The sequence below is a fragment of the Vigna unguiculata genome, chromosome 6 (genome assembly GCF_037176805.1).
Source record: "Vigna unguiculata cultivar grain cowpea cultivar isolate G323 ecotype 2 chromosome 6, ASM3717680v1, whole genome shotgun sequence".
Taxonomy (NCBI): Eukaryota; Viridiplantae; Streptophyta; class Magnoliopsida; order Fabales; family Fabaceae; genus Vigna; species Vigna unguiculata.
In genome coordinates, this window is record NC_140797.1 from 36952126 (window position 1) to 37083082 (window position 130957).

Consider the following 130957-nt stretch of genomic DNA (forward strand, 5'->3'; position numbering starts at 1 on the left):
CATGTTCTTTGATTTTTATATATTTTCATTATTTTGGTAATAAAACGGGGTTGTTTAAAAGTACTTGTGATAAAATGATTCTATTTTATAAGAATACGTGAATACTATCACACTAAATATATTGGTGAAATACGTGAAATTTGAAAAACATGAAAAAATATGCAGGAAACAAACTTTAATTATAAAATTCACAAAATGGTGATACCTGTAATCAAATTATTAAAAATGCAAATATAAGTTTACACTCATGAAAAGTTGAATAACATATAAAGATAAAACTTATAAATATTAATTTTTAAGATTTTATGTTGAAAGTCGTACGAAATCTTTAATATAAGTAACTTCAGAGATAGTCCATCATACCGATCTATTTCAGTAAACAAGAAATCTAACACAATTTTTTTTTTTTTTGATTTTCATATAAAGACAAATATAAATTTCCATTTTCTAAAAGTTTTAGTATTTCTTATATTCTCCACAGTAACAAATATGTTAAACAATCATTTATAAATTTTGTTAGGTCTTTTATATTTAAGCGGATAATCGGTTAAATACTAGTTAATAAATAATAACATATTTATGATTTTAGAAGACCAAACAAAGTTTTAGAAATAAATAAATAAAAATGAACATTTGGAATTATCCTTTAAAATATAGTATTAGTGCAGTGGGGTGGTGGGATTTTTTTTGAACATTCTCAAAGATGATGGGGAAAATGGCTATCATAGTAAATTATTAATGGTTTTGAATAAACTTAGTTACAATTTTCAACAGGTTGCTTTTGGGGGAGTTCACTCAGGAATATGAATGTTTATATATAAGTGGTTTAGGTATGTCTTGTGTAAAATATTATTATTGTAAATTGTTGCTAGATGTTTGGAGTTAAAATTGTTTTTGATGAATGTCCAATAATATTTAAGGTTAAAAATATAAAGTAGATTTTGTCTTTAAAAAAAATAAAAGTTTTTACTATCGTAGTGAGTAAATTATTCTATGATTAAGTACGTTTTTAGTTATTGCGTGAAATTGGAATTTTTCAATCGCTTAAAGTTCATATAAAATTCATTTCATACTTTATTTATGAATGAAGTACGTTATCTAGAACCAATGATATTAAATTTTAGGTGACGTCTAATTGTCATGTTGACGGGATTAAAAGGTAAATGGTCAAAATACATGACTAACATATGTAATTTAAAACATTTTCTTTACTTTGATTCTGGAAAACGTATTACCAAAATATATAGATGAATTTTATATGAACTCCACGATAAGGATGAATTTCAATTAATATAAATTAAATTAATATATCTAAAGCTGTCAAAATAAGTAATTTGGTTTGGATCGGCGTGACCCACCACGGGTTGGTCACTTAGTGAGCTAATCCAACCCGACTTACTTATTAGCAAACAAAAGCTTGGCCCACCACAGGTTGATCGGTTAAACGAGTTGACTCACTGACTCATTTAATTAAAAATAATACAATTTTTTTTCTTTGGTTTCAAAAGAACTAAATTATAATTATAATTAAAATCTAAATAAACTTCAATAGAATCCAAATGCAATCCAAAAGGATGTTAAACTTCAAATACAAACAAAAATCACAAAAATACAAATTACCAATGTATTATCTAAAAAATCAACCTAACCCGACCTAAGTACAAAGCCCAATACACTAAAAATAATACTTGTGTAACCTTTTGGCAAGCCAATCCGACTCACCATGAATTCAATCCGAGTGAGCCGAGTTCTTAGTGGACGGGTCAAAAATTAACCTTTACTAAAATTTGTAAAAAAATTTTAACCCAACCTGACCCGAATCCATGGTCGGGTTGACTCGCAGGTTCCAACCTATTTTGACATATGTTATTATAAATGTCAATCAATAAAGTAAATATGGTACACATAATAATAATAATAATAATAATAATAATAATTTTGATGTAAAACCTTTCATTTACTTTATAGAAATACTATCATAAATCTCTCAAAATCTGGTAGGAACTCTTAACAAGAACATTTTGTTGAATGACCAAACTCACTACTCATGTATTTAGACATAAGATTTGTCTCATAAAAGAAATTACGTACATGTAGGTATCTGCGGATAAAATCCGCAATAGGTAGAAAATGGATACCCACGGGTAATAGGTACGAGTATTTTTTTATACCCGCTTATTAACAGGGTGGGTACGGATATCATAGTATTCATACCCGTGGATACCCGTATTCGCTATACTCTCATTTAAATTAAAAAAAAAATTATTAAAACATTAACACATTGATTTTGAATTAAATGTGTTACTTTTTATCAATTGATTTTCAAAAATCTTCATTTATTTGTAAATTGTCATTCAACACCACTTAAATGAGTTATTTTCACTTTGTTTAAAATGTCGAAATGTTATACATTTTATTTTTATTTGAATTTATGGTTAAAATTTGTTATTAAATATTAAAATTTTCTTTTATAAATACCTGCAAGTACTCGTAAATATCCGTGAATATTAAAAAAATGTGCGGATACCCACATAACGGATACCCGCACGGATATAAATACGAGTACAAAAAGGATATTTATCTAACGGGTAGGGTAGGAGATCTACTATCTGTATCCTACCCGACTCGACATCCTTTCTCGTAATATTTTATAACCTTAAAACAAAACATAGCAATAAAAAAGTAACTAAATATTGTATAAATGATCGATTAATACTAATCCAAATTAATTATACTTAATGAAATTTTGACAACAAATGCTTGATCATAAGACTTGGACTATTTTTAATTGAACAACCCTGAATTAATCAATGGGTGCTTGTATTTTCTTAAATGTCAATGTACCAATTTTTTTGAATCTTCTATTCAAACAGACTTTTAAACATTTTCCAACCACCATTCTTGTTGCAAGTGTTGATGGGTTTATGGCACTTGTCAAAACAAGCAAAATGAATTATTTAATGATCATTAATTCTTAGAAAATAATTTCACTAAAAAATAGTTGCATTAAATACTTATCTTATTGAGTTAGACTATCTCATCTTAACAATTTCAATAAACAAATGATACTTGATGATAAAATTACAATTTTTAGTGCACAAACAAAAGGTAATAATAGTTTTTAATAAATTAAATACTTTAATAAGTTATCAATACATACACACATAATATTAATTCATGAACAAATCCACTTTAGCCATTCTATTGTCTAAAAATACAAAAATCTGCAGTGATATGTTGACACAATAAGGCTCAATAAATAAAAAATGAATTGGTAGGTGAAATCATTAATCTATATATCTCTATTTTTTTAATGAATCCAACTAATCTAATATATTTTTATAATCCCTAAATACTAACAACGAATAAAAATAATAGTTTAAAATGGCGTACATAAGAAAATAAGAATAAATTTAAATGTAATCGTACTTATGCAAACAAAAATTACATTTTAATCAATTATTAATAAATCATAAATTAATAAATTTTTTAATTCAATAAAGACTCTATCTTAAGAAATAATATGAAATATTATTGAAATTAGGCCTCTACTATTGCATTATAATTATGTTTGAAATGACGACGAAGGACATGTGTACGGAAATTTCACACTTCCATATTTTTTTTTTCTGCACCTTTTAAATGTAAAGATTCTCACTTTATAATTAAAATTGACATGTATTTTCAATTTTTTTCTTTTTTTTTATAATTCAAAAATATTTTTTTGTATAAAATATAACTTGCACAATTCGAAAATATTTTTTCATAAAAAAACAGTTTCCAAATTGTGTAAATTGGCAATGTTTTTTAACTGCACAATCTAATTTTTTTTTCAGATTAAAAATTTGATTTTTTGATCCAATATGAAGAATTAATATTTCTTGGATGTGGGCTAGGCCTCTGGCCCAATCTATGCAATAGACAACTGAGACGTTTTCTTCCTAATCCTCCATAGGTTCTAACAGCACCCATAGCTTTTAAAATGATATTTTTTTCATATCAGTATTTAAAGTTGTTTACACTGTTTGACACATTCTCACTTCAATATCTGTTAGAAAAATACGTTTTACACGTAAAATAAATTAATATGATTATGTTAAAAGGAACTATATTCATTATTTTTAAAGTTTATGGACTAAAATGTATTAAAGTTTCAGATTATGACGAATTTCAATTTCGTGTCAAAATTGAAGAACTAAAAACATACTTAACTTTTTCTTCGTCGACGTGACTTTCTAATTACTTGTTATGAAAATATTTATGAAAAATATTTCTGAAATTTTCAAAACATGATTTTAATAATAGGATTTCCTAAACTTAATTTCTAACACAGAATTTTTTAATCATATGAAATGCTTTTCAAAATTAACATTTAGAACCAAACTTATTAGAACAAAATTTTCAAAATATATGAAACAGATTATGAAACAAAATTTACAGAACGAGATTTCTTAAACAAAATTTCTGGAACAAGTTATTTCAAAACATATATACTTTCTACAACTAGATTTTAAGAATAAGTTTGTAACTAAAGTTAGCGTTTTACTCTCTCTCCTTATTTCTCCAAAAGAGTGCTATGCTATGACAATAATAATGCAGTGATAACGATAATTATAATAATGGTGACGCGGTGTAGCAGAAGAAAATATTTTACTCCTTTCACTTCTACTATGTGGGAGTGCAATTAATAATTATAAAAGTGCATGAAGAAAAAGTGGAAATTATAGTATAATGACTTTACTAAAGAATTGAACATATAAAAAATAATCATACAAAGATAACTAAAATAATAGAATTTCATATTCATTACAAAAAAAAAAATTGAAATTTTATAAGTTGTAAATTTTTTTATTGGACAAGATGAAAAAAGTTCACAGGTCCAACAAGCTGACTCATACCGATTTTTAGCTCGAGTTGAGTCATCTTAACAACTAGTCTGGGTCAAATCGGCTTAACATCTAGTTGTTCTAAACTTCAACTAGAATTGACTAATCTCAACCTTTGACCCTGACTAACTCGTCTCGAGCTTTGGTCAGGGCCAACTCATCTCGACCTTCGATCATAACTAACTCGTTTTGAACTTCGATTAGGATTGATTCATATTAACCTTTGGATGGGTCAACTTGGCTAGACCTTCTGTCCGAGTTGACTTTGCTAAGCTTGAGGCTCAACCTTTAACCCAGGCCTACTCGGCTTGACCTTTAGTCCGCACCGACTCTTTTCAACCTTCCTCTTAATCTGACTTATCTTGATGGTCAACTCATCTTGATCTTCAGCCAAAGTCAACTTGTCTCGACCTTCGATCATGATTGACTTTTCTTGACCTTTGATTAGTCTCAATCTCTATCTAGGGTCGACTAGTATCGACCTTTGTTAGGGCCGACTAGTCTCGACTTTTTACCAAAACTAGCTTGGCTCGACCTTTCGCCTTAATCGTCTTGACTCGACCTCTTAACTCGAACTAAATTAGCTCAACCTTCAATTTTGAAAGTCAAGCCAATTCAACCTCGAGACAAAAGATAAGTGGAGTCAACCATGACCAAGGGTCTAAACGAGTTGGTTTAGTCGAAGATTGAGACAAACCAACTCAAATCAAAGGTCAAGTCGAATCAACCAATCCAAAGGTCGAGCCAATATTTTTAAAATAGAATTTTGCCTTGAAAGAAAAATTAATTTAATTCATCAAAACAAAAAAAATTGAAATACAAGATATTTCAATTAATTCATCAAACAACCCGTTTAAAAAAATAATTATAAATAATTCAAAAACCATAAATTTTAATTTCTTGACATTTTTAAAATTTTTTATTCAAAACCAGAATAAGGCATCTTTCCTCTTAAATAGTTTATCTTACCGATATACATGAGACCAAATATGCATTTTATTGCAAAATAAAGGCATCCTTTTGGAAAGTAAAATGTTTTATAAACATCAAAGTGGAACAACAAAACGTTTGGTGTAAAGAGACCCAACTTTGGTATGTTTTGCAACAAAAACTTGTATTCTTTAATTTGGTATATCTTGTTTTTTAGGTATTAAAAAAAGGTAAAGGGAAAACAGATATAGTTGTATTCGGAATCACGTGTCGATTTTGTTAAATATTATATTTAGTTGCAATTTTTTTCCATTAATCATGAATGAATCCATTTTTTCCATCTCTAATCACGAAGGAATTCGATCAACAAAATTTTCTAAATTACTCAATGGAAGTCCAATTTCTTAGAAAATAGTTTATTGAAGCTCATATTATTGATACAAAATATTCAGTTTGTTAATAATTTCTCCTTCTATCTGTGTTTTTTCTTATATGATAGTCTACCAAACATTTCGGATAAGATTATACATACCAAGAAAATAATTAATTAATTAATTTTTTTTATTAATTATTATTAAACGAATTAATTGTATTATACAACTGCCAACATTCTTTATTATTTTTAATGAAACAAGCAAAATTGAAATTGAAAATATATACAATGGTTTTGAAGAAATATTTTAATAAAAAAATTTGAAATTTGATTTCAAAATTTCAATAAAAATATTATGTACCCACCAAATCGAAAAATTTGAAACAAAACGTCTTTTAAATCTATTTTATACAAACAAATACTTAATTGCATTTTACTGGAACTGCTCCTTTAATCTGAAAATGCTAACCTATTTAAATTTAAATAAATATTTAAGATATGACAATGTTAAAAATAAATAAGAATATGAAATTGAGCCAACGTCACCAAAGATGAAAAATTATATAGATAAACCAAAATAGTTTATTAATTATTTGATTCCTAAATTCTCTATCCATTGCAGTAAAATTTTTTATATACTTATAATCATATACATAAAAAACAAAAGTTAAATTTATTAGATTTGTAAAATATATAAAGGATTATATATATATATATATATATATATATATATATATATATTTAAATAACTTTATATCACTTTGAACTAAATATTTATTGATTCTCTTTAGAACATTCTTCACCACCCGACCCATTTGTGTCATCGGCTAGTTCGGTCCATCTAGGTTGTCGAGTTCACCCGGTCTGTCTGGCTCGTTGAGTCGTCGGTCCCGTTCGTCGAGTTCGCCTATGTACTGAGCTAAATTGACAACTCTATCTGAAAGTCTAAAGTGTGAGGTTGACTGAGAAGAATTTCAAATCCCACTTATTTTGAGGGTATTTGAATTTCTACTAATTTAACTAATTGAAATATTTAAAACAAAATGCTTGTATTTTAAATGATTTTTAATTTTTCTATCCAAACAAAACATTTCATCATAAAAAAATTTAAATTCTTTAAAAAAATAAATTGCTTCATTAAAATAATCTATCCAAACACCATAAGTAGCTTTCCCACATAGTTTCCTCCATAAATGAGGATAGTGTCTGCACACTACAAACCATGAAATCACAGACAAACAACCTTAACACAAGGAGCAGGTCCTTGGCTTCTGCCTATAATTTCAATCAACAATGTAGACTTCACAATAGCAAGATATTTCTTGAAAATAATGTTTCTTTCCTTCCTTTTCTTCGAGATATCATTTGACCAAACACTCTTCTGTTGAAGGTTTAACATCTTAAAACCAACTTCTGCTTCAACATTCCTCATATTTGTTTAGGATATTACTCATCTCTGATTTCAATTTTTCATGCAAATTCCAAAAGTTCAAGCTGTCATCTGAAAATAAGTAAATGTGAAACTGTTGCTGAGGTATATGTTCTGCATATTAATTGATTAACACAGATAAGAAATAAGCCAAATTGATCACTGAAAGAGTTGTTTGGCTTGAAATGTACACGTCATAAAGTTTCACCTGTTGCATGAAAACTCAATTTTCTCATACAAAATATCATTCATCAAATCATGAACACCAAATTTCAAATTTTTGTTTTCTACAAATTACATTGAATGCTAATAAGTTAATAACACTTTTTTTCTGACACTTTAATGTGGGTGGACTTCATTTTCAAACTAACGAAACACATGAATTTGAATCGATATCTGATAAGCGAGAAGTACAGAGAAAATAATGTTATAAAAGGTGTTAGTTACCGATACATTTTTCAATAAAATAAAGGCATTGTTCTGTCATATGATACTTAAACAAGAGTAATGAGTGAGTCTTGAATCTAACAATAAACAACAGTGTAATACTAACTAAACTGATTTAATCATCTAACAACTCATCATTATGTGAAACAAATATTTCATGCAAATAAAAGTTCTCTGATGAATATAATTATTAACTTTGATTGAAGAAAAGCAGCACAACACACAAGATAATACATAACTCTCTCCATATATGTATGTTATATGTGAAGTGACCAGCGGGTGCCATATAAACACCTCAGCTACTTTCTAGACCAATAAAATAAAACACTGGCCTTTCAGAATCAGTTACAAGAATTGATCAATACCCTATTATGACATTTTATGGTTCTTCCAGTGAGGAGAACAATAGTAGGTATACAAACTTTTTTTTTTGTACTGTTTTCTACCTTCATTGCAATAAGGTCTCTAGAATTGGCCTCCTTGGAAGGTTTGGCCAAATTGCCAATTGCCTGGTGCCACATTGTAGCTTGCCACAGTTCTGCCATCACTGGTTGTGACTTGAAAAGAAAGGGCTTGTCCATTGAGGTAGGAGTTGCTTTGCCAGTTTTGGCCCCAATTTCTTGACATGGCTTGCCACCCAGTTTTTGACCCTTTGATGGACACTGAATGCACATCCCCAGCACCACCCACATTGGTGATCAAAACTAGGTTGAAGTAAGAGTGACCATTGATAGTGAACCTTATTCCTCCCTTCTTCACACAAGGAACCCTGCCATCATCACCAAAGTGCACCATTGTTTAGTTTAGTACTAGTTAAACATATCAGTCACAGATAAGAAAATTAACTGCATGTAAATAAACAAATCATGAATGTGTTTGAGTTTCTTGTTAAGGAACTTTGTTAACCCAATATCTCAGAGTTTGAATCTCGTGGAGGAATATGCTCCTACAAAGGAGAAGTACTGAATTCACCACTAGGCTATCAAGTGCCAGTCTCTGAAAGAGAGACGTGAGACGTTTGTTAAGGAATTTTGTGTCTTTGTACGAATGGGTTAACCTTTCTCTACAATAACATTTCTCTTTGAGATTACTTGTTTTGTCTTTACTCACTTTATAAGCTTAAGAAATATGATTAGTATAGATAAAGGTAATTAATTATGTTATTCAAGTCTTTTCAATTTGAGATCAGTTTGACATGAACGCTAGAAGTTGAGGTTTGGTAAAAGCTACACCAATTTTCACATGTTCATGAATGAGGGCCATTTACTGAAATGAGAATAAGTGTTGTACCTTTATATGACCTTTTAATGAGAGAGTAATTCATTTTCAACATTTAATAACTTGATAAATTAGGTGGTATAGTTGTTAAGGAATTAAATGTGACCTTTAAGCTTGAAAGCATTGTAAAATTTATGGGTTCAATTACCTTCTGAAGGCCACTGGGACAATTCCAGCTCTATATTCTGCAATTTGAAGGAAGGCAGGTTCAGCCATATCAAAGTGTTGCAAAGGTGGGTTGCACCAACCACCATTGTTGTTTGGCAAAGATGGATTTGGGGGGCAGAAGTTAGTAGCAGTGACGATTATAGAGCCAGGTTTGCACCATCTTGGGTCATCATCACATCTCATTTCGTAGCAAGATCCACAGCTTAAGCCATTGTTGAACAAAGCCGTGCTTAGAGCCACAGTGTCTGTTCCATAACCCTGGCTATACAGATTTCCATACCCACATGCTCCACCTACATGTATAAAACAAAAGTATAAACCCCATCATCTCAACTTTCAATATAATAGTAATAATAGTAATTCAAAGGAGTTTCTTGACCATGTTAAAAAGAGTAGTGTTGCAATGAATTTCACATAACTGATATCTTTGACAAGAGACAATATTTTCATGTTTTGAAACATGATGCTATAAACACTTGCACATTATAGTATTAGTCATGAATGTGTTGTGGCTATTGCTAATGTCGGCAAGAGTAAATGGTAACATAACATGGCATATGAAAAAAGTGCTAAACAAAAGTAGCTTGAGTAAAAAACCGGCTTTGCTCAAAATACGTGTTGTACAGTTTCACTATTCCTCCATTCTCTCTCCTGCTAAAACTACACTTCTAGCCAATATTCAGGTTCATGTAATAAAATGACAGTGTTTTTGGCTTTTTCTGTAGTAAGATGCATGGAATAGAATTTGAGGCAATATTTTCATGCAATATTCTTTTTCTTGATTTAAAAGTGTAAGACAAACCACTTTTTTGTTTATTTTTTATTTTATCATAGCAATATCAGAACTTCATTTCATCTTCTACTTGATTTCCTTTCTTTCATTTCATTCCATTCCATTCTCTTTAGCATTTGACATCAAAACAGCAAATATGCATGAACATCCATACTAGCAGATAATAAAAAGTGAAAATTGTAGACATAACATATGGTACAATGATGTCACAAAAAGAGAATAGAGATAAATAGAAATATGAAGAAGTGTTTGCACTCTCAAAACTAATCCATAAAGGACAAGAAAAAGTAAGGAAATGAAAGGCTAAACTCACCCATTGTGCCAGAAGCATCACCCCCACCATAGAAAGTGGCATGACCACCCTGCCAACCACCATAGTCAGCAGTGACACCTTGGATATTGATGTCAACAAAGAGAAGAGCAATGAGAGTGAGAAGAGCCATGGAAAAAAGTTGCTTGTGTGCCATTGTGAGCTTATGATAAAGGCTTAAACAGGGGAGCAAAACAGAGGAATGTGCACTTTCTTTTGCAATGCTGTGAGGTCAAGTGCTTCAAGGGGGGCCTCTATTTATAAGTAACATCTTTTTTACTTTTTTCTTTTCTCTTTTCTCTTATTACTAACTTCCACAAAAGTGTTATTTTTCCCGAAAGCCACTGAACAAGTGACAAATGAAGTGCACATGCGCTGGTTCTGGTTGGGGTTCCCAACCGCTAATATTGTGGGCCACACCCCTGCACATGCAACTCCAACTATCTTTTCTTCCCAACTTTATAGACCAATATTAATATTTTTCTGTGGCCAATAGTATAGTATTTCTAACATTTTTATTAGTTGTTCAAATTTATTAAATACAGAACAAAATTGCAGCTTTAATAAATTTTAACTGATAACAAATTATGTATTTGACAGAGGATGTTGCTGCTGAGAAATTTTTTTGTGCCTTTTATGTAATGGATAAATGGATAAGAGCTGAGGTATGATTAGCTCTTGCATGGTGTGAAGAGTCCCAATGATACAATACTTTCACTTTGAATTGAGATGTGTAGGGTCTTAAGAAATGATGAACAGTATCTTAGCACATGGAGAAGTATCTGTATAACTGGGCAAAATCAAAAGAAGAAGCTACTTAGGACATTTGTATGGTGCAGCTCCCCTTTTCCAATAGTATAGTATCTTCTCTGTGCTTCAGAATGTGCCACATAAGAAGGACTTCAAGGGCTTGGTCATTTTATTTTATTGATGTTTTTAGTATTTTCAGTTCTTGAATATGATAAAGAGTTGGTTGATACTTTAATAGAAACAGCCTTGCTTACAGTTGGACAAACTGTGCATGGTAACTGGTGTGCTTTCACTCACACAAATGCAAGTTAACTACTTGACCCTTCCCTCTGAGAGTTTTTTAATTACATTGAAGAAGGAGCTTCTATTTGGTGGAAGATCATGTCCAAATTAGGTGCTGCATATATTACACTCACTAATTGATCTGGTGTTTGACACACAAAAACATGTGTGGACAAAACCATTATGTGGAGTCTTACAACTATTTCTTGAAAAAAGTTGTCATATACATGTGTAAATATGTTACAAGAATTTACTAAATAGGAATCAATGACATTAAGAGGAAAAAGAAGAAGGGTAGTTAAAAGTGATAAATGACACTAGCAACCACAGTATGTTCTGAAAGTTAATGTTGCTGTTTCCTTTTCTCCCTTCATGGGGACAAAAGTTTAATAATTAACAAAATTAACATTAATATATGCTTTCAGATGAAGAAAATTGAATTTAGACTCTTTTTGAATTTTATCATTATATTGTGACCATGTATTCTTGATCTTGTTTCACAAGTGTGCAACCATCGTATCTGGTATCAGTGATTTCTTAATGAAAGAAAACTAAATTAACATAGGAATCAGGAGATGAAGAATATTTAAGGATCTTCATTCTTGTTATTCGTTCTCAAATGTTTTTGTTATTTTCTTAGAGGGTTCTTATTAAAGTGATGATGAATCAAATGTATAATTTGACACATGGGATGAGACAGACATTGTGGATATGTTCTGCTGACTTTTGTGGGTGCTTTGATCACATTACCAATGCTAAATTGATTCAAACCAAACCAAGATAACATGGTATTTTTAATATCAGTCCCATCATCTATTTTTCTTTTTTTTTTATATTCTTTTTAAATATAGCTTAACAAATGTTTCTTCTCTTCTGTGGAAGATTCACATTCAATGTCTGTGAGTAGAAGTGTTTGAGTTTAGAAAAATAAAAGATTCTATATGGGAAAGTATGTTCATCCATGAACTTTGAATGCTATCATTGGTGCATGTGTGCTTATTTTGTTCATATTCAATCATAACACATTCAAGGTGCATAGACACACTCCTAAAGGTGTATTGTAGAATTTCTTAGAAACATGCTTCAAAAGATTACAAGCTTATCAATAGAAAAGCTGTCTTTTTTTCATTATTTATCAGTTTTCAACACAATCCCTTTTTTTCCCTCTAGCAATTTTCTCTCACCCTGTAAATCACAACATTATTTAGACCTGACAAAAGAAAAATGACACAAAAAAAAGATAAACAAATGATTCAAAAAATGAATTTTTGTTGCCTTGGTGTTAAAAAACTAATAAACATCCAAATCCATAACCTCATAACCTTATATAAGTGAACTGTTCAAACGCATCTTCTTCAATTATTAGTTAGGTAGTTCAGTTAATTATATTCTACAGGACATTTTGAGTTAATAATAGGATCATTCCAAGCTACTTCCTATGTATTCACACCATATAACTATTCACCCAAAATAAAAAAATAATTCATAACATATGATAAACGACCGACAAAGTACCAGTGGGTAAATTTTCTTAAAAAAACTATGTTTAGAAATTTCCTCAGAGAATACAAAACTATAGCATCCATGTCTATCTCAAAAGGGTTATTCTTTTCCTTTTTGTTTGATCCATTTATTCGGTTATTTTATTGGTTAAACTGTGCTATTCTGTTCATAACCAAAATAAGCTACTAATAGTAGTTAGCATCACTTACCTAATAATGAGGTAACCATTTTGTAAACCATGTTGATTATCACCAAAGTCTTAAACTTTCAACTGCTACAAAATTTATTATAAACATGGGAGCAGGATCACATGATATATTTGAAAATAAAAGTATATCGCATAATTCTTTGCTTGCTCTAAATGACATTGACAAGGACAGTGCAATGGCTATTATTGCACAAAATGCTTTGGAGACTGTCATATTTCCTTTCAAATCAAATAAAAGAGAAAATAGCTTATGACCGACTATGTGAGAACCCTTTCACATATTTGTCTATTCATTTTCATATCATTTTCTAGGTAACAACTTCCCTTGACAAGGACATAAGATAAGTGAATTAATCTCACATGGATGCTTACACTCATCAACAATGCAAGTAGCAAAAGTCTATTCATCTCGTGTTTCTTCTTTTTTCTTTTTCTTTTAATGACCTTCTAAATTGCAGAAATCAGTAAATAAAGTATAATTAGAAACCAAACTCAATCCATGTGAACCTGCAAGCTGATTCTGCAGAATTTTGGATAACTACGACATTATATATAATAACTAGGTGATGATCTACTTATTCAGTAAATGATGAAACAAAAAAGGTCAACCTTCAACTTCAGTTTTTTTGCATCCTTACCATCATAGTTGAGTGATCCCTGCTTGTTATCAATGAGAGTTCTGGTATTGTTGTTGTTACATACATAAAGATCAAATCCTAAAATCTCATAAAAACCCATAATTTCAATCAAAACCATGTTGGTGTTTTAGTTCTTTTATTGTTCTATACCTTTGGTTTCTAAATTCCTTTTAGACCCTTTATCAATTAAATTTTGATGTCACCATTTTCTGGCATATAATCATTAATAGCCATAAAATAGCCTCTAAATAATACTTTATGTGACAGAACAGATAGAGATTAGTTTGTCTTGTTGTTATTATAAGTCTAGCTTAGAATAGATTGGGAAGAAACCATGCTAATTGTGATCTTTATTCCTAGCTGACCATATAAAGTAGAGAACGAAAATGCTACAGTAGCTGATGAAATTATACTCGACCCTACCATGTTAGGGGCACATGCAAGCTTCGGTTGAGCTTTCTCTTAAATCTTAATCCCTGTCTTTCTTTATCATTTTCCCTTTTTTTTTTCTTTTCTTCTGAGATTTTATGTACCAATCAATCATATACCATCATAAATTAATGTCTAGTACATTTGTAAATGAACTTGAGAAAGAATCCTTCCTAACTTAACTTTGGAGTCTAAGTAATATTTTATCTTAACCACCATTAGATTCTCTGGTTTCTTGGAGAGACTTTTGCAAATCATTTAGACAGATTACTGTATTAATCCTCTATCTGAAACTTATTCATACTTAAAGTTTCTTGGCTCTTTATAAAGATGTATTATGCAGAAACTGAACAAAGTCTTTTGTAATAAACTGTGTTGTGAACTGAACTACATTTATGAGTTAGAATAATACTAACTTTTTCCCTCTCAAAAAACCAATTTTGTCACACTCCCAAAGGAATCTACCCTCTTTGATAGGTTTGGATATTGTTTGACACCTTCCCTAAGGATTACATACGCGTAGAAGTACTTGAAAAAGCATGGAGCTTACCATAAAATCACATGCCCTATCAGTATATGAAATGAAGCTTCTATGATGATTCAGTGCTAATTCTAAGTCCTGGTGTAAGGCATAGAAATGGACAATTTTGAGACATAAAGGGGAATTTCCACAAGAGAAAGTTCAAAAAAATGAATGTAAAAGATAACCAACATGGGGAAAAAGTAGGCTAATTCAGGAACCAAACAAGTGATGAAACAGGAAAGTTTTTCTCATTTATTTTGAAAAAGAAAGTGATGAGTATAAGATATACCAGATTTGTTTGGTTTCTGCTGTTGGTTTAGGGACCAATGAAAGTTCCCTTCACAAGGGATTGTCCAATTGATTTGGTCCCAATTTTATGGCAAAGGAACTTGTGGATGACCTTGGTGGTAGTGTTTTTGTGAAGGACAGTTGAATTATGAGCACACATATGGAACAAAATGGCCACTTGTGAAGGGTAGGGGTCTCAGGAAACTCAAAATGTGTATACATTTTAACCTTGGTAAACCTTACGAAAATTGTAGCAATAATATATGGGTCATAGTCAAGCCATAGAGTCATCGATGAAATTTAACAAAAAAAAGATTAAAAGTATATATAATTTTGTCTAGGTTGAGGAAAATGAAATCCAAAAGTTTACACAGTTTATGTCCACAAATTAATAACATATATGTTTGCAATAAAAAAAAAGAAGACATTTTCCTGTTTGGGAGGGAAAATGGGTATTAATTGAATTTTAATTATTTGTTTTAGGTTTTTTTTTTCTCTTTCATTAACCGTCTTCAAAATATACTGATCGTAATATTCTAATATATATTAAAAAGTTTTTAAAGTATCAATGTATTGTTTATATTTTGCAGACGATGATTAAAAAATTTCAATAAAAAATCTGGATTTGTATTAATTCTTGTCAAACTTTAAGGAAATGTTTATTAATTTTTTTTTTCTATCATTGGTTCATATTTAGCAAATAAAGATAACAAATCAAAGAATTATTTTCTTTTACTGACCAAAATATATATCAATTCTAAGATATAGCAATGTAGTGTGTTTAATTTGAGAGAATAATATCTTAATATTGTTATCCTTTTGAATCAATCAATACAAATAAAAATAAATAAATTAACATTAAGGTAATGCAATCTTGTAATTATTATTAAAAAAATATACAAATATCTTCAATTTAATATATTGACATTCGAAATTTATTCATTTGAAATGGTCATTTTCAAAATAGTACACCAACATTTTTATCAAGTCATTAATGAATTATACCATGTGAAAAATGTGACCTATAAATTGGTTATAAATTACATAGAAATGTAAAAAACAAAACCACTATGCATCCAACCCTATAAAAGACTATTTCAAAGTATAAGTAAGCATTCCAAATAAGAGCTTTCTTAGAAGTTCCATATCAATTCGAGATAACATCAATTCACAATATATAAGTGAGTATAATTTTTACTTTATAAGCCGATTTGGTATGGTTGAATTAAACTTAAAGTTCACTCCTACCATAGTATCAAAATCATGTTAGAGTCTATCTTAATGAGATTTCTTGAACATTTTGTTTCTACCCGCAGTTAAACTGCTAACGGACCACCCACTAATTTTTAGTCTCGTGTACGAAATGAATATACCTAGAGCCAAGTGAGAACAAATCAATCTTGTGGGATTGAGTTAGACTTAAACTCCACTTCTAACATACTCTAAGATATTATTACCATAATATAAGATTTTATTTAAAAAAGTAAAAAGAAAATAAAAAACCAACATAAAAACATATGAAACCATACCAAACATGATAAAAATACGTCACACATGAACAAAATTACCTATCATACAAAAAATTAAGTAACTACGCAGATAAAAAAAGTAAATCATTTCAAATTAAACATACATAATGCTCTAAGAAGAAAAAAATAAACACGTATAATAACTTCACGTACAATCTTCTTAAAAATATCAAACATCAGTTTTAGTCATTTAGTATTTATTGTAGACTTAATTAACTTTCAAATTATTCATATTTGTGTATTTTTAATTAAGTTTTATTAAATTTTTTTATTAGTATTTTATTTTAAACATGAAATTCTGTGATTAATATAAAATAATAAAAACTATTTTTCTTATTTTATATTAATCACAATATTATTTTAAATTAATCATAAAAATTTCATATTTCTCGACATGTAAAGATAAATAAACAAAATAATAAAGTAAGACATCAATCACTTTACCTAATTAAAAAAATATATAAAAATTTTAAGTACCAAATAAACAAAACAAATTTAATTTATTAGAGACTGTATACAAATTTATGAAAGGCTTAAATAAACCCATGATTAAATTTAACTTCTTGTAAGATATATTTATGGAGATTACAAGATAGTTACATAATAATTTTAAGAAGTTAATATTTATGTGTCATCAATAGAAAAATAAAATATACTATTAATTAATCAGAATATTGCTTTTAAAATAAAATTCAGCAAATTATATGTAACAGTTAATAATCTGATATAACTGTTCAACAATTATTTACATTATGAGTGCAAGCAAGTTTATTCTTTTATGTAAAATAATAGATGTTGTGCATGGTTGGTAAGTAAGACAATTATCAAACTCATTAAGTTTGTGAAGCTACCCATCAATTTCAATCATCAATTGGACTGCACAGTTTTTCCATTTGTCAGCATTGCATAAGAATCTGTGGAGAATTGAGTTCATATTTGGTTAACATTGTTTTCATATTAAGACTGAATAGAGATTATTTTTCAATTCAAAACAATTATCGATTGAGAAAAGGAAAAACAATATCTGATTATCCTTTTAATAGATTTTTAGACAATTGGCGAATCTTGGCCAAAATTTTTTGAGGAGCCAAAATAATATATTTAACATTTTTATCACTAATTTAGTGAAAATTAATACATAATTTAATATAACTATAACTATAAAAAAAATTACACATATCTAAATGATTGTCACTTGTTTTTTTATATTCTTGAACTTATTAAATAATTGAATCACAATTCAATTTTTCAGACATTTTTTTTCCAATGTAAATAACCAAAATATTCATTCTCTATTTTACTAATGTACACATATCGATTCAAAAGTCATCACAAACTTTCATTTCATCATCGTTATGCTTATATGATGAGCAATCTTATCAATTTCAAAAAATGAATTTATTCTTTTGTTTTTTTATCAATATACCTATCTACCAAACAAGTTTAAGACTAAAAAAATAATTTATCATAATCTAATAAGAAATTGAGATACACAATTACTAAAAAATATTATGATAATCAAGTCACAATTAAAAACCCCTATAAAAAATCACATAATACATTACTTGCTCTTCTATATTCATAAAAAAATGAATATACAAAAAGATAATGAGATAAAAAAAAACATAGCTAAATATTAAACAAGTATTTCATTACCAAATGAGACAAGAGAACATTACTTTTTTTTTTCCTTTAAGAGTATAAGAGAACATTACTTTTTTTTTTCCTTTAATAATAGGTTTCTATTTAATTTTATTTTTTCAATAACAAAAGAGATAAGGTAAAGATGAGAGATGAGTACAATATTTGAAAAACTCAAAAAACAATGAGAAAAAAATTATTTTAACAATTTTTTATCTTTATAAAATTTAATTTTATATTGTACTATTTATTAACATTAAATATTATACTTTATAAAAAATAAAAAAAATACTTAATTTAATTTTTATTAATTTTCGGTATACTACTATCAAATTTAAAACGATACAAATAATTTAAAAAATTTAAAACTAAACATAATTTAAATTTTTTTAAATACATATAATTTTGAAAAAGTTGAAAATGTTGGGGTGCCGTGGCCCCTGTCCGCTGCTGCATAGCTTCGCCACTGTAAACAAGAGAAAATATGTATTGAATAACTTAATCAAGATTAAAATATTATTAACCAAATTATATATTATTTTTCCTGAAGGAAACTTAACTAGTGTCGAAAATCTTATATTATTTCATATAAGTCGATTTTAATATTTATCTTAAAATAATATCAGAATCTCTTATAATAAAATTTAATTGGAAACAAAACTCACCAAGTTTAAATAAATTATATTGTGAATTATTTAAATAACATGCTCTAAAACAAAATACTATTTTTCTCAAATTATAATGACCTTATCTATAGAATAGAGCTTTCATATATGACTTAATTTCAGCTTATAAAATTTATTTTGTCTTTTAAAACAACATAAAATCAATCTCATATATATCTCCCAATATCTTTTAATCATAAAAATTGATTTTTATAGTTGGATGTCACGTTAGCATCTTCTAACAAAGAAGCATATTAATTTTTTAGCACTAATATATCTAATTGTTTATAAAAGTATCAACAAAAGATGTAGAATATACAAAGCAACAAAATATACACATAAATATGGACAAAAGTTATACAATAAATCTTAAAGTTAATATTTAAATCTAATTTTGGATTTCAGTAATTATGGTGAGGTCTTTAGACCCCATACAAAGTTTCTACCTTTAACGAACTGCCTTTGTTAAGGAGAAGTGATCCTAGAGGCAATCAAAAATGTCTATTAATTATAACTTTGGTAATGATTTTAAAGCTAACACAACACTAGTCCTAAACAATGTTCAAATTTATGTCTAGAAGGATCTAACCCTAATGGAAGAATTGAGACAAAGCAAAAGACATTTGAGCCAATAATATTCCAGAAAATTGTTGAGAATAGTCTAAGTATGAATCAAAATCCTACATCGGATAGAATAAACAACGTTAAACACTATATAAGAGTAAATACTCATATCACTATTATCTTAAGATTTTAGATTAGAAGTGTGTCAAATGTCTTATATGTGTAAGACCAATGTCTTATATAATCTTTCAATATATATAAGTCGAACAAAAACTTGGTAGAAGTAGCCACCACAATCATCAAGGTTAGGGGCACTATGCCCATATAGGGAGAACACGACCTGTTGGACCACTTCGAAGGAGGGAGGCTCGGGGAATTCGACATTATCTTCATGGAGCATGGAGTGAGGAATAACATTTTGGACCAGGTCATTGTCCTGAGAAGTCATTCCCTAATCATAGAGAAAATAAAAGTAGCCTAAGATATGAGCACCTAAGTCTGATTGGGAAGTTAGAAACTTATCCCTATCCCTAAGCATAAAATTGGATGGAAAAGAATTTTCGAATTTCACCACACTGCAAAAAAAAAAAAAAAAAAAAAACCTTGGATTTTTTACCTCAGTTAGAAAACCATTGAATCCTGGATTTCTTTTTCCGAAAAGCTTTCTCAAACCAAAAGGGCCTTCTCAACCCAGAAGGCATGACCAAGCATAAAACTAACTTCAAGCTCTTGATTTTCCAAGGAGATAGGATCATTTAAAGTGGCAACACCAATTTGATCCTATAGGATCTGAAGTTTGACCTCAACCTTTCTGACATTGTTATGGACACTACCAGTGATGTCTCTATTCCAGGATAATTTTGGTTTTTCTTGGGCTTGTGTTGTAAAATGTACATGAGATAAGTTATCAACATCTTCCTTAGAGACATCTTGGTTGATTCTACTTGAGTCCTTGTGCTCTTTCCATATGTAAAGGAACTCAAAAGTGTGAACCTGCTAAGAAAAACTGCAAAAGGAGACAAGCAGGGCAGAGCGGGATTATAACTGTAATTGCGTTGCCCTTCACACAGGAAACGACAGAAGGAGGAGCTCACTCACCAGAACCAAACACTTAATAATCTCACTTAATTACACATTAAAATGAGGCAACAAAATCAAAATACTAGTGTTCCCACGAAGTGGAACCGTTTATGATCAGATAACAACGAATAATGCTCCGCTATTATGTGATCTTTATGTGTGTCTGTTTAGTATTATGCATGATTTGGATCATTGAGAACAGTAAACTGATTGGAATCTTGTTATCAGTTGAGGAATGTGCAACATTGCAACTGACTATTGACCCATTACAGCAATAACCAACGACGTAAGAACCCAACGCCAAGGGAAAATAAATTCCACACACATTACGAACATGAAACCACAGCCAAAGTAATAACGTGTAGGCAGAGGCAATTTCTAACTACTACCCATACGTAAAGCAATGCTCGAAAAAGATGAATCTCGGATGTCAGAAAACTTATCTTACCTCAGACATTATATTCTTGCTTTGTGCCTGAAAAGCAACAAAGGCTAGCAGTAATACGATACGTTACAAGCAATTGAATGACAATATTTAGATTATGTACTCATCCAAAATATAAAAATGTGAAAACGGTAAGATATAAATTTATTGGCCCAAAAATGCAACACGATCCTTTTGAACTGCTTGTGTTAGGTTGATATCAAAGAGTTCACAACGTATAGGCATCTCCATCTCATAGAATGGATTCTTCAAAACGTAGTCCGTGTACAATTCATAGACAAATTTCAGTAAATTTTCCATGTGTTGAGCTCCAGGCTCACACACCACAAAAAACTTTGTTCCTGCAAGAGAGAAGGAACATTTTTGTTAATACCAATATGGTGAAGAAATAAAAGTGAGAATCTTGCATGCTTATTTTTTTCCAGTGACATTTAACCGAATATAGAACTGCTAAGCAATAAAAACATAGTTCAATTAAAAAAACAAGTGCGAAACATAAATGCCAAAGTAGGGCAAGGAAGCAGCTAAACAACAGACAAAAAACAGCCAAACATCTAGAACAATGTCAACTCTCAAGAATTCAAGTTCATTGATCCAAATCCGAAGATGCAGGTGTGACCCAGAGGAATCGGAAAATGGAGTAATGGGTGTTTATTATCACAAAAATGACAGTGCTGAGAAAAAACAAATACAGTCAATATACTGGGTCGTGTCACCACCAAAAAGTTATATTTATTGCTACAATAACCCAACCTGCCTTCCAACTTAACGATTATGTTTTTTACTCTAAAATCAGGTGCTCGAGAAAATAATTCATTTCTGTTTGCAACATAAATAGCATTGCCAAAGTATTAAGTGGACTTTGCCTTATAAGGGGGTTTATCTGTTAGTCTATCGAGACCTTTTAGACAGAATCAAGATTAAAATCCCAAAGCAATCAAGTACACCTTATTTATAATGGGGTTTACCAATAAGTATCTAGAGCTTCATATATACACAAACCACAACTACCTGAAAGGCCTTAAAGGCGTGCATGAACAAGAAAAGGTGCTAGGTACCAGACAAACTAATAATTTTATTCACTGAGTAAATTGCAAAGCTAATGCAATAACAACGGTTAAAGACTAATTACCTGTCAGTGACTGAAAGCAATGAAGATCAAACGTATCTGCTTGGAGAAGTTCAATTCCTAAACAGCCTAATACAGGTGATAACTGCTGAGAGATAGCATGCATTGAGTGCCATAAACTTGCCACCCGCAAGCTGTCATTGGTATCCATTCTTCCGGCAGACCCATAATCCTAAATGCAAAAGAATTAACGTGTAATTCTAATAGATTCCGTTGTAAAAAGAAAAACTCAACTAAAACTAACTAAAATGTTGAAATTGATTTTTTAAAACAAAGGGTCGGAAAGAAAACTAAGCTATCATCGCTAACCATCTCCCCAGCAATTCCATATCCAAATTAGTAAGATTCAGCATACTTCTTAAACATACTGACAATTCTAGATTCTAAGAAAGAACCAAAACTCCAAATATCAGACATATGTACTGAGGAACCAATGGGATGAGATGTAAAAGGTATCTTGATCACTTCTTAAACAAAATTTAGAACTGAAGCTCAATATACAAGCTGATCAGACATATGAGACTTAATTAACAATGCAAAAAGAAACTATGACAAGGTCAAAATTTTAGCTTTCGGTCACATTTAAAAATAAAAAATGTAACAACAATAAATATGCTTTCTGCCATCAATATCAAGGGAATATAAAATAAATCTTAGAAACCCAACATAAAGAATTTGATGTTGGAATCAGTGAGCAACAGAAAGTAAAGAGAACCATACCTTATAATAGATCAATCCACCAGACTTATTGATGATGTAAAGACTGTAAATTGCTGCCATTTCGAAAACTTTTCCAGAATCTGAAACGAAGATGATGACAGAATTTAACAGCGAACTTCTCAAAATTAAACTCTTGTACTTACCACAATAACATAGTCTGCGATTTACAGCACCAGTAACAAACGAACATTATCGTGAACACTGAATGAAAATAATTGATAATAAATAATTGAAACACGTATCAACATCCAAATGCTATAAAACAAACAACACCATTAGATTTACAAGTACCACGACCAAAATTCAAAACCCCAACTTTTTACTTCTTTCGAAAGAAAAACATTTCATTAGACAAACGAAGAATGAATGCGATGAGGACGGGACGTGGCGACCAGAACAAAATCTAGTACTATACCTAAATTCATATATCGACATTTACATTGCAGTCAAATCCAGAACATAATTTCAGCACAACACAGAACCAGATCCAGAAACATCTCATCATCTGAAATCCTTGAGGAGAGAAGAAAAAAAATCATACCTAAAGGAAGAAAAACTGAAAACGTAACAAAGGGTAGGACAGAAGTTCCAACGTCGTCTGCATGAGGCGCCTTGCCCTTGCCTCGCCGTCGCCGTCGTGAACTCGAGGGAGGAGATCAGATGAGCTTGCGGCGGCGGGAAGAGAGACTGGATATGAGATTCGTTTCTCGTGGGTGCGAAGGTTGCCGGTCGCCGGTCGCTGCCGCGCCGTGAGCTTAAGGGAAGAGGCGATTCGTTGCGGTGGTTGAGTTGTGTTTGCTGCTCTGCCTTCTTGTTTTCAGTTTCAGAGAGAGTGAGGTGTCACGGGTTACGAGTTATTCGAAAAGCCTAGTCGGGCTGCAATGCCCGACCCGCGTAACATCGTTATTTTTAATTTTAAGTATTTAATGATTTTTTTTTAAATTAAATATTTAATACATTAAAAGTTTTGGTTTAAATAGTTCTTATTATTTATCGGTTTAAATATATATTTGATCCTATTTTTGTTATTTTTATTAAATTTTGTTTTATTTTTTCGTTTTGTATTCAATTAAGTTTTTATTTTTGTCAATTTTTGTTTAATTTAATCTTTTTTACTAACGGTGTTTAAATAGTTAACATACGTGTTAGTTCCTGACTTTTTTATTTTTAAATTTTATTAAACTTTTTTAATTTCAAAAAAATTATCCAGGTGTCAATGCTAGTGTCACGTATCAGTTTGTGGTTGTGTTTTTTTTGTTCAATTTAGTTCCTATATTGGTTATTTTTGTTCAATTTAGTCCAATTTTTTGTTAAAATAAATCAATTTTGTCCCTTTCAAATTTATACCAAATTTAATATCTTTTATATAAATTATATTAATATTTTTTCTAACATTGAAGTTTTCATTAATTATTTTTTAAATTTAATTATAAATTATTAAATTTAATTATAATTTAAATAAAATTCTTATATTTAATTGCTAAATAGAATATAATTATTTAAAATATTATAAGAATATAATTATTAAATGTTTTTTTAATATTTATATTTTAAAATACTTTTAAAATTGATATTTAAAAATATTTTAAATATTCAAAATATTTTAGAAAAGTAAACTAATATTTGTAAAATTAACATTTAAATATAAAATATTTTAGATTTTAATATCTAAAATGCAATAAAAATATTAAATATTTTATATTTAAATGTTTATTTTTCAAATGTTAATATATATTTTTAAAATTTTAATAATCATATTTCAATAATATTTAAATAATTATATTCTATTTAACAAATGAATCTAAAAATTATATTCAATTTATAATTGAATTTCAAAAATAATTAATAATAATGTCAATTTTAAAAGTTAAATTGTTCAATTTTAACAAAAAATGAGATTAAATTAAATAAAAATAACGAATACAGGGACTGAATTGAACAAAAATAACGAATATAAAGACTAAATTGAACAAAAATAAATAATACAACACAAACTGACATGTGACACTAGCATTGACATGTGGTACAATTGTGACTTAACACGTGACACAATTGTGACTTGGCACGTGGATAATTAAAAAATTAAAAAACAAAATTAATTTTAAAAAAATAAAAAAAATCAGGTGCATGACATTTAAAAACGTTAACAACTTAAACACGATTAGTCAAAAGGATCAAATTGACCAAAAATTGACGAAAATGAAGATTTAATTGAATAAAAAATGAAAATAAAAGTCAAATTAAATAAATATAACAAAAATAGGGACCAAATGTATATTTTTTTTTATTGTATTTTACTTATCTCCTGAACTCCATATCAAATTTTTTTCGTATAGGTTGTTAAGTATTTCAAAAACTTAAACCAAAATAATTACAAATAAACATCATCATATCAAGTATGTTTTATTAATTAGTTTAGTTTTTCTTAAATTAAAATATTTCTTACCATTTAAAAATATAACGATAATTAATTTAGTAATTAATAAAAAGCACAATTAATTATAATAATTAAAGAACTACATGGTTTAACTAAAAACCAGTTTTGTGTGCTTAATACTGTGGATGATCTACCCAACAATAGTATGAAAAATTCCCATATAGATGTAATTAAAAGTGGATAACACATATTCAGTGTATTGGATTAATAGATAATTGATACATTTTCATTTTGTATTAAATAATTAATGATGATTTAAGATTTATAGTATTGCTACTTCATATTTAAATAATAATTTATACAATTTTGTATATATAAATATGAATGGATTTTTTTAGAATATTTTAATACACACCTAAAAAGTAAATGATTTATTGAAGTATCTTTCAACTATAGAAAGTTTTTGTAATAATAAGATGAAAATAGTATAACATCTTATTTTAATATACACGTTTTAATCAGTTTTACTTGGTTCATCATTTCTTTCTTTTCATAATGGGTTTACGTTTTAGTTATATAATGAAAATGTAATCACATTAAAAGATTTTTATCCTTTAAATAAGGCTACTTCAATTAATCATTATTAAATATAATTTCTAAAATATCAAGAATTTCACTCCACAAGTATAACATACCACCACTCTTTTCACTTATCCTCAATATATAAACATGAAAATCCCAATTTTTATTTATCATCCAAAAATGGTAGCTCTTTTAGGTCCATTTAGAAGTTTTTTTATACAAAAAAAAATAGAAAATTACTTTTTTATTATTATTATGTTTCAGCTTTAAAAAAAAAATCTGATTAAAAAAAACTTTTAATAACTCATCATAAAAAAATAGTTGTTTTAAGAAGTATATTTTTATAAAAATAAATATAAGTTAGTTTATACCTTTTCAAAAATAATCATTACTTGTAGTCACTTTTTTAATTTGTAAAATTTCTCTAATTGTTCATCGTACATGAATTTAATTATGATTTTTTTACATAAATGTATTTGGAAATTGAGATTTTTTATTGATGCACCTAGTAAGCTTTTCCTAATTTGAATATACTTGCATCTTAAATATACTTATATAAACAGCAAAAGAGTGAAACTGAGGAAAAACACTTCACATTAACAATATTTTTAGAACTCTTGTCTGATCATTGTTATGGCCAGAAAGAAGTTGGATCTGACATACATCACCAATGACTCAAAGAGGAAGACAACGTTAAAGAAAAGAAAACATGGTTAGTGGTTGGTTTCTCTTTCTCTTCAAACATAAACTATTATTATTAACTTTATATAATCTATGTGAGAAATATTCTATAAATTAGTTTATAAAGAGTTTTATTTTATTTTATTGTTTCATATATTGTTTTTGTGCAAATGTATATTATTTAGAGGCACATGAAGCTCAGACAAGCCTCACAAATATTGTGTCTCTTATTTGACATGTATCGGACATCGAGTAAAATATTTGTATCACACACTTATTGATAAAGTGTCCATTTTAAAAGATTTTTTTTTTTGTCTTTTACCTGATTTTGACATGGCTCCAACATAATGTTAATAATCACAAATCCAATGGTTTTTTTTTTAAAAACTCAAACTTGTTACATAAGTTTCTATTATGATTATAAAAATAAGGAGCAAACCATATGATCACAATTTTTCACTTTTTGGGTATTAGATAGATAGATCATATTCATTTTTGTGTTAGTTTACAATGTGTTTGTTGACAGTTTGGAATTAATATGTATATACACGTTCTGTCCTGTGTCCTATATTTTTTCAATTTAGTTAAATTGTGTGTGTTTGTGGACCTATCATATTCGTGTCCGTATCTGAGCTTCATACACACATACACAGAGACATGTAGACACAAATACATTTAAACAATCATGCACATAGACATCTACACTTTTAGTAAAATTTCAAACTTCACATCACTTTTCATTTCTTCATTATGTTTTATTAACAGGTTTGATCAAGAAAATGAATGAAATTAGCACCCTCTGTGGGATTGAAGCATGTGCCATAATCTATTCTCCAAATGATCCTCAGCCAGAGGTTTGGCCATCTGAGCCAAAAGTTCAAAGGGTACTTTCCAAGTTCATGGAAATGTCTGAGCAGAAACAATGCAGAAAGATGTTGAATCAGGAGAGCTTGTTGAAACAAATAATCATCAAAGGCCAACAACAGTTAATAAGACAAAGGAATGAGAACAGAAAGAAAGAAATCACTCATCTTATGTTTCAGTACTTGAGTGTCGGGAAGGTTTTTGACAATCCTAGTTTGATAAATTTAAATGATCTCTCATGGTTGATTGATCAGAACCTGAATGAAATAAAAAAGAATATGACTATGATCCAAATCCAAGAAGGGGCACCAGTGACTAAAAATGGAGAACATGGATACATGCATCATGTTCACGGGCTAGAGAACACCATAGACACCATTCAGAACCAACATTGATTCATGGAATCCTTTACAGATGTTAATGTCCAAAAAGTCTTTGGCTAAAATCATGTCTCCTTTAAAGAGAGTTTGTAGGGTTTTTCTCATTTGAACTAGCAATTCTTAGTTTAATGTCTCTCTTCAAACTATATTTTTATTTTGGTTTCTTTAATGTGTTATTTTTCAATTGAGTAATACATGCATATTATCTTTGACGGTTGATTTTATTATTTCCGAAAACAAAATCACTTTAACACATGTTTGAATTACATTTGTAAACCAAAACTATTTTCGATTTGTCTATTGTAAAACAAGAAATTTTGCATGGTTATAAGTAAGTTTTGACTATTCATTTTGCAAACTGAGGTATGGATAGTTTCAAAGAAAGACAGTAAGATTTTCAAACCATGACTCATATTGTGTTTATAGTTTCACAATAAGTAAAATTTTTGAAGAAGACATACACATTATGGTTAAAATGTAGGAACGAACATAAAATCATGGAACTTCTACTCAACATCGTGTCCCATCCAGAGTAAGATTTTCTATGATTACTTTTTGTCATTATACCATTGATCCATCCCTTTTGTTGAATGGATATATAACTTTTATTATTTAAAAAAAAATGAAAACATCTTATTAAAATGAAAAACTTTGAGAAAAAAACAAAATCATTTTCTGTCTCTCCATTCTCTCTTTTCCTGTTTTCTGTTCTCTCCCACCCTTTCCACTCCCCTTGGTCTCTCAAGGTAAAAGAAATAAAAGTGACCAAATAATTGCTACTTCTAAAGCTTTTGGTTTAAACCTTAAAATGACTTTTAAGAGAAAACACACCGATATAGCCTAAAAGAGAAACTCATTTATAGAGTAGAAGTAAACAAATATACAAAGGACAAATGTATAGTCAATGGACTATAATATCTTGTTGATAAAATTAATATTTTCTCAAATAAATGTAATTTACATAAACAAATCTAATTCCAGTAACACATTTTGTATTCCCCTCCTCCTTAAACTTCTGCATAAACTTAGTCTCATTTTAAGTATATCAATGGCACCCCTCGAGCCACAACCACTAAATGAGAAACGAAGACTCTATTGTTCTAGTAAAGCTTTAACTACCAACAGTGGAACACTATATCTCTAAAGTTAACAAAAACTTGGATAAAACTTGGATTGCTTCTTAAAAGCTGCTGCATCTGTAATGACCTGCACAGATTCAGGTGGTGCTTCAGCTACTTTCAAGTCTGTGTTGCAACCCCATACCCGAATGAGTAGACGCCGACACTTCGGAGATGACGGTTTAAAGTAAGTCTTGTACCATTCAACAACATCATGTTTGGTTATGTTCTTCAATTCCTCTGCTTCCTTCATTGAGAAATCGAAGATATACCTGAAAACCATAAGGTTTAGTCACATAAGCCATCATTGTAGCAACAAAATGCAGCTAATAATGACATTTCCTATAAGCCCTTTTAGTCCTCCTTAAACTTCTATAATGACATTGCAGAAATTACTCCATGCTTTACCAAAATGGATTCAGTAGTAAAAAAAAGCATAAATATGCATATAAAAGATACCAAACAGCTGAACCATATGGAATAATAAGAGGGTGCTGGTTGTACAACTTCAACAATAATTGACAACTTTAATAACTAAAGCCTAACACTATCATCTATACCACAAAAATATGTAAGTACCTTTTATCAACAATCTGGTTCCATAATCTATTGCTTTCACATGAGAGTGAAGGATCTTTCTCTAGCAGCTTTGCCATTAACCCGCTCTTGTAATTCTCAAAGGAATCACCCTCAAGTCCATCCTGCAATCCCAATACATTTCTCCAAACATGAGTCTTCATTCAGAAAATAAACACTTCGATAAATCTTTTAGACAAGACTCCTCCACAAAATCAAGTCAGAAACATTTTTGTCATATGACAACGTTATTGTCTTATGACAGTGGTATAATGCTTATTTATCAACATTAATAATGCCATCATCTGAGAGGGAGAAAAAAATTTCAGACTCTGCAGATGACAAATTCAAAGCATTTTACTATTTGCATCCATTTTCCATCTTTCTCAATAATAGTAGGGTGGGCCTATTATAACTTCTTAAGAACCCAAGTCATGTTAGCCTTATTGCAGCTCACAAGGAAGCAGATAACCTAAGAAAATGTAGGTTGAAGGAATGAGGAACTCTTACCAACAATTCTTCCAGGCCATTTAAGAAGTTGTCAATTCTACCTTGCAAGTAAACTGGGTTGTACTCAGATGACTGAATGCAGAAACAAAACCCAAAGACGCGGTATGTTACTCGAGGGCTGCACTCAACAACATAACCAAGCTGCTCTTTTGTCCTGTAGCCAGATACATGAATTTTAGTCCTCAAAGAGACAAACAACGCAGGATGGACAAAAGAAAGATAAAGAAACAGCAATCTCAACACAAGCATAATAAGTAACCTATGCTCTGAGCTAGTTTACAACAATTTGAATTTAAGAGATATCAACAATTAGAATAGCTTGCTCACGTAAATGCAAGTACAAGTTCATTTTGCACTGAAAAGATGGGTAACAGATTATCATTCTGAGGTATTATTTGGCATGGAATGTCAATCACGAGAGAATAGAGAGAAGAGAGGACCTATGGTCATTAACAAATACCAGAAGTCAAATACACGAAACTAAGAAAAACAGATTGTCACCTCAGCTGATTAAAAAATGGCTCCTCCACGATTTCCTCAAAAAGATCAATCAAAGCTTTCAATTTGATAGACCCCAAACCAAAATCTTGATCAAATTGAAAATAAAGCTGCATAAAAACCAAAACCGAAGTAAGAATAACAACAAATTGTCAGGGACAGAAAATAAATATCTATGAAACACATTGGTGAAAAAACCAACCAATCTTACTAAAATTACCTCAGCCACAGAGTTCTTTTCTGACTTATTCTTCACACTGATATCCCTAACTAAATTGGCACCAGATGGCAGGCAAATAACCCGCTCGGCATGCCTCAACTCAGTGGGGAGTGGATTTACGGGAAAATTCATCTTAAATATATTTGATATGCCAATTGCTTCTTCTTTCGAAAGATTTCCATGACATAGGCCCTCCACATATAACTGTACAAGATTAAGATATAAAAGAATAAACCTCCAACAATGTCAACTACAAAAGACAAAACTCAAACCATAAAATCCAACAATTAACCTATGTTGACTTATCATATTCAGAATATAACTCATTTAAAAATCAACTAAAAACCAACAATATATGACAGATCATAAAGGAGTAGTAGTTGCTTTCTTGCAGTTGTTAGTGTTACAACCTAGGGCATGGGACTTCTACATGCACATTAAGGTCAAAATAGGGAGCAATTTTGGTAGCACAAACAATAAAGTTACAAGAACAATAACAAAAACTCATTCATGTACCCCTCAGTAGTTGGCACGACACAATGATGCATGTTGCTCACTCGTCACCCATCACAATTGGAATTTGAAAGACAACAAAATCTGAAAAAAGTATAATAGAAAATACTAATACTAATACTAAATATTTTATATCAACCTGGGAGAGAAGTCCAGGGACAAATGCCTTCAGATCATCAAGACACAAATCATTTAGATAATGCAGCTTCTCGTCGACATCATAGAAGCTCTCACACAAAACTTGCAATCTCACATATGTTGAATGGCTTAGTGGCTTCATGTTGGAGTTCTTTAAAGTTCTCTTCATATCTTCTTTTATGACCTGTCCAGATAATCATTGGTTCATGACAGCAATGACAGAATGTAGTAAAATTGAAGATAGAAAAAATAAAATATGGTTAACACTGAAAAAAAAATAGAAAGAAACATATCACATACCTTAAACCGATCATCAGTTGGCACGAAAGATTTAGCTACTGAAAAGAATTTAGATAACAGAACAGGAAGCTTCTCGTTGAAACCATAGACCTTCAGCTCAAGCATGTCACCAACATAATTGACATAAGTTTCTAACTTGGCAACACTAGCCTGCATCCACAGACAAAGATTGGATTACAAAAAATATCTAAAAATAGGATGGGACAATTGGCACAACCTGCACCACTTATAAGTGCAATTTCTTAAATTGCAACCAAATATTCAATTGAGGAAACTACAATTTGAAGAAGGTTGTTGGGGCGTGAATAGACATTAATGAGTGGCAATAGCCCCAACCCTAAAGTACTGTTCTCTATTGAATGACTTGTGGTATATGCATACTTTATTTAAGGAATACTAAAGAAGGGTTCAACACTAAAGCTTTATACTCTGCTTTATTTATTAACATTATTACAATGAAAGAGAAACACAACGTTGGTGATACTACACACGGTTTTAAGCACCTTCCAATGTCATGTATTCACATTCAAGATATTTAGCAAGGTCACTTTGTCATATATTTCCTATACCTAATATCAGAGGCCAGTTTCTCGGGAGGTGGGGGCAATATACTTTAATAAAATGAAAACTAAAAATCAAATTTCAATCAATAGGAAAAGAATAAAAAGTGAGCTCTAGAATGTTATATATAGGTACTCTTGAATAGTCATTTGTTTTCACAAATATATTAATGGGAGCATTTTATGATTGATAATAGGTAACTAATGATTATCTGGTTTGATGATTAGTTTTAGACCTCTAGAAACATTTGAAATGGATAATTTATTTATGGTGAAGAATCTAGTGAAAAATGAGAGCATTTTTTAAGATGTACTTAATTTTCTGTAATATTTATGTATGTATATACATGTATATATATATATATATATATATATATATATATATATATATATATATGAGTGTGTGTATATGTATATACTTGATAGAAAAAAAACAGTATCTAAGCCCAAGTTGTCTTTTGTTTCTAAGTTTTGTACTTCTATCATGTTGTAGGTGAATTAACCTGGTATGTGATTTCATTCAACTCGTCTTTCAGAAGGTGAATGAACAATTCAGATAATACACAACTCTTCACGTCAGCATATCCACCCTTCATGCTAATTCGAAAATACGTATTGGCGCGAGGAACTTTGAAAGTGCTATCAGGCTTGTACCAGAATTTTATCAATGCTTCATCAACTATACATCTAGGAGAAGTTGAATTTGCAAAATCGTCAGCACATGTGTCACTAGCACGAATAGAAAAGTCACTTGGAATAAACTCATTTTTGGAAGGAAGATGCAGTGAGGCATCAATTTCTGGAGGATTTCTCCACAACTCCATCATCTTTTGAGAAATATCTTCTTCCACGTAACGTGAACCAAACCAAGGTTCATTTTGGAAATCTGGAAAAAAAATTCAAAACTTTCAATTGTCATGGTGAAAATATAACTTCCAGAACTAATCTTTGAGCAGTGAGATAATGGTCATTATTTTCTAATATTTCAAAGCAGCAGGCACATATAGTAGAAACAAAATAATCATCATGGAAGAGAACCCCACCCTCAATCACCATTATTGAATAAGGATTATTTAAAAGCATAATGATAGGCAACAGTCAATGGCCTAGACCTATGCCAGTCAATGTTATCAAGGATACAGACAAAGGGAAAAGGACAACAAGCAATTGCCAATTAGATACGGGAAAAAAAAGAACTCACCTTCTGACTTAAGGAATGACTTTGAGACCACATCCACCCTCATGTTTTCAGGAATGAAGAAACCAAGAACTTTTTTTAACAATTGTTCATCCCAAGTCTTGTACACATAGTCACCATAAATGACATGCTCAGGTGGATAAAAGTGCATATTTTCTGCAGAATTAAAATGAATAAATCAATAAGGGCAATAAATTTGTAAAAGCACTATATCATATTGCTAAATAGCAATAATACCTACATAAGGGAAACAGCCAAAAAATGAAAGGACCAGCCGACTCTTTCATATAATTGGGTTGAGAGCATAACAAATAGATCTTCAGCTTTTGCTACATATTCTAAATGACTAGTCATAATGGGCTAAAACCCGTGAGCCAACTCGGCCCACCACAGGTTCGAGCTGGGTTGAGTTAAGAAATAATTATAAATTTCAATACAGGCCAAAATTGGACCTGGCTCACCTAGGTTGAACCCTTAGTAAGCTGGGTTGGCTCACCAACCTGGACATAAAAAAGAAAATTAACCCACCTCCAGCCCAAAACACAAGCAAACATTTTTATTTTTTTAATTTTGGGGGAGAGATGCCAAAGCCATGACACAAGCAAATTGTATTCGGATTGTTAAGATGAATATGTTGGATTGATTTTTGAAATTATGTAGAATTATGATTTGGTTTTTGGGATGAATGATTTATTTATTGTCTAAAATGAGAAAAGACAAAATTTTAAAATAGGTTGGACTTTTTGATTTTGGTTACAAATTAAAAAAATATTGTTAGATTGAAGAAAACAAAAAATGTAATTTTTTTTAATTAAGTGAGTCAACTCGTTTAACTCATCAACCCGTGGTGGGTCGGACCAGGCTCAAATTTCTTAAGCTCACTAATAAGTGAGTTGGGTTGGGTTGGCTCACTAAGTGGCCAACTAAGTGTCCAACCCGTGGTGGGCCAGGCCAGATGACCTATTTTAACAGCTCTTGTATTCCTTTCATTTTTATGTATCTTGGCCCTTTTTTCATGTACTTGATTATCAAATACTACAGACCAGTTGAGTTCTTCAATTAACTCCTATGCAATATAAAAACATTGTTTCTATCCTTTCACAACAATCATCATACATAAATTAACATCATATTCCACTCAAATAAACAATGATTTGGATATGTTTGTCATAATATTTTATATTATCTTTTGAGAAAAAGTTGTTTTGTGTTGTATCTATCTATAACTTAGAATCATAGGGAAAATTTATTTATCGTTCATTAAGCTACAGTTGTATGCCGCTCATCCTTGTGTGTATACAGAGGCACATATACACACATATACATATATACCCTTGAATCCATAGATCTAAGTTAAGATCTCTCAAGCTCTTTTACAAATTTATACTCTTTCAAGTTGGTATTAGAGAGGGTAGATCCCACCCTACCTGTATTGTTTGACAAGAAAACATCTTCTGCCAAAATGGGTTAGAACTCGTGAGCCAACTTGGCCCACCACGTGTTTAGGTCAGGCTAGGTTCAAAATATTTTACAAATTTCAGTACGGGTTAATTTTTTACCCAATCCACCAAGAACTTGGCTCACCTGAGTTGAACCTGTGGTGAGACGGATTGGTGAGCCAACCCACAAATAAAGGGTCACACAAGTGTTTTTTATTATGTTGGACTTTGCATTTGAGTCAGATTGGGTTGTTCATAACTTGTTGTTAGATAGTAATTTGTATTTTTGTGATTTTAGTTTGTATTTGGAGTTTAACATCATTTTGGATTGTATTGAAGTTTATTTAAATTTTAACCACAATTATAATTTAGTATTTTTGTGACCCGGAAGAAAAAATTTGTATTTCTTTTAATTAAGTGAGTCAGTGAGCTAACCCTTTTAACCTACCAACCCACAGTGGGTCAGGTTGGGTTCAAATTTTTTTGGTTCGCTAATAAGTGAGTTAGATTAGGTTGGGTCACTCAAAAGTCAACCCCTGGTGGGTCAGACCGGGTGACCCGTTTCGGCAGCTCTAACAGGACTTCACCTTTTTCTCTGACAACTACTAAATTTGAAGCATCTCTCTACGGGACCCAACCTGTTTCGTTACAAAGGCTAGTTCTCTCATGCTCTATCACACATTGCTTCTCTAAGTTGCTCGGTTCGGCACACTTAGCCCACTTGCTGCCTTCCTGTCACCAGAACACCATCATGCCATCTCTAGCACTTTCGTCGAATTCTTCTATTCCTATTCCAACCCTCACTTTACATTTTCGTCACTATTCACAACCTAAACCCTAGAGGGCTTTTCTTCTCTTGTGGGTTTTTGGTTTATGTTGGCACTAAGGAAAAACTTAATGGTAAAAATTATTTATCTTGGTCTGCTTCTATTGAACTTTGGTTTCTTGGCCAAGGTTTTCATAATCCCTTGGAAAAAGATAGTAGTGAAATATCATCAAGTGTTGAACAAGGGAATAAGTTGGACATCCAACTTTGTGCTTTGCTATGGCAATCCATGGTCCCTAATATATTAGGGACCCTCAAAACATTCAAAACATGTAAATCTTTTTGAAAGAAGGCTTAGACCACATGAGGTCATGTGAAATTCAACAAATATGGATATATTTGTGATAATCAAGCAACTCTTCACATTGCTTCCAACCATGTGTTTCATGTGTGGACAAAATATATAGAAATTGAATGCATTTTACAAGAGAAAAGTTGTTGTCCAAGGAAATTGACCAAGTTTGTTGGCTCCAATGATCAACTTGTAGACATTTTGACAAAATCTCTAAGAGGAGCTCGGATTCAATTTATATGTTACATATAAATGTATGTTCCAGCTTGAGAGAAAAACTTAGAATAGTTGATATTATCTTCTGGAAAAAAACTGTTTGTTTTGTATCTATTTGTAACCTAGAATCCTGGGGCAAATTTCTTTCTCTTTCCTTAAGCTTATGTTGTAAGACATTGATCCTTATGTGTGTGTTTGAATCTGAATCAATAGGGATATCTAAGTTATTATCTCTCAATCTCTTTTCCTCGCATATACTCTTTCAAGTATGTTCTTGTACCAAAACTGCATAATTTCAAGCACCAAGATTTTCAAAAGGCACGAACATTAAGAAAAATTCATACTAGAAAAAAAAGTTTGACTATACTACCAAGAAAATAATTTAGAAACCTGCAAGCTCAGCAGCATAATCATCCTGAGGCTGCTCTTCCACAAATCTGAAATCCATGTTGCCAATACTTTGAAGTTCCTTAAATATCCATTCTTGAGGTGAATCTTGACGCAATAACTTAAGGTATTGATAGACAAAGCCAATGATGTCAAAGATCTGGGGAAGTGGAATAAAAGTTAACTTTACAACTTAACAAGTGATGGCTCACTACAAACACAAAGTTACACACTTTCCATCTGATGTGCCTCTAGAAGTTAACAAAATGAGATTACCTTTTCTATACCAGAGTCAGTGAGGTGTATGGACATGACAAAGACATAAGCTATAGATGAACGATAAATTCCATCATCCCCAACACCTGCAGATAGAGAAGTAGCCCATCCTCTGGTCTTGAGGAAGGAGAGCAAACTTCCTTTGCCTTCTGAAAGGTTAATTAAGCTATTGTTAATGAAAATCCCACATAAAACTTTCAATCTTGCAATTTTAGATTTAAATGAGAAATAGTTAGTGCATACGAATCTACAATGTATATTATTGTTAACCATGAAAGAGAGTATTCAACTATACAAAATGATGTTTCAGAAGTTTATCAAGCATTTTAAGCTGGGACAAAAGTATTTAAAACAAAAAATAAAATAAAAAATCAGCAGGCAGGCAGGGAAGAAACATGTGCCTGTTTCAGAAATAAAATCTATCTTGCTATTTTTATCAACAAAAACATGATAACAGGCAGTTACTGTGCAGGAACCTATAGACAAATTTTGAAATACCACAAGAAAACAATGGAGAGCAATGCTAGAGAAGATAAACTCTCCAATGTCAATTGACATGAAAGTGTATCGCTTTAATATGCAAAAGAGATATACAGTAAGAGGCATAAAAATGCATGATAATAGATACATGAAAATTATCACTCAACTCTTTAGGATTTATCCGTAATGAGAAATCTTACCATGCCCAAGGAGATGAGCTAAATAATCCTCTGGCTTCTTTAAGTACTCTTGATGTAGACAGGGCAGCGTCCATGATAAGTCAAGGATATGGACATCTTTGACAGCTTCTAGGCGATAAACTTTACCAGATTTCCAGATAGGACCTTCCACTGAGAACATGGGATTTGCTTGACCTTTTTTGACAGCACCAAACAGTTCCACAACCCAACTTTCAAGCACATCAAGAGACTCTGTGTTATTTATAAAATATTAGTCAAATCATACAGCCTTATATTAATTTTGGACCTACTCTTGAGCCTTGACTAGAGTCATTATAATCAATAATCTGTTACAAATAGTGCATAAAAAAAATTATTTACATTCTAAATACTAATTTGACAATGGTTACAGGTGGAACTATTCAATATCAAAAAGCAGAAAATAAAAGAAAATATTATCAACATTAACAGTATGCAACTTGACTAGCTATTCTCCGAATGTTTTTCCCACATATTAGTATTTGCAACACTAGAACAAGTCCTGGGTGCCTTTTTCTCCCTGCCCTAAATACAACCTTTTGTTAATTTGCTCAATTTTCCAATTAGCCACATGTGTGACAAAAGATAGAGATCGATATCCCATGTTAAGCTACCTTAGGAAACAGTAGACACACTATTGCTTGGACCTAAATATTACTATCATAAACTTTGTAAAATTTCTTGGTTCTAAATAGAATAATAATACACAAAAATAGTGAAATAGAACCTCACCTCCACCAATAACTACAAGCTTCATCAATCCACCGTGGTAATAATCCCCATATAATTTCAATATTTGCTCCCTCAAATTAATACCCTTCTCCATTGCATCAACCAAGCTCTTTTTATTCCCTTCATGCATGTGAAAAGGAAATAAATATTGTTTATTATTGTCAAATAGCTAACCAACAAATGGATTGACATAATCCAACTTACCCCAAAAGAATCTATTTAAAGGATGGTTATGAGCAGAAGTATGGCACTGAAGTTGTTGAAGACGACATGCATCACTTTGTAAAACCTGGTTGAATTCTATGAACACACCATTATGGTATATGATTGTAAGCCAAAAGCACATTTCATCAGCAAACTAGAAGATAAGAAAGTTGGAGCACTTTCTAAAGTTCTTTTTTTAAATAAAAAAAAAAAAAATCTACCTGAATCTACTGCAAGTACTTCTCGCTCCATTGCCTCCATCTTTACAAGAGGTGAAATAAAGAACTGAGAAAATCTGATGATGAAAGAAACCAATAAAAAGGCTCAAATATAGCACAATAATGAAATATAGCCAACAACAAACTCTGATAATTAAAATATTACCAACAGATAATTTATGATACGTGATTCCCCAACGGATACTGAGATTATTAAATAATTAATAGTTACATCAAATACACTGAATTAATGATCTATTGGTCTTGTATTTCAACAAACACTAAGATAACTAAAATAACAAAGACATAGGATGGAACTAATTTTGCTGGATTAACGATCTAGAACTCCTGATTTTAAGTGTTGTATGCTGTACAACATATAGTAATTATGTTTTACGTTTTACAATACAACACATGGCTACTGACCAGTAATCTGATGAACAGCCAAATATTTAAAAGGAAAAAATTACTTCTACTCAACTGCAGAAGCTAAAATGCTCCAACATATGCATGATCATCACACACTATACAGATTGATATTGGTAACCAGTGAAAAAAGACAAGTCTGAAGTTAAATGCAATGTAGATGCAAAAGTAGAAAGCAGAACCTATCTGTAATAAGTAATGTGTAAAACCACCTAACAGAAGAGTTTACCTTTTCAAGGCACCCTTCAGAAACTCTCGCTTCACTTCAAAATGGTAGCAGGTGTATTCCGTTTCTGTGTATGCATTTGATGAGCCACCATGCTTGGACAAATAGCTATCATACTAACAATAAAAAGAGTGTCAAACCCTATGCCAATTAACTTATGTTACGCTTCTAGTAGGAGTACAATCAACCTCAGAAAAGTGAGAATTCATACCATGGATACAAAGAAATTAATCTAATCCATCTTAATTAATTTGAAGTTTCATCAGAGAATAGGATGGGGAATCAGTTGGGTTTAATCCTTAGCTAAACTGCGAATAAAGCCACAATGTGGAATCCGACAGAAGAAATGAAGAGCCACTTAGATTACAACTATGATAGTTAATAATAGTAAAAGGATACAGAAATTTATCATTTAACCTATCAGTGGCTATACCAAAAGTTGAAAATTTAAGAAAGACATTCCGGTGGCAATGTGGCATTCAATGAAAGAATGCTTACATAACTACAAAATCCAAGATAACATGAAGTTGGGAAACATGTAATACATTTCCATCAAAGGCTTCACATAGCGAAAATTTTCTTTACTCAAGACAGGTAATATTCCTGAAGTTGAATTCAGGCACACATGACAGGAAAAAGCAATAAGAGGCATGCTAACTACTATCATGTCATAACAGCACATCTTCAGGTTCAGGTTTTCACTTGTTTACACCATGCTTCTAAACCAAAACAAACATGTTATAGATAAATTGTTTTCTCAATAATACATAAGAATTCAATCATTTTCAAACAGACGTGAATAATATGGACATCACATAGCCAAACAGACCTCATTTTCATCTGGAAATTCTTCACTCCCCATGAAGAGCATGTGTTCTGCAAATCAAATACATCAAATTCTCAATTTTAATCCAGGATATCTAAAAAGGGCCACACAAGTATAAATCAAGATAGGAAAACAAATTAAGGTCCTATTGAATAAACTTCCCAATAAACACTTACAAAAGAAGACAAGTAAGTAAAATGAATTAAACTTAAGTAAAAGCCAACTTATACACTTTAGCTTGCATAGCTGATGGATGAGAGAGTTTTTATAAAAAGCCTCGATACATTAGTTGTTTCTAACTTATGAGAACATTTTAATTCATTGTACCTTCCCAGTTCCTTCTCATATAAGCACTTAGGAACAAGTTTATCCAAACAGTACCTAAATGAGGAAAATATCCAAACCTAAAAAGTGTGCCAGTCCCTGAGCTTCATTCGGGTCGGAGAAGCTCCCCATTCCTACACACATAGCTGCTGCAGCCTGCAAAAACCAAAAATACATCAATTCATTCATTCATTCATTCACATTCAAAAACACCAAAGCAGCAAACCAAATCACATACAGCACAACCGTTCCCCAATCCCCGCTCACATCCTCACATTTCCACAGAGAACCCAGATCCCATCTACACCAGAACAACCAACCCACAAAGCCACAATAGCAGCACACTGTAAACCGAAGCTAAAATCGAAATGGGCATTCCCAAAATAAGCAGAACACAAAAGAAAACAAATAAAAAACCAACCCTTTTGCTCTGGGCAGCAGCCCCACCACCACCCTTGACCCCATCCGTTTCCCCATCACCCTCATCATCATCATCATCATCATCTTCCTCCTCCTCTTCATCATCATCATATTCTTCTTCTTCATCATCCTCATCTTCCTCTTCTTCCTCAACCTCATCCTCCTCTGGAGCATGCTTGGGAGGCCCCTCTGGGTAAATCTCGGGATCATGAACGAGCAGAGCGCGGAGGCCATTGGGGAGATGGAGGAGGCGGTACAAACGACGGTCATTTGGAGACTTGAGAACGACGTTGTCGTCGTGGTCCGAAGCACCCTTCATTCCCATTATCAAAGGTTGCTTCTTCCTCTTCTGATTGTAGAGAAAGTGGGAATGAAGTGTGAGTGAGCGTGGTGTGGCAGCAAAGAATGTAGTGTGAGCGTGATTTGTAAGTGTGAGATGCGAGAGGGAAAGCGTAGTCTTGATTGGAGGTGGAAGGAAGAAGGGGTGTGGAGGTAGTAAGCCCAGTGTTGTTGTAGGTTGGTGAAGATAAAGGAGCAACCTTGAGTCTTTGCTCATCTCATCTTCACACCCCCATTCACACAAACTGCTTCTAAATCAATTGGGCCACCTCTTCACGGAAAACAAAAATATCCACTTGATTTCATGAACATTTGTTTGAACATACAAAAATCACCTTAGACTATGTTTGGATTTTCATTTACGAACCTTGAAAAAACCTATTTTGTGTTATTGTGTGTCAAGTCTCATGTTATCAATCTTCCAAACTGAAAAAAAAAAAAGTTCAATGGAAATTTTTAATATTTCATTTAAGTATCTTAAAATCAACTATTTTTTTAAAATATGTTATTATTTATATGTATACAAAGGATTCCTCTACATCCACATTTATTTTTTATTTTATCTTTTAAATATTTTTTTAAAATAAAATAATTATTTTATTAATTTTATTTTTTAAGTTATTATTTTTTAATTTAACAAAGTTTTTTATTTAGCTATTTTTTAAAATTTTCTACAAAATAAATAAAAATTATTTGTAATAAAATTATAAAAAATATTTGTATTTCCAATAAAATTATAAAAATCATTTTTTATTATTATAATTTATACTTGTGTATTAATACTTATATATAGTTCCTCTTTTTTCATCTTTCCAAATTTATTATTTAAATAAATAAATTAAACTAAAATAATTATTTTATTAATTTTATTTTTTAAGTAACTGTTTCATTTTTTTAAGTTTAATATTTTTTTATTTGACTTTTTTTAAACTTAATAATTTTTAATTATAAAATTACCTAAAAAATAAATAAAAGATATTTACAGTAAAACTATAAAATTATTTGTTATTATATAAAAAAAATTAACACACATACATACATGTATTTTTGTTAGTTATTTAGTGGATGGTGTTAAAAAAGATTGACTATATCTTTTTATAGTTTTTTAATGTAAATCATTTATAAACCTGTAAGTTATAAGATAACAAACCAACAATCATTGAGTTTACTAAATAACTTTCCTTTGTAAAAAACGAAATTATTAAGAAACTTATCATCTAAAGACTAAAGAATTTGTACCTTAGGAATCTCCATAAAAATTGACACACAAATAAGTAGAAGTAAGAGATCTTGATTACAAGAGAGAAAAATCTTGAAACGTTTATCAAAAGACATCTACCATAAGTGAAGTAACCAAGTAAACCTCCATTAAAACAAAGTCATGCGACACTTAAATTAAAAAATGTCAATTGATACTATCAAAAGTCTTGATTATATCAATCTTGATGATTATATTATTGTCCTTAACCTTTTTAGGTAGAAGAAATTGAGTGTGTTTCATTATATAATATTACATTGGGTGAATCTTGATTTCTTGTTTTTAAAAATGGAATATTATCTAATATTATAAATCTTTATATTTCTATATATAAAAAAATAGTAATGATAGTCATCATAATAAATTTTGATCATTGAGTTAAAATTTCTTTTATAAGTTATTTTTTGTCAAAAGAAAGTGCGAACTAATATTGTATGGTGTATATTGTAATAAGTCCATCGAGAAAAACATTTCTTATATAAGTATCATGGGACTTTACTACAAGAGAAATTGATATTCCAGATGATTAAAAATTTGTCAATAAAATATTTGTCAATAAATTTTAACAATAAATCAGAAAATTTGTCAATAATTACTGATGACCAAAAATTCATCGGTAATTTTATGTCAATAATTACTGACAAAAAAAATAATCCATAAATATCTGTCGATAAATAATCATCGTTTATTACCGATAGATTTTTTTTTTTGGTAAATATCACGATTTGGTTCTTCATCCTCCTCCCTTCTTTTTCTTCCTTTTATTTTTCCTTTTCTTCTTCTTTTTCTTCCTCCTCTTCTACTCTTCTTCCATGACCAAAGTTATTGTCATCGCCATTGGCTCCTCCTATTCCATTGTCGTCATCAACTCCTTCGACTCCATTGTTGTCGTTGACTCCTCCTTCTACTCCTTCTCCCACTCATCCTTTTTCTCCTTCGCTACCACCACCACTTCCACCACTATCGTTGTTCTACTTTCCATCATTGCATTGTTGCACCGCCTCCATCTCCTTTCCTTCTCCTCCTCTCCACTACTAAAAAAATTTATATTTCCTGCTAATTTTGTTTTGAAATTTTTTTGTATGAAATACTTATAAATTTTGTTATGAAAAAAAAAATTGCAGGAAATTGCTGTCAATTTTTTTGCAAAATATTTTGTATAAAACACTTTTCGCAACAAATTTTGTAAGAAATACTTGCGAATTTTATAATTTTGTAGGAAATAATTACCCACGAAGGAATTACCTGCCAATTAAAATTCTTAGAAAAAATAGTAGAAAAAAGTCTTTTCTTGCAATTTTTTTAACAATATTGCAAGAAAATTCTCATGTAATATGAGAATTTGTAGTAGTGCTCCATCTTCTTCTACTACAATCTTCATCATCATTTACGTGCATGTTTCTTCCTTCTAATACAACTGACAATTTCTGATTGGTTGGATCAATGACATAAAAAATTTGTCTTGCTTGACTAGCCATAATAAATGGTTCATTTGTATCACTCATCTTGTTAAGATCCACCAAAGTAAAGCCAAAGTCATCTGTGCTAACACCCGAATTACTATCAACCCATTTACACTTGAAAACTGACACTCTAAAAGTCACATAATCAACTTCCCATATTTCGTGTATTATTCCAAAGTAACTCATGGATGATGTAATTGGATTCTTGTCCTTAGAACTGGCAAAATGTACAGATTCAGCTTGAAGTGTAACCCCACTATTTTGAACTCTACTTTTGTCATTTTCCATCTTTGAATAGAAACAACGATTGTTTATGTAGTACCCGCCATATGTAATGACATCATTGTTTGGTCCACGAGCTAGCCTCAATAGAGTTTCAGAAACATTTGGAGTCGCGTAAACCTTTTTCTTAAACCATGATAAGAATGTTTTGTTATGTTCATTAAGTGCCCATTTTTCAGTCATTCGTGGATGTGCTGATTTCGTTTCATCAATGTGTTGCGTTATGTAAGGAATGACCTCTATAGTGTTGTTTAAGATGTACAAATGGGTTTGATCAACTAATTTTCTACTAACACTTTGAATCTTCACTCCACGCACACCCTTACCTTCACATTTACCTTCATGTCTAGTCTTAGGAACTCCAATTGGTTCACAACTTGGCATATAACTTGAGCAGAATTCAATGGCTTCTTCTGCAATGTACCGCTCTATAATAGAAGCTTCTGGTCGATATTGATTCTTGACATATCCCTTTAAGATCTTCATGTATCTTTCCACTGGGTACATCCATCTCAAGAAAACTGGCCCACATAATCGAATTTCTCTCACAAGATGAACTATCAAATGAACCATGATATCGAAAAATGAAGGTGGAAAATACATTTCCAATTGACACAATAGTCTATGGCCTCATTTTCCAAATCGTCTAACACTTGATGGTCAATAACTTTCTTGCATATGGCATTGAAGAACATACACAAACGTGTTAGAATACCTCTGACAGAAGTTGGTAAGATGGCTCGAAAAGTTACTGGTAAAAGTTGTTGCATCAACACATGACAATCGTGAGACTTTAAACCGACTAACTTTAAATCTTGCATAGAAACAAGGCTACTAATATTTGAAGAGTAACCTTGGGGAACCTTCACACTTCTTAAACACTCACAAAAAATTTGCTTCTCTTTTCTAGAAAGAGTGTGACAAGCTGGAGGCAGGTAGGTTCGTCTTCCAATTGATTGTGCATGTAACTCAGAACGGATGCCCATTTCAGCCAAATCTTGTCGTGTTTTAACTCCATCTTTAGTCTTTCCTTTTACATTTAGTAAAGTCCCGATGATGCTATCACATACATTTTTTTCAACGTGCATCACGTCTATACAATGTCGTACATCAAGTTTACACCAATATGGAAGATTAAAGAAAATTGATCGTTTCTTCCAAATGTTTTTCTCCGTGGTCTTTTTCTTTGGATGTTTCTCAAACACAATGTCAATGTTTTCCACTTGGTTGTATATTTCTTCACCATTGCGGGGTCTCGCTACAACTTCATCCTCAAGACTTCCATTAAATGCTTTTTTCATTCTACGATAAGGATGATTTCGAGGAAGGAACTTTCGATGTCTTGTATACACAGTTTTCTGACCGTGCTTCAATTGAATATAACTCGTGTTTTTTTCACAAATGGGACATGCAAAATGACCTTTAACACTGTAACCGCTCAAGTTTCCATATGCTGAAAAATCATTTATGGTGCAAAACAACATTGCACGCAAACAAAACAATTCTTGAGAATATGAATCATACACATCGACACCTTCTTCCCATAATAGTTTCAAATCATCGATCAACGGCTTTAGGTACACATCAATGTCATTTCCAGGTTGTCTAGGACCCGATATCATCATAGACAACATCATATATTTCCTCTTCATGCACAACAAAGGAGATAAATTATAAATCATCAGCGAAACTGGCCATGAACTATGTTTGCTACTTAAGTTCCCATAAGGATTCATACCATCTGTAGCAAGTCCAAGTCTTAAGTTTCTTGGCTCAGCACCAAATTCTGGAAATGTTTCATCAATCTTCTTCCATTGTGGAGAATCAACTGGGTGTCGAAGAAGATTATCACACTTTCTTCCATCAACGTGCCATTTCAGGTTTTTTGCATCTTCTTTAATGGAAAATAGTCGTTTGAATCAAGGTATTATAGGAAGGTACCACATCACCTTAGCATGTGGACCATCTTTGTCTTCATCGCCACTATTTCCATCAATTTTCTTTTTAAACCACGATAAACCACATGTTGGACACGCCTTCAGTGAAGCAAACTCGTCTCTGTATAAAACACAATCATTTGGGCATGCATGTATCTTTTGATATTCCAAACTCATTGGACATAAAACTTTCTTCGCTTCGTAATTACGGATAGATAACGTGTTATTTTCTGGAAGCATCTTCTTTAACAACTCCAACAATTCTGTGAAACTTGTATCCGTCCATCCATGCCTTGCTTTTAAACTGAATAATTTCAAAGTTGCTGACAGTCGCATAAAGTTAGTGCATCCTAGGTACAATTGTTCCTCTGAATCGGACTTAAGAGAATCATATAAATGTACTTTTCCAAAATTCTCCTCCCCAACATCACGTACCATATCTTCTAGATGATCATTCATCCAGTCGTCTACATAATCTGTTCCTCGTGACGTTGTAGGCTTGTCTAATACTTCTCCATGCCAAGTCCAAAGTGTATAACTTCTCATTATACCAAAGATGAATAGATGATCACGCATTGTTCCTAAGTCATGACGTATTTGATTAAGACAACAAACATAAGGACAAAAATATGTCCCGTTACTTGAGATTGCGTGTTCTTGAACATATTGCAAAAACTCAGAAACCCCCTTTTCATACTCTTCACTTATGTGACGCTCATTCATCCAGCTTCGATCCATACTATGTTCGTAAAAAACTCAATCAATCTCAAACTTTTAACTCTCACAAGGTGAGGCCCTACCCATTTGAAAAAATTATTTTTCATAATTTGCTAACACATGTACAAATAAGTCAAACATCATAAATTTCACAAAATTTCGACAGCATTTCGCATTGGTCTCTGAAGTACACGAAATGAAAGTGATTAATCATAATCACAATCAAGTATGCATCCAGAGAACAACACAAATTAGCCTCAATCGAAATTTTATGAAATTTATGCATAAACCTCAATGTACACATTGTAGCAAATTATGAAAAATAATTTTTTCAAACTGTCCAATCGGACAATTCAAGATTTAATACAAACGATTAAAAATTTAATCATTTGTACTAAATCTCAAACGGGAACTAAGTTTCGCTCACTGTATACTATAAGTATAATAAATCTGCATATATAAAATAACACTGCAACAATAATATTCAAAAATAAAAGGCAATGAGAATTATTTAAACATGCATATATCTAATAATAAATATAATTTTATTTCCTAATTTTACAAATATTATTATAAAATTTTAAATAAAATAAAAAAATAGGCCAAAAAAATTAACAAAAAAATAGTCTAAGACTAAAACTATAATGACATTTATAAATTAATACAAGTAATTCTATACATACAATGAACAAATATATACATACAATGAAAAAATAACCTCTTCTAATTGAAAGACGAACTTTGAGAGGAAGTCTAGGGTCTCCACACACTGTTGGCCAAATGGGAACGAATAGCAAGTGGGACGAATCTCAAAACGCTGCAAATGGGAATGAAAACGGAAAATAATCGGTTCAAAACGCGTAAAATCAACCCATAATCAAACCCCAACAAGTTTGATGGCGAAAACCTTTCGAAACTCACCTGGAGGGCGTCGGAAATGGCGTCGCCGGCGGGAACTCTCGCGGAAACGATGAACAGCGCGAGGGTTTCTGCGTTTGGCGCAGAGATAAACTAAAACTTAATGTTGGGGATGTTATGTCCGATGTTAAGTGACGTAGGGGGTGGGAGGGGCCGACGTAAAGGGACGTCTGGCGCGCGCTGGTCCGATGTCAAGGGACGTCTGTCGTGCTAGGGGTCGACGTCCTTTTTTGAGTGACGTCGGGGTATTTTTTAACAGACGTTAAGTAACGTCTGCCTGCTCCACGTCAGACGTTAAAAAGGTCTCGTTATTTACAAAAATGCCACCGGTCATTTTTAACGTTGGGCCTTTTTTAGGCAGACGTTATTGGGGTGACGTTAAAGGTCTTTTTTGTGTTAGTGAACGTACCCAATGATATATATGTAATTGTTCAATGTTTCTGGTTCAAAGATCTACTGGTGCTGGTTATAGTTTTGCTTTTGTCCGGATTGCTTAATTAGGACTAAAGAAACTAAAACAAATCAAATAATCAAAAAAATAAAAAAGGTAATAAACTATGATTATTAGAAGAATCGTAATCTATAAGTGTTTGAAAAAATCCTCGAAAATCACCATATTAATAGAGAAATAAAATAAACAAGGAACATAAGCATATAACGTGGAAACCTAAAAAATCAGAGAAAAATCACAGTCACCAAAGAATAATCATTATATGCAAATTTATACAATATACAGAAAACACTCTCAACCATTTGATCCCAAGTGCACTTACACTCTCCAGAACAAGAATTTAACTACATCTCACAACACTAACACTCTACTACAAGAGAGGAACTAACTCAAAGTGTCTTATACTTAAGAAACATCATAAACTTCGAGTCTATTATATAATTACTAACATCTACCCTCTAGATTATCTTAGACGATGTAGGACTTTTTAAGACATGTTATTTAACCATAAGTAATAATAAACTATGGTTATTGTGAAAACTGTAGTAATAAATTGTCATTAATGAAAGAAGTGTAGTTTATAAGTGATAATAGATTATGATTTTAACCTTAGTATAAAAAGCTTATTTTACCCTACAGTCTCGTGTACTACGATTTTATAATCCACGAGTAAGTCTTAAAATATCAATAGTATATAGTCTATATTGCCCTTGTGAACTCTCATTCTACTTATCCACATGTCATTGAACACCATCAAGTGAAATGATTATCATTAATTTAAGAAGTTATTGTAAAAGTTGAAATAATTCATTTCTGTTCTGTGAGATGGATCACGCAATTGTAACATTATTTCTATTAATTATTTACATTGGACTCTTGAGCAAGTGTGACCCTATTGACGGATGTTGAACAGATTTTAATTAATTTAAAGCAATTAGCAAATTAACTGAAAAAAAAAACGCGTTTAAACAAGGAAAAAAAAAACTGTCTTAATGAAATAAATAAAGCTGCCTTTCATTTGTAAACATATAGATGTGAACGTTAATCCTTCAAAGCCTGATAATTAAATTAAACCACTGAGAATCACTGATAATTTGATAGATAATTGAGTTCTAATTAAAAACAACTGAGAATCACTGCATAATTGAGTTCTGAAAACGACAACAAAGATGAAAACCTAGAATAAAACGAAAAGCAAACATGGAACAGTTGAAACAAGAGAAACCCTAGAAAGCTTGCCAGAAACAACAGATACTACTTTTTTCAAGGGATGTATTGGTTTAGCCAACCACTGGGGACATTAACATCGTCCAATGCTAACATCTCATTGGCAGCACCACCATTGATGATTTCAGCAGACCAATTCAGATTCTGCATGGCCTCAACATCAGTAGTGTAAGGCCCTTGAACTTGCACATGATGATTCACACGTGCTGGTTCTCCATGACGAATCACAGTTTGTCCTCCATTGTTTTCAGTAACTGGTGTCCCCATCTGGGCTTTGCGAGCAGCGATTTTCTTGGTGATATCCTCCAAGCATTGATCAGCCAAGAACGAGATATCGTTGAGATCAATGATGTTGGCACTCTCAAGTTTGTTCCCAACAGTGAGGTACTGAGAAATGAGATGGTTGATCTCCTTCTTCCTGTTCTCGTTCCTCACCTTCTTCAACTGTTCTTGAACCTTCACGATTCTTTGCCTCAAGAAGCTTTCCTGACAGAACATTTTCTTGCTTTGCTCCAGTTCAGAAACACTCCTGAACCTGGTGATAGCACTTTCCACTCCCTCCTCAGAGGGCCAAACCTCTGGCTGATCAGGTTCATCTGGTGAGTAGATTATAGCACATGCTTGAATCCCACACAGGATGCTGATTTCACCGATCTTTTTGATCAAACCTGTGTTCAGAATTAAACGTATATATATATAAGAGAAAGGAATGGTTAGAAAAGTAGATTTGATAGTAAAAGGAAAAACAAGGATGATAGAAGGGTAATTATAAAAGCAAGGTTAAGAAGGAAGAAAGAAAGAGAAAGAAATGATTTGAACCATTTTTCCTTTTCTTGAAGGTTGCCTTCCTCTTTGAGGTTTTGGTTATGAAAGTAAGGTCGACCTTCTTTCTGGCCATGATCAGAGTGAGCAGAAAAGAAGAAGAGGGATTCTGAATATGTTATGTTTGTGTGGGTTTCCCATTCTTGATGTGTGCTGTTTATATAAAAAAATTGAAGAAGTAACTAGATTGATTATAGGGAAAGTATTTCTGAATACCAAATCTGGGTCATCTGAGTTGTTTCCTTTGCATAAAACTTGGTAATTAATTTCATCAACATTGAATAATTAGAGAGAGTTTACCATAAAATATTGTTTAAATAACTTACCACTTGGGGAAGAAAAAGGGAAGATATGAGTTGTATAGGTTGATTGTTCAAGTTGATATCATCTTTTTTTTAGCTGTACATTTAAGAGGATAACATACAAATTAAAAAATATAATTAATATTTTTGTTACTTTTGTATCTGTCCATCTACAACTTTAACTAATATTTTTTTCTCATTAACCATAGCCAATAATGAAGACTGTATATTGAATTACTTCTTACACACATGATCGAAAGGATAATGATAAATAATTTTATTAATATTTATAAAATAAAACCTACGTTTTTCAATATATATAAATTATATTTATATATTATTTATATTAATTTTAATTATATTTAATTTATTTATATTAATTTTTTCATCATCTATATTATTTTTTTATATTTTTTTATTTTTTTAAAAATAAAATAAAAATTATTCTAATAGGCATTGGGTAATAAAATGAGTTAGGATTCTCTCTCAGGTCTTAAAGATTTTTTTTCACAATAAGATATGAAATAAATATGAGAGTAGAAAAAAATGTAAATAGACGGATTGTAGAATGGAGATGGGAGAACAAACACATTGAATAAAATATTATCACAATATATCTCATGAATCAAGATTAGTATCATATTCTAATTTATGTATTTAGATTTATGATTCTTTATTACTATTAAATTACAAAAAGATAACCAGTAGAAACCAAAACTTTTAAGGTGGACCAACCTCAATATTGAGGACAAATTCACATACCTAGTGCAGTAAAATCATGTTTAATTAATAATAATTTAATTATAATTAATGAATACACACAAGTTTTCTTTGAGATTTCAAGAATCAACACAGAGCATTATTTTCCTCACTAACAAGGTAGATCACAAATTCAGTGGGCACTTTAAATAAACAACAGAAAGAACCCCAATATATGAGATAAGGAATGAAACATTTTCTCCAAGATAGTTTCTCCACAAAGACTTACACAAGATAAACTTGTTACTCTTTTCTTCTTCCTCACTCTCTCTGATGGGTTCTTTTCATTACTCACCAGAGACACTTACAACTTGTGTCTCTCTGCAAAATTAAGTTTTTTCCAAATTATGAACCCTAATTATGATTATAGAAATTCTTTTATGAAATTGGCATAACCTTAATTATATTTTTTCAAAATTAATATAACTCTAAATTATGAAAATTAGATATCTTGTATTTTTCACTGCATATGATAAAATTTGTAAAATTTTATGGAGATATCACCGCACTTGCACCTAATAAATTAATTGAATAACCTTAAATTGAGATTGATTTAAGTATAAAAAATAAAGAATCTTTTTATCTAATTTTAAAAAATAATTTATATATAAAAAATCTAACACCTACAAAATTTTATTCAAATTATCATAAGATGATATATAAGTGCTGCAAACATTTATAAAAATTTGAATTAATATGACTTTCAAAAATTTGTTTATTTAAATTAAAGGATTCAATATTTCCCGTGGTTACATGTTTTATCGTTTGGTTCTTCAAATATTTTTCTTCTTATTATTACTTATTAAATGATACCATGATAAATATGATGCAACATTATTAAGATATGATGCCACATGCCTTCCCTTTTACAACATGACATGACAATTGTCACATCACCATTTACATAAAGAAAAAAAAATCATTAATTACAAAAATAAAAAAAAACAAACAAAATAAATAAAATAAATATATATCAAAAATATTTTTGTGGTTTTCTTTTAAAATATTACATCATTTCAACTCCTATTTTTTAATTATGGTTAAAGAGGTTAAGTTCTTATGAAGAAAACATGGAAAAATGAGCACTAATAAATCATAGTAAATCACTACATATTTTTTACTTTAGATTATACTGAACTAGTAAATATATAAAATATTGTTTCCTAAACATATAAAAGATAAATATATAAGTGTAACTTTAAATTACTAAATCACATTTTATAAACGGATAATTATACAGGCAATAGTTTTATTTTAATGTTATACCTATAGAAAATATGGACAAGACAATATAATTGTTGTCTCTTCATTGTGGTGTTTTATTCTCAATTATATTATACATTATGAATCTTTTTCATACCTATAGATTAGACAATGCTGACATGACAACAATTGAAAAACTATTGTGTAAAATAGAAATAAGCTATAAATTTGTATTGTTGGTTATATTTTATTTGCCTTAAATCTAGGGCGCGTACAAAAAATGTTTCCTATTTGTTTTAAGCAATACTGCATAAAATGTTGATAGTTATAAGTAATAGTTGTTTAAATGTGGATAGTTTATATCATATTTTTAAAATTTTGGTAACTTTAAATATTTTTAAATTACCATCATGTGCCCCAATAATAATTAAATTGTTGTAAGGTGCATCAATTGTCTAGTGGTGGAAGGTAGATGGACTAAATCACAATCAAATCATGACACTTTAGTTGTTACAATCTTAAATAGAAAGAGTTACACCCTAACTATTAACTATGTCTGTTGGCTTATATTGTAAACGTTGAACTCTATAATTGGTATTAGAGCCAGAAATACATAACATTTTAAAATGTGTTGCATAAAACAATAAAATAACGTGTTGGCTAAAAAGTGTGATGTGGCAATTTTTATGCAACATTTTTAAGTTATAATGAATGATATAACATAATGCAATCATCTCAAAATTTTAAATAAGTTGTGAGACTTTTTTTTTAAAATATATTATTCAATGTGGACTAAAAAGATTAATACTAATAAATCATGAATAAATCATATAAGAGAACAAACGTTTTATCCAATTTAAAGATTTAAGACAATACATTTGAGCTTTTATATATATATATATATATATATATATATATATATATATATATATATATATATATATATATATATATATATATATATATTTCATAATCTTTGTTCCTATTCTCAAATTAAACTCAAATTAACACTTAGATTTCACACAAAGTCACAATTAGAATCATCACAAATGATTATACTTTTATGAAAACATGTTTCAATTTATTGAAGGTAATTTAACTTTAGATTATTATCTGCACTAATGAATGTGATACTCGATCAAATACTTCTGCTTCCAACATTAACACCAATCATTAAATTTATCCAAATCTTAATATTTTAGTTGAAAATAACCTAAATTCCTTTTATAAGTCTCAATTTCTTCTGTAACTTAACAAAACAATTTGGTTTAAATGATTAAAATAAAAGATAACCAATAAAACCATGACACATGATTCATTGGGTGTTTTACCTTAAATCAAGATAATGAAGCTTCGTTTCTCCAAAACCTAGGTTTGAAATCCCAAATACAAGAACTCTCCTTGATGGTTCCCCAAAATTACTTTAAAATCACTCATTTAACATCAGACATCTTATACTCATTATATTCTCACGTTGAGCTTGGTCACGCATAGCCTCAAAATTTTCATGCTTAACCTCAAAATTCCCAATCAAGAATGCTAAGTTTGACTTTTAAACTCAAAATTTGTTTCCTCTACGAGCTTGATCTCATCTTTCAAAAACATTTATACCAACTTCTTCAATTATTACTCTTTTTCTATAAAAAGAATTTAGATTTTTGTAAACTGTTAAAGTAGATAAAATATTAAACCTAATAGTTAAATTAATTTCAAATTTGACTAAAATAAATCTTCAAATAAGAGACTTAAAAGATAAATGCTCTGGATATAAATATAGAAAACATTTGTCAATTATGTGAGATGCAAACACTCTCATTTAAAGTGCATGTTATATCCTCTTTTTTATCAACAAAAAAGAATTAAAATATGGAAAGCACATAGTGTGCTTCAACCCATATACAAACAAAAAGTTTACAAAAAGGTCTGCAAAGAAAAATAGAGTTCAATCAGTCTAAAACACTTTAAAAGAAATTAACATGATGTTATTTTGTTTTGCTTTACACACTTTTTGTCGTGCTTAAAGAGACATTGTTTGTTCGACCAACATTTGCTTGGGTTACCATGTCATTATTTAAACAATCAAACAACTTTTTATGACAATCATGTCGTTGCAATTTGCAACTTTTTATTTTGTTTATGCAATATGTATTATATTTTGTGAAGAAAATGTGTTTATGACGACATTTTTGACATTGCTACCAGAAGTGATTTATTTCCACCATAGAAACTGCGATACCTCATTTTTTGTCATAAATTTTGTCATTTTTTGTGGCAAATTTTTCCTCACAAAATTAGTTTATATGTGATTGGAATTTGGCATATTGAAATGCTCATATGTTCTCCTTGATGTTTGATGTCGAGTTGTGGGCCAATGTTATATGGTTGCGTTGTTATGAATAGGATTGTGTAATTTTAACATTTTTAAAGAGGCAGTGCTGTGAACGAAGGTAATATAAACCAGTATCAAGGCTGGAACTGCAGAAGGTAGATTGGAAGCTATCAGTGGTTGCGGTATGCATGGCCGGGAGGCTGGTCATCAGGAATGAATTACAATATATGAGCCAACTGTTCGAGGAGGAGGCTCACAGTGGAGCCACTATCAATGACAAATACTTCTTCCTTCTATAAGAAAGACCTCTTTTCACTGTTGTAATCTCATATTCTGTTATACGGCTATCATGTTCTCTATAATGGAGTAACGCACATAAGCACAGTGTGAGGGGGTTGATTGTAATCATAAAAAGGCCAGAATTAGTGACTAGCCGCAGCGCAAGGTTACTATGACAACAATTAAAACGTGATTGAGCCGGTTTTGTAGGAAGTATTAAGCTTAAATAAAGGGATGCTTACATATTGCTCTTCCTTTATGATTGTAAATCAAGTCCTAGTTGGAAATTCTATCTGCTGGAGATGCAAATCTATGATTGAGAGTCACAAAGATGATACATGTGAGTTGGGTTCAGGCTAAAAATTTTGTTTTGTTGGAATGTATGTAAGAGCATCATTTTGTTCATGATTGTTTGTATAAGAGTTAGAGCACCCCTTAAGTGCTCTCTTTAATTTAATTTAATTCTTTGTTGATAAAAAAAAATCATGTATTTTTAATTAGGTTTGTATTAATTTTTTATCTTTCTTTCACTAATTTTCTGTACTTATAGATTTGTGTATTTTTATGTTTTTATTAATGATATTTCTTTTGGTGCAATGTTTTTATAGTTTTAGATTTATGCATTTTTTTTTTGTTTTATTAGTTTATGAATTTTCTTTTGCTGCCAATGTTTTTACAGTTTTAGATTTTATCTAAGCTTTTTAGTAAATGTGCAGTTGGAGTTGAATTACACACATTATTTTTAAATTGACTTTAAACATCTTCTAAATAAATTAATTCTGTCGAAGATATTATATATTTTATTTTTTTATTATTATCAAATTATGTATCATGATGATATATTAAATTTTTTTTCTTATATTATGAAATAGTATACTTTATATATTAGACAAGTTTTTAATAAATCAATATAAAAGTTATATTTTAATTGTTTTTCACCAAATACCTTTTTGTGTATATTTTTTCTTCTCATACCTTAACATATATAATATAATATCATAACCATTACCTTATATTTTCTGATATCTAACATGATATTAAAAAATTCACAATGAAAAATTCCAATTTCCTAATTGCAGATTTTAAAGAGGAAAAAGGAAAAAAATAAATAAAAAATCTTGGTCCAAGGTCTAAACAAGTTCGATCTAGTCATGACCATTACCAGAAAAGACAAAAGAGAGTGCAAAATTGTGGTTCCGGAAATGTGAATATGATGTGTTTTTCTCGTGATTGATGTTGTGTTCTTTATATAAAAGAAATTAGGATCTAATTAAATATTAGAATTGTTTGGACAACCTTTTTAGAAATAAAATATATAAAGAAAAAAATTAATTAATTGTTTCAAAAATTTTAAAAATATAAATGTATATACATGAACTAATTTTAATTTAGAAATACAAAATGTATTTATTTTGTTTTATTTTCTATACCAAAATTTTCTTATGAAAAGTTCCCATCAACTTCTAAGTTGTTTTGTTTTTTATATCTACTTTTTTGCGAAAATAAAGTGGTAAATAAATTTATCAGCATCGAATTGTAAGAGTGGTTTTACGATAAAATATTGTTTGAAGTGACTTGTCATATGAGAAAGATCAATGAAAAATATAATTTTGAAGTTGATATTATCTTTTTTCTTTCTTATATTGACATATGGCCTTTAACTATAGTTACTTTCTCATAAATGACAGCTAATAATTAAATTTGCATTGAGTTTGTTCGTGCATAAGTACTAAATTGAATGAATAGCAATTAATAATTGTATTAATATGTATTAAAGAGTAATAGTAATTTTTTTTTGAAAAACAATCATTGTTCTACAGGAAAAAAAAAGAAAAAAAAAGAGTAGTATGCCGCTTTAGAAACTAAAGTTTAAACTTTTTCAAAAGTACATCTTAGTTTTGAAAGTTAGAGTGATAACTTTCAAACCCTTCTATTTTCAATAAATTCTTTCTAGTTTCAGCTAAATCTTTTATCACCAGTAATTTTTTCATCTGTAAAATAGATGATTACTTTATTTTATTTAGTACAATACAAAATTCCAGTGGGTGTAGTTATTTTTAATATATTCATAATTTTTTGTTGATTTTGAAATTGGAATTGTTTCTGATTTTGAATTGGATGTTGGATTTTTTTTTTATCAGAAAAACACATATATTAATATATTAATAAGGATGTAATTAAGTTACCGCAACTCATATAAAAGAAAATTACTACGACTTTTTTTCATTATCAATAAAATAGTATTTTACCATCATCTGAGTATAAAAACAAAAATTATAACAAAATATACTTCCAAACAAGATAAATACCCTTAATGCCAATTGAAAAATGAATTGTAAGTGGGGTATTCTCAGTTTTCTTGTCTTGCAAAGTGTTTCTTTCAATTTTTGCAGAAAATGGAAACACTAGCTTATGAGAAAGATTCACAATGAAACAAACAATCTCAAAATTTCCGAATTTCCCAATTGCAAAGTTTAGATCTTGAGCAAGTTTGAGCAAGTTTTGTGAACCCTAGATGGGTATGGAATAGAGATTTGAAACTGAAACCAAATTAAACAATAGTCACTGTCTCTAGAACAAAAAAAATGCTATTTCTTTCAAAGTATCATATGCATGCAACTGAGATGTGTGTGGAATAATTGAAAGATAGTCAAATCGAAACCTTAAACTATGTCATCAAACAATGTTTCATTTTTCAATTTTTCAATTGTATCATTATAATTGTGTCTAAGCACAGACACAGTTTAAAAATGTAAAAAACATAGCAACCAAACCAAACCAAACATAGAACAACTGAATCAAGAGAAACCTTATAAACTTCGACAACAAGAACACAAGGGATACATTAGTTAAGGCAACCACTATGATCATTAACATCTTCCAATGTTATATCCAGAGACTAATTTAGTTTCTTTTTTCTGGAAAAATTGGTCTTTGGCACATGAACCTGTGCTTGGTCTCCCTGAGGCATGGTTTGTGGTATCACCTCTTGGGGTTGGCGCCCAGTGATTTTGTTTCTAATTTCATCCAGGTTTTGATCAGTGAAGAATGAAAAGTCCTTGAGATAACTCATGTTGTTACTGTTAATGTTGTTGGCACCATGAGTGAGGTATTCACACATGAGAAGGTCAATCTCCCTCTTCCTATTTTCATTCTTCAGTTTCTTCAGTTGCTCTTTGCTTTTGTCAATTCTCTGTCTTATGAAGCTTTCTTGGCAGAACATTTTCTTTCTTTTCTCAGCCTCAGACACACCGTTGAACTTGGAAATCACACTTCTGGCTTCTGATTCTGATGGCCAAACCTCTGCCTTGTTAGGCAAATCAGGACTATACACTACAGCACATGCATCAATCCCACAAAGAACAGTGATTTCACTGATCTTTTTCATCAAACCTGTTCACAAACATGCCAAGAACCATATAAGAACACTGAGAGAAGGTGCAAGAAGCATAGTTAAAATTACTTAAAGAGAAAATATTTGAACCATTTTTTCTTTTCTTGAAAGTTGCTTTCCTCTTTGCAGGATCTGTTATGTAAGCAAGTTCGATCTTGGCTCTAGTCATCACTGTGATCAGAAAAGAAACAAGATTTAGGTTCTAAAAATGTTACTTTCTGTGTCTTTCTCACGATTCATGTTATGTTGTTTATATAAAAGAAATTAGGAAGTAAGTAAATACTAAAATTGATTGGACGATTTTTAATAAATATAAATTATATCAAAAAAGATAACATTAAATTTTAAAAATATAAATGAATATATACATGAATTAATTTTAATTTATATAAAAGTATTTATTTACTTTATTTTTCTTTACCAAATGTTGTTATGAAAAGTTCTTATCACCACCATGTCCATATCTGACTTGGTTTTGTTTTTTTATGTGTAATTCTTTTCTCTAAAAATAATAAATAGATTTCATCAGCGTTGAACTGTTAGAAAGGGTTTTACAATAAAAATATACTTTAAATGACTTGTCATATGTGAATGATAAATGAAAAATATAACTTTTCATGTTTGATATCAAATTAATTTTATCTTTATTCTTTTATCTCTTGAGATATGTTCTTAACTATACTTACTTTCTAATTATTAACAGGTAATAATTAATTTTGTATTAAATTTATTCCTGCATAAGTATAAAATTTAATGAATAACAATTAATAATTGTATTATTATTTATTAAATAGTAATTATTTGTTTTTTTGAAAACAATCATTACTATTGGGGGAAAAGGTGATATACAGTTTTAGAAACTAACATTTACAAATTTTGTAACGAAGTCAAAAAACTTTTAGTTTTAAAAGTTAGATTGATAAACAAAAAATTCGAAATATTGAGTAGGTTTGTAGAGGTAAAAATTGTATCCCACTGAGGGATTTAGATTTGATTTTTCCAAAATTGTTGAGAATGTGGACCGCTTGAAAAAAATATAAAAATGGAACATTTGTATATATACCTTTAACTCATATATAAAAGCATATTAAATAAATTGGTATATATATATATATATATATATATATATATATATATATATATATATATATATATATATATATATTATTCACATACTTATTTGAATTGATTGTATTATAAAATAAAAATAATAAGAAAAAGTAAATCTCTTTAAATAAATTGGTATATATATATATATATATATATATATATATATATATATATATATATATATATATATATATATATATATTATTCACATACTTATTCTAAATTTTGTTTTAACAGCTGTATAAACCAATTTTAATTTATGGAAAAACCTTCCTTTTTCTTATAAATATTTAGGTTGAAATTAGTTCATCATGTTTATTATGATTTACTTCATTGTTTATTCTTTCTTTATTCAAAACTTTTGCTTACATTTAATTAATTATTTTCTAAGTGATCAATTTAACTGCTTACCTGTTGTATTTTTTAATAATTGAAGGTTGAACAACTTACTTTTCAAAGCGTGTATGTGATTTTTATTTATTTATTTAGTTTATGTAACTGTCTTCAGGCAATTAATTAATAAATGTATAGTTGACAAATTATTATATTAAATATAATTTGACATTTCTCCAAATATTTAATTAATTATTTAATATAGATTAATTCTTGTACATACTTTTTTTACGTAGAATTTTTTTGAATTAAATTAATTAGAATTTTGAATAGAATTTGTTTTAATTAGATTATATTAGAATTTTTGAAATACTAATTTGCACCATCGGATGTTTTCTTATATCCATTCATTTCATGATTTTCTTTCTATTGCATAATAATTGAATCTTCTATAAAAAAAATCTTTTTTTGTTTTGTTTTTTTCTGAAGGTAACATCTTTTCTGGTCGAAGAACAAGTTCTGATTAAAAGCTGGTATTAGAATTGGGTGATGACCAATGGATCTCGATCTGAGGTTTTGGTTGAGAAACACCTTGTTTCTTAATTTCCTATGTATTTTTGTATATATATTATACAATTGTTTCAAAATTTTAATAATACTTTTATCAAGGATGAAATATGGTCATAGTTTTTCAACTTAGACGTAAAATTAATCTTTGTCTTTGTTTTAAATTTTGATATATTCTAGTCTCTAATTTTAGATTTGTAAAATGAGTTAGTGTGTCGAATATGGTCAGGTCTACCACGAATTGGTCATTTAGTGAGTCAACCCAACTTAACTCATTATTGAGACTACAAAATTTGAACTTGGTTCAGCCTACTACGGGTTGGTGAGTTAAACAGGTTTATTCACTTAATTAAAAAATAATTTTTTTCTTCAATACTACAAAAATTAAATTATAATTTAATTAAAATCTAAATAAAGTTAAGGCATATTATAAGATCATAGGTTTACAAAAGCTACCTTCAACCGAACGAAATAGTACTAAAAGTTAAATCAAAGTGACATTAAGTTGATAATTTTGACTTTAGTGTATCATTTTACTTTTTGATCTTTTATTTTATACACAACATTTGTATGTTGTATTTGTTCTAAATATCTGTATAAAGTTGGATCATTCATTTTACATCAAACATGGATCAGTTACACAAATCTAGAAAGAGAATTAGAGAGAGAGAGAGAGAAAGATTTAGGATTTTTATATTTTTAATATAATTTAATATTTAAAATTTATGGGTGGGTTGGTGAGCCAACCCGGCTAACCACGAGTTCAACCCGAATGAATCGGGTTCTTCATGGGTTGAGTCCAAATTTCTGAAAATTTCCAAATTTTTTTTAACCCAATCTGGCCCGAACCTGTGGTGGGCCGTGTTGGCTCCCGTGTTATAACTCATTTAGACAACTCTATCTAATTCATTACTCTTATATATATATATATATATATATATATATATATATATATATATATATATATATATATATATATAAGTGGACTTTAAACATATCTCAACCCCACAACACCGACTTGTAAGGTGAGATTTATACCCACTTATATAATGTAAATTGTTCTTATCAACGTGAGACTTCTACATAGATAGGATAGAAAAGTTTACATTTGATAAGTACAAATACCCTTTTTAGGTTAAATTACTCTTTTGATCTTTCTATTTGTCAAGTAATGTGAGTTTGGTCCTCAAGTTTTTTTTTGTTGTCTTAATTTGGTCCTCATTTTCTAAAAATGATTCAATTTAGTCTTTACCGTTAGTTTGACTATACGGTGTTAAAGTCAACACCACGTGTCAATTTCTGTTTTTTTTTTAATTTTTTTATGTTTTACACGTGTCACTTCATGGTTGTGTCACGTGTCAAAATGATTCAATTTGGTCCCTATATTTGTTTTTAGTTTCAATTTAGTCCCAATTTTTGTAAAAATGAAACAATATTGTCCCTCCTTAAATTGACACTCAATTTACTTTTTATAAATTTTGTGGTGATATTCTTATTAAAATTAACGTTTTTATTAAATATTTCTAGAAATATTTTAAAGTAACTTTAAATTTTATACAAAACATTAAACTTTGGTTTTGTTTTGAACTTGAAATTTAGTTCTTAAACTTATGTGTGAAAGTTATTTAATTTTTAATCTTCACTAAGTTTGTATAATATGGTATACTTGATGTCTTTCTATATGATGACAAAATTGTTAATTGTTGAAATTAAGTTTTGGGTTTAATTGTTTAATAATAAAACTAAAAAAAGTTTGTTTAAAAATATTTCTACAAATATTTAATAAATATGTCAATTTTAGTAAGAATATCATCATAAGATTTATACAAAAAATGAATTGACTGTCAATTGAAGGAGAGACAATATTGTTTCATTTTTACAAAAATTAGGACTAAATTGAAACTAAAAACAAATAAAGAGACCAAAGTGAATCATTTTGACATGTGGCACAACTGCTGTGAAGTGACACGTATAAAAAAAATTAAACATTTAAGAATTTAAAAATTCAAAAATTTAAAAATTTAAAAATTTAAAAATTCAAAAAAACCATAGATTGACATGTGACATTGACTTTAACACTGTTTGGTAAAAATTAACGACAAGAATCAGATTGAATATTTTTACAAAAACAATGACCAAATTGATACAATAAAAAATTTGGAGGACCAATTTGACACTACTAGACAAATTCAAGGACTAAAAGAGTAATTTAATATTTTATTTAATAAGATTTAAATTTAGAACCTAAATCATGTAAGGTTTTAGATTTTCTCGTGCCAAAATTAAGTTCATTGTATCTCTCATGTTCAACATCTTCATGAGCATTCAACATTGTAATAAAAAGATTCCTACTACGATAGATTCAATATATTTTAATTAAAATGGAAATGAACTTTTAAGAAGTATGTTTACTTTCCCAAAATCAACTTTTTAAAATATTTTCATAATTGGTCAAGTTGAAACTTATTGCTCTTTATTGTATCACCGTATATACCACCTCATACTTGAATTTAATAGTATGAAGATTTCATATCATCTTAACAAATTATTATTAATATTTTTTTTTTCATAGAAAAACGACTCGATTTCATTTTAAATTTAATAAACAAGTAAAAAAGAAATCTTTAAATGGAGAAGTTCTATTTAGAAGTACAATTTAAAAAAAAAAATCTTTTGCAAATTCATAACTTCACCTTTTGATACTATTTTAACATTTAATGAAATTTTGTACGGAAAATGATTTTATTTTATTTTCTAAAGAGAAATAATTTTGTTTTGCTACACAACTTATTGTGACTTGAGTTCAATTTATTTAATTAAGTTTGACTGAAGTTAGGTTCAATTTGATTTATGATAATCTAGATTAGGTTGATTAAACTTGGCATGAGATCGGTCCAACTTTATTAAGATAGCGTATGCTTCTCTTAAATAACTTTCACCTTATTTGAACATATTTTAAAATTCATGTGAGAAGGTAAGAAATAAGATAAAAGTTATTTATAAAAATATAATTTATTATTTAAAACTTGAAAATTGTATTTTTATTGTTTAATAATAATAAATGATAAGTATTAATTTAATAATAAATGTTAATATTAACCTTTTCAATATTACTTTTTCAACTTTTTAATTATTAATGAATTACTTATCAATATCAATATCAACATTTATTAGTGTTTATTAATTTATTTATTTAGTGTATATTACAAAACTAATCTTTATTTATTTAATTATTTATTTAATATTTACAAATGATTTAGTTTGACATATATATTTAGAAAAAGTAACTGTAGCTTTTGGATTATTTTTTACTTTGAGTTTATTTATTTTATAAGATACTTCGTATTTTTCATTTTTGCCTATACCCTTCACTCCCTAGTTTCAATCTACTCATTTAGTGTTTGTTTGAATTTTAATTAAAAATTTAAATTCATTTGGATTTAAATGAATATTAATTTATTAAGATTTTAAGTAGAAACATAAAATGGACTTCAAATTGATTTAGATATTCTAACTAAAATCCAAATTATAACACCCTACAACTTACAACTTATTAAAGGACAGATATAAAACCTATAGCAATATAAAATATAATTTAACCTTATACAAAATATACATAATTACAAATATTTATAAAAGATAAGTCAAATTAAAAAAAATTATTCTCATCCAAATATTATTCTTGCATCTATACTATATTTGATCGTGTATATGGTACAATCATCACAGGTCACATCATAACAATGTATGACAATGTATATAAGGATAAATTATTGAAACAAATTTTTACCTTAATTACCAAGTCACACCAATTTGTTTTCATTAAGAAAATCTAACATATAATAAACACATAGATCACACATGAATTTATTCATCAAAGATATTTAATAAACAAAATATCAATTGATGTTTTCGAGAGAGGCTAACATGTGATTCAATACCCAAAACTTAGATTTATAAGCAAATCTAAGAGAAAGGATCATGGTAAGTTCAATACACTCGAAAATGCACATCTACATATGTCATGGTGTACATGAACTTCCCCCTTAGCTTCTCGTCACTTAATATATTAGTTATATGACTTAAACTGTTATTGCAACAAAGGGATTTATGTTAGGTGTCCTTAGTACTCAATTCAAACCATAATTCACATATCATTCCAAATGTATAACTACATATTCATACAAATCTTCATCATTCTCAATAATCATTTCCATACACCATAATTTACTTAAACAAAATTAAAATTCAATTAAATATATAGGGTTAAATATGTTTTTGATCCTTCAAGTTGTAAATAAGAATATAAATTAAAGGATAACTTAAGATCAAATAAAAGTTATGCTTAATTATCTTCTTTAAGGAATACTTTATTAGGAAAAAACTAATTATTATTCAATAAAATTAATATGAAAAACATTATCCTTAATATCTTAAAAATTAATAATAAACACTAATTATAAATTACATTTATTATCTTTGTTGAGTTACACAACTAAAAATAAAATGATTACTTTAATTTAAAAAATGATTTATATCTTAATTAATATTTTATATTTTAATGTTAATATATTTATCAAACATATATCGTCTTTATTAAGTTTAATAAACATGTTATGTTTCATTGATGCTATATGGAATAATATTATCAAAATTAATTATTTATTACATTTACTTAATGCACTTAATAATAATATTTAATGCCAATTACATACTTCCTGCATTTGTATTTAACAATACATTATTACACTTGCTCAGTATGACTTTACGATAAGCGGTTTAATTTATTTACTTAAGTGTTTTAAGCGTAATGCATTCATATATATATATATATATATATATATATATATATATATATATATATATATATATATATATATATATATATATATATATATATATATATATATATATATATATATATATATATATATATATATATATATATTATAGTAAGTAAAAAAAGATTACATCAACCTTTTCAATGTTAGCATTTACAACCATGTACCTCAAAAAAACATTCTACCCCCACATCTCATAAAATATTTATATTTCACAAAAGAAAAAAAAAATACATAAGTTAATTGAAAGTAATCTTGCTTAGTAGAAAGGAAAATGAAGAAAAAAACATGAGGTGAGAAACATTTTCTTTCTTCTATATACATAATGGACGCAACATATCTACAAAATTAATAATAATGTTTCTCTCTATCATGTTATAATTTGCTTACAGTGTATTAATTATCATTTCCATGTAAGATAAGATAAGAAATCTTTATTGTATATCCATTGTAGATAAAGACAAATTATACTATATAACTAAAAAAATTATCTTACAAATGGAATTTTTGTAAAATTAGATTAAAATTGATATCAAATCATCTACAGATATTTATGTTACTTATTACTCAATTTTATTATCGGATTATTCATAAATATTTAATTCCGTTTGCTATACATGTTTATGTATAAAAGAAAATTAGGTGCAACTAGATTGAATTTTGGGAAAGTTTGCTACGGACATTTATTAGAGATCCTCATAATCAAATTGCAAGGGTTCATCTGAGATGTTTTCTTTTATCTGTGCCATCTGAGTTGTCTTGGACAAAAATTGGTAAGTCAATACGTGGAAGATATATTGTTTACAAGGCTTACCATGCGTGTAGGGATGGCAACGGGGCGGGGCGGGTACGGGTATCATGATCCCATCCCCATTCCCATAATAAAAATTCATCCCCATCCCCAAACCCAACGGGTATACAACTTTTGACTCATCCCCATCCCCACCGGGTAATGGGTATTTTCTTATACCCATACCCATTTTTTTATTGTTCCATATATCAATTAAATATTTTTTATAAAAAAATTTAAAAATCACACCAACGGAATCATGATACTATCAAAATATTCAATATTAAAATAACATACTCTTTTTGATTTTCATGATGTCAAATATTAAGAAAAATATTATCATAGTATAAATCTCAAATTAAAGTATCAAATAACAACTAAATAAAATTCAAATAATTATATAAAAGCTAAAAAATTACACATTACTAAAATTTTATAATAACCAAAATATTTATTAATTTTACAAATGATCAGTGGTTTCATTTGCATTCGATCCACCTACACATAGAAAAAAATGAAAAATTAGATATGATATAATAATTGAAATTGAAAATTTTAATTACTAGAATATAATGTACCTTCTTCATCAGATTCATTTTCACTCATGAGAACATCTTTTCTTTTTAATTTTTTAACACCTACAAACACCAAATGTAGAATATTAGATGAGAATTCACAAAAAATACTAACAAAAAATATTAATAAATTTGAGTAACTTACCTAGATGGTTTGAGTTCCATATCCAACTTCTTGTACACATCAAAGCCTCTATAGTATTATCATGAAACAAAAAATAAATAATAAATAAAATTATCATAAAGGAGTAAAGATAATTAAATGTGTGACCCAAATTTGAGAATATCCATTTGAACATAACATAACGGAAAAAAAAAATGTATAATTAAGATTATGATAAAAGGAAAAGTACCTTGAAGATCTGCTTAAACCTTAAAGAACAAGCCAAACAATTAAAAGAGAGTAAAAAAGTGTATAACCAAAGTAACAAAAAGAAGAGCTACAAAATAAGAGTCAAACATTTTCATGAAAATAAATAAATAAATAAAGATAATCAAATGTGTAACCTAAAAATTATTTCATAGAATGAAATTGAGGAACACCTATTTGAACATAACCATGTACAGAGAGTAAAAATTATGTAATAAGAAGAAGAAAAATTACCTTCAAAATTAAATCTTGAAAAACAAACCAGACAATTGAGAGAGTAAACAAAGTGTATAACAAAAAACAAAGAGAATGAGAAATATGTTATATATATATATATATATATATATATATATATATATATATATATATATATATATTATATTATATTATATTATATTATATATTATATTACTATGTATATATATATATATATATTATATGTGTGGATATCTTATGTTTATATATATATATATATATATATATAATTATTTATATATATTATATTATATTATATATTATATTATTATTATTATTATTATGTATATATATTATATGTGTGGATATCTTATGTTTATATATATATATATATATATATATATATATATATATATATATATATATATATATATATATATTTATAGATATATATTTATTTTAAGTATATATTATATTATATTATATAATAATATAAATATAATAATATATATTATATTATTATGTATATATATTATATGTATATGCGTAGATATTTTATGCTTATATATATATATATATATATATATATATATATTTCTTTTAAATTTTTATAAATTTGTAATGTTATAAATTTGTTTATAAAAGATCTCACTAGTTAAATGATTAATTTGTTTTATACGTATATATTATATTACATGTATATGTGTAAATATATATATATATATAAAAGTATATTTTATTTATATGTATATATACTATATTATATTATATTATATTATATTATATTTTATGTGTAAATATATTATTTATTTATATATATTTTTTAGATTATTTAATAAATTATAAATAGTTTAGTAATTTAAGCGGGGACGGGTATTTGGGCGGGTATATATATATCCCCATCCCCATCCCCATCCCCAGTTGAAAATTTCGGGTATTACCCATACCCATACCCATACCCAGTCAAAGCGGGGATTCCCCGTCAAAACGGGAACGGGTTCGGGTGATACCCACGGGCACGGGTTTATTTGCCATCTCTACATACGTGGAATATAAATGAAAAATACCATAGTTTTGTCTTTCTCAGTAGTCATTAGTGATAGGTAACAATTAGTATTACATTGTCTTTTATCACTTCCTCTATAAGTATAACAATTAATAATTCTATTAATATTTATGGAATATTACTTGTATTTTTTAACTACACCCGATTTGTTTATTCTTTACTGACATTAAAAAATAACTTTAATGAAACTCAACGTCACAAAATCGATTTACAAGATAAGGATGAGGTTTTGGATTTTCTGTTGGGTTTTTTGTGTTGTTTCTTTACTGTGTTTTCAAAATACACTAATTATCACTAATTTTGACATTTTAAAATATATTAAAAAGATATTTAAAGTACCAATATAGAGTATTTTTAATATTCAACCGAAGATAATATCCAAAAAGTCAGTAGAGAATTTGGACTCGGTTTGCACTTCCTTATATACTCTAACTTGGCCTTATCTTTATTCGATGTGGGACTTCCAACACACCTCCCATCAGGTCGAGGTATGTGCAGTTCGAACGTGTGATTATAGACATTAATGGGTAGTCTAATAACATATGAAACAATATGTCCAACAAACATCAACTCTCACTAGAATAGGTTTTAACAATAACTTTCATACCATATTAAGAATTAGACTTTAAGTCTAACTCAACCTCACAAAATTAATTTGTAAGGTGAGATTTGTATTCATTTATATACTCTAAATTGATCTTATCTTTAGTCGCGGTAAAACTTCAAACAATAGAAAATATATAAGGTGTTACCACTAGGAACACAAAGTTTCGATATTTTTCAACGTACATGTCTTAATTTTACAAGGTAGACAAAAACCATAATTTGAAAGCTGGAATAAAAACACCATAATTCCTATTCAATGTTTTGTGACTAAATTGCCACAGATTTTAAAGATAAAAATTAACCTTATACGGATTTAAATTTTATTTTTCGATTCATGTTAAAAACCGAGTATACTAATTGAGTACTTAACGTGGAAACTAATTTAAAGAACAACAACAAAAAAAACGATATAATCCTAATTAAAAATAATGACATTAACTTCGAGGCATAAAACAAAAAATTGAACAAGTAAATTTACTAATTGATACTTTGTTATATATATACATGTCATTCTTATATATGACAATAGTTATATATTAGTTAAAAGATTTCCAGAGACTTTAACATTAAGTCATCAGATGATTATTATTATTTTCTATAAACTCATATATATATATATATATATATATATATATATATATATATATAATTAAAGTGTTGGACCTTAAAAATAATTTATTACCTTAATTAATATCTATAATTAAATGATCATTTATAAAAAAAAAACTTTGAATCTTAAAAAGAATGGTGAAATTATATTATATTATAAAGAAGACACGTTATCTTTAATTAAACAATTTTATTCTTTGATAAATAAAAATAATGTATTTATTTATTTAATAAAACTAATAATTAAAAAACTTTTTTTATTTTAAAATAACTAAATAATTTATTTTAATAACAATTTTTTTATTTTTTAATATTATTTTTGTAAAGAAAAGAAAAAAAGTAAATTAGGTGATCAATTTATTAGACTAGTGATTACTTAACTTTACAAAAAAATTTTATTAACAAATAATTTTAGTGACAAAAAATTATTAATCATCGTAATGTAACTAATTTAAATACCAATTCACAAATAAAAAATTATTAGTTACTAAATAGTCACTGCTATAAATAAAAAATGATAATATTAGTCGCTAGGTGTGGTTTATTCATATTGAGTTTTTTCCATATTAAAAAGTTTTGTTGTTGGTTGGTTTTTCTCTTTTTTGTTTTGTTCATCCCATTATTTTCATATTATTTATAATAGGAAAAATTGATCTATGTTTTGTTTTCGCTTATTATTTTTGTTATCTTCTTAACGATTATAATATCAAAACTTGGGTTAGAAGCTCTGGTACGTGCTCTGAAGATGGCAGGTAACAATAATGTTGGAAGTATGATTAGATTGGATTCTACAATCTTTTAATATGAAAATCTCATGTGAAAGATTTGTTATTTTGAGAAGACTTATATGATTTTATTGAGGAATAAGGTGTTAAACCAGTAGATCAATTTGAGATTGGAAGAAAATCAATTTATGTACATGTATCATGTAAGACTAACTTATCAGAAATTTTAGGAATTTTCGCGTTAACTAAAGATAAGATCAATTTATAGTATATAAGTGAGTGTAAACTTCATCTTACAATCTGATTCTGTAAGGTTGAGAGTTCACTTCTCAACATAAAAGCAAAGTCATAATATAATTTATCCTAACAAAATTTGTTGTTTGTTGAATCCATCGTGTTACAAATCTAAGTCTAAAATTATATAAAGATGAAAAAGGTAATTATCATATGAAAAACAAGACTCAAAATCTCATAACATTAAAAGAAAAATTTAAGTTAAAAATGATTTAGTATCACTAATAAAAAAAAGGTTGTTATTTGCAACATAATAACCATAATCGAATAATTAATATATCTTTCATTTAGAAAACAAGATTTAGTACAAACAACAAATGATTACTTGAAAAATCAAACCATGTATGTAACAAAGTAATCGATATATTAAGAGATTGTTTGTGGAGTAGAAATCACCAAAAAACTGTAAATTTCGTTCAGGAATATTCAGTTTAAATTTGAATACAATCGAATTAAAATGTAGTTGATTCAACTCTATAATATAAAATATAGAATTAACATTACATATATTTAACTGTGGGATAAAATAATTATAAAACTTACATTAAGTTATATTTTATAGTAGATATTTTAAAATTAATAAATTTATTATAAATCGAACATCATGTTTATAAAATATGCTTTATTAAATAAAAAAGATTTATTCTTAATACACAATGGTTATAAAAATGAACATTTTTATAGAATCTGACTATTACACTAGATTGGAATGATTTCATACTTCCTCTGAAATTATACAAGGAGCCTATTTCAAGCTCAAATCCATATAAATCAAATTTAACAAATTTTCAAAAAGATCTTATAACTTTTTTTTGAAAAATTAAAAATTTAATAATAACAAAAAAATGTATTCAAATTAAAATTCTTTAATCTAAACCTAACTCAACCCACAAAAAACTTATATATTAATACTATAAAATTATCTTATTTGTAGTTGATGTAGGACTTCCAACACACTCCTCTCGAACTTATCCTAAGCCGTAGATTTTAAGTCTAATTCAACCTTACAAAATCGGCTTGTAAGAAAGTTGCACCCTATGAAATTGTCTCATCTCTAATTGATGTGAGACTTCTAACAAATTTAAATAAAATCAAACAGAATTTAATTTTTTTTTTTTACGAATCGTGAAAAGAATATCCTATGTACAGAGATGACAATTTTTGCTGGAACAATCAAATTGTTAACTATAAAGAATGTGTTCTCTCTCTGACACACACATTCTAGTACTATCATATGGCTGTAATTGTGATATGCAAATCAGAGTCGTTAATTCAAAACTAAACCCAATAATAATTGTGGAGAGCTTGAGAATTATTTCATATAAAACAATTCACCAGAACTTTTATGCATACCAGAGCATGATCAGACACCAACATTAAACTAACAATACTGCTTACAACCAAATGTTTTTCCAAAGGAAAAACACAACAGTTCTGAAGCTATATATATATAGTTCATTAGAGTTTAAGATTAGTATCTACAATGTCAGTAACATCTGTGAAATCCAACCTTCTACTAATGTCGTTCAGTTTCTGTTCAATCACCGATGACAGAAGATTCAAATCTGGCAAAGTCATGTTATGTGGAGGCTGAACCCTAGTTTTATCAAGGCATTGAAACATGAACATGGTAATCTCCATTTCCTTATTCTCTTCCTCAAGTTTCGTAATCTTCCTTTTACCCTTCACAATACTCTTTTCCATCACACTCTCCTGATTCCCCATCTTGTGCTTCTTCCATTCAGGCATGGCCCTGAACTTTTCAACCACGTTCTTCACACCTGATTCTGATGGCCAAATCTGTGGCTCTTGATCAAAGCTGCTATACACTATGGCACATGCTTCTACGCCACAAAGGGTGCTCAGTTCTTCAATCTTCTTCAACATTGACTTCTTCCTTCTTCTATACGATGCCCTTCTCGCACAATCATTGGCTATTAATGCCAGTTTCACCTTTCTCCCTGTCATGTTTTCTGAGGAAAAGAAAATGGTGATTTTCTTCTGGTTTCTCTGTTGTCACCAGAAACCACTTTATGTTATATACTGGTTTTGCACATTCAGATTTCACATGCATAGAAGATACACAGAATCAGAACCTTTAATGATATTTAATTACTTTGCAAATATCTACACTATGCATGAGATAGTAGATTACTATTGAGTTGGTAAACAATATTATGTATAGAAAATCTTTATTTTCATTGTTGAATTTGATGGATATATATTTATAGACTAAACTTTTTAATAGTATTTATAACGGTTAATGTCATCTGGTTTTACACACTTTTTAAATTCATTCCATACATGAATTATATCCGGCATATTTTGAAATTTACGAGAATGGAAATATATTAAAAGATATTTTCGTAATTTAATTTTATACATATATAGAGAGTTTGCAACTTTAATAGTATTTTAAAGTTTTTTCATTTTTAAAAATGGCAACAGGTTTCGTATATATAAATCTCATCATTTAATTTTTATGCGTGGATACATAGTTTTCTTAATTTATTAATTGCATATTAAGAGTTGTCATCATATTAGAGTAAACTCTTCGTGTCACATATACTTAAAATAGACAATGAAATTATGTATTCATTTTGTGACCATTTTAAGAAACACGATTTTAGAAGTTTTTCTTCCTAAAAGCATGTGATTCTTATCTAATCAATTATGGAAATATATGTGACGCTTTTGTAAATCATTAATGAACATATATAACAAATGCAAGTGATATGAACCAAGATAGAAAAAGGCTTGTGATGATACATATCTAGACACGGAGTATTTTAGCTTAATGATATTTTAATCCACTTTTTTTATTTATGTTTAACTCATCATTTCAATCATTATTAAATCATCATATCATTATATCATTACATCACATCACTAAAAATAATAAAAATAGATTATCTAATGGTGATTAAAGAAATGAGTTAAAATGGATCAAAAAATGTGAATTAAAATATTATTATCCAATACAAAAAATATTTTAACATCGATTAATTTTTAACTTTTTAGGTAACATTTTACATTAGAAACAATTGAAGTAGAATTTAGTTTAAGGACATATATGATTTTTTTTATAATAATTTGTAAATGAAAAGAAAATAATCCTTTGTAAAGTGGGTGTAGGGACATGTTTAATCTAAGAATTCATTGAAACCACTCTCTAGACATGCATGTTCAATATGCAAGAGAAGTGTATGTAACTTGTGACATGTTGATATATCATGCTTAAGGGTCGATAGAATATGAATGAGTAAAACAATAGTCTCATATTTGACTCTACATGTGTGTATAGAATAATTTATTGAACTTTTTTGTGAAAATTTATAAGAAGATGAACATGATCTTGGTAGCTAAAGCTATATGCTAAATTTGTTGGATTTGTAGTTGATGAACTAATTTTTTTTTATTTTCTGTGTAAAAGGTTAAAGCATCCAAGTGTTTTATCATTAATATATCTATTTATTTGTCAATAAAATAAGAAGATAAGTTAAATCAATAGAGAACTTAAGAGGTGATTGAACCAATCTCCAATCTTTCCTCCTAGAATGTTTATGCTCAATTCCGAAGAAGAACGATAGTATTTTGTCTAAGCTAAAGTAATCACAAATTACTATAAAGCAACAACAATCTAGAGTGTTTCACTGTTGGTATTTTTGTTTTTTTGTTTATATAAAATTCTATCTTAAAACTTATTGCTGAGAAGATGTGGTGATATATAAAGATAGAAAACTGAAAGAATAACGGAAGCATGGGAGGATTATACCAAGTCCCATATATACAAAACACAAGTAACATCAAATTATGAAAATCTAAATTCTGAAATTATGGAAAAAAGACTCCAACAACAATATTAACTAGTTTAATTATATCCATCATAAGCATCTTTCCTTTTTTTTTCCTAGGTGCACCATTAAAAATGGAAGGCCTAAGTAAGTAAACAGGATGAACCTTTCACAAACCTAGGTATGTGTTGTATAATAGAGTTACAAATTCTCTCGGAGCACTGTCAATCACAAAAAAAGAAAAATTGTTTTGTCCTATATATTAACCCACAAAGAAACTGTTTTTGTTATTCTGGGAGCACTATCTTCATGCTTCTTCTTTTTTGAGTTGAGATATCATGTCTAATTTTTTTTATTTATATATTAGTTATTATTAATAAAAAAATGTGTAATGATTTTAATATAATAATAATACTAACACGAATTTATTTATTTATATTTACTTAAACAGATCAATTTGTTTCACTAAAACACCTTTCTTGAATGAGTAAAGACATGACCTTTTTTAACAAGTTAATGAAAAAACAATAGTTAATTAAAATTTTAAAAACATACTAAAGTAGGGGTGCCACTAATATGTTACGATTTGGATAAAAATTGTTGGTCAAAGCTACTCGGCTAGAGATGTATTTGGCCTAAGTATAAGTATGATTAGATCAAAATGATATAATGACGGCCAGAAATGACATCATATCAACCACATCATTAAGAGTTGTAAAATGTGATTAAGAAAGGATAATGATTAAAGTATATTAGTGGAGTACATAAATCACCTTCATCCAAATAAAAATCATTAAACATAGTATGTATAATAGTGTAAATGAGGTAAATTATATTTCATTATTATAACATTATTTATTATTATTATACATCGAAGCTGAGAGTGTTACAAAGAGGATATTTATGGGATATATTCTAAATAGTATATCCCATAAATATAAAAAAGTAGCATATTTAACTTATGGTATAAATAGGTTATCAATTTATGGAATCCCGACTTATTATGCAATTTAAATATACAATTTTGCATTGGATTTATTATGAGAGAAAATAAATAGAATAAATAAAGTGAGAACAGAGAGATAGAAAAAAGATTGAGTGTCTCTGGTGAGAAAATAAAGAAGCCATCAGAGACTGAAGAAAAAGAAAAGAGCAATCAGTTTATCTTATGCAAATTTGTGCAGAGAAGTTACTTTGAAGAAAAAGTTTTATTTCTCTTCTCATATATTGGGGTTTCCTCTATTATTCATTTAAGGTACCCATTGAGGTTTGTTATTCACCTTGTTAATAAAGAAAATAGTGCTATGTTGATCTTAGGAATCTCCAAGAGAACTTGTGGTGTTATCCACTAATTTTCATTAGTAGAAGATTTTACTAGACTGGGTCCCGTGGGTTTCTCCTCCATATTGAGGTTTCTCTTGTTAGAAGTTTTGGTGTTTGTTGATTCCTCCCTTATATGTTTTATGCATTTTATTATTTTTCATATTATTTATTTAGGGAAGATTTGATCTGAGTTTTCCTTCGGTTATCTGTTATTTTTTTAGATCTTCCCAACAACGGGCATCAGAGCCAGGTTAGGGGCTCTGGTTTATGATTTGAAAATGGGAGATAATGATGGTGCATGAACCATTATTAAATTGGATTCTATAAATCATTCAATATGGAAATCTCACATGGAAGATTTGTTATTTTGCAGATACTTGTATGATCCTATTGAAGAAAATTGTATTCAACCAGTAGATAAATCTGATGGAGATTGGAAAAAAATGAATAGGAAGACTATTAGTGTGACCAGACAATGGATAGATCAATCTATTTATCATCATGTGTTAGGTGAGACTCTTGCTTACAATTTATGGAAAAGATTAAGTGAGTTATCTAAAAATTCCTTGAACAAGACATTTCTTATTAGGAAGCTAGTAAACTTGAAATATAAGGATGGTTCCAATGACGGAGTACTTGAGCAGTTTTCAGGATACGGTGAATCAGTTAACTACAATGGAGATTGTATTAGATGATGAACTATTAACATTGTATTAAAAGTGTTGGTGTTTGTTGATTCTTCTCTGATTTATACATTTTATTACTTTGCATATTATTTATTTAAGAAAGATTTGATTTAGGTTATACTTCCGCTTAATTATTTTATTTTTTTCAGATCTAACATGGTATTATCACGAAAAATATTTACATATTCATGTATTAATTAATATATAAAAACTTAAAAACAATCAACTCATATTATGTTAGATATAGTGTTCGGTTTAGGGTTATAAACTGAACAATCAAGTCGATATTGAGGCAGTTTCGTTTTGCACCTTCGTATCTTTCTTCCTTGCATCTTTTTAATATTTTTTTTCTTATTTTACCTTTTTGAATATACAATCTGGAAATAAAAAAAAATTAAAATTATATATTTCAAAAGTTAAAATTCCGATTAATAAAATCATATTATCTGATTTTAAGTTGAAAAATTGTGAACTATTTAGATTGAATAACACATAATAAAACAACTTTCCAGCAAGAGCTAACCACACACCAAAAGATTATTTATTCAAGAAAACCAAATCATCCTCTATAAATTAAAACACTCAAACCAAATTCATGTAACATCAAACTGGCAAGCCAATCCACACAAAACTAACTGATATTCACCAAAGTAAACTATGAAGAGTATACATAAATGACTTAATGTTGTTGTGTCTTCACATTTACACACAACAAACTTAAGGGTTAAATATGTTTTTGGTCTCTCAAGTTTGAGTGAGTTTTGGTAATCATTTTTCGAAATTTTATACCAATTTAGTCATTCATCTTTATAAATGCGTGAATTTAGTCTTTCTTACCGAATTTTGTTAAGTTTATTTAATATTTTAAATGTATTTTATTATAATATTTAAATTAACATTGAAGCGAAAATGTGTCAAACGGTGTAAACAATTTAAATATTATCATGAAATACACTTGGAACGTCAGATAAACTTAATAAAATTTAGTTAAAATGACTAAATTCACGTATTTTCAAATATGAAGAACTAAATTGGTTAAAAATTTGGAATTAATTTTGAATAGGGACTAATTCCAAATTTCACCGAAACTTAAGAGACAAAAAATATATTTAATCTTAAACTATTAAAAAAGAACATGATCCCAAAAATACTTCTTAGTTAAAGTTGGAGATTATATCAGCATTAGCATTCATTTCTGAGACATCATTCTTCACCCGTTTTGTCTCTTCAGCTGCAGCTGGTTGCACCTGGGTTTGACATGGTACCATCCGGTGACAGACCTACATGATGCTGACCATGGACAAACACTCCCTTGATTATTAAAATTATTACCAAATATCTATAAAAAAATTATTTTGTCCTTCTAATCTTATATACTTGTATTTCCTAATAATTTTTAATTGTCCTCACTCACTTAGGTTTTTAAATTCGTCACCAATGTCATCTCATTAGAATTCAAAGTTTCCGATCTTTTTGTGTGTTCCTCTGGTTCTTTTCAATCACTGATGAAAGAACATTTAAATCTGCTATGGTTATGTTACCATCCTCCTCTAACTTCCTTGTTTCAAGGCTCTGAAACATGTACAAGGTCATTTCCTTCTCCTTATTCTCTTTCAATGAGTTTCAACCTTTTCCAAGTCATGGTGGTGAACAAAAAACGAGAAAGAGAAGTAAAAAGGCTTGTTTGCAGATTCTTCTGCCCCAAACAACCTCCTTTAATAGATCAGTGGTTTGATTTTGTGTGAAGTGAAAATACCAACTGGTTTTGCACATTATGTAACATTTAGTGTCTTTCCAAGCAAGAACAAAATACAGAATCCAGAAATTTAATGATATTAAATTTAAAAGATTTGCATTATGTATAAATACATGATTTGTTATTTTTTTTATTCATGTATGAAATATATGATTGAGTAATATACTAAAAAGATATCCATTAGTGTACCACTAAAAGATATATTAATTGTGTGACAATTTTAAGAATCAGAAGTTTTTTCTTTCTATATAAGTACAGTGTGGGTGCATGAATTTATCATTGTGCTTATCCAAACAAATTGTGGTGATAAGAACAAATGAACATAAAAAATGCATGTGAATTAACAACATTTGAAAAAAAAAAGACTTTTAAATTTCAGATATGAACATTAATTAAAAATAGACAAATCTCTTTTAATTTTTAGATCTATCATAGAAATGATGTAAGACTTTAGATCCATTTATCACAACTGTAGAAAGTTTGTATAATGGAAACCTTTCTAACTGTAACAGTGTAAATTGTTTGCAATAACTTAATCCTATGAAGTGAGTTTAGACTTAATTGCAGAAGAAACTTTTTATAACAAACAACCAGAGAAATTTACACAAAACAATGATAAACATATTGATCAACCAGATAGAAAACTAACATAAAGAGTAATGAGTTACTGTTGTTTCTTCACATTGACACGCAAACAAACCTAGAAACCATAGACAATTCATGACTCAACAAGCACATATGTATGCTTGTTTCAAATTTGGCCAAAAACCAGATCAGAGTGGTGGGAGATTAGGATCTCCAAATGAAGACTTCATTGTCTCCTCATCACCATTATCATTGAGCAACTCCATGAACCACTGGCTTTGCAAGGGGTCATCAGAATTCAAATATGTTCCATCGCCATGATTTGGTGGTACGATGATGTTTTCTGGTGCTGCTACTGGTAGTACTGCTGGTGGTGGCATCATCTGGATTTGGTTTGGTAGCATCTCAGAAACATTCAAAGTTTCCATCTTTTTATTAATATCCCTCAATTTGCTATCAATCACTGATGAAAGAACATTCAAATCATCTGGGGTCAAGTTATTGAGAAGCTCAACCCTCCCATTCTTAAGGCACTGAAACATGAACATGGTCATCTCCTTCTCTTGGTTGCTCCTAACATGTTTCTTCATCTTCTCTCTACCCTTGGCGATTCTTTCCGAAAGGAAACTCTCTTGAGTCGCCATCTTCTTGTTATGCTCACATGTATTCCTGAACTTTTCCACCACGTTTTGAACACCAGATTTGGATGTCCAAACATCTGGCACAGGAGCATAAGGGCCATAAACTATTGTGCATGCTTCAACACCACAAAGGGTGCTGATTTCCTCAGTCTTCTTCAGCAGTGACTTCTTCCTTTTGATATATGATGCCTTCCTATCTGAGTTATTGGCTATGAATGTGAGTTGCACCTTTCTTCTCGACATGATCACTGTCACCAGAAAACAAGAGAAACAAGTGAGAAGAGAAAACTGTGTTCCTTTGTAGTTTCTTCTGCCACCAGCCATGTTTATATACACCAATTTTATGACAGCATTTTATGACAGTGTTTGGTTTTGTGCATAAAGTGCCAACTGATTTCATACATAACGAAGTGTCATCATTGCATGCATAAGGAATGAATAATCCACCACATTGATGGCATTTAATTAATGTACAAAATTTACATTGTTTGTGAGTTAGTAAATACAGAATGATTTGGTACCAGAATCATATCAATGAATTTGGTGAATACATAGATAGAATTTTTTTAACACCATTTTAATGTTTTCATTGTGGTCTTACACATTGAAATTTCACTTAAATGTCATTCACACATGATTGGTGTAGAGGAATAGGATAAACAGTGATGTCTAAGTTGTCAATGTCATTTTGTATAATTAGTAAATTATTCAGTGTATGTGTATATAAAGTATATTCTTATCATTTATATCATTCCAAATGCTGTCATTAGGGCATTATCTTTCAAAGATCAGGTTAATATTCTTTGTATCATATATTTATAGTAAATCACTAAAGGAAATATTAATTGTGTGATCATTTTAAGAAACATATATTTAAAAGTTTTTTATAAATACATATAACAAATAAATAAAGACTTAATTATGTTTTTAATTTCTAAAATTTAAAGTAAACTGACGTTATCATTTTTAAGCAACGTATATCTTTGGGATAGTTTTTCTTTCCAAAAAATTAATGATTTTTTTATTGTGTACTGTAGAACATAAAAAATACGTGAATGTATAATTTTTTATAAAATAGAAAATGTATGTGAAATGTAACTACATTAGAAAAATAGAAATATGTACATAAATTTGATAATGAGCATGCATATATGCATTAGGCGGAAGAAATATTTATCTTGGACTAGGTTAAACTATGGGTCTGAAATGAGACTACTACAAATTCTCATATTACATGAGAATTTTCTTGCAAATTTGTTAAAAAAATTTGTAATAAAAGGCTTTTTTCTGCTATTTTTTCTAAGAATTTTAATTGGCAGATAATTTCTTCGTGGGTAATTATTTCCTACAAAATTATAAAATTCGCAAGTATTTCTTACAAAATTTGTTGCGAAAAGTGTTTTATACAAAATATTTTATAAAAAAATTGACAGCAATTTCCTACAAATCTTTTTTTCATAACAAAATTTATAAGTATTTCCTAAAAAAAAATTCAAAACAAAATTGGCAGAAAATATGAGTTTTTTTAATAGTGATAAATTCAAGAAGGCACACTTGTATCAGAAATGATATATTTGACTATCTATTTGTATATGTGGTCAATAATTTAATAGTTTAGGTAGGAAAAAAGGTGTAATGATACTTTATGTTTGGTCCATAGCTGCTAATTGGGTATAAATGGCAAAATAGAGAGGTAGATTAAAGTTGGTAAGATATATGTGTAGGGCGGTCCTTTAATAGAATTTTAAAATTGCGGACGTGATTAATTATTAGGTTTTTAAGGACTTATATTTTTTTTTATCGACAAAGAAATATATTGAGTATGAAGTATTTGAGATACTTCAACCCTTTAACAAAAAATACATACTTAGCTTTTATTACATATTCAAACACACCCAAACAAATTTATCTATCAAAATTTTGCTAAATTTCATATAAATTTTCACAAAAAACTCAACTTCGTACTTTATGAATATAGTTAAAGTGAATTCACGGAGATATTGCTTCACTCTTTACTATTAGAAATTATCTTGCTATCCTAATGTAGGAATATCTAGTATCATTGTACACTGCTTTTGCAATAGGGATAAATATTCTCATGAATCGCTTGGCAAAAAGTCAATTACATGAGCTTCACTCTCTTTTATAAGCCAAGAGTAAAATAGGTTGAAGCAAAAAGTGGTATGACTCTTTTCTCTATTTTGCACGTAAGACTTTACTAGTTTAGTCATAGTATATATTGGAGCTTGGAAGGGTCAAATGTCACTAAATGAGTGAGAGTTAGAAAGGATACAAAGGTTAGGGTTTACAAGAAATACATGATTGTGGATTCTAGAGTTGGACTAAGAACAAAACGAAGAACAAGATCTAGGATGGTTGACATGCTACAAGTTAGATTTATAGGAGTCCAAGTGAGAAAGTCATGAGGACCAACCATAGTGTTCTTTCGGATACTTCTATCAGTGTCAAATCCGTAAAATATGTTAGAACAATATATCAATAAATAAGAATTAGTATTATTGAAGGATATTTTTACCGATAATTTATCATTACAATTACCAACAACAAAAATTGTCGAAAATTTACAATTTTTATTATTGACAGATATTATCGTCAATAACTTGCCATTATCTCTATCGACAATTTAAATTTGTCGATAGATCCATTAAAAAGGGGAAATGGGTGAGAAGAATAAGAGTATAAGAAGGAAAGAAGAAGAGGAGAAGAGGACGAGGAGGAGGCGACATGGTGGCGATGCGATAGTGGGTGGACATTGACACAGAGGTGCGCCAGTGACGCAAAGGAACGTCAGTGATATGGTGTTGACGTGGAGGTGGAAGATGGTGGTGATGGTGGTTGCTGAAGTTAGATAAGGAGGGTGAAAGAGGAGGAGTTAGAAGAAGAGGAAGAGGAAAGAGGAAGACAAGAAAGGATGATGAAGTGGTGGAACTCTACCACAACATCGACAATGAGAAGAGGAGGAAGGAGATGAAGAAATAAAGGAAAAAGAAGAGGAAAAAGAGGAGAAAGGAGACTCAATCGGGTATTTTACCAACGCATGCCAAAATTTGTCAATAATTATCAATTCATTTTTTTATCTGTCAGTAAAGTTTAATGAAAACCACTTTATTGATGAATTTTTTATTGTCGATAATCCGTCAGTAAATATGATTTACTGACAAATTAGACTTGTCGGTAATATGCAATTTTTTTGTAATGTATACAACTTAAAGTTGCATTAATAAGAAGCATCATGAAAAAAAAATCTTTACAAAAGCAAACAACAATAGTTGCAATTCACCTCTAATTGGTTTTAACCAAAAATGTTAAACTTCTCCTCAATTGATTCTATTGTAAGGCTATTGGACCTTTGGAACACAATTATTTTATTTGGATTAAATATGTATTTGGTCCTTTAACTTTCATTGAAAATTGGAATTAGTTTCTTATCTCTAAAAATATTTGGATCTAATCATTTTAACCAAATTTTATTAAGTTTATTTGACGTTTTAAATGTGTTTCTCATTTAATATATTGTGACATAAATGAGTCAACTGGTGTTAACAACTTAAATGCTAAAGTGAAAGTTTCGAATGACGACTAATTCTAATTTTCATTGAAAGTGAGATCAAGAACATATTTAATCATTTAAATTTCAAGGACCCAACTTTGATCTTATAAATAATATAAAAAAAAATTCACACTAACATAAATAAATCTAGAATACCTTCATTTACTGTATCTAACCATCACTACTTTTGTCATTGCTACTAGTGTTGTTCACGTCGTTACCACTGCAGAGGAAAAGAAGAAGACAGAGAGCATGAAGAAAAAGAAAATGCTCTGGACAACTCTTTTCGCAACACATTTCATGTGTTTTGGGAAGCTTATTTTAGACATTTCATTTTGCAAGTAATATATACATTATAAAAAACTTGATCTAGAAATCCTGTTTTGGAAAATTTGTTTTGAAATGCATTTCATACGATTTGAAAATCGTATTCTGAAATTTTCATTTTAGATACCTCATTCAAAAAATTCCATACTAGAAATCCCATTTTATAAATCATATTCTGGATATTCCAGAAAGCTAAACCCACAAATTTTCCAAAATAGATAATCCAAAAATCACTTTTATAAAAGATAAAATAGTCATTTAGAAAACTGGGGATGTGTGAAGAAATTGTAGAGGTACGGGAAGCAAAAGCCTATCAGAATGACCAATGTAGTTGATGAGTAAAAACCATTCAAAAATTACCATTTCTTCTTACACATCCCGTTTTTTTGCAACACCCCCATAAAACCCTTATTTAATCCCCAAAATACTCTTTGGTAAAATTGAGTTTAAACCCTTAATCCCCAAAATAACCTTTGTTAAAATTAGGTTTAAACCATTAATCCTTAAAATAACGTTTGTTAAAATTAGGTTTAAACCCTTAATCCTATCCCCCTCACTGGGTTTTCATTGTTCCCACCACACTTCTGCATTAAAGTTCGTGCACCTTCTACATTTAAGCTTTCTTTTTTCCTTTTCACATTTAAGCTTTCTCCTTCTCTTGCAGCACCCCAAGTTGTTATTGTTTCACCGATTGGGAGATGGGTTGGGTGTTTTGTCATTCTAGGAGGTTTTTGTTACATTGCACCATTTTTTAATCCAAAAATATATTTTAAACTATGTAATTTATTATTATTATTATTATTATTATTATTATTATTTATTAATTAATACAAATAATATAGATAATAAACAAAAAATATTTATATATTAATATTGTAAGGCCCACTTTTAATTCAGATTTTGGGCCCAGCCTTAGTAAAAAGAGGCCCAATTCAGTCACATCACTACAAGAAAATGTCTTATTAGTCACCAATTTTAGTGACTAAAAGTTATTAGTCACTGTAGTGACCAATTTAGATACCATTTTACAAAATTAAAATTTATTGGTTATTAAAATAGTTACTAATATAAATAAAAAATTATAATTGGTCACTAAATTTGTCACTAATTAATTAGAGACCAATTTAGTAACTAAGTTATTTTGGTAGCCAAAACTTAGGTAGCTAATTTTTAGTGACTAGTTTTCTTTGGTAGCCAAAACTATGGTAGCTAATTTTAAAAACCAATTTAGTGACCAATTATAATTTTTTATTCATAATAGTAAGTATTTTAGCAACCAATAATTTTTTTACTTTGTAAACTTGTATCTAAATTAGTAATTATAGTAACTAAAAATTTTTGGTCACTAAAATTGGTTACTAATGAAGCATTTTCTTATAGTCATGTTCCTTATTCAGAAAACTTTTCAGTCCCCTTCACTCTAGCTTTTTTTCTCTATGTTTTCCTTTTTTTTTCTCAAACTCACCCCTACATATTTTTTTCTTTGATTCTAACTCAGCTTCTACCACTTCTTTAAAACTGAGACTTTTGTGGAGTTCTCGTCGAAACGAACTGAGCATTCCCTTCCTCCGTGTAAGTTAACCCCAACTTCACACTCTTTCATTTTCTGCCTCTGAAGTTTCATCTCTGTCTGAGCTAGATCAAGGTCTCATGTCTCATGTTTTCTTCCCCTATGTTCTTGCATGTCAGCTTCCTAGCCTGTAGTTGGGTTTTCTAGTGCTTTCCACTTAGGACTTCCTTTCCCTCACGTTAGCGTCAATCAAGGTAAGGAAAGCTAGGACTTTAATAAATTTTTTTAAGTGTCTTTCTTGTTTTTGGTCTTGAATCGTGCTTAAAATGTTGGTTTGATGTTCGTGGTTGTGTTTTTTTAGTTTTGTTGTTTGGGATTTTTGCATGTTGAAACTAGTGAAAACCTGTTATTTTAGCTTAAGCGAGAATTTTTAGCTTAAGCTAGATTAGTCTAACTTAAGCAAGAATTTCTAGCTTAAGCGATATCAGTCTAGCTTAAGCAAAAATTTTTAGCTTAAGCGAGAATAGCAAAATTTCACTTTATTCTCTGTTCGAATTTTAGCTTAAGCGAGAACTTGTAACTTAAGCGAAATCAGTCTAGCTAAAGCGATAATTTCTAGCTTAAGCAATATCAGTCTAGCTTAAGCGAGAATTGCTGTAGAATTTTTAATTCCTTATTTTAACTTGTGATTGACTGGGTTAATGTTAGAAATATGATGTATGAAGTTATGCATGATGTGGCATTCTTTTTGACCTGTACTTGATGTGTGTAGCATGGGATGATAATTATTATGAGATAACATGTGGAATGGTGATGATGAAAGAGCTTCAAGGGAAATTCTTGGTAATAGGGTTGTTAGTGTATGCCTTGACATAGGAGATGCCTGATAAAGGAAGGTATGAACTTTGATAATCGTTCACACTCATATAGAGTAAAATGAATTATGTGGTGAGAGTGACAGAAAATTCTAGTCTTGGGACATGTTTGGGCCCAAGGCATACTAACCTTGTGTGTGGTAGGTGATAACCCCTTGTGTATAGACTTTGCAGAGTTTAGAAACTAGCACATGTGCATACTTCCTTTAGAATTTTATATCAATCTCATAATTCGGATAATTGAGTTGAGAGTCCATTACTTGTTTAGATGAAGATAAGCATGTGAATTATTCTTTGGTTGTATGCTGCTTGTGTTTCATAACTTGTTTATTTAACTATTAAAAATTATTTTCATTAGCTTACCATTCTATCTATGTTTTGTGTTTTGTTTGGCTTTTCTTTTCACGATAATCACCATTATTGGTGGGAGTAGATTATTAGGCGCATGTTGATCTAGACCCGGTGTAGGGAGATGTTGTTGTTTATCTTAGTCGTTGTAGCTGGTTTCCTTCTTTGAGTACCCTTTTATAGAGATTTTATGTGTTTTATACTAGTACTATATTTTGAGTAGTCTTTTAAAATTCCTGTAAATTTCATATGACTATAATGGTGACTTTTTTATACTCTCTTGTGTTACTCAAAATATCAAATCATGTGATATTTTATTTCAATAGCTTTTGTTTATTAAATGGGATGTTACAAATATTATTATTTTAATATTATTAATAAAATATGAATATTTTATGTTTATTATTTATTGTATTTATTAGTAAATATATTTCTTTAATATTATTAAGATTAATTTAAATATCTTAATGACAAAAACTAATTTGTACAATAATGTTAATGAGAGTACTCATGAAACCATCAAATGGAAACGGATCATAGAATAACTTCACATAGATTATTCTCGTATAAATATTTCCTATTTATTGTGTAGGTTCATTGTATTGTGTTTATTAGTAAAGATATTTTTTTAATATGATAAAGAGCAATTTAAATATAATGTATTTTAAATTAAATATATTTCTAAATTTGAAAATATATTATACATTATGCAATCCAGAGCGTTTTTGTTATTACGTTCTGGAATGTATTTTCCAAAATCGAAAGTATATTCCGTACAATCGGAAAAAAAAATAAAGAGACACTTTTAATAAGCGGTAATTTCGGGTTATCATGTTTTATAGGGGTGAGGGAAGAGAAAATGGAGCTACAGTAAGAAATAGTCTTCAAAAATTTAAGAAGAACCGAAAACATTAACCTGGCTCAAGCCCCGTTCATTTGTCCACACAAACCTGTAAAATTCTTATCAATTAATAAAAACATATCTACACAGTGTGGATAAGAAAAAAAAAAAACTGAACAAAATTGTATGTTAGACAAAAAATTGGGTTTGTACTCAATTAATGTTGCAAAGGTTACCGAGTTCCTTGAACTTCTTTGGAATTTCCTTCGATTGAGATTTTAGCTGATCAAGTAATTATTGTCATGAGGATCTTAAAAATATCCATATTTAGTTGATTAAGTAATTATTGTCACAATTAGGATGGTAAAAATATTCATATATATATATATATATAAGTATTTATGGATAAAATTTGTAACGGATAGTTAGTATTTATAGACATTTATTATCCATGGATAGTAAGTAGCTAGTACTTTAATTTCTCTTATAAATAAGTGGGATGTGAATATCATATTATCCGTATTCAGAGATACCCATTACTCACAAAAAAATAAAATAAAATAAAATATATATTTTATTAAATTAAATTATAATTATAATTAAATTTATATTTTATTAGGTTAAATTTAATCAAAATTAAAATTTAATTTATATTTATATTATAACATCAAAAATTTAAATTAAATTAAATTAATATTTTATTAAGTTAAATTTAATTAAAATTAAAAATATATTTTATTAGGTTAAATTTAATTAAAATTAAAATTTAATTTATATTTATATTATATTATATTATATTATATTTTTTATAATTTTATTTATATTTTATTTAAAAAATATATAAAATATATATTTTTTTAAATATTTGTGGGTATCTACGAGTACACACAGGTTTCAAAAAAATTTGCAGGTACTTTTTAAGGGAGTATCCAACAGATAAACGAACGAGTAGCAGGTGAATATTTTTCTTGCAAGTTGTATTGCAAATAGGCACCATTCGTATCTTACTCGATCCCTTACCATCCCTGGTCAGAATTTTATCATATCAAGATATACTTATTTTCATTTGAACCAATTACGGACATAAATTAAGTTTTATACCACCCTTGAAATTTTTCTAAAGGAATACATTATGGAAATTTATCGGTAGAAATAAAATCATATAAAAATTTATTTTATATCACTTTTAACTATAAATATTTAAACTTAGGATTTATGAGTACTTTTGTTATATTTATAAGTACATATTTTAATAAACAATTTACCAAAAAAAGTAGGAATTACAATGGGTTGGGTTGCATGGATAAGTTTATATGCTATTCAATATGAAAAGAAAACTTTAACTTATTACTTGGTCATTATTTCCGGGGATATCTATGTTTAAAGATATCTACAAATATTTAAAAATAATATTTAATAAATTTTTAAAATAATGAATAATGACAAAGATTTACAAAACTGATAAATCATTTACACAATTTTATAAATCTTAAATGACTAAAAAATTATTTAAAAAGGTAATTTTTAAATATCAATGAAAGGAATAAAAGAAAGATGACTTAAACCAAAAAATAATTGATTTTTGAGAATTAATTCGAATAGTGAGAAACTTAATTATTGGATTTATAGTATTTATATTGTTTAGTAGGGATGACAAGTGAGAAGGACATGAGTTTCATTATTCTATACCAAACTCTAAAGAAAAAAATTACTCACTCTCTATATCGATATGCAATGGGATATGCAATGGATATAAAACTTTTGTATCACTCTCATCATCATTGAGTATTTAGGTATACCTACACTTATGCACCAATTTTCTTAATATTTCAATATCAACTATTTAATTTTTATCAAAAAATAAAATATCATTAAAAAGAAAATATGATATTATCAAATATTTAATATAAAAAAAAATCTATTACAGTTTATTCAATATCAAATATTTAGAAATAAATTTTAATTATATACATTTTAAAATAGAGTAAGAAATAAAATTCCATGACAATCAAAACATTTATCAAAATGTCTCTTTATATTCCTTTCTCTAAATTCTAATGTGAAATTTCTTCTTTTATATAAACTATGTTTTGGGTCTTTTACGTGAAAATTGAAATTAGTCATTATTTGAAAGTAAAAGGATTAAGTACACATTTCTAAAGCCGAAGGAATAAGTGAAAGTTTTAAAGAGGAACTAATTTCAATTTTTATTGAAAGTTAATGAATCAAAAACATATTTAACTCAATATTAAACTAATAATAGTAAAATTTAGCATAAATATTTTATCTTTTGAACTTCACTCTATGTTGGATGATGATAAACAAGATTTATGATAATGACATTAAATTATTATATTATTGAATGTTGAATGTTGTCTTAATACAATTTGATACACCATTGACCGAAATCGTAGAAAAAAAATAAATGTATAATTATGGATATGTAAGACGAAAACTTTTTTAGAGATCAAAGAAAACTTTTTAGTTAAACTTTTGAGGAGATCATGTAAATTTTTTAATTAAAACAAAATTTTTTCAAATGAAAAAAAATTAAGGATCAAAGAGAATAAAAAAAATAATTTTTTTATTACCTCAAAGTTAGATATTCTCATGTGAAATAAATAAATAAAAATATAAAAAATGAGTAATATTAAAATGTGAGGCTCAAATTATTTGATTCGCTATAGTCAATAATACACCATTTGAATATAATCGTACAAAGGTTGTGATAATAGTAAAAATATCTTAGAGATGTAAGTGGATTTTGTGGATATAAAAGAAGTCAAACTATTAGAATAAAGGAGGAAAGGGTATAGCTAGAATCAATAAGGGTATAAATAAAATTAAAAATAGAGAACAAAGATGGATATTAAAGGGTATATGTATATTACCTGATCAACTATAAGTATTTTAATAATTTAAACGGTAATAAAGATTATGACAAATAAGAATTTTAAAGAGTACATGAATGAGGATGTGGTGGATATGTACACACTTATATTCGTAACCGGCCAATGGAAAAATTCTTTGTAAAAACAAGGACAAGTTTAAACAATTCCTACAAATAAATAAAAATTCCAAATGTGTTATAAGAGAATAATGTATCAACATAATGTAATTTACATATTTTTCAAAGGTAAATTAAAATTAAAAATGGTTGAAATATAAAAGGGATGGCAAAACGGGTTGTATTAAAGAGAGACATGTCAGGTCGAAGATTTCAACCCATCAACTGACCTGATCCATCCAGCTCGTTAATTTAACAGATCAAAAACCCATTTAAAAAAATAAAATAAAATAACAAATAATTAAAATATAAATGTTTATATTATATTTTTTAAAGGAGCAGATATATAATAGTATTATAATTTAAGTTATTAATACTTAAAATTTAAGTTCTAATTATTAGTTATAATAGAGTAATTTAACATGTAAATATAATAATTATTTTAATCTATCTAATAAAAAATATTAACTAATCCATTAAAAGTTTAGAAAGTATTTTATATGATTAAATATGGTTTTAGTATCATTTATATGCTTATATAACTAAATTGTAAAAATAAAAAATAAAAAAATTTTGAAAAGAAATTAAAAAAAATTATAAACCAACAATTGATACATTAGTCTATCTTGTACAGTACAAGTTATCATTAATGATCCGTTTTTGTTGGATGGGTAAGCCAACCCAATCCACTTTTAATGGACCACTAACGGACCAAAGTCGGACAGACTTGTTTTCTCACACCTATATGTATTAGAAACATTTTCAGCATTAAAATTTAGTTAAGATTATAAACATACGCGTATTATTGATAGTCGATATACTTTCATATATAAAATCCACCACAAATATTATATAGCCGAACTTAACCTCTTCTCATTACTTTAAAAAATGAATAAATACAATGAACACTTCCCAAAACTGCAGTGGTCCAAAATAGTTTTTTCAACGGTTTTTATTAGTTTAAATTATTATATAATCATTTTTTTATTTATAAAATCAATAACTTAGTTGACTCATAATTTTCCATCATATTTCATCTTAAATTTTTGAAATTGAAATTAAAGTGTTAAACTTTTGTTAAAATTAGAGGTGAGGTATTAAATTTCTTATCCGAGACTACTATACATGCTGAATTCAATGAGATAAAACTCGAATATTAAATACATCACGAGACCAAAAATAAAATTCACTATACTAAGAATTCAGCAAATTTATAAGATTTAACCTCATATTGATGCGTATAAAAATAATTTTTCCAAAATCCAATCAAATCATTCAAGATTAAATATAAAATTAATTCTTAATTAATCATTTAAATTGAATCTCAATTAATAAAAACTAAAATGTACTTATTAAATTTGAAATATAATCACTATCAATTATTCAACTTATAACAGGAAAAAAATAACTGCATTTTATTTTTCTATATTTATCAACCCGGTCCGTTTTGGCCTGCTTCGTCCTTGACTCGTCAAAATGGATCGGGTCGGATTAGTCCGTCACTAGAAAACGGGTTAGATATTGCAACACGTCCCGTTTCAAAGCGGACCGACAGACTAGCAAATCACCTTTTTTTAAAATTTTTTTAATTTTTAAAATTTTTGTTTATAAAATTTGTTTATATAATATATATATTTTTAGTTATTTTTAATTTTTAAATATTAAAAAAATATGGGTCGATGGTCAAGACAATTGGCTCGCCAATTTGATAGACGGACCAAACCATAGTAAATTATCTCATGAAACATACTGCATCATTTTCCTTAGTCATCACGAAACTCTCTCATTTTGAGCCACATTTTTTTTCACCACTTTAAAATTCTTAACTATTTATTATAAACTATTTATTATATAAGACACTAGATTTTCAAAAGCAAAACACTCATTATCCATAATGATGTTCTGCAAGTAGGAACACGTGCAGCAAAACTATTTGATTTATTCGATTTGAACGTATAGAAGAAGAACAATAATATTTTAACAACTTTTTTTATAATATGATAACATTTTTTAATATTTTAAAATATAAAGAAATAAAAAAATAAAAACCACTTGAGACAAAACAATGAATAACTTACCCTTTTGTCTACCTATTAGTGAAAAACAACAAACAAATCAAAATTGAACTGAAACATATAGGATCAACAACAAACACATAACAAGCCTAGGTTTGGCCAAAACTAGAGATTAGGATCACCAAATGGAGACATTATTGTCTCATCTATATTACCATTAACCAAGTTCATGAACAACAACCTTTGCATGGGATTGACATCCATATCCAACCCATGTCCAGAACTCATAAGAGCCATTTGCAAATGGGGTTGGTATGATGTTGTTTTCAACTGTGATTGGAACACTGATGTTTGCATCTGGGGTTGTTGATTTGGTTGTATCTGATCAACATTCAGAGTTTGCAACCTTTTACCGATGTCTTTAAGGTTTTGTTCAATCACTGATGAAAGGAGATTCAAATCAGCCAAAGTCATGTTATTTTCATCTGGCAAAACCCTACCTTCAGCAAGACACTGAAACATGAACAACGTCAACTCCTTCTCCGCATTGTCCTTCATAAGTTTCACTATTTGTTGGTTACCCTTTTGGATTCTTTGCCCTATGAAGCTCTCTTAGTTCACCATCTTCTTGATTTTCTCCACTGCAGGCATGTTCCTGAACCTTCCCACCACCCTTTGGACCTCACAATGCGATGGCCAAACCTCTGGTTCATGATCATCGGGACCATAAACTATAGCGCATGCATCAATTCCACAAAGGGTGCTCAGTTCCTCAATCTTCTTCAGCATTCCCTTTTTCCTTTTCTTGTATGTTGTCTTTCTTGCAGAATCGTTTTCTATGAATGCAAGTTTCACCTTTCTCCTGGTCATGCTGGTGACCAGAGAAAGGGAAACATAAACCAGTTCACTTGTTCGTTGTAGATTTTGTTGCTACCAACAATGTCTTTATATACACCAATTTGATTTACATACATGGTTTTATTTTGTTGTAATCCTTGTTGCGTTTTTGAGTGAAAGTTCCAACTGGGTTTAGCACATTTCAATTTCACTTTCAATGTCATTCCATATATGAATGATATGAAAAATCTGGGACTTTAATGATATTTAATATGAAAAAAATAATGAAGTTATTTAGTTTTGGTGTGTACATAGTTTTTTTTTTTTAAAAAAAACAAGATAAATTAAATAAATGTGTTCGTATACTAACATTAATTAATAAGTAATTTGTAATGTTATCTTATATTTTAGTTTGTTTGAAATCTGATTTTTTACTTATTTGAGTTGGTATACTCATTATTGAATTTCATAGATTCATAGATTTAAAAATTTATCAGCATTTTAATGGTTGGTATTATTATATATGTAAGCTTCTTCATATAATATATTTACAATGTGTGGTCATTTCAGGTTACATGTTTTTAGAAATACTTTTCTTCCTTAAGGTATATAATGAATGCTTCACATTATGATGCCTTGTAATTTTAGATCTCTCACTATTCAATCCTGGCTTATCATATTTTGAAAATAATTTTAAGACCACAGAAAATTATTTAAACAAAAGCCTACAAATATTTTTTAGAAAATTAATTCAAATATTGAAAAATTATAAATTGAATCTATAATACCCAATTGATTTTATTAATACTAATGAAAAATTACTTTTCTAAATTCAAAGTTCTGAGTTCAGATAAACATCTATGCTTAAATTAGCAATAAAATGCTTCAAGAAAATAAGTAATTTATACTATAACTATAGTCAACACCTGGCAATTAAGTAAATTGAGTTTTATATTTTATTCCTTTACCCTATGTGATTTTTGAGAATTTTGTCACAACTTATTCTTTTTTTGCATTTGTTTTTATTTTTCACTTTTCGTAAATTTCACCTATAACAGTCACCTTTTTAATTACTTGAACATTCTTAGTCATTAAATGCATTCATTAGAAATGTTGTATTATAGTGCTTACAAGTTAGTCGGACAACAAATTACTAAGGTGAATTGACATCTATTGAATTTTTTCATATTTCATATATTTTTTAAAATTTAAAAAAAAAATTACGAAAAAATATTAAAATATTTTTTTTAAGAATTTAAAATTATAAATATTTTTTATGAATAATTATTTTTTACAAAATTATAAAATTTATAAATATGTTTTATAGACTTTTCTGATAAAAATCATTTTGTGCTTGTAAAATAATCGGTAAAATTTCATATAAATTATTATTTATAACAAAATTTATAATTATTTTTAATAAAAAAATTAAAAATTAAAAAAAAAATTGACATAATGTGTTTTTTTTTTGGGTACGTGCAACTTGACGAACAAAAATTTAAAATAATGTTAAAAATTCTCATTTTTTCCTTGCTTTAAAAAGTGAAAAAATGGATAAATGAAGAAATGCGATTATGTGATTAGTGGATAAAAAACATTTTATTCTTAAGAATAATAAAAAATAATAATTGATATTTTAATACACGCATTATTTATGTATGAGGCAAGTTGTTTATCATTATAATTCAGAGTTATGGTTTGTTTTTAAAGAATGTGAATTGAGTTGTAAAATATATTACTCAAATAAAGTTAAAGGGTGGTTTGTGATTCAATAACTGTCATGAGGTTACAATCAGGTAAACATTTAAAAGATAGTTTGCGACTCATATTATCATTGAGTTTATTAAAAGGTATTTAAAAATAAATATAATAATACATATATTTTAATTTGTATTGTCACAATTTATAATACACTTTATCATAGGAATGAAGCATAATATTTATTCATATATAATTCAATGTAGTTTAGTCAAGAATAACTTCATTCTTATCCATTAAACTTCATTATATAGGATCAACCTTAATATTATCACAATTTATAATACATTTCATAATCGGAATGAAACATAACGTTTATTCATATAATTTGGTGTAGTTTAGTCAAGAACAATGGCGGATTATACTGTGCCTTTACAGGGGCCACGACCTCCCCAAAATTTTTAATTTTTCATTAAAATATATCCCAAATTTTTTAAAATATTTTTAAAAATATACTATTTAAAAAGTTTTAAAAATATATATTGTATTGATATGGAAATTAAATTAGATAATTTTTTATTATTTTATAAAGTATGATATTTAATATTAATAAATAATAAAATTAAAAATTAAAAATAATAAAGAAAAAAATTATTGAGTTATTTTTTAAAAATAAAATTAAATATAATAAAGAAAAACATTTATTAAGATATTTTGTATCTTCTCTCTCATTATTTTTTAAGTTTCTCATGTATTCTACCAATTTTTACTTTTGCATTTTTTTAAAGGAAGTTAGACACAAGTTCATTCTTTCTGCTCTCATTTTTTCATGTGTTCTCTTACATCTTTTAAGATAAAATAGATAATTCTCTTTAATCTCTTGATAGTTAAATATTAATTTAATAGTTAGTATTTTTTTCATCTGATAAATTTTTTGTATATTTATTTTTTTATGAATATAGAAGAAAAAATTATATACTATATGTATTTTCATAACCATTTTTTAGTTTTGGCTTGATGATCATATATTTTTCTTCTAATAATTACAATTTCTTTATTTTTTATTCATTTTTTATAAATTATTTTTAGTCTTAAACTTTTTTTTTGTTAAATATGTATATCGATGAAAAATAAAATAATAGATTCATATTTTTATAGTGATGAAGGAGGAGATATTCTTGGAAACAGGACATATCTACTTCTTTACATATTGTTATGTATGATAATAAATAGATGAAATTAGAAAAACTTATTTATAATAGGTTTTGTATCAAATACAACTTAAAACCTGTCATTTTTGTAAGGAGGAACATGCAAGGAGATTTCAAAACTCAATTATACATACTTTTGTTATATTAGTGACAATAATTAAATATATAAATTTTGAGTATATTATTTTGGTCCCTTCAAACTTTTTGGTCAAGATCTGCCACTGGTCAAGAACTTCATTCCATGGGATTGTCATTCATATAGAGATAAGTGTCCATTATTGCAACTAATTTATGGACTTTTGTGACGTCCCAACTACTATATTGAATAATTATTATTTGATAAAAAAATGGAATTACACAAGGGATGAAACACCTCATTTGTACAAAACAAAGGATGAAAATTACAATTAAAAAAAAAGTTGGAACACTGTCACTTGGAGTAAGAGTACAAAGATAGAATGCTCATGAATCAACTCCTTGCACAAGTGAATTTTCTCAATGAACTTGAATAACAAAGGCAAAAACTTAATCAATATTTTTTTGCTTCCTCTCGATAGTAGTGTGTTGTTTTTTTTTTCTTCTCAAATTGGATTATTTAAAAAGTTTTACTTGAGTTTTCTTCAAAAAAATAATTCAATTAATTCAAAAATCAAATCAAATAAATTCGAAAATCAATTTTTATTCTCTACCAGAAAAAATGATTTTTAGGAGAAAATATAGTTATAGAATACTTGATTTAAAAATCAGTTTCAATTCAAAATATATTTTTATTTTTGAAAATCTGTAAAAACACAATTTAATTAAATAAAGTCAAATCAAATAGATTCGAAAATCAATTTTTATTCCCTGCTGAAAATATGATTTTTAGGAGAAGATATAGTTAGAGAATACTTGATTTAAAAATCAGTTTCAATTCAAAAGATATTTTAATTTTGAAAAAATGTAGAAACATAATTTAATTATGTTTTAACCTTAATTGATTATGTGCGTGAGAAAATGGTTTTACTTGTGAAGGGAGATGATTTGACTGATTATTCTTCTTTTGCTTCCTCTTTATCTAGAGTAACTTGACACCCTATATACTCTATATCTTTATCTTGAACTTCCTTTAATCTTGTAGTATTTTTGCTTGAGTATCCATCAAAATCTTTAGCTTCAAAGGGGTAGTGGAGACATCTTTTTTGCTAACATCACAATGCATTGAGATAGAAGGTTCATACTTATTTAAAAATGGTAATCATATAGATTTTATTTTAAGAAATTATGCTTGAGCGGTAGCCGTATCTAAAGCAATAATCTCAGTTCTCATGGTAGATCATGAAACAACAATTTGTTTAGCGACTTTCATGATATTGCATTTCCACCCAAAGAAAAACATAATACCAATAATTGATTTCGTATCACCAGAAACAGAAATCCAATTTGGATTAATATATCTTTGAATAATCTCAAGAAGTTTCACATATTGAATGTCATAACAAGAAGAATCACACATAATATTATCACCAGATGACAACACAATACTACAAGTTTCACAAAAATCACTCATTTCTAAAAATATATTCATTACCTTTATGAAAACAAAGAATCTTAATTATTCTTTTGTAATCAACTTTGTAACTCAAAAGTATATCATTTGAATAGTCTCTTACTAAACTTCTTAACCTTTGTAATAATAACATGCCATATTTCACAACTTTTCACATTTTGTAATATTTAAAGAAAAACTACTAAATATTTTATTAGAAGATAAAGGTATCGCTTAACTTAAACATAGCATCACAAATATATCCTTTACCAAACATATTAATTGCACTTAAAAACAACTTTTTGTAATAAACAATTTTTTTATTAGCACACACAATGAAATCTTTTAGATGAGAAAACAAATACAACAACACACGTAATAATTGTATTAACATCCAAATTTATAATTAGATAAAAATATTCGAACAAGTTTTTGAGAAAAAATATACGAAGACATAAAATTATATTTTAAACTTCAAAAACAAATAAATAATGAAGGAGACAACTTTTAAATCATAAAATTCTAAACGTGGTGTCAAGTAAAACGATTCATTTTAATTTTGTCATAAATAATATTTTCAAATTCATAAATCTTATAAAAATATATTTATTGTCGTTCATTAATTTTCACAAAAAATCAAGATAATTATTTTATTTTACAAATGCATAATTTAATTCAAGTGGTTCTCATACCTCAGTAATAATTTTAGTATCACAAATTATTTACAAAATACTTAAAATATAATATAAAATATCTCTATAAGATTTAGAAGTAAAAAGTGTTAAATCATTGACTAATATATCGAAAAAACAATAGTTTTTAGAAATTATATACAAATTATTCAATGAACAAAAAGTTTATTTACCTATAATTTCATTTGTTATTATTAGCAGAAAAAAAATTATACCAATAAAATTTGTTGATTTGTTTAAAAATGTCTTAATCATAACCTTAACAAATCTATTATATAATATTAACATACTTTTACAATAAAATGAATAAAAAGAATAATGATAACAAAGTAAAACAAAATAATTTTCTCTCTAAGCATATTATATAAAACAATACTTGAACTTTTGACTTTATTTATCTAATTTAGAATATTTGGAGTTAATAAATGTATTCAAATTCTTATGAATTTTATATTTTAAATGATTTTTTTTTAACTTGACCTTCTTTTCAACTAAACATTTTTTTTTAACTAAAATAATTATCTACAATAAAAAGCTATCTACAAAATCAATTCAATTTATCTAATAAAATTTGAAACAACTATTATATTCATTAATAGAGAGGATTATTTTCTGTAATCGTCTCATACCTGTTTTCAGTATACAAATTTCGTCACCAATTTTATCTATTTACATATTTATACGAAGAAATTGTCTGTTTTTCCTGTACTGTACATATTTCTTTCCGATTTTACAGAACTTTATTTAACCAAAATAACTATATTTCAACTTTTATTCTTTAAATGATGGTTAATATAAATTTAATTATTTTACCATTTAGTTTCTTAAATCACTAATCATTTAAATTTAGTTATTTTTAATTAAATTAATTATCTATAATAAAAAAAACACGACAATGTTTCCACTAGTACCTATTAATATAAATTGTTTTATTATTTTATTTTTAATTCCACTGTCTTTTCTTCTATAATTCCTCTTACATCGCACCAAACACTATTCAAGACATAAATTTTGACATTCATGTTTATCTTTTTCATCATTACATATATAAATTATGACATTTATGTTTATTTTATATTTTACAGTGTAGTTTCCATTAGTTATATATTTTTTACATTAAATATAAAATTTTATATTTAAAAAATGTGATAGAATAAAATAATAATTATATATGACTCAATTAATAAGAAAATTAGTTGATAAATATTTAACTAAAAAATATAAAAATATAAAAATATTTAATAGATAAATAATTACGATAAAATTCAATTAAAATTATATAAATTCATCACAAATTTTAAATTTAGTTAAGTTTATTAAACAAATAGAAGATTAAAAATTACTGATAGAAAAATTAAGAATATTAAAATTATAATTAAAGAAACTATTTTTATCTCTTCCTCTCCAAATCCCAATTCCATGAGCGCAAATTCCCCAACTTTGAAATCGGAAAAATGGACACCGACATTTCCCGGTGGGTGATGGAGTTCCTCCTCCGCAGTTCCGTTCCCGATTCCCTAATCCAAAAAGCCCTAAACGCTCTTCCTCTCTCCGGTGCCGACTCCCGCCTCAAGAAGACCCTTCTCCTACGCACTCTCCGCTGCCTCCTCCTCAAGGCCTCCCTCTCGGAAACTGTGCTCCAAATCCTCGAACTCCTCGAAGAAATCGACGGTGCCTCCACCTCTGTCGCGCTCCGCCGAGCGTACGTAGCCGTTGCCGTCGAGTGCACTGTAAAGTACCTCGCCGCCGCACCCGATGATCCAGAGGGGGAGTTTTCTGGCGCCGTGAGGCGGATCTGGCGCGGCCGCGTGGCGGCGGTGGAGGCGCGCCGGAGTGGGCTTATGTCTGGCGAGCTGACGCGGTGGCGGGACGACGTGGAGGCAGCGCTTGGGGATTCTAGGGCTTGCGAGAGGCTGGCGGATTTGAATAGCAGGAGGGAGGCAATGAAAGAGTTGATGACCTATTTGAACGAAGCGTGGGAATCGATGGGTCCTTCGTTCTTGGAATCGGTTGCGGCGATGTCGAAGGGTTTAACCAAGCAGAAAGAGGATTTTGTTGTTAGTGGTAACTGGATTGATAATGGTCATGATAATGGAAATGATGGTGATCATGCATGCATGGAGGATGTGGCAATGCATGATGAGAATCAGGCCATGCAACAATTGGAAGAGAAAATTGATGCGAATCCGGAAGTGGGTGGGTGTGACTTGCCACTTCAGAGAGATAAAGGTACCTTTTTTAACGACTGTGAGATTTGATTATTGAATTTCGATTTTTTGCTTTGAAGTTTGAACTGTTTGTTACTTGCTATTTATTTTTGGTTGTTACACTCAGTAGTGCTTGTTTAAGTTGTGGTAGTTAATGGAAGTGGTGGAAGCTTAATTTGTTCAGAACTTAGCTGTCGGGTTTTGTGAGGCATGTTTTTAGTTTCCACTACATGCTTTGTCCAGGTTTCTATGTTTTCGCTTGCAACGTTTTTTAAATATGTTTTTTTTAATTACTCTGAGTTTAAGTATATGAATATTTTATCTACTGCCTTAGAATTTTTAATCAAGGTGTGCGTGCCTCTGCATGCAACAGTGTTTGTCTGTGGAAAGAAGTGTGAGTTTGGATACTCAATGATTCCCTACATCATGGATGTGATTTGGAAATGGGTCGTGGATGTGATTTTTCACTCTTAGTTCTAGCTTTTGTGTTTTTCACAACTTGAATGTGAATTTTTTGGATGTGGAACATTTTCCTAAACATGTTATTAGTTCGTGTATACAACACGAAAGCAAAGATGTGGGAAATCAATTTGTAATTTGTTGTTTGTCTCATTGAGTATCAACTGCAATATGAATGCGTGCAAAACATTTTTTAATAAAGATGTGTATATGCTGTTGCCTTTACTAGTATTGTTATCGTCAAGTGGAACCAATTAGTATTTTTTCCCTCACTTTGGACTCCACTCACTACAAAATTCTGTCAAATTAAAATTGGCTTAAACTTTTGAAAGATGTTGCATATTTGTTAAAATTGGTCATTCATTATTTGGAAGTAACTTCAATGAAGAAGTCACAACACTGTTCGATAAATGCTATTCTTCTACTATTTCACTGTTATTTACATTTTTTTACATTTGTTTTCCCAATAGTAATTCAAAAGCGGAATCTTCGTGTTAAACACAAACACTCTACAATTCGTGCATGTCATAAGGGAGTTAAAATAAATAATTCAGGGGAACTCGAGTCCGCAAAATCAGGGAGCAAACATGATTCTGTTCGTAGTTCTGAAGTCAGAAAAGTTAGAGAATCCCTTAAATCAAGTTCTTACGATTTAAGAGCATTGGTCAATGATCCTCTTCCTGATGCATTGCATTTATCTGAAGTTGTAAGATCAAAATTGGCGACAAGTGATACAAATATTGAGCCACCTATTGAAAACCAGAGTCCAGATGTAGATGTACCAGATCCAAATGTTTGCCGGAGTATTGTACTTTTTCAGTCTAATGATGCCAATCTTGGGAAGAAGTCTTCTGTTCATTGTAGTGATATGCATCAGCCCAACTTAATGGAACGAAACAGAACTGCCCACACGCTTGAGGTAATAATGTTTCTTATTGTCTGCTTTAATCTAGGGGCAGATTCCTTTAATGTTGTATTGTTAGCCAGTGTCTAAGTTTTTATGTAAAGAATGCTATCTTGGTCGAGGTAACTTCTTTCATGGATTAATGCTTTCTATCTCTTGGAGGAAGCTGTCCTGCAAGGATTACCATCTCCCCATGCTTTCTTTCTTGTGGTTAGACAAGTTCTAAACAACTGCAATCTATGAAGCTCGGATATGGACACGGATACGGAGATACGGCTAAATTGAAAAACATAGGACACGGGACACGGCATGCATATACATATTAGTTTCAAACTTTTAACTAACAAATTGTCAACTAACACAAAAATGAATCTAATTTATCAATCTAATATCCAAAAAAGTGAAAAGTAGTGATCATATAATATTTTTTTCCTTATTTTTATAATCATAATAGAAAATTATGTGATAAATTTACAAGTTTATAGGTTTTTTTAGAAAATCATTGAATTTGTGGTTATTAACATTGTGTTGGAGTCATGTCAAAATCATGTTAAAGACAAAAAAATGTCTTTCAAATTGGACACTTGATTGATATGTGTCGTACGAGTGTCAGTGTCCGATGTCAGACACGGGACATGCCATTGATGAGGCGTGTCCGGGCTTCATATTTGCAATACAATGAAACTGGTGTAACTGCAATAGTGATCATGATGTATAAACCACATGTGAAACCTTGCTACCAATTGATCCAGTGGCATGTGGATTCCCAAAGATGATGTTGATCATTAAGATGGTTAATAGTCTCTTTTTGATGGATTCTTTTTCCTGCTGCTGATACTTTCAATTTGGTTGCCATTTTGTTTTTGAGTTTGGCATTGACATATAAGTTATGTCCTTTTATTTTCCAGTGGGATGATTCAATAGACAACTCGCCACAAGTAATACAGCCTAGGAGGAAGAAAAGGAAATGGAGTTCGTTGGAAGAGGAGACACTAAGGGCTGGTGTAAAAATGTATGCACTTGTTCTAAACTAGTCAAACCATAAATTTTCCTGGTTAAATGTGATATTAGATATAAGTGCATTGGGAAGCTAATAAATTTGTAATAGTTTTGTGCCTTAAGATTTCATGTTCTCATTCACCATATTTTTTTTTCTTATACAGGTTTGGAGAAGGAAACTGGGCAACGATCAGAAGTTTTTACAGTAACATATTTGACAACAGAAGTGGAGTAAGCAATTTCTTGCCCAAAATGCTTTGCTGTGTGTTTCTTCCTGGAATTGTACCTGTAATATCAAACTGATTTTGGAAAAACAATTATTTTTTAGGTTGATCTGAAGGACAAGTGGAGAAACATGATACGATTACCCTAATGTGCTACTTGAACATTCATGTCTATATCTTGTGGAGGTATTTGAACATTTATGTCTATATCTTGTGGAGGTATTTGAACATTTATGTCTATATCTTGTGGAGGTATTTTTCCCTGCATTTTATCGTTAAGATTTTTTTTTTTCTATTAACTTGGGTTGATATACAAACTGATACGTGTGGTTTCTTTTATTGCTTGATTCCTTCTGTTGAGATTTATGACTATATTCATCCATACTGAATTAAGTCAATGGAGTATTCATAAGAGCCGACTTAGGCTTCTTGAATATTAGGATCTAGCTACTCAAGCTTAACTAAGGTTTGGGATTGTTAGCAGAAGCTATAGGTAGATGAGCTAGGTTGAAATTTTGTTATATTTGTGTGAAGTTTGGGCCATTTATGTGGCAGATTTGGTGCCTATGAAGCACAAACAGTAGACATGACATCGATATTGCAACCATGGTAGTTAGTGTCGCATGATACATGATTCATATCATGCTATAGATACGATTTGCAATCGCCACGATACATTAGTCGTTGTTGTATCATTCATATTGCTCTCTAAGTTGCAAGAATTGCGATTCTAACAAGAAATACATCTTGAATTGTGGATTTAGGTCTGACTCTAAAATGAGTGGGGTCGCATGACCCTGGTTTGAAAAACTCCTAATCTGCTTCATTTTATTATGTGAACTGAGCTAGAAGAAATGCATACTTCCTGCATTTCCTTACTTCGATTGCCATGAATGGTTTCTTTAGTAGCACAACGGGTCCTCTGTGAAGAGGAAGAGGCAAAGTGGCTCCCATATGAAAAGGAAGAGGCAGAGGCAGTGCCCTCAGAAAATGAAAAGGCATGAGCACACATAAGAGAAGACAACCCTAATTTTGTCTTTTCTTTCTGATACTCTTTTGGCCAAACATTTATCTGCCCATTTTATTTTTCCATTTAACAAAGGAATTAGGTCATACAACACAACCCAATCTAACCATTATAACATTAATCTAACATGCTCATCAATACAACCACTCTTTTTGAATATGGTTGTTATTGTTAATTACATGTTTATATGTCTTATATGTTACATTTTTTAAATGCTTTTGAATCTTACTATTGACGATACGAAATATAAGCTCTTTGATACATAATTTGTATCGTGATTCAACTGCCATGATTGCAACCATGGTAGTTGAATCGTGAATCGTATCGTGTATCAAAGAGCTTAAATTTGAATCGTGAATCGTTGTGAATCTTACGATTCATAAACATTTTATAACATTATAAAAATGTAACATATATATATATATATATATATATAAATGATTTACTCACGTTTGAGGCACAAAAACGTGAGAACCTCCTTGCACATAATAGAGGAGACACACCACCACACAACCCCCACCGCAACACCGCGTGACCACCACCACAACACTGCGCGACCACCATTGCAGCACCGCGCGACCACTGCAGCACTGCGCAACCATCGCGAGATCACTACACCAACACCATGAGACCACTGCACGAAAACTAGAGCTGTCAAAACAGGTAACCCGTCCCGACCCGGTTCGACCCACCACGGGTTGATGATTTAGTGAGGCAACCCAACCCGACTCACTTTTTAGCAAGCCAAAAAATTCGAACCTAGCCCGACCCACCACGGGTTAGCGGGTTAAACGGGTTGGCTCACAGGTTTACTTAATTAAAAAAGATACAATTTTTTTATTTTATTTTAAGTCAAAACAAAATTATAATTCTAATTAAAATCTAAATAAACTTTAATACAATTCAAATACAAACCAAAATAAAAAAAATACAAATGATTTATGTGTTGGTTAAAAAAAAAAACCTAACATGACCCAAATGTAAAGCTCAACTTAATAAAAAACACTTGTATAACCCTTTTATCTGCGGGTTGGTGAGTTAACCCGGCTCACCACGGGTTCAACCCGGATGAGTCAGGTTCTAAATGAGCCGGGTCAAAAATTAACCCATACTGAAATTTGTAAAAAAGTTTCAACCCAACCCGACCCGAACCCGTGGTGAGCCAGGTTGGCTCGCGGGTTCCAACCCATTTTGACAGCTCTAACAAAAACTCCAGAAGCACGAACACCACTAGAACACTGTGCGAACACCAACAGAACATTGCGCGAACACCACCAGAACACTGCACAACCACCGCACCACCATTGCGCGACCACCGCGTGACTATTGCGGGACCATTGCACGACCACCACACCACGACCACGACGCGACCATTGTTGCTCGCTCAGACGCAGATAAAAACAAAGGAAGGAATGAGAAAGGAGAGAAGAGAAGAGAGGCGAGGGGGTAGGCAACATGAAGGAGATGACATTAGAAGAAGAGATAACGTTAATGAGCACGCGAAAATACAAAAGGGAAAAAAATTACGGTTTCAAATGGGTGGGTCGACCCGACCCAATTCAGTAACAATTTCAACCTGTATCGCGTTTCGAATTGCGATTTGTACAATTCAGGCCTAAATCGTATCGTATAGAACACAATTCATGAACAAAAATGATACACCATGCGATTCGTATCACCAAACACTTGTATCGTATAGTACGTTTCGTATCGTGAGTTGTACGATACTTACTACACTGATTGCAACACCTATAATCTCCTTAATGTTGGACATGAGGACATGGGCACACAGAGACATACTCATGTATATTGAATATCATTGTGAATTATTTACATTGTCAATCAAGATTTATATATTCAAAATCATATATAAAAAAGTTAGTCAAGTATAAGAATATGAATACATTATTTCCTAATACAAAAATGGATCAAATCCATCCATCTAACATCATTGTAAGACTTGTGTTGGACTTGTGTCATACATGCGTCAATGTTAGACACTAGAACAGGTTACTGAAGAAGCTATGCCCTTGCTTCATAGTTTGGTGCCTCAATTGGGCAAAGGCTGTGAGCTTATGTTGAGTTATGGTTTGGCTTAGATGGAGGTGTTCTTGGTTGATCAAGGATGGTTTAGAGTGTTGAGGATGTGATCCTCAAAGAAGAAGACAAGAATAGAACAAGAAAATGAGTAAAAGTTCAAAGAACGAAGGACAAAAAATGGTAAGATGTTACCAAAATATTTGCTAGTTTTTGAAACTAACATGAATGGTTGAGCTTTGAATCAACCTTACGCCACTCGTATGGAGCTAAGCAAGAAAGAGGATTGCCACTTGAAAATTCCACGATGAGAACTTTCTGAAGAAGAATGAAGACTCTTTTTCAAAATCTTTCTAGATTTCAGATTTATGGAAGGTATGTAAAAGTATGACCTATGCTCTCCTTATATAGAAGGAGGGGTGTGTGGAAGGAGTGGTCAAACACTCTCCTTCCCACCCTTATGTCCAAATTAACCTGAATACTAAACTACTAAAGGATTAGCCAAGCACACCATAGGTTATCTTAGTATCCAAACAAATATCTATTAAGTGAAAATCTTGTTTCTATTATCTTGAAAAATTTGACGATTTTCTTCTCATCCTCATCCCACTTCTTGTCAACCTTCTTCCAAGATCTTAAACTAATTTATCCTATCCACAGTCACATCAAGTATCGCAATGGTTCTGTTTTTTTCCCTATTGGATTCTTCCTGTGTACTTTCTCTGAAAGATAGTATTTGTTTGGTGCATCCCTTTGTCCCCACTTGAAGAAATTAATGAAGTAAAACAGTGAATGTTTTCTTACACTGTTACAGTTTTACTACTGTATATATAGAGTACAAAGGGGCAGAATACAAAGAGTCAAGGCACTCCCTTAAACTCTAACCCTAAAGTTGGGTTCCTATACACGAATAATAATTAAAATAAAAACATTACATGTCAACAAAAGTGAAGGATTCAAGGTGATTAACAGTATTCTGTTAATTGGGTATTACGGTTTATGGTGGATTCAGTAATTGTTCAGGACTGTGGCTTCTTGGGGTTGGATCATGGTTTAGTGAGTTTGTAAGAGATAGCTGAGAGGTGGTGAGACTTGAGATGTGAAAACAGAGAGGGGGCCAAGGGCAAGAAATGAAGCCAATGCTTAATTTGCTGAGATTAAGAGTAGCGGCAGAGAATGAGTTATCAGATGGTGCATAGTTGCCAGAATAGACAGCACTCCTGAGATGGAGACATTGCCTTTCTCACTGAACACACACTAAACAAATTTGGAATTGGTTTAGTTTTTTGAAAACATTTGTGACAAATTTCTAAATACCCCCTCTCATTAAAAGTTTACCATCCATCATCTATGATACTTCAATTTGTATCACATATCTCTATTAGATTTTTTAGGACACTACCTATATTTATGGGTGAAGTATCTAATTTATAAACACTCATACTTTTATAGTTACAATAATTTATAATTTTTTATTTTGACAATGTCTAATAAATATGATTGTATTTTGGATTTACACAATTCCAATTATATATTTATTATATTTTAAGATTTTTTTTTTACATATTTCAATAGTCACGTATTGTGTCTTATTATTTTCAAAATAAGCATATTGCTATATTGGATATGCATCGTATTTGATACATGTAGCTTAGCCATGGGTCCCAAGCATGGTGCTGCCATCATGCCATACTTCCACGACAACAATGTTGCTAAGAAGCAATGCTATGAAACTCTGATATTGTTTTGCTCAAATTCCAATATCCCAGCCTCAATATTACTGGCAAAATATAACTTAGAACATTAAAGCTTGCTAAATGTGATGGAAATTATAATATCGGGAGTTGGTAAACTGCGTTCTAAATTGATATCTTGTTTTACGTTTCTTGATCATTGAATTTTTTTTTTTCTTGCTCTTTGCCTCTCTTCTTCCTGGTTCATACTTCTAATCTTTTAGTTGGAGGATCAAGTTGGTCTATGCCGTAAACAACATTACAATATTCTTATCTGCAGGACTCTAATACTTTCAGGTAATGACAATTTTGATAGCAACTTCTCTCTGCGATCAAGTTTTGTTAAAACAGCATCAAATAGTACAGTTAGTGAGGACCAACTGGGATCCAAAGTTCATCCGTGACTGGTTTCAACGACTCAGCTGAAGGTTAGATTTGAAAGTGCTGTTTTTCGACTACGATAGCATAAATATATCTGAAAGTTTTATGGTTGTCACCTGTTTTAAAGTAGATTCTAATGTATCAGTAGAGTAAGGTTTCTTGCCATTGTGTACATATAATGAACTTCATCCTTTTAAAATCTCAACAAAATTTTCATGTTTCCAATTTTGAAATAAAGAAATGGAATATAAATCTCAATACTGTTGTTCCATATTTTTTTTCTCTCAGTCAAAAATCATCTGTGGCCGACTTGTCACACCGATCCATGTGTGTCTGCCCTAGACAATAGTGACAACCATATAAAATATGCAATTATATTGGCAATCAGAGGCTTGTATTAGTTTTACCTGCATTCATTTTGGCAGCTACTGTGTGTAGAGTTTTCAATTGGTGTATTATACAGAAGAAGAAAGGAACTTGGTAATGTTGTTCAAAACTTGATGAACAAATTGCAGAAGCATTTTGACTCATTGTAGAAAGACATGGTGTAGCTTATTACAAGAAAAGGTATATTATTAACTTGGGGTCTACATTACAGGTTCCCATTCTGGTAGAGTACGAAAGAAATCAAGTCAATTTCGAGGTCTGAATTATACTAGTTATGGTATTTAAGTTTTAATATGTATATGCAATTATAGTTCCTTCAACGGCTACATGTATGATATTGATAGCCATGTAAATTTATAATCTAACTCATATTTTTCTCTAGTAAGAACTCACAGATAGGGTACATAAACTTTAATTGATGTCTTATTTTTTCTTATTTCCTTTCCTTTTTGTGTTTTTTCAACCTTGGCTAGTGATTGGGTCGCAAAACTAGCTAGGTTTTCAGCAGCTTAATTTTTTTATATTAGGGGGATTGAATGATTGATTAGTGGACGAATTTATACAAATACTAAATTAATTTAAAAGATTTTCAGGTACTTGATCTGAAGGTATTTTACTTATGACAATTATTATAAAGGCTAATAAATATTACATGATAACTTGTTATTATATTACCATTTATATTGCATTGCATTCGTATTAAAATTAATAACTAAAAGAAAATGTTGACACATTTTTATATTTGTAACTTTTATAATTTACTTCATTGGAGAGCCGTAATTTAAAACATTCATGAAAATATTCAGAGTTGATTATATAAACTTGTTATTTATTTTTTGAAAAAATCCATTTAAATAGGATGGTTGAAAAATTCAAAAAACAAAAATCATTTGAGCTTTTTCTTTTCTCAAGAAAATAAAAGTCAACTTAAATTATGTTATTTTATTTAAAAAAATATTAACTTATTATTAATAAATATTAATTTAAGTATAATAAAATTATGAAATTATAAAGTTTAAAATTATATAATTATAAAACTAAGAAATTAGAAAACTATAAAATTTAAAATTACAAAATTAAAAATAATAAAATAATATAAAAACATGTGTAAGGTGCTAATAATCACGAGATCACTTTACCGGCATAGTGGTCATAGACCTAGTTAACAGAAGAATATTAAAAAATATAAATATAAATTTATTGAATACTTAATACATTATAAAAAAATTATTAACAATTAATTAAAAGTTTTTAAATGTATCAAATACCTAAACTTAATTAAGTCTAAAATTGAGAATTCATATAAAAATAAAATATCATTATAGATGAAATGAGAAAAAAAGAAATACTTTGTTAGAAGAAGGTACCATTTATTTTAGTATTTTTATTCCTTAAAAGGAATATCTTAATATTGATAGGAGATATCCTGATTTAACACAACCAAAAATGCTTTATTTTTGACAAATATAATTAACACACGCAACTTCTACTTCTTTGAAGTTTTATGAGATATTTTTGAATTATCAAACGCAAACAACAAAAATCTTTGGCTCTATTTCCAGTTACTAAATGAGACTTTTCACTAAAGAAATGAGAACCATTTGATTTAACATGTGGTTGATTTTAGTATTTAATTAATCTTTCTTTTATAGCAATTAGATTCTCTATTAAAGATTATTCTCTCTACCTCCAGCTACAATTATCTTACATTAGATGAAATATAACAGTTCATATAAATTCAAATTAAAATTACTAAAACTTTTACAATCATATTTTTTCTATTAAATAAAGCAGACTATACAAGTATTGCTACTTGATGGATTGTTTTTTATTTAATGCCTAGTCATTCTTTTTATTTAAACGCACGAGAAACTACAAATTTATTAATTAGATGGCGGAAACTTTCTTTTTTAATTTCTAATATATTATTTATTTATTTTATTTAATTCCAAAACTTTAGAAAAATCTGCAGTTTATAGTCGATATATTTCTTTTCATGCTTTTAATTACTAAATTTAAAAAAAAAATCAACATTTATCCAATTGTTAACTTGGAAGTTTATTTTAATGAACTAAATTAATTTTTATTGACAGCGTAAAAGAGAATACAAAATATAGTCATAATTATTTTAGTCATTCTCTTTGAAATGCAGAAAAAACTAATATGATGGAAATTAAAAATTAAATTTCAAAATAAAATATTATAAAATAAGTAAAAGTAACTAATTATCATACTTTTAACTCTAGATAATAATATCTTAGACTTAAGTTTATCTTCATGTCTATATTTATATATTTATATTTATAATTGAATTTTATAGTGATAAATTTTGACATTCAAGAAAAATCATTGAAAAAACAGGCAGCACAATAAAATAATATTATAAATATTTTTCAACAAATGTATATATGTCTTTCATGTGGAAAATTATGAAGACACGTGAGCCAACCTAATTGAGTTTTTTTTTGTCGATAAACTAAATGTTTTTCACTTTCGAAAAAAATGCTCTATTATAGTAAGTACAACAGCATCAAATTAAGACTAATTTTACAAGTTATTACAACATAAATTGCCAACTGAAGCTTATAAAACATTCCTCATATCAAACAACACTAGAGAAATTACAAATTTATTAAATTAATTAATGCTGAAAATCTTATATTAACTAATAAGTCAAATTATATTATATAAGAATGATAATTCTTATATTATAAACATATACATATTTTTGTAAGAACAAATTTTATAAGAATAAATTAAGATTAAACTCACTTTTTAATAATTATCATTTTTCAAATTTATCAATTTTATTCTCTATTTTCCCCTCGAAAAGAAAAAAAAAGAAGTTCAACAACCTATTTGGTTACTAATTGCCCATTTTGCAACTGTGATGCAAATTTATCTATTTAATTAAATTGATTGTCTCTTTGGAGTGTAGTAATTTTGGCCAACACTGAACCCTATTATGCAGAAGCTTCCTAGAGAGAATGATGGCATTTCAAAAACATAAAGGGAAAATAAACTACAAAATTTAGCAACAAATTAATTTAATTGCCATTAAAACAACAATTTAGCAACACTACGTGATTACAAGGATTCACCCAATTCTTATTATTTCAATTTTTTAGGTAACACGTGACATTTCTGACATTGGTTTCTTCTACGCTAAGCATGACTAAAGAGGAAAACAGATTACATCAGAACCCAGAAAAATAAGCTTCATGTGAAATAAATAGAACTAATTAAGCAATTTCAAATAGATTAAAAAACATCCATAAGCAATTAAAAAATAATTGAATTTCTCTAATCTTATTAATATGGTCATTGAAGACTCTTCTCATTTATATATTATAAATTAGTAATAGATATAAAATCTTTAACACACTCTTTTATATTTAAATATCTATATTTTATACGTGAGATTAAATAATTGTCGACAATAGTAACATTTCCTTTATCACGAGTTTCTCAACTACCATTATATCTTTATTATTATAACTTGATTTGTGATACAAAATCTGTCACTAAAATTTGTGTCTAGTATGTGCTTCAACCTTTTGTGTATTATTAACCTTTGAAACATTCCAATAGAAAGAGAATAGAAAAATAGAAAAATAAAAATAATTGCTTTTCAACAATAAGGTGATAGAAAAATCATAAATGAGAAAATAGACCCCATAATGAAGTTCGACTACTTAGTAAAGGAGACTTCACATCTCCAATACATCAACACATCCAAATCATTTCATACTAACACATGAATTTAAACGTTTACAGTTAAAAAAAATAAATTAGTATTTACATTAATATGTGCAAACTCATATGTAATATATTTATTGAATTTTACTTTAATGTCATGATAAAGGATGATTTCAGGTTATTTGAAAGTTTTAATCTTTTTTTTTTCACACTAATATTGCATATCTATAATTTATTAAATATTAATTAGCATTACCTTATTTTGGGTATTGTATAATAAGGGAATCCTTCTACTTCACTTCACTTCTTTGAAATTTCTTTAGATATTATTCCACAAATAAATAAATCATGACGCAGAAACACCAAAAGAATCTTTCCCTCTATCTTAAAATTTGTCGCAGCCTTTAGCCACTGCAATATTCTCCATTCTCTCTCTCTCTCTCTCTCTATATATATAGTAGAAACCCTAGCCAACGTAATGTCCCATTCATCAACACATTTACTGATCAAAAGACAGAAAAGAATGGCAGTGACTAAGGTGGCATTGGTTGCTTCAATGATGGCTTGCATGCTCATAACATGCTCTTATGGTCAAACCTTCTTGACATGTAATCAAATCGCTATTTTTGCTGTATCCATGCGTACCTTCTGCAATTTTTGGAGTGAGTGTGCCATCTTTGTGTTGCCAAGGTATAATCGCTCTGAATGCAGCCTACAAGAATGCAGAAGATCGAAGAAGAGCATGCCAATGCATCAAGGACAGAGCTGCACGCATCAATGGCATTAACTATGACCTTATCAATGAAATTCCTGGAATATGTGGCTCTCGCTGTCCCTTCACGATCTACCCTTCCACTAACTGTTCTGCGTAAGTGCCCTTTACCATTTTTTTCTTTTCACACTCAGCTTTTCTGTTAACAAATTTCTCTTCAACTACATTTGCTCTAAACTTTATGCTTTTCATGTGATTGTGCAGTGTGCAGTAAGCAAGCAATTATCTGCAAGAAGGTGCAATATTATTGTATGAATAATGAAAAAAAGTTTATATGTGTGTATTTAGATAGAAGGATATAAAGACTATGGATCCAATGAATGTCTTCAAGTATATATATAAATATATAAGCAATACATATATTTCCCTTTAATTTATCATTTTCTGTACAGAATATGAGACTGATTAATTAAAAATATAATTGAATTTGATTTATTTGATAATAATTTAATTGAATCCATCATTATCTATTTTTTTGGATGAATATTAATTGGATTCATTCAGAACAAGAAAATATATCTTTAAAATTTTAGCGGCTTAATGATGAATAATAGGCCTGCAAAGAGGAGTAAAAGAAAATAATAATAATAATGAGACTGGTTTGACATTTGAAATTTAGTTTCTCCTCGCCTCAATAGATGATGAATCACTTGAAAGTTGAAATTAGCTGTTTAACAGAACAAAGTTATATAAAACAAATTGATAAAATTTAACATTTTTACCACAATTGTGCTCGATCTCTTGGGTTAACATTCTGCCTTGCAAACCATAACTTAAAAGTGTATAATTTCAGTTATTCAATTATTTATATATTATAATTTTACATCATTTCTACTTAATATAGGATCTACAAAATACACACTTATTAAACATGATTGTATTCTTCCATCATAAAATATAATGATTTACACATGATGTTTAAAACTAAGTGGTTTTTTAGTTTTTACATTTATGATGCAAGAACATGTCATATTTTAGATGAATTCAAAGAAAATGACTTATTTATCATTTTTTTAATATAATTATTTTTTCATGATTTGAGACATGACACATGGAATTCCCACCTTACCTCCCCCACAACCATCATGCCACCTATGGCACAATATTAAATTGTCTTACATTAGCTGAAACTGTTCAAATGGCAACTAAAGTCTACATTTGAAGAGAAGAAATTATATCATAACATCTAATTGTAACAAGGTAAATAAGTGTGAAGAAGATGATTAATGATAGAGGAGAAGTCAATTTGTAGAAGAAATTTAGAAAAAAGATTTCTAGAAGACTATTTTCGAGGAAATATTATTAAGAATTAAGTGTGAGTTTAAGTCTCACATTGGTTAAAAATGAGAAAGTAGAGCACTATATAAAAATAAAGATCCATAAATTCATTGTCTTAAGATTTTGGATTGAAAGTGGTGTCAATGCTTTATGTGGTTGGATTTAGGTCTCATTAGTGTTGTATCTTTTCAGTAAAACACTCTATAAGAAAAGATCGTTAAGAATCAAGTGTGAGTCTATACCTAACAACATAGATTTTATTATGACTCTAATTACTTTTTCTTTCCTTTTCTTTCTTGCTTTTATCTTGGTTTCTTTCCTTTTTTTTTATTTATTTATGGCAGATGAGCAACCAGTGCAAAGTTTTATATACCAGCACTCGAATGAAAATTCTGCTATCTCTTTGGTTTCACTTGTCCTTGATGCCTCAAATTATCACTATCGAAGAACATCAGTTTTTTTTTTTTTTTATCAGCAATTGAAGAACATCAGTGATTACCATTTTAAGTGCAAAGAACAAGTAGCCTTTGTTTTTGGGACTGTTTTTTTTAATGAGCAAAAAATAAATTTAATTAAAAAGAGTGTTTGAGGGACTAATTCTGTCAATATATTGGAAACATGGTTTTCCGACAATAAAAATTTCAAGAATCAAAATCCTAAAAAAATATGCACTCACTGTAATTGGATTGACCACACGATTGATGTTCTCTAACCATTTGTGTATTATTAACTTTTGAAACATTCCAAAGAAAGTAGAAAAATGGAAAAAAAATATAAGGTGATAGCAAAAGCACAGATAAGAAAAATGACTCCATGGTGCAGTTCGACCACTTAGTGAAGGAAACTTCACATCTCCAACACATCAACATCCAAATCAACCCATATTAACACATGAATTTAAATGTTTTCAATTAAAAAATAACTATTACTTACATTAATATAAACCGATATTTTAGAGCAAATTCTTATATATAATATATTTTTTGAATTTTACTTTATCGTCATGAAGGACTATTTTTAGTTATTTGGAAGATTTATTTCTTTTAGGTTAAATATATTTTTGGTTGCTTAACTTTGAGTGAAAATTAAAATTAGTTTATCTTCAAAACTTTGGTCCAATTTAGTTCCTTAACTTTAGAACTACCTGAATTTAGTCCTTTTAACTAAATTTTGCTAAGTTTATTTAACATTGAACCGAAAATATGTCAAACATGGTAAACAATCCAAATGCTATCATGAAACACATTTAAAATCTCAAATCAACTTGAAAGAAATTTGTTAAAAGGACCAAAATTACACAATTCTAAAGTTTGAAAGATTAAATTAGGCCAAAGTTTTGAAGATGAACTGATTTTAAATTTCACTCAAAGTTATATGAGCAAAAACATATTTAACCATCTTTTCTTTCACATGTCTATATACACTACAAAAAAAATGTTTCATTAATAACCAATCTTAGTGATCAAAAGTTGTAAGTTATTATAACAACCAATTTAGATACTAATTTGAAAAAAAAAATTATTGGTTACTAAAATAGACACTATTATGAAAAAAAAACTATAATTGATCGCTAAATTAGTTACTAACTAATTAGAGACTAATTTAAAAATTAATTCCTTCGATAAAAAAAACGTGGTAACTAATGTTTAGTGACCAAATAATTAACAACTTTTGATCACTAAAATTGATTATTAGTGAAACATTTTCTTGAAGTGATATAATTTATCAAAAATTAATTAATATTTATCTTATTTTGGTTATACAAAGTTACTATTCAATAATAAGAGAATTGTGGCAAAAATATCACACTGTGATTTTGACACATTAACATTAACAAGACAAGCACATGTGTCTACAACATATATATAGTCTGGCTGGTGTACAACATATATTAACCCTATATCCCTAATCCCTAGCTTTCCAAAGTAATCAACACACGCAACCTCTACTTCACTTCTTTGAAACTTCTCGAGATATTTTTCTCCCATTAAATCATCACGCAGAAACACCAAAACAATCTTTGGCTCTATCTTCAAATTTCTCGCAGCCATTAAAATTTTCCAATCTTCTTCATTCTCTCAATATATAGTACAAACCTAGCTAACACCCCATTCATCAACACAGTCACTCATCAAAAGACAGAAAGCCTGTTGTGAGAAAAGAATGGCAGTGACTAAGGTGGCATTGGTTGCTTCGATGATGGCTTGCATGATGATAACATGCTCTTATGGTGAATCAAGCTTGTCATGTGATCAAGTCACTATTTGGCTGACTCCATGCATACCTTATGGAGTTTTTGGAGGGAATGTGACATCTTTGTGTTGCCAAGGTGTATACTCTTTGAATGCTGCGTACAAGAATGGTGATGATCGAAGAGGAGCATGCCAATGCATTAAGGACAGAGCTGCACTTATCCCTGGCATGAACTATGACCATGTTAATGAAGTTCCTGGAAGATGTGGCACTAAGTGTCCCTTCAAAGTCTACCCTTCTACCAATTGTTCTGCGTAAGTACCCTTCACCATTTTTCTGCTATCAAATTTCTCTTCTTCTCATGGAAAAATATCTGACAGTTACTCTGAACTTTATGTTTTTTATGTGATTGTGCAGTGTGCAGTAAGCAAGCAATTATTGGCGACAGGGTGCAATATTACTGTATGAATATTGAAAAATAATTATGTGTATTTAGATGGAAGGAAATAAAGAGTATAGATTGTGTTTAACAATCCAATGAATGTGTGTTGAGTATATATCAGCAATAAAGATATTTCCCTTTAATTTATCATTTTCTGTACAGGGCTGTGGTGTGAAACTGATTAATTGAAAATATAATTGAATTTGATTTATTTGATAATGATTTAATCGGATCCGTTCGTTAACTATTTTTTTGGATGGATATTCTATTCAATCGTAGAATAATAATAATAATATTAATATTGACAATGGTTTGACAATTAAAATTTCTTTTGTCCTCACCTCAGATAATAGATGATGAATCACTTGAAAGCTGAAATTAGTTGTTTAACAGAATAAAATTATATAAAAAATAGGTTAAATATATTGTTATTCAAAGGAACAAAGGAAAGAAGAGCTTTAAAATTTCAGAACTTTAGTTTTAATGATATTCAAGAGAAGAATAATCATATATAGTAGTATCATAGTTAGAATTACTGTATGATTGAGTCTAGAAATGTTGTGGACCAAGCTTAATATCTTAATACCATATTAATCACAACAAAATTAATTAGAAGTATGCTTAGCACAAAAGGAATATTAGACTCTGATAAAATTGTCAAAACTGTCATATTAATTAATTAGAGCTACTAATGAAATCAACTGTGTAAGTCTGCTCAATGAACATTGAATTTAGTATCGAATCAATTGATTACATTAAAACAGTACAATCAATTAATTGCGATAGGAGAACAGTGTTAAGAGCCCAACATCTCTCTGAATTGATTGAACCCAATTCTCATAATTCTGAAAGAGCAAAAGAGAGACCAGAGAGTTCTTGGAGGATTCTTGAATGAGCACTAATAAATTTCAACTACTTCATGAAGATTTGTTCAAAGATTGATTGGTGGGATGATGTTCTTGCTTGGCTTAGGATGATCATACAAATTCGACTTGATTTATAGGTGTATTCGTTCCTTAGCTTTTATTATTGCTTTACAATTTTGTATCATTGTGTAGGTGATGATGTTCTTGATGCAATTATGTGTAGCATTGCATTAGGAAGCAATTCTTGATAGGATTATCAAGATATTGATATCTTAGGGTTTATAATTATTGAGGAGTACTTGAATTCTTGTAAAACTCTTTGATATAGTGGAAACCTTCTAACTCGAGTTGTTAAAAGAAGACTGGACGTAAATTCGTGTAGAATGAACCAATATAAAATCCATTGTCTTCTATTTCTTTCCTTATCTTCTTTACAAGCATTCAAGGATTAAAAGGGTCATAAATTGAGCATCACATTAATTCATTTTCTAATTGATAAAAGAAAGTTTAGTTTTCGAAAGTTATTCTTGAACCAAAAAGAAGTAAATTTTTATCACAATCAATTCACCCCTCTTGTTTGTGAGTATTAGTCTCATCTACTTACTTTAACATATATTTAGTCTAAAATTATATGTAAAATTATAGTTTTTCCATATTCCAAATTTTAATATATTTTTGTCTTCAAACTAATAAATGAATATAATTTTTTAACCTAATCACATTAAACTTTTCACTTGTTATGTAGTGTTTTAGAATAACATTTAAGTTATATATACTTTTTCTCTTTGACACATTTTAATTCAAATGTCAACCTAAACATTATCATTTAACACGTAAAAAAAATTATTGTTATTGGATTAAAAAAAATCATATTCATTTTTAAAGTTTATAAATTAAAATTATCAAAATATAAAATATGACGAATTTGAATTTCATGTTTTAAGGGAATAAAGACATAATTCACCATAAAAAAATTGATAAAATTTAACATCTTTACCATAATTGTGTTTAATTCTCGTGTTAACATTCTGTCGTGAAAACCATAACTTAAAAATGCATAACAGTTTCTAGAATATAATGAATAATCTCAATTATAATATTGTCAAAATACAAATTATATTATTATTATTATCGTTACTAAAGATAAATTGTAAATAATTTTAATATCAATTTTAGTAAATAGACTTGTACTTGATTTATTCTTACATTTTACTTATATATTCTATAAGATATATATTTATTCTTCCACCGTAAAATATAATGAATTACACAATGATGTTATATTTAAAACTAAGTGGCTTTTAAGTTTTTACATTTAGGATTCAAGAACATGTCGTATTTTAGATCAACTTAAAAATGGTTGAAACATTCCAATTGTATATTTATATGTAGAGTTTCCGCTATAATGCAATGGAACATGCTTGAATGAAATTTTTGTTAAAAAGAGTTTTCAATGTCAAAAAATAAAAAAAATAAAACCTATGATATTAGTGATATATTTTTTTTATAAAAATGCACTAAAAAAAATATAACACGACATCAATAAATTTAAATAATCAATAAATTTAAATAAAAATTAATTGTAAACTTAAAATCCTTAAAAAAATAACTTAAAATTTTATTTTATATATTTTTCAATTTTTTATTTATATATTTGTTTTTAAATTAACACTTTAATTTTTAAAAATTTAAACATCTAACAAAATTATAATTCCATTATCGTTTTTTTAAAGAGATATAAAGTTTGAAAAGGTGTGTTATACTAAAATTTTTTATCAATAACTTTGTAATCAATAAAATAATATTTTTTTTAGAAGATCTCAAAATTTCTAAATAATATCCAAGTACACATAACTGTACACACAAATAATTGACAAGACATATCAAATTGAAATATAAAAACAAACTGTCTAACTTTAAAATTTCTAAATAAGTACAACCATGATGTGCACACATAATTGACAAGATATACTTAATTAAATTTCAAATATATATTTCTTATTAGACTTCCAAGTTTCAAAATTCAACCATTAGGCACACAATTTATAACTTTTTACAGAATGAAGATTCACTTCTTTTATCGACAAAATTAATTCAATTATTATTATAGTTGATTTAATATTTTTTATTGTAATTTATTTTTTATAAAAGTTTATTAAGGTAATTAAGATAATATATAAATATAACTGATTCAATTGTTATATTTATATATTATCCTAATTATTTGAATAAAGTTATACAAATATTTAACAACTATAATAAAAAATATTAAATAAAATATTTTATATGTAGTATAATTATTTTATGTGAATAAGTAAATAGAGAATTGAATAATTTTACATTGCTTAAAATTTGATTATCTTTTTTAATAATTTTAAATTAGTATAGACTTTTGCTAAATATGTTTTTTATAATATAACTTTTCAATCTAAAGGATGACTTTTAACGTTAATTTATCTAATTCAAAATTATTATTGTATATGTAATAAAACGATTAAATATGTTTTTAATTTTTTATTTTTAGTGAAAATTGTATTTATTTATTTTTTTTAAATTTTGACCTAATTTAATATTTTAATTTTAAAATTCTGTAAATATAGTTACATAATTTAAAGACTAAATTGAATGAAAGCGAAACTAATTTTAATTTTCATATATCTGTGATAAGGTTCCACATATTCCCCAAACAGTCACTGCCTGTGTTATTGACTTGATATATATGCAGTGACAAGCATAATCTTGTAAATTTGTGGGGAATAATTACACTCAGTTGTAGTTGTCTTTGCCCAGAAAATTGAGATGTAATTGACAAGATCATTGATGTTTTGTTTGCAGCAGACATGCATGAAGTTGGAACCAATCACTATAAAAAGTCTGCACCAAACTCCAAAGTTGGAAATTAATCTGAAAAGGTAGCAACAATTCAACAGTGACCTGTGTGGAAAAAAGATAATCAAATCAATTTTCTGAGGACTTTGCTTCTGTGTTTTGTTGACTCAAATCAAAGACATGGATCACAACACGTTGATTCTTCTCTCCCATATACCAACCACACATTTTGTGGAATAAAAACCTCATATTCTTCCGGGATTATCGCATCAATTATGCATGACTTTTTCTTTTTATTCATTCTTACACATACAATTTATTTTATCAAAATATCTTCTGTTAAAAAAAAATTATTTGGAGGATAGTAAGATATAAATGCCAATACAAATCAAAATAAAAGGCATAAATTCATTGGTAATGATGGTTTTTTTTTTTAAATTGATATTTCAATTATGTTCACGTGTCAATTTTCATTTATCATATTTAATATATATGTTAAAATACTATAGAAAAAATATATGATGTCTAATCAAAATTAACAAATGATTTATAAAGCTAGAAAGTTTAACAAATGATTCTAACAAATCATTTTCTTTTCTTTTCTTTTCTCCACATATAAATCACTTTCTACTTAACATATTTTTTTAGGATAACGAAACCAGATTTAAAGTTAAGAGTACGTGTATAATCAGATTCTTGTAGTGATCATAATATCTACTCCTGAAAATCACACTTAAGTGACAAAATTACTGTAGACAGGTTCTATTTACAGTTAATATCTTTACTTTTAAATTAAGTCATCGATTTTTTTTTTCTTAAATGTTAACGGTTTATACTTCCAAACTGTTTCTTTTGTCTATTACACGTTTGTAATCTCCATAGGGATTAATTTTTATGTAACAACATTATCATTAATTTCATATCTTATTCGTTTCTTGATTCTCCTCGTTTATATTTAACATTTTTCATGATTGATCATCACTGAAATCATTTTCATCTCGTGTTTTCATTGAGAAATTGAATTTAAGGGCTAACTACAATTATAGTATTCGCGACATAAGTTGACACACTTTCAACCGACCAATTTCTTAGAATCCTCACTATCTAATCCTCAAATGAGTTGAGTTAGGAACGATCACTAATTAATTTGTTTAGATTTATTTGTCAATGATTATTATGCTAATAATACTTTATGATTTCTATTTTATTAAAATATTCAAACAATGTAATTATATATATATATATATATATATATATTTTAATTTTAATTCTTCTTTCTAAATTATTTTTGATGAATCAGTAATAAACTCTATGAACAAAATAGCCCATCAGTTAAAACAATTAGAGTCTTTCTTTCTACACTTCCAAGAATTTCTTCTACTTCTCCAAAAATTTCTAAAATTCTATAAATATCCTTTAATCATCTGAGCGAAACCACGAAAATCACAATCCTAAAATTGTTTTCATATGTCGACTTTCAATAAAAGATACTTCTGAAATTCAACATCCAATTAAAATTTTAGACTTTCAAATGTGAAAAAAAAAAAAAAATATATATATATATATATATATATATATATATATACTTGAAGATTTATTTTTATATTTTTAAATTCAAATTTATTTTAATATAATTTATTAAAAATTTAATAAAAATAAAAATAAAAAATAATTTAAAAAACTTTATATTTAATATATATATATATATATATATATGTGTGTATTTTTTTTCTTTTATTTTTTTTAATTTAAAGTTTGATTATTTTAAAGAAATTAATTATTAAATTAAAACAAAATAAATTTTTCATTTTTCGTTTTTTTATTTAAAGTTTAATAATATTTTAGTTTTATTTATTTTTTTACTTATATTTCTTTTTCACTATATTAAATAAAAATAAGATTATATATATAGATATTAATATTTTATTTTATTTTTCAAATATATATTAAGAAATATGAAAACATAAAAAATAAGTAAAATAATAAACTAAAAAAAACATTTAAAATTGAGAAAACATACACTTTAAATAAAACTAAAAATATTTAAAACAGAATTAATATTTTGACTTCCGAAAATCGGAAAGTCGACTTTCAGTAATATATTTTAAATTTCGAAAATTAACTTCCGGTAATATATTTTAAATTTTGAAAGTCATCTTCCAGTAATATATTTTTACTTTCAAAAGTCGATTTTCCGTAATATATTTTGATTTCCGAAAGTCGATTTCCTGTAATATATTTTGACTTTCGAAAGTTGACATCTGAAAGTACTTTTAGTAATTTTGGAAGTATTGTTTGGTCAAAAGATATTTTTGAGATTTAAAAAAATTTTGGAGGTGTAAAAAAAAATTTTGGAGGTGCATGAATAAAGAACCAAACAATTAAAGCTAAAATGGGCCACGCCTATAAAAATTGGCAGGCCGGTACCTACCCACAACAATAATAGAGTCCATCACTTAAGATTTTTATTGTGTCATGCATGACCCCTATAATATATTACTAACTTTTTCAGATGAGGGTAAAAAGGGACTTCAATAATCCAGGTAAATTTGGGTTCAGGTAGCAGTGCAGGTTAAATAGAGTTGGGTATTGGTCACCTAAGAAAAGACAGCTGCTAAAAACACAAATATGCCTTTATCTTTTCAGTGTTTTTGGGACCGACCAAACAGATTTGAAATTTAATGTATTATAAGACAAAAAGTAGATGAGAAACTAGAAAGAGAGTTAAAAGGTTAGGAAGAGACAGAGAGAACGACGAGGACGGGCGATTGTCGTTCTTATCCCTAAAACTTACGACAAATGACAGTAGCTGTTACCAATGCCAAAATCAAAATACGTGGTGGAGGACATTTCAAACCTTATCTCCAAATTCATCATTGATGCAGTCCCCCACCAGAGTCACCTATTATAAAATATCAATCAGATACAGTTAGCTAAGATATTCTAGCTGTTATTCATAAATACCTGAGAAACTGAGAAACATAATAATACACAAGTCCAGTCTCCAAAACTCTAGTGTACACAACTATTTCAATATATCTAGAACTACAATAATAAGACACATTTATGGACTGAACAGAATCCATCTTACACATCCTTTCCTTGGTTTTGATTCATCTTACAATCCTTGAAATGGAACACAACAACAAATCACGATCACGGTGAATAATGATACAAATGACTGGAAGGGGTAGGTCAAGATTCTTCCCCCTCGTAAGATACCATGAGAATGACCTTTCATTCCCAGTGATCTAAAACCCACAAACACCAAAATGCCACGCTTCAAGAAGATGACTGCGTGGGTGAAATCTTGCGACAAAACCCCAGGGCTGCTTTCCCTTTTTGGGGAGCATCCCTAAGAATAAACAATTAATAATTAATCCTTGATCTGAAAGGAATATTTAATGGAACAGAGCACCTTCATTAGATGACTGCACGTCAACACTATAGACAATTGAAGAGAAGGGAATGATGCCATGGACAAGTCAGCAGGTCAAGCAATTTACGTCAAATTCAAAACGTGGTACTACTATCATTTGCTGATATTGAGGGGCCTTCAGATTTCACAAAGGATGATCCTTTGCTACTAATGTCAAGTCCCTGCAAACGACCAAGCTGGTCGTTTTGCAATATATCTGAGATTTGGTGAGAATGTGTTTGTTGCAGCTGATGAGCTGGCATGCTAGATTGGGAGATACCATATGGAGGCAACTGCATGTTCTGGTGACTAGAAGGACCTGAATGTGGTGGGATTGAAAAGAAATTTGACCCTGCAAATGGCATCTGGTGCATTCCCATATTGAAAGACTCAGAGTGGTTGTTCAATACCTCGCCAGTAGCCATCTTGAGCCTCTCAACTTCCTTCATCAATGCATCATTAAGAGCTACAACAAAACAGAGGTAAATTAGCATATAATTATGTAAAATATATGTATGATGTTGTATCAAAAGGAAGTGATTGACTAAGACAGTTACCATCACGAAGTTGTGCCTGTTGCTCCATGGCTTGCAGACGGAGCTTAAGCTCGGTATTTTCACTACTCAGACCAGTTGTATCCCTCTATAAGTAACCAAGAAACGGTATAAGGGTATAAGTCGTACTCTTATTCAGCCACAAGTTTAGGCATGAGGAAGCAAGTCAACTAAATGTGAAGTAAAAAAAAAAAAAAAAAACTCAAAGTGTACCAGGAATTACTAAGGTAATTTGTAAAATTAAATCCCAAACCTATGATTTAAAAAAGTAGAGGAATTTGTGAAAAGAAAGACAAAGCTGTATCTAATCACCTATGTCAAATTCTTGTCATTAAAATAGTACCAACAAAAATATTTATCCTGTTATATTTTAAGTGCATTTTTTGAGAACACAGTGAACAGATATGCGCATTGCTCACATAAGGTCGAATCAATTTTTGCAGTTAATAAGGTAATATAATAAGAATCATAACAAGAGAAAAAACAAGAAACTGCAGTAGCAGGCTAGGTCAGCCAACTTCTTACATATTTCTGGAAAAGAAAAATATGAAGCCAATAAAATGCAGAGCCAATAAACATTATCGCCTCTGTTTCTTTGAAGGGAGGATGACAAATACTTAGTACATATAGATGTAAATAAAAAACAAACCTGGTACAATGTGAGTTGGGCAGAAAGTGTTGTTGCCTCGGTTTGGAGGGTCTGAACTTTGCGCTCTAGTTCTTGTATATAGCGCGCCTTTCTTTCCTTTGAACGCGCAGCAGATTGCCGATTAGCTAGTATTCTATACACAACAACAATACTTATTGAGAATAACAAAACAAATGCATGGCAACTACCAAAATACAGGTACTGAAGATAAATGAAACTAGAAAGCAGTATCTCTGGCATAACGCTCACTCACTCGCATTCGCAGTCTCCCTCCCATCCCTATTTTAAACGCTCAACTGTTAGAAATCACAATGACACAGCCGTTATATATTTATTATATCAAAATAATTTAGACTATAAAGGAAGAAGATTCATAATTGTCATAATGGTCTCTCTGCACATTTAGAAATTTTAACATACCAATTCATAAAACCATTATAATTAGATTTAACATAATTTGCAGTCAAAATGAGAGAATAGTCTTAATGACAGATCATTTTTTAAGTAGCAATCAGCAATTACAATTACAATTACATTGCGATTATATTGCGGACTTCGAACCCTCCAAGACTGAATGCACCACACCAGTCATACTTTCTACGGATAACACAGGGTGAAATATTTGCCCTGACTATTCAGAAATCAATCACATCCCACTATGTCAGTCATCCCATTACAAAACCCATGAAAAAACCCATGAAAAGTATTTTATATAATTTAATGATTCAGAATGCCATGTAACTACAATGTAACTACAATCTATACACGCAGAGTTATGAAGAGTTATGAAACAAACAAAGAAATACAAATATACAAATGTATGGTCAACCATAGCAAGATTCTCCTTCTACTTGTATTTCTACTTATATTTTAAGAGTCTCGCATCATCTAATTACATCTAAAAACAACTCTAATTTTCTAATTTTCTAATTTTCAAGGTTAGAAAGATATTAGAATCAAAGAATATGTCTTTGTTTGGTGAGTAAAAGAGTAAAGTAAACTCTCTTATAGCAACGCGAAATTCAAATTATGAAATTAATTATTTAAATAGGAAACTGATATCGACGGCAACGGCAACCACGGATACACGGATAGATGAGAGGAAAACTATAAACATTTCCCAGAAAACAAATTCCGAAAAAAATTGGAGGAAGATGATAAAAGACCTCTTGGCACGCTTTGGATCAATGTTCCAAAGTTCAGCTAGTTTATCGGGAGGCATTGCTTTCTTTGCTTCCATGATCTCTCCGAACATGTTAGTCGACGAAGAACCGTCGACGGAGCTACTGTGCCGGTGTCTCGGCCGCTCTTCATCTCTCGGACTCTTCTCGCTGTCATGGTGTCCGTTAGTACCGTTTCCGTAACCACTCTGATCCGATCCGTTTCCACGGCCGGCGCCGTTAGTGCTGCTGCCGAGCTTTTCAACGTCAATGTAGGTGGAGAAGAGGTCGTCTTCAGATCCGATCTCCTCTAGGCTCGCCGTCGAGGATCCGCCGTTGAACGGATCCGACGGCGAGAGGTCCATCATGTCATCCGGAAGCCGGTAACTGACTTCCGAGAGTGCTCTCCGGTGGTGCGAGTGGGACTCACCGGAGCCGGCGACAGGAGCAGCGGAAGCACCGGCGCCGCGAAAGAACAACGAAGAAGACGGCGTTAGTGATGTGGCATTGGGATTAGGGTTTGAAGGTGAATCTTGCGTCTGTGTGGCCATTCTCTTCTGAGTTCTGTTATTTTCCGATCGATGCTCTGTTTCTAACACAATAACGCGCAATCTCTCGTCTTTCTTCTTCCCCACGTTGCCAACACATAAAATATTAAAGATTCTTAAAAGAAAAATAAAACTATATTATTTAATATTGTTTATAAAATAACAAAAATTCCTGTTTAGCATAGTATATATTATGCGGATTTATTATTTTTCCTCTCTAGTTTTTTTGCAAAAAAACTCTTATGGCATTGCAAAAAATAAAAAAAAAAATTTGTAAATTATGAAACGAAATGTTTATTATTATAAAATCGACTTATTATGTACATGTAATAGTTAGCTAATAATATTAGATGTGTTCATTTCTCCACTACATTTTAATTAAATTATGATTATTTTAATGAAAAATGTTTAAAGTAATTAGATATAATAAATTATTTAAATTTAAGAAAAAATTAACGATATTTAATCTGAGGAAAATATTAACTTAACAGAAATTCTATAAAAGAATAAATAATTTAAAATTTTAAAATGAAATATTTTTACACAATAACAATACCATTATATTTTCACACAAAAAAATGCAATAATTGTCTTTATCTTACAAAATATGAACTCAGAGAGTGTTAATATAATATTTATTCTAAAAAGTATTTTAATATTTTCAAGATTTAATATAAAAATATAAGTTTCTAATATGAGAAAATAAAATAATTTTAACTATAAATTTTAAAAACTTATCATTAAAACAGAAATTGCATAACCTTTTCATCTTTGTAATGCAAATTTTAAACTTCCTTATATAATTAGCTACAGATTAAAAATATTGACATCTCAGTATAATTTATGAAAAATGAAAAAAAAAAACTAAAAATTAAACATATTTTATAATTTTTCTTACTATTTCGTAAACGTTTAACGATCTATCGTGAAACATACCCTATTTGAAAACATTTTTCACGTTATTCTTGCGGTGTGAATCGCTTGAAAATGAATGAATATGATGAAGAAAAATTCTATTGTAAATCCAAACATTACTTAATTCACTTCTTAATTGGTAATAAAGGTTATTATCGTGTACACCATTTTCAAAAAGCATGTAGCTTCACATGCAAATAATGTGATTCAATTGATAAAGATTGATATGTTGCTATACAGCGAATAATTATTAGGGGAGTGGCTCATATTTGTACGCAATAATTTCATATTCAAATAGTCTAATTAATTAAAACCTAATTTACTTTATTTTGCAAATACATTCACTTGGTTACTTAACATCTGTTTCCTAGTATAACGTGCAATAAACATTTTATTTGTACAGTTGGCCTTTTGACTTTAAGAAATGTTTAAAAAATTTATGATAGTATAGATGATGTGAAAGATTGAATTTAAAATGAATATATATATAAGAAGAGTACTATAAAGTTAATTAAGTTAATTGAGGTATAATTAGAATATGTCTTTTGAATTTACCTCGGTTTTTAGAAAATTGAGATCTTATATATTTATATAAGAATCCTCATTGATGTTATTAAGTCTTTTTTAGCTTAGTATCTAAAGTCACGTGGAATCATAGTTCTTTTCCAATAATTTTTTATCCATGTAAGATGTTAAAAACTGTTCAATGATGAATTAGAATTGAGGATCATAAAAGAATTTATTAGGAATGCTCATAACACATGAAATATTGGACTTAATGTGTGAGATCAAACAAACTTTAACTTCCAGTATAGTAAAGACAAGTTTTCCACAAAAAAAAAAAATGGAACTTGTTTCATTATTTTTTTTAAGGTTGAAAGATTTGTGTCATCAAGTATCTATTATCATTAACTTGAGTATTTGATAAATCAAATTATTTACATCTTAGATAATTCTTAATTCCATTAAAATCTTTTGGTTGAAAAATTATGACTTATTTATATTAAAAGAAAAACTCCACAACATACTTATTTTATATAAATATATTAATTACTAAATAATTAGTTTATATATGTGCATTTTTACAAGGTTTATAAAGAGTGAGTCACGGTCTAAGAACAGGTTGTAATCAATAGACAATAGATGAATATATGAATATTTATGTACTACTCTTTATGGTTATCGATTTAAGGACACATGGTACATGTACTTTTTCAGACACATACATATGCTTTTAATAAGAAAAAAACATTTATACATATACAAATTTTTGAAGAAAGTAAATAAAACTATAAAACATAATTCCTTTTTTATCATCAACTCATCACTGACAAGACTATTCTCGTGTAACATCTTCTGTTCATGGGTAACACATGATCATCGTAGTTGATAAAACATCACAAGCATACAAACAAGATATGGTATGTTAGATTTTTTTTTCAAGCTTCAAACAAGTATGCATATATCAAATTTATAGAAATTATTCTAATCCATTTCCTCTTGGATTTAATTTCAAATTCATTTAACATCAATAAAAAAAAAAAAACAAGTGTCTTATATCTAAGTCCAACTAGCTACCTCTCATGTGACAAATTACTGACATCATATATCACAAAGACTTGATTTTATTTTCAGAAGACTCGTGAGATAAAATCTCAAAGATCTACACTTGTAATATTAGCTTCATTAAGTTGTTGCTACAATATAATTATAGGAGCTCATTCCACTCATATAACTTTTATATTTTTATTTAAACTTTGTTTTGAACATTACTAATTTGTACTATTGAATTGTTGTCATGTCAAGCTGTAAAATGAATTTGTATATGAAATTTTATGTAAGACTGTGATTTTCACAAAAAATGAATATCTTTTTTTAAATATGACTTTTAATGACGGTTACAATATCAACTATTGTCATATATCCTATTTTTAATAATGGTTATAATACCAATAGTCATTGTATCGCAATATTATTTGTTTTTACCTTTTTTAGTTATATCCAAGATGGTTATCGATTGACCTCCAATATTTTACACATTTTTAACAACTAAAATATCATCGTTGAATGTTCCAACAACAATTAAAATTATGACTATCAAAAATTTGTTGTTACATGCCTACTTCAACCATTGTTAAAAAGTCAATTTGCAGTACTGTTATTTCTTATGTCTGACATGATATATTTGGTTTAATAAAGTAACATAATTTTGAACGAACCAATTTGACTTGATTTAGTTTGACTTTTCTTTACTCATTCTAACACAAATCACTAAATATAAAACAATTAAACAGACACACGAAGTATAAATAAATAAAAAGTATAGTAATCAAGTTAGTTCCACATTCAGATAATTTATCTTGGTGTACTATCAAAAATTGGACTAACTTCTCTTACTTGTTAAGACTTTTTGACTCAAGTTCAAGGTCTCAAAAATCAATACTCTCGTAGGAAAGCTATATCTATATACAAAGACTCTGATAAAAGATTTTAAAGTATCCTTACACTTGTAGGTTTACAAATATTCATCTTTACCTTAACAAGATCACATACAAGATCCCTTCCTTTTATGCGTGCAAAACTCTCTAAAACTAACTCAAGAAAATAGATATAGAGAAACTTATTAAAAAAAAAAACTTTTGGTTTGACAAACTTACTTTATTCTCCATTAGAATTTATATGACATACTCTGATTTACAAAACGATGAGAAAATTTCTAAAAAATCCAAAAAAAAGTTACAGTAGAGAAAAAATATTTCTAAAGAGATTATAATTTTTGGGAAATAAAGTTTGAATTGTTAATATTTTGTATTTATAAGTTTTATACTTTAATAAAAAAATATTTATACTTTACCTCATAATTCTTCCACTCTTAAAACAATTTTTACGTCCTTATAATGATATCTTGGTAATAGTTTAAAAAATACAAAATAACACTTCATAAATTTGAAGATGGATAATTTTGTTTAACTAAAAGAACAAATATTAAATTCTACCTCATTAAAATTTTGATATAAAAACATTCCATTTTAATAAAAAAAAAAAGTTGTTATGGTGTAATATGATCAAAAGTAATTTCATTTATTTTCTTAAATAACAAATGATTCAATTTTTTTTTTATTATAATGGCCACAAGAAAAGTGCAAGTAACTCGTTAGTGTAATGTAGAAAACTCATTAGTGCAATGGAAATTTTAAAACCAAGAGCGATGAGAATAAATATTTAAAAGTTGAGACA

The 130957-nt window shown here is 28.9% G+C and overlaps 12 protein-coding genes and 3 pseudogenes across 23 annotated transcripts; 4 read left to right on the top strand and 11 right to left on the bottom strand.

Annotated features, from left to right (window-relative positions):
- Positions 1-8235: 8235 nt before the first annotated feature.
- On the bottom strand, positions 8236-10855 carry LOC114187014 (expansin-A8-like). Its single transcript, XM_028075115.2, has 3 exons — positions 10618-10855; positions 9492-9804; positions 8236-8834 (listed from the first exon to the last, which is right to left on the bottom strand). The coding sequence occupies exons 1-3, from the start codon at positions 10769-10771 to the stop codon at positions 8531-8533; spliced, it is 771 nt and encodes a 256-aa protein (XP_027930916.1). The 5' UTR covers positions 10772-10855; the 3' UTR covers positions 8236-8530.
- Positions 10856-21142: 10287 nt separating this feature from the next.
- LOC114187302 (uncharacterized) lies at positions 21143-23853 on the bottom strand. Its single transcript, XM_028075519.2, has 4 exons — positions 23550-23853; positions 23009-23088; positions 22292-22460; positions 21143-21500 (listed from the first exon to the last, which is right to left on the bottom strand). The coding sequence occupies exons 2-4, from the start codon at positions 23066-23068 to the stop codon at positions 21304-21306; spliced, it is 426 nt and encodes a 141-aa protein (XP_027931320.1). The 5' UTR covers positions 23069-23088; positions 23550-23853; the 3' UTR covers positions 21143-21303.
- Positions 23854-26600: 2747 nt separating this feature from the next.
- On the top strand, positions 26601-27907 carry LOC114188524 (agamous-like MADS-box protein AGL80). The gene is made up of 2 exons (XM_028077097.2): positions 26601-26679; positions 27414-27907. Exons 1-2 carry the CDS (start codon positions 26601-26603, stop codon positions 27905-27907), a joined length of 573 nt encoding a protein of 190 aa, XP_027932898.2.
- An 866-nt stretch (positions 27908-28773) lies between these two features.
- Positions 28774-41610, bottom strand: LOC114188153 (Insulinase (Peptidase family M16) family protein). Of its 2 annotated transcripts, XM_028076701.2 has the most exons (19): positions 41035-41610; positions 40694-40769; positions 40293-40339; positions 39467-39579; positions 38815-38888; positions 38594-38689; positions 38390-38509; positions 37640-37870; positions 36960-37108; positions 36687-36843; positions 33527-33679; positions 32829-33211; positions 31766-31915; positions 31467-31649; positions 30815-31018; positions 30598-30704; positions 30097-30250; positions 29590-29711; positions 28774-29282 (listed from the first exon to the last, which is right to left on the bottom strand). In XM_028076701.2, the coding sequence occupies exons 1-19, from the start codon at positions 41587-41589 to the stop codon at positions 29039-29041; spliced, it is 3318 nt and encodes a 1105-aa protein (XP_027932502.2). In that variant the 5' UTR covers positions 41590-41610; the 3' UTR covers positions 28774-29038. The 2 variants fall into 2 exon arrangements, with proteins under 2 accessions (XP_027932502.2, XP_027932503.1); XM_028076702.2 differs by lacking the exon at positions 41035-41610 and having other exon boundaries at positions 40671-40752.
- Positions 41611-43955: 2345 nt separating this feature from the next.
- Positions 43956-44897, bottom strand: LOC146885846 (uncharacterized). Its single transcript, XM_085675114.1, has one exon. The coding sequence runs from the start codon at positions 44880-44882 to the stop codon at positions 43956-43958; it is 927 nt and encodes a 308-aa protein (XP_085531240.1). The 5' UTR covers positions 44883-44897.
- A 38-nt stretch (positions 44898-44935) lies between these two features.
- LOC146885847 (uncharacterized) lies at positions 44936-46888 on the bottom strand. Its single transcript, XM_085675115.1, has 2 exons — positions 46339-46888; positions 44936-46269 (listed from the first exon to the last, which is right to left on the bottom strand). The coding sequence occupies exons 1-2, from the start codon at positions 46886-46888 to the stop codon at positions 44936-44938; spliced, it is 1884 nt and encodes a 627-aa protein (XP_085531241.1).
- A 2632-nt stretch (positions 46889-49520) lies between these two features.
- On the bottom strand, positions 49521-50559 carry LOC114186678 (agamous-like MADS-box protein AGL80). The gene is made up of 2 exons (XM_028074655.2): positions 50445-50559; positions 49521-50293 (listed from the first exon to the last, which is right to left on the bottom strand). Exons 1-2 carry the CDS (start codon positions 50521-50523, stop codon positions 49662-49664), a joined length of 711 nt encoding a protein of 236 aa, XP_027930456.1. The 5' UTR covers positions 50524-50559; the 3' UTR covers positions 49521-49661.
- Positions 50560-58098: 7539 nt separating this feature from the next.
- Positions 58099-58907, bottom strand: LOC114186945 (agamous-like MADS-box protein AGL80). Its single transcript, XM_028075028.2, has 2 exons — positions 58804-58907; positions 58099-58712 (listed from the first exon to the last, which is right to left on the bottom strand). Exons 1-2 carry the CDS (start codon positions 58880-58882, stop codon positions 58219-58221), a joined length of 573 nt encoding a protein of 190 aa, XP_027930829.2. The 5' UTR covers positions 58883-58907; the 3' UTR covers positions 58099-58218.
- Positions 58908-72252: 13345 nt separating this feature from the next.
- LOC114188525 (agamous-like MADS-box protein AGL80 pseudogene) lies at positions 72253-72763 on the bottom strand (annotated as a pseudogene).
- A 6363-nt stretch (positions 72764-79126) lies between these two features.
- LOC114188526 (agamous-like MADS-box protein AGL80) lies at positions 79127-79822 on the bottom strand. The gene has a single exon (XM_028077099.2). It carries the CDS (start codon positions 79820-79822, stop codon positions 79127-79129), a length of 696 nt encoding a protein of 231 aa, XP_027932900.2.
- Positions 79823-92238: 12416 nt separating this feature from the next.
- Positions 92239-92943, bottom strand: LOC114188527 (agamous-like MADS-box protein AGL80 pseudogene; annotated as a pseudogene).
- Positions 92944-99441: 6498 nt separating this feature from the next.
- LOC114187915 (uncharacterized) lies at positions 99442-108833 on the top strand. Of its 10 annotated transcripts, none has more exons than XM_028076322.2 (7): positions 99442-100268; positions 101176-101624; positions 102518-102621; positions 102773-102839; positions 102937-103051; positions 107910-108057; positions 108609-108833. In XM_028076322.2, exons 1-5 carry the CDS (start codon positions 99494-99496, stop codon positions 102979-102981), a joined length of 1440 nt encoding a protein of 479 aa, XP_027932123.1. In that variant the 5' UTR covers positions 99442-99493; the 3' UTR covers positions 102982-103051; positions 107910-108057; positions 108609-108833. The 10 variants fall into 10 exon arrangements, with proteins under 10 accessions (XP_027932123.1, XP_027932124.1, XP_085530928.1 ...); XM_028076323.2 differs by having other exon boundaries at positions 107927-108057; XM_085674802.1 differs by having other exon boundaries at positions 102937-103018; positions 108299-108833.
- Positions 108834-112560: 3727 nt separating this feature from the next.
- LOC114189012 (non-specific lipid-transfer protein 1-like) lies at positions 112561-113241 on the top strand (annotated as a pseudogene). The gene is made up of 2 exons (XR_014995803.1): positions 112561-112964; positions 113073-113241. The product of XR_014995803.1 is annotated as a non-specific lipid-transfer protein 1-like (transcript).
- Positions 113242-116075: 2834 nt separating this feature from the next.
- LOC114187678 (non-specific lipid-transfer protein 1-like) lies at positions 116076-116931 on the top strand. The gene is made up of 2 exons (XM_028075985.2): positions 116076-116653; positions 116757-116931. The coding sequence occupies exons 1-2, from the start codon at positions 116310-116312 to the stop codon at positions 116764-116766; spliced, it is 354 nt and encodes a 117-aa protein (XP_027931786.1). The 5' UTR covers positions 116076-116309; the 3' UTR covers positions 116767-116931.
- Positions 116932-123405: 6474 nt separating this feature from the next.
- On the bottom strand, positions 123406-126899 carry BZIP52 (basic leucine-zipper 52). Its single transcript, XM_028074891.2, has 4 exons — positions 126264-126899; positions 125098-125230; positions 124452-124536; positions 123406-124360 (listed from the first exon to the last, which is right to left on the bottom strand). The coding sequence occupies exons 1-4, from the start codon at positions 126806-126808 to the stop codon at positions 123990-123992; spliced, it is 1134 nt and encodes a 377-aa protein (XP_027930692.1). The 5' UTR covers positions 126809-126899; the 3' UTR covers positions 123406-123989.
- Between the last annotated feature and the right edge of the window lie 4058 nt (positions 126900-130957).

Excerpts from the sequence above, each read along its gene's own strand:
- LOC114187014 (XM_028075115.2), bottom strand. The coding sequence starts at position 10,771 with ATGGCACACAAGCAACTTTTTTCCATGGCTCTTCTCACTCTCATTGCT. Across the intron at positions 9,805-10,617 it reads TGATGCTTCTGGCACAATGG|GTGGAGCATGTGGGTATGGA; the intron begins GTGAGTTTAGCC and ends TTATACATGTAG. Across the intron at positions 8,835-9,491 it reads GTCCCAGTGGCCTTCAGAAG|GGTTCCTTGTGTGAAGAAGG; the intron begins GTAATTGAACCC and ends TGATGATGGCAG.
- LOC114187678 (XM_028075985.2), top strand. The coding sequence starts at position 116,310 with ATGGCAGTGACTAAGGTGGCATTGGTTGCTTCGATGATGGCTTGCATG.
- LOC114186945 (XM_028075028.2), bottom strand. The coding sequence starts at position 58,882 with ATGACTAGAGCCAAGATCGAACTTGCTTACATAACAGATCCTGCAAAG. Across the intron at positions 58,713-58,803 it reads TTTCAAGAAAAGAAAAAATG|GTTTGATGAAAAAGATCAGT; the intron begins GTTCAAATATTT and ends GTTTGTGAACAG.
- LOC114186678 (XM_028074655.2), bottom strand. The coding sequence starts at position 50,523 with ATGGCCAGAAAGAAGGTCGACCTTACTTTCATAACCAAAACCTCAAAG. Across the intron at positions 50,294-50,444 it reads CTTCAAGAAAAGGAAAAATG|GTTTGATCAAAAAGATCGGT; the intron begins GTTCAAATCATT and ends TTCTGAACACAG.
- BZIP52 (XM_028074891.2), bottom strand. The coding sequence starts at position 126,808 with ATGGCCACACAGACGCAAGATTCACCTTCAAACCCTAATCCCAATGCC. Across the intron at positions 124,537-125,097 it reads CCCAACTCACATTGTACCAG|AGGGATACAACTGGTCTGAG; the intron begins GTTTGTTTTTTA and ends GGTTACTTATAG. Across the intron at positions 124,361-124,451 it reads ACAGGCACAACTTCGTGATG|CTCTTAATGATGCATTGATG; the intron begins GTAACTGTCTTA and ends GTTTTGTTGTAG.
- LOC114188526 (XM_028077099.2), bottom strand. The coding sequence starts at position 79,822 with ATGTCGAGAAGAAAGGTGCAACTCACATTCATAGCCAATAACTCAGAT.
- LOC114187302 (XM_028075519.2), bottom strand. The coding sequence starts at position 23,068 with ATGGCAGCAATTTACAGTCTTTACATCATCAATAAGTCTGGTGGATTG. Across the intron at positions 22,461-23,008 it reads GTGGATTGATCTATTATAAG|GATTATGGGTCTGCCGGAAG; the intron begins GTATGGTTCTCT and ends TTTTGCATTTAG. Across the intron at positions 21,501-22,291 it reads TTGCTTTCAGTCACTGACAG|GAACAAAGTTTTTTGTGGTG; the intron begins GTAATTAGTCTT and ends TCTCTCTTGCAG.
- LOC114188524 (XM_028077097.2), top strand. The coding sequence starts at position 26,601 with ATGGCCAGAAAGAAGTTGGATCTGACATACATCACCAATGACTCAAAG. Across the intron at positions 26,680-27,413 it reads GTTAAAGAAAAGAAAACATG|GTTTGATCAAGAAAATGAAT; the intron begins GTTAGTGGTTGG and ends TTTTATTAACAG.
- LOC114187915 (XM_028076322.2), top strand. The coding sequence starts at position 99,494 with ATGGACACCGACATTTCCCGGTGGGTGATGGAGTTCCTCCTCCGCAGT. Across the intron at positions 100,269-101,175 it reads GCCACTTCAGAGAGATAAAG|TAATTCAAAAGCGGAATCTT; the intron begins GTACCTTTTTTA and ends TTTTCCCAATAG. Across the intron at positions 102,840-102,936 it reads TATTTGACAACAGAAGTGGA|GTTGATCTGAAGGACAAGTG; the intron begins GTAAGCAATTTC and ends ATTATTTTTTAG.
- LOC146885846 (XM_085675114.1), bottom strand. The coding sequence starts at position 44,882 with ATGTACCCAGTGGAAAGATACATGAAGATCTTAAAGGGATATGTCAAG.
- LOC146885847 (XM_085675115.1), bottom strand. The coding sequence starts at position 46,888 with ATGCGTGATCATCTATTCATCTTTGGTATAATGAGAAGTTATACACTT. Across the intron at positions 46,270-46,338 it reads TGGCGATGAAGACAAAGATG|AAGATGCAAAAAACCTGAAA; the intron begins GTCCACATGCTA and ends TTTCCATTAAAG.
- LOC114188153 (XM_028076701.2), bottom strand. The coding sequence starts at position 41,589 with ATGAGCAAAGACTCAAGGTTGCTCCTTTATCTTCACCAACCTACAACA. Across the intron at positions 38,510-38,593 it reads TTTAAATAGATTCTTTTGGG|GGAATAAAAAGAGCTTGGTT; the intron begins GTAAGTTGGATT and ends ACATGCATGAAG. Across the intron at positions 33,212-33,526 it reads GTCATTCCTTAAGTCAGAAG|ATTTCCAAAATGAACCTTGG; the intron begins GTGAGTTCTTTT and ends TTTTTTTTCCAG.